Here is a 115,046-nt window from a genome sequence, read left to right on the forward strand (position 1 = left end):
TGGGAGAGCCGGGCAGCGCTTCCTCCTGCTTGTGGATTATAAATGCTTCCGCACTTCTTCCGGATCCCCCGAGCCCAGCAAGGCTCAGAGAAAGACGTGCGAGGACTAACTGGGAATGCCTCGTGAGGCTCGCTGTGACTGGGGAGGACTCCGCGCAGATGGGCGTCTACTCAAGCCCTTCCAATCAACGCCCTAGGAGAGGGGCGAGCCAGCCGGACAATGGGGTGTCCAATGGGGTGAAGGCTCCATCCCAAAACCACCGGGACCCAACCCATTTCAACAGGATTGCAGCCTGTATCCAGCGGGTCCACCTGTGTATAAAGCCATTTCGCCGCCTTCAGAACTGCACCGACCTCTCCTTACTGAGGACCTCCGAGCGCTCCGCCACGAGGGCTAGGAGAAAAGGCGGTAGTCCCCAAAAGCCTTCGTGGTTCCCGATTATGCGACTGGCTTCCTTTTCCCGCCCCGGAGCCCGCTCGCCTTTCAGCAAGTGGTTCACCCTGTTGACCTGCCTTCAGCTCTGCCTGGGGCAACCGATGCCCTGTGGGATTTCCCGCAGCTGCTGCGCCGGGGAGTGCTGTGGGACCAGCCCAGAGCAATGTTGCCTTTGTACCTGGACCGGAAAAGACTGGGCAAGAGCTGTTTCAGCACCACCGCCGGCTCGGACAGCTCCCTGTGCATTTCTGGGAGCCAATCCGAATGTAGACTGGAGAAGGCGCGATCTCCTCTTTTCTTTCCACCCATTTGACTCTACCAAAGGCTGTTTACAAACTCTTTGTTTTGACGTGGATTTTAGGAGCCCATCAACTCCCGAATTCTTTCCCTCCCTGCCGTTAAAACCTACTCATCCAGCTATGCAGAGCGAGATAACATACTCCACATGTGCCAAGAAAAGGAGACGGAGAGAAGGGGCACTTCTTCCCTTGCTGAGGGTTCGGAGGGCAGCCAATCGTCACCCCCTCTTCCCTCAGTATAATTACCAGGTCCAGGTGGCTGAAAACCAGCCTTCAGGCACGCCTGTGATAACAGTGGCAGCCCAAGACTCTGATTCAGGTGAAGCTGGGCGGCTAGTCTATTCCATGGATGCTCTGATGAACAGCAGATCCCTGGAACTGTTCAGCATTGATTCCCAGAATGGCCTCATCAGTACCACTGAAGTTTTGGATAGGGAAAATATGGACCTGCACTACTTCCGAGTGACTGCTGTGGATCATGGGATTCCCCGCCTTTCTGCCACCACCATGGTTGCAATAACAGTTGCAGACAGAAATGATCATAATCCAGTATTTGAGCAGAGTGAGTACAGAGAGACTATCCGGGAAAATGTAGAAGAAGGCTATCCCATTTTACAGCTGAGGGCCACAGATGTGGACTCTCCACCCAATGCCCATATCAGATATCGATTTGTAAATGAACAAGCAGCCCACTCTGTCTTTGAAATAGATTCACGGTCAGGGCTGATCACTACAAGTGGGCAAGTAGATAGGGAGAAAATGGAGAAGTATTCTTTGGTGGTGGAGTCAAATGATCAAGGTAAGGAGCCCGGCCCTCGATCCTCCACAGTTAGAGTGTATATAACAGTTCTCGATGAAAATGACAATGTCCCACAATTTAGTGAAAAGCGCTATATAGTCCAGGTAAGAGAAGATATAAGACCCCATTCAGAAATTTTGAGAGTTACTGCCACTGATTTAGACAAAGACAACAATGCTTTAGTTCATTATAACATTATCAGTGGTAATAGTAGAGGGCAATTTTCAATTGATAGTGTAACTGGGGAAATACAGGTGGTGGCTCCTTTGGATTTTGAAGTTGAGAGAGAATATGCCTTGAGAATCCGTGCCCAGGATGCAGGACGTCCTCCTTTGTCCAATAATACAGGCATGGTTAGCATCCAAGTAGTGGACATTAACGATCATGCTCCTATCTTTGTGAGCACCCCCTTTCAAATATCCGTGTTGGAAAATGCCCCTTTGGGCCATTCAGTAATCCACATCCAGGCTGTGGATGCAGATTATGGAGAGAACTCACGCATCGAGTACAAGCTCACTGGGGTTTCCTCTGATACCCCCTTTGTAGTGAACAGTGCCACGGGCTGGATTACTGTGAGCGGCCCTTTGGACCGAGAAACTGTGCAGCACTACTTCTTTGGGGTGGAAGCCCGGGACCACGGCTCTCCCTCTTTATCTGCTTCTGCTAGTGTCACCATCACTGTCATGGATGTAAATGATAACCGGCCTGAATTCACCCAGAAAGAATATTTCATTCGCCTCAATGAAGATGCCACTGTGGGGACTAGTGTTCTTAGTGTTACAGCAATTGACCGGGATGTGAATAGTGCCATTAGCTATCAGATAACAGGTGGGAACACACGGAACCGTTTTGCTATTAGTACTCAGGGGGGAGTGGGATTAATCACCCTCTCTTTGCCCCTGGATTACAAACAAGAGAGACGGTTTGTGCTAACAGTGACAGCCTCTGACCGGACCCTGCATGACAACTGCCATGTTCATATCAACATTACAGATGCCAACACTCACAGGCCGGTGTTCCAGAGTGCCCATTATTCAGTAAGTGTTAATGAGGACCGTCCAATTGGTAGCACAGTAGTAGTGATCAGTGCCACAGATGATGATGTTGGAGAAAATGCCAGGATTACCTACTACTTGGAAGACAATATTCCCCAGTTTCGGATTGATGCGAGCACTGGTGCCATCACCCTGCAGGCAGAGCTGGATTATGAGGACCAAGTTACCTACACACTGGCCATTACAGCCAAAGATAATGGGATCCCCCAGAAAGCAGACACAACCTATGTAGAAATCATGGTGAATGATGTCAATGATAATGCCCCTCAGTTTGTGAGTGCTCACTACCAAGGCATCATCTCTGAGGACAGCCCTCCCTTCACAAGTGTGCTTCAGATCTCTGCCACTGACCGGGATGCCCATGCCAATGGACGGGTGCAGTATACCTTCCAGAATGGAGAGGATGGGGATGGGGATTTCATAATCGAACCCACCTCTGGGATTATTCGAACCATCCGCAGGTTGGACCGGGAAACCATTCCCGTTTATGAACTTACTGCCTATGCTGTGGACAGAGGAATTCCTCCCCAAAGAACACCTGTCCATATTCAAGTGTCTGTGCAAGATATTAATGACAATGCTCCTGTCTTTCCAGCTGAGGAGTTCGAGGTCTTAGTGAAGGAGAATAGCATTGTAGGCTCTGTTGTGGCCCAGATCACAGCCCTGGATCCGGATGAAGGACCCAATGCCCAGATCATGTACCAAATTGTGGAAGGCAATATCCCTGAAATTTTCCAGATGGACATATTTTCGGGTGAGCTCACTGCCCTCATTGATTTGGATTATGAGACCAAGCCTGAGTATGTAATTGTGGTTCAGGCCACTTCTGCCCCCCTTGTCAGCAGAGCTACAGTCCACATCAAACTCATTGACCAGAATGATAATAGTCCCATTCTGAAAAATTTCCAGATCCTCTTTAACAATTATATCTCCAACAAATCCAACACCTTTCCTTCCGGAGTCATAGGGAAGATCCCTGCCTATGACCCAGATGTGTCTGATAGACTATTCTACACCTTTGAACGAGGAAATGAGCTGCACTTGTTAATTGTTAATCAGACTAGTGGGGAACTCAGACTGAGCCGTAAACTGGACAACAATCGTCCCTTAGTGGCCTCCATGTTGGTGACCGTCACAGGTAAAGATGATTTTCACTTTTTCAATAAATTGTGTCAAAGTCGTGTTTCCTTGAGCTATAAAAAATAGACCAGCTTGTTTGCTTTTGCTAAATCTATGGAAGCCAGAGATAGGAGAAAAAAAGCAAGTTAAGAGACTTCGATAGTAATTATGTTAGGAGATCTTTTATTTATTTTTTCCTAGCTTCCTTTAGGGTGTAATAGCTCAGTGGGCACCAAAAAAGCAAGATTTGATTGCTTCCTATTATCTCATGGCAGACTCATTTCATAATATATTAGACAGAGCCAAGTTCCTGCCCTGAAGAGTTTACAGTCTAAATTAGATTAAAGTGCACACAAAGGAAGGGAGAAAGGATGTAAATTGATAAGATAAACCTGCCTGCTGCACAGAGAATGGAGATGCTTCCTGCTTCTTTTCTCAGTCTGCTTTTCACGTAATAGCAATAATCTAGCCAAATATGGACACTTGGAAAGTGTTGCAATGATCCTCTGTGTGGCTTTGAGACAGAGTAAGCGTAAGTTAGCAACAAGTGATGAAACTGTGAGAGTTTGTCTGACCACAGCTTTCTTTGCCTACAGTATAACTGAAACTGGGGAAAAGGTGAAGAGGGTTACTCTGAGTAGAAAAAAGTAGCAACAAATACATTACAGTGTTTTTGAGCTAAAATTGCCATTTGGATTATGTTTCCCTATTTTGCCACTGTACTAGCCAAGAATAACATGGAGGTGATCAGAGTTTCCAGATGGATATTAGGCACATTGATGTAATTTGCCTGGTACTTCAAACATTCTTTGTCTAGATTGGAGGAGGCCTTGATACAGATTTGAAAACTTGGAATTTGTTCTTAGATGTTACTTTTCTTTCCTCTCTCTCTCTCTCTCTCTCTCTGTCACACATACGCACACACACACATGCAATGGCCTGAAGGATTTGGATGGCATGGAAGGATTTATCTATTTAAAATCATTTACATCCTGCTCTTTCTCTTCAAAGAAATTAATGCAATGTATTCCCAAAATCATGTGTGTGCATTTATTGTCACTTATGCAACAAGTCTGGGGATTAATCTGGACTTAAGCTCAGAACTGTTCAGAACACCAAGGCTCAGCCCTGAAACATGAAATCATAATGAAGAGAATGTCTCAGCTTGGGCACTTTCTTTCCTCTACCAAAGAATAGGAGTCACAGATCTGACTTAAGGAGCAAAGATTCTTGGGACAGAGGGCATAACTTCTAGGCACACTTATATTTCCAGTGCTTCTCTTTTTGAGAATGAAGTGCTGGATGTATCTGCTAAATATTTCTTAAGCTCCTGGATCAGGTGCATTTTTCAGAAGCAGTTGTCTTTCATTTTATTAATCTTATATTCTAAAGAAGCAAGTCAATTTGATCCCCGCCCCCCGGATGACTGATCAGATGTTGCTTTGACTGTCTCTTGGATTCTGCCAGTGAGCCAAATGCTTGAATTATCAGTCCCTTTTACTGCAAGAAGTAAAATGTTCCCACTATTAGGCATCTTAGCAGATTTAGCCCAGGCCTCAATTGTCATAAGCAAGGTTTGGCCTCTTGCTCAGATTCCATTAAACTAGCTCTTTTTCATTAAATAATTTGATCAGTCTGATTACCATGTCATGTCAGCATTTATGTCTTGGCTATAATCCTTTCTTTGTCCTCTCTGCCCACTGTCACTATTCATCTGACTTCTATTTCATGTTACATGCGAAAAAATGATTTATTGGTTTGCCTGCTGCATGTTTCTAAGAGCTATTTATTGCACCCACATATCACTTCTTGTAAATACCAACAAATTATTGGGGGAGGAGGCTGTTAAAAACCTCATTTTATCTTTACAATACATGAGTGCTGCATTTATGTAAATACGTGTGTCTCTATAAAATTCCCCTACATTGGAAATAGCTGTTACAGTCATTGCATACGTTAAGTCAGAAGGATTTACACCAGTAGCCAAATGCAGTCAAGGAAAATGTATGCAAGGCCAAGAATAGGACACAAATAACCTTAGGTCTTCCAGTTCTAAGCTCCTCCTATAGGTCCACCACTTTCTCCATTGTGGTCCAAAGATATGGAGAGTTCCTACCCTGGTTGCCTTTTGGAAGGCTGTTAAGACCCAGCTTTTTCCTTAAGAGTTGGGCCAGGATGGGGGATGAGCCCAGCATTTGCATTCCTCAGATAGTATGGTACCTAGTGGTATGTAAGAGTTTAAATGTTGTTGTGTTTTTAATTTGCATGCTCAGTTGTTAGCCACCTTGAGATGTTTTATAGAATGTGGGCAGAAATGTCATTTTTAAAATAAATAAATAAATGGTCCATTTTAAAGCTGATCCCTAATAATGTCAAAACCCCCAAGTGTGACTTGTAGAAAGCAGGTGCAGGAGGGTCCTCTAGGAGGGGGAGGAGAGAGTGAAGATTACATCTGTATCTCACCGTCTTAGTTACCCAGCTGTGTCTGGGGAGACTTGCATTATTCATGACCTTCTCCACACCCTAGCTAACTGCCTCCTTTTTCTTCCTGCCATGAGATTAATTTGGGGAGATGGTTGGGAAAAGGTAGCCCTTGCTTCCTTCCAAAGAGAGGGACAGGCCAGGTTGACATGTTCTGGGCAGCCAACTCAGGCTCTGTGCTCGACTGGGGTTCCTCAGGGGTTAATTGTAACGGTAGGGTAGGGCAATATTATCTTCAAGCACCCAGAGAGAGGGAGGGAGAGGAGGGGGAGGCATGCAGGCTGATGATTGGAGAGCCACATTGACCTTTCCACGCGTCTGCCAGGGTGCGCTCAAGTAAACTCAACCTCTGAATGCACTTAACCCTCGCACAAAGGCAGAAAGAAATCCCATTTTCAGGCTTTGCATTAAATTCACTCAGAACAACACAGTTCTTGGAATGAGGTTGTTATCATTTTTCCAGTGTGAAAATGAGGAAAGAAAGGCTTAAGCTCAGGAAGGCAAGAAGCATGGAAAGAGAATTAGGCAAAGGAACCAGCCCTCGGGGTATGAACAGGGGAGGGGCAGGGAGAGGAGGGGCAGCCCCCTGCCTCTTGTTGGGTTCAATAGTTACTGAGGATACTTAGCCCTTCTGTTAGAGCACAACTGACTTCTTGTAGATTTTGTATCTTATCATTGCTATGTTTTAATTCCATGGTCTATGGAATGCCTTCTGTTCCAATTTGATACAGCGGAAACAAGGATCAGCCTGATGGTTGAAATCAATGAACAATTAGTCAGGTCTAGAGAGAAAGGAAAGGGGTAGTCTGTGAAATGGATCTTAATGGATGGAAATCCTAGCCTTACTGCATTACTCAATAATGTATGGCAGTCTTAGATTGTAACAGAAAAACATTCGTTTGCTTCCAAAACCGGGTCCAATCAAATATTTTTTTCCTTTAAAAAGTAATGCTGATGTTAGAATATAAGTAGGTTTCATTCCTGTGAAGGGATTTTTCATCCCTTCATTAATTCCAGCCTCTAGGCATGCTTTGGACATATGGCATCTAATTCAGCCTGGTGCCCAGCTAGAATTCCCATGGTTAGCAGCTAATATGGATATCAATCCATTTCACAAGAGTGGTATCAATTAAGCTCCACTGTGCCTCTGATGTCATCTATCCAGCTGGGTCAAATACAGCTGGAAGGCTGGTTCTGACCCTTGGGCCAAATCCAGTTCCTGTTTGACTAATACAGCTACTATGTAAGGTGTGACGAAATTCAGTGTCCTTTGCATCCACCTGGCCTTGGCACATATCTCTAGTGATTAAGAAAATTGCTTGAGGAGCCTATGGCCTAAGGCTCAAACTTGTAGTCCCAGATAAATCTTCCTAGCAGAGATCTGTAGTGTCTTTAAGACTACTGAATATAATACGATGCAAAATTTATATACATATGCACATATAAGCAAACTTTTATGTTGGGGAAGATTCAAGTAAGTGTTAAAGATAAGGGAGTTACTGTAATGGAGAAAGCATAAACAGAGACAATTAAAATAAAAGTAAATATACGTTTTAAATTATAGCGATCATCATAATACATTTTCAGGCACTGATAGTTAATATATGTGATGAGATAAAAAGAATAATCTATAATTTTTATACCATGTATAAATGATAGAATGGAACTTTCAGTAAGTATAAACTCAGCAGGTTTTTGCTTGATTCTCCTTCAGAATTTCTTTGACGGGGATAGCCACTTTAAGTTCATTGATGAACTTTGCCATTTCTGATGTCAGAATTATATCCAATTGCTGTTTTGCATTGAGAATGGTGTCTATTTCTCCTATGTAAAATGATGAATGGCACAACTGGCAATTCTGTAGTATAGTAGTTAAGGAGTTGAACTGGTACTTGGGAGACCCAGGTTTGAGTTTACTCTCAACCAAAGAAGCTCTCTGGGTGACTTTGGGGCAATTTCTCTCTCTCAGCCCAACCTACTCACAGGTTGTTGTGGGAAAAAAATTGGAGGAGGAAATGCTACATGTGCTGCCTTGGGTTCCTGAATGAAAGGTGGGGTGTATATTTAACAAATGAATAAATAAATTGATGACATCTATGTATTGAAAGACAAATGTTTGATATTGTGGTCGATATTAAATCCTTTAATAGTTTAGGCTGAGTAGATGTTGGGTTCCTGAATGAAAGGTGGGATGTATATTTAACAAATGAATAAATAAATTAATGATATCAAATGTATTGAAAGACAGATGTTTGATATTGTGGTTGATATTCAATCCTTTAATAGTTTAGGCTGAGTAGATGTTGGGATAGAGTTGACTTGTGGCCCTGTTACAAAGTCTGGGTCCTCTGTTGATACTTCAGTGGCATCCCCTGTTGTCAATTCTGAGCAGCTCTTTCAGGTTTGGGAGTTGTCTGAAAAGTAGGATAGGTAGCCCAACCAATTTGTGACAAGGAAGTAACTCTTACCAAGATCACTGGTAACATGTAGGAGTGTATTATTTCCCCTGGGGACTTTAGATGAAAGAAGTGGTGTTTTGTCCCTTTTGCCTATAACTGTTCTATAAAATATTACTCCTAGGTATCAATACCATCTCGTTGATTCATCCTTGATGGGTATTGTAGGCCTTGGACATGGAATCCTTCATTTGTAGGTCTCTGATGAGTCAGAAGAGATGCAGTTGTATCACAGGCTCTGGCTAAGCAGACAGTGATTACTGTGGTTTGTTCTGTATAGAAACCAGAAGCAAGCAGTTATAGGTTTCTGATTACAGGTGGTACTTATACAGTATGACTAGTCCCTGATTGCACAGCAACTAGAAAGCTTACCAGCTAGATAACTGGTCTAAAGTGGATAGTAATATATGTATCAACACCTATAATCCAAAAATAAAAATACCCTAATGATAAAGATGTCATTACTGCATGTCAGATATAGGATAAGCTTTGCAGGAAGTTAATATATGTTAATGTTAATAGACATTTTCCTTGTTCAGATATGCTTTAAATGGAGCTGTAAAATTGCATCCAGCACTCCAATCATTCATATAGTCCTTCACGCAAAGGCTAGAAACTGGATGAGCATCTCCTAAGTGGCTCTGGGCACTGAACAGTCCAGTGGATCACTTGAATAATTGCAAGCAATTCCATCAGGCCACCAGCATTCCTTTGCCACTAGAATTCTCTGTTGTAGTGGGGAAAGATCTGAGAGGGGTGACAATTTGCCATTTGAATTTCCATTTATTTCAAAGTTGCTGACATTGTCCAAATATCATTAGGTATTTAGATGCACCAGCGTGTGTTTGCTGTCATGCCGTCAAAAAACCTCCAGTGCATTATTCCACTGAAATCAATCATAATACCCTAGGCCTGAATTCACCTTCTGTCAAATATTTTTGTAAAGAGGTCCCATCTTTTGGATTTGCTCCCTTGTAGGATGATCATAGCTCCAGGATAGTTATTTTCAGGGGATCTACAAATTCCATTTATTTAGGTTAACTGTTAATTAACAGTTTAGTAGTGTTCCTGGATTGTATGTTTTAATCTCTCCATTTAAAGTTTCAAGGCAAGAGGCACTTTAATTAATTAATTAATTAGTAATAACATATCATGAAAGCCAGATCTAACCTGATTTGCAAAATTGTTTAATTCCTTACATGCTCATTAAGAACTAGGAGCTGGGGGTGCTTGAGAGGGAAAGCAGAAAAACAAAATGTTCACAATTTCACAATTTTTGTGAAAAAAGTTTCACAGTTGGATTTGCCAATTGGTTTTGCAACACTTTTTCCCTTTCATCTTGAGCGGATTGATCAGAAGTAAATTCTGTAAAGCATATGGAGATTTTTTTTTTTTTAAATCTGCGCTCAGTCGTTACCGACTCTGCAGTGACTGCTTGGACGAGTCCTTTTGCAGTTTTCAAGGCAATTGTTTCGGAAGTGGTTTGCCATGGCCTCCTTCCTAGAGCAGAGCCCAGCTGGCGTGCACAGGAGGCGGGGTTTCCGTTGCTTCACGCCCTTTTCGGGCACGCACGGTTTTTCGTGCTTACCGGCAACTGCTCCCAACTCCTTTTTGCAAGGCGCCGCCAGCATTTTTCCTCCCACCGGAGTGAGAGTACCCATTTATCTACTCACATGAGTTTTCGAACTGTTGGGTTTACAGGAACTGGGGAGGAAACAGGAGCTCACCCTGCTAACGCGAAGGCTGGACTCGAACCGCTGAAGCGTCGACCATTTCTGGCCGGCAACTTTCAGCGTCATTAAGCCGCTGCGCCACCGCGTCCCCCTATATGGAGATTTATTCCCCCATAAGTGTGTTTAGGACTGTGATTTTAACCCACAGTTTAAACCACAATGCCTCTTTAGGCTTCAATCTAGTGGAAAGCATTAGTCTTTCTGATGTCTACCATGCAACTATACTCAAATTAGAGCTGTTTATCATTTGCAATTTCCATTATTTATTGAAGAGAGGAAATATTTAGCCATGCTGGTGGTGGCAGGTTGTTAGAGGAGGAAAAGGGAATTGCCCATCTTGGTGGAATAATTCTGAAGTAGAGTTACAATATTATACTATTACAACCACACAGAACTAACTATCCTCTATAATGCTTCCAGTCTGGATAGTCCATATTAGGAATCAATTAGTTGTTTCTGCTTGGATAGAAATTCATGGTAATAGTGCTCCTTTATCAGGAAAAGAGTCTTCTTTTGGATGAAGTCCAGTGGCCCTGGGTGAACCATAGTGTACCACGTTCAGTATATGGAAATATCAGTGACCCAAAACCAGTTCCTCCACAAATCACTGTTGCATGTGAACCAGATGGAAGGGAACTGATTAATACAAATATTAGTACAAGATTAAATTCAGTGAACTTTTCTCTGTGCAATTATTTCTGAATGCGCTAGCAAGATTTGGCATATAACTGAACTCATGCTGTATAAATGCAACACAGCTATATTAATTTATTTATTTGTATTTCAAATTTGTCACCGCCCATTTCACTGCAGAGCATCTCTGGGCAGTTTATAGTAAAAAAGAATAAATATTAATTAAAATAGAATAAATATTAATTAAAATACACTACAACAACAAGATTCCTATATAATACTTTGAAGAGACTGATGCTAACTAGGAGTTATTAAACTCAGGGAGCATCTTCAAGGTGCCAGCCACCCCCAGGGTTGGTTGTATCTCTTCTTGCCCCAGGTGAGTTGACAGAGCCAGGTCTTCAGTTACTTCTGGAAAGCTGGGAGGGCAGGGGCCCACCTCACCTCTGGGGGGAGAGTATTCTATAGGGCAGAGGCAACAGTAGAGAAGGCTCTCCTCCTGGTTCCTGCCAGTTGACATTCTCTCACCAATGGGATCTGTAACATGCCTTCTCTGCCTGACTAGGTGGGACGGGTCAATGTGATGGGGGTGAGATATAGTGAGAGAGTATCAGTGTCAGGGCTCTATCAGCAGTCGAGGAAATACTATTGGAGGGCGTGGGGAAAGGAAAACACCAGCCGCCTTGTAAGTAAGCCAACAGCTCCTGACTGTAAGTGGACTCATGCTGGCTAAGCATAAAGGCTGCTCTGCCGAAAGGGAAGGTGTGGGGTTGGAGAAGAAGGTGAGAAAAGATGAAAGATACCAGAGCATGATGACATAGAGAAGCCTGCAGAGGAAGCCCTGGAAATTCCTTTATCAAAGCCTGTATAAACAGACTCTCCCCCCCACCCCACTCCATCTATGCTGCTTGGTTGGGACCCGGCTCATTTGTCAGGCACTAAATAGAGTTGGTTCCTCTATTGGAATTACGTGAGGAAAGGAAGGGGGCAGAGTCTTCACAAGAAGACATGGCCTGTTTTGCTGAGGCTGGGACACCCACTTAAGGAGGATATCAAGCCTCAAACTACTGCTGCCTGTCCCATTCCCCCCCCCCCATCTGAATATTTTATGTTCAAGAATGTTTCTTTTGTATGCTTGGTTTAGATTGCTGACACTCCAAAGAGACTGTTTTGTTTTCCACTCCTGACCCTGAATGCATAAGGGCTGGGAAGAATAAAGTGCAGTAGGTTTTCTACATCTTTGGAGTCTAGTGTTGGTTTGCTCTTACTCATGAGTCAGCTCCCCACCTCTCTGACTACAAGGGGTTTTGCCACAGAGGTCTGAGGTCTGGCAATGTCACTGTACTAACATCTGCTCAGAAGCTCGCACCTTTCTGACATGATGTGTGCATATATTCTGAGAGAGGTGCCTTCCAGGTCAATCAGATATATATGCATATCCCAACTGCTTATTCCCAAACATTGTTGTTCAGGATGCTGAACAGCAATATATTTCAAGAAAGAGTGTCATTCTTTGTTCAAGCAAAATGAAAAAATGCACCCCAAAGACCTCTAGGCCCTTCCCTGGATTTGCATGAAAGGAGCATGTGCCAGGTGGCCCACTCTAATCAATGACTAGGGCTTCATCTTGATGATTGGATTGGATTTTTTAAATACCTCCCACAGATGCATCATAAAAATATCTAAGATGTTTGGGTATACTTCCAATCCTACCCAGTTAATGAAAATGTTTTTCAAACTGTGATGCCAGAGATGACTAGAGATATCAGAGTGGAGAATAAGCTGGTTATGCAGGTCCTGCAGTATATGAAGCATGTGGTAGAAGTGTATGGTCTCCAAGAAGAGATTCCCTCCTGGAAGAAATGCAGTCAAAGAGCCTAAAAATAGGCTTTTCCCCACCTCTCTAACTGGATAGCTCACAAGCCTCAGAACATTTACTATGTCATTCTGATATTCAACGTGAGAGAGAGAGAGGCTAGTTGCAGACTGACTGTTACATGCCAAAGCAACTCCTTGCTATCACTGGAAAGCTACATGTGGGGAAATCTCCAGGCTCCAAGAAATCATGAATATTCAGCAGGCTCCACCTCTTCATCAATTGCCAGGGCCTGCACTTATTCAGAATGGCTGATTAAAATTACTCCTGGGGGGGTTGATGCTTCCAGCCAGCATTGGGCTCTTTGTGTGTAGGTTGAAAGGTGGGAAGGGGGAAGGGTCGTTCTCTTAACCATCTGCTGCCCTTTAATGTAGAACAGATTGCAAGCTGGGTGAAAGGCTTGAGCTATTGCTAGGAGTGCATTGCAAGTCTTATTCGGAAGGTATCATAGATATTAAAAAACATCTTCAAGGAAAGAAAGGTGTGTATGTGTTATACAGGTCTGTTATACAAACAGATTATCCAGATTGGCACATGCAGTATTTTCTCATGACACATTGGTCTTCAGACTTGGGTTGAGGTTACCATTGTCAAGTTACACAATGTATTTGTAGTATGTGGAAGAAACTGTTAAGGAGAACTTTCCAGTTCCTTAATTCTAAAGATATGTGCTCAGGTATGAAAGTGTAGCAAATTTATCCTCATTTTGTAAGAGCATTTACAGCCAAGGTGATATGAGTTGTTCCTTATTAGCCCTTTTCTCTTGATTGGATGTCATTTGTTCATTTCATTATAACGGAACATCCAGAAGATACAGCCCAATTACTAGGAAGAGTGAGGCAGCTGATGGGCAGTACCAAAATTCTTCAGGATAGTGGGCATTGAGCAGCACGCTCTCCTCTGTGCCTTCCAATCCCATCGTTTATTTAATAACCAAAGTGCCAGGGAAAACAGTGTGATCTCTGAGTTGCTGTTTTCTTTCCTTTGATGCAAGTGGTTAGATCACTTAGTCTGCAGGTAAGAAACAACTAATTTAATGTCTGATGAGGGTAGAAACAGTAAGGAAGTGAAAAAAGAAACAGTACTCGAGTTGGAGAAAAGGAAACTCTGAATATAATGGCCAATACTAAAGGAAAAAGGAACTTTTGCTGAACAAAACACTTCTAAGTAAAGATTTGTTTTTGTGTTATAATATCTTCTTTCAAGGATACAAATTCTTAAAATAGAACAAAAAAGTCATGCTAAATCAACATAAAAATATAACTTCACTGGGCTTCTTCCAACAGTGAATGTTAGTTTACCCTATTGGTGGGCACTTGTCACAGGAAGGAATAATCCATTGGTGGGACAGCCTGATGGTTCTCTTGCTCTCCCCTGTCCTTTTCTGTGCCATTTTAATTCTCCATTCAGCTGATGACAGAATAATGATATCTCAGCCATTCTAAGAGGCTCTAGTAGAGAAAGAACCATAGTCTGCAAGTCCAGTACATAATGGGTGGTGGTGGTGGTGGTGGAGGAGGGGACCTTTTACTGATTATGGCTCTTGAAAACAATTAGTTTATTTCAGTGAGACTTCAGTGGGAGACCTTTCTGGTGGATTGTGTTCTATGAACCAAATCTTTCTCTCATTTTGCTATCCCTAGTTGCATCCAAATGTCACTGCTAGTCATTTTATATTTCTTTTTAATAGGATAGTCTGCACTCCATAGTTTATTTGGCATGATTGTTATTACAAATCTCTAAGGGGAAAATGCATTTTGCACTGTAATCAACATAAGAAGTCACAGTTGTAGCAGTACGTCTTTCCTGCTGCTTCACTATCCAGTGTCCTTCAGTCAACAATGCTAAGGGCCCAAAAGTAGAACTTCTATATGAAAATCTTAATCCTGTTTCACTGAAATCTGGCCCCAACCTTCAGATTACTCCACCCTTACTTATTAGGAGCTACTCTGTGCAGCAGCTGCTACAGTTGTGATCCCTGATTCACGGCAATTCCTGTGACTTCCTGGAGAAAATCAAACCTTGGTATTAGTAAGTGGTGGCTGGATCCTTCAGCTGCCCTTTCCATATCCCAAGAAAAGCTCAGGAATAGCAACTATAGGATGGGATGGAAAGAAGAGGCAGTCAGGCCCCCAGGATGTAGTATTTCAGAAAAGCCAGTGGTGAGCATGGAGGAGCAGTGGTTGAGAAGCAGAGTGAAGCCAGGAGGAAGTAGCACCCTCTTTTGTTCTTCAGTAACCAAGAAATAGAAAAGAGCTTTGGATGTTGCATTGGAAAAGAGAAAGTAGCCTTTGTCCTTTTCCCTGTGTAAGAACCAAAGAGAAAAGTTAAATACTTTCCTGATGATAAGACATAGCAACTACTGCTCTCCAGAGAATAACCTGTTACTTCAAAAAAGCTATGTAGATCAGTGCTGACTGGGAGGCTGCTTGGAACCCCAAGAACATTCAGAACTATACAGAGAGCAGCATGTAAATAATATTTTAAAAATATTGCCCCCAGATCTCTCATTTCATCTGCTCTAGTCCATCTGTCCTGCCAATACATTTAATATAAGAAAGAAGAGTAGCAATTGTAATGTCTTAGATGTCTGTGAGTGAACAATTCGCCCTAATCAGGACTAGAGATGTATGTAGTCTTTTCAGCCTCCACCTTCAGTCAATCTGCCCTATTTCACCCACTTAAAGACCAACTCCCAGGTGCAAGAACATTTCTCCTTTAGACTGTGATCTCCCATTTGATATGCTCCATTAACCCTTGAACCAGTAAAGTATGTAATGTCGGTTCCTTGAACCCGGGGAAAGGTGCTCACAAGAGTTTCAGCCTTGGTTTTACAGTTTATGTTTCTGAGTGTTCCAGCAAGCCAGTTAACTAGCTCCTTGATCACCAGGGCCTATGTTAAAAAAAAAGTGCCTATGTTGCTTCTGGGTACAAACGCAATGAGTCCTTCAAGTCAAACTCAATGCCTAATTTTTCATGGGCATATTTATATCAGTTTCTTGGCAATAATACTGAAGAGGGTTGCAGTTGCCTTCTTTCATGGTATTTTTTTAAAAATGTCTTGTCTAGTCTACAGCCCTGGTATTTCCTGGTAGACTCCTATCCAAACAGGCCAGACTCTGCTTAGCTTCACAGTCTAAAGTCAGTCAGATGCTACCATTTGCTGAAAATGGTTAATGGCTAACTATTTTGCAGTGCTTAGCATAGGTAACTTTAAGCAGAGCTTTCCCCAAATGTGCTACTTCATCTTCCCCATTTAACAAGAGCTTTTGTCTGCCAACCTGCTACCCAGTTAAGAATTTTGTATAATAGCCACATGCTAATGATATGGCAAAGAAAATGGCAAAGCTTTTATTGTGTATTTACACGGTTCATTAAATGTGGTGGACTGGGCAACTGGGGTCATTGGTAGCTTTGTTTTTAACCATTTGTTTGAGTAAAGCGATGAAACCCCTAAGCCAGGTTTAGAATTCAGACTGACCAAGTAATCATTTGGCACAAAAAAGGGAGAGTTGACAGCAGGCTAGATCAAACTCTGAGCACATTTTCCTTTCCTATCCAAAGAAAACAATAATAATGCAGGAATATATAACGTAGCTGGCATAAGCAATCAAATCTCAATGAAACCACCAGAAATCAGTGGGGGAAGAGCTGGGACTGTAAAAGTAAGAACTGTAGCCCGCCTCCTTAGAGGGAGGAGAAGTAGGGATCATATCTGCTAGCCTACCCTTCCTTTTCCTTTTCTCACTGATGCCACCAAGTGGAGCTCTCAACACACATATACACCAACACACACACTTTCTGGAATACCATGATTTTCAGCAGTCTCTGTACTGAGTATGGGAGCCAGAGGACAAAGAACATGGAGCAGAAATCCTTAGTGCAAACTTTTAAATACCTCTCAGCCAAGTTACTGGATAGAATGGATCAATTGCTTGAGGAACTGGACAGAACATGCTTTAATGAAGTTGTAAAGCAAGAACAAGTAGTAACAGATGTTTATGAAATTAATTTGAAGGAGGACTTAAATGTAATGCAGATGGATCCAATGGACAATTTATCCCCTAAAGGAGATGAACAGTTACTTTTTCTTTTTCCCTTTTTTTCCTTTTCTTTTCTACACCTCCCCCCCCTTTTTTTTGGTTTTTATTTTTGTATTTTTATAGTTTATATTGACTTTTATTCTTTTCATTTATAATTCTTAATAAAATTATTTGAAAAAAAAGATGTTAAACAACATAGGGGACAAGACGGAGTCCTGAGGGACACCATAGATCAACAACCTAGATGTAAAACAGTAGATGCCGTGAATTACCTTTTGGCCATGTCCCAACAGGAAGTACCAGATTTATTTATTAATTTACAGAACTTATATGGCTGCCCATCTCATATAATGATTTTGGTGGCTCACAACAAACAATAAAAACAAGAATAAAAACAAAACTGCCCTTCCCCCCAGGCACTAGAACAAACAGCCTCCCAGCAAAATCCCCATCCTAGCCCAATGCTTGGGGGAAAGTTTTCACAGACTTCCAGAAGGATAAAGGGGTAGGGACCCTAGGATCTCAGGTGGGAGGCTTTCCAAAGGGCTGGGGCTGCCATTGAGAAGGTGCACCTCTGATCAGGTGACATCATTTAAAAGAGGGACCTGGAGCATGCCCACCTTATCTAAGCTAGCAGGACAGACAGATACCCTCAGGGAGAGGTGATCCTGCAGATAACATGGCCCTGTGCCATGCAGGGCTTTAAGGTGATAACCAGCACCTTGAATTGCACCCAAAACAACTGGGATCCGGTGCAGCTCAAGCAGCAGTGATGTAATTTGGGTAAACCACGGGCCCCCCAAAACTGTGTGTGCTGCTGCATTCTAGGCTAGTTGCCGATTCTGGGTGGTCTTCAAGGGCAACCTCATGTTACTGCAAAATAGTGCTTTCAGCTCTGCCAGATGGCCCAGCAGGATCCCATGACTGTTAGTACCAAAACCTGTCAGGACTTCCAAGAAAGATAGTAGAGTTGTACTTCCCCCATCTAGTTTCTGGTGTTGGCCATTTACTATGGCAACCAAAGCAGTCTCAGTTATCATATCCTGGATGAAACCCTGATTAAAATAGGTCCAGAAAATCAGTTTCAGTCAGATGCATCTGGAGCTGCAAGACCAACACTTTCTCAATCACCTTACCCAAGAATAAAATACTTGAGACTGGACTATAATTAAAAATGTATTTTGGGTCAAGAGAGGGTTTTTTTTCCAGTAAATATCTTACAACTGCTGACTTTATGCATGCAGGGACACATCATGCACTCAAGGAGCCATTAATCACTTCCCTTAACCATGGACCAGAAATCAGCCCAGATGGGTAAAGATTGAGCAAGCAAATGATGGCCATGTACCCTGTTCCCATCCATAAGATCTACAAGCTGAAAAGAATTAAGATGAACCTGACAAGCAGCTGCCAAGGTTATTTTCCTGTGACCTGCCCCAACACTGGAGTCTAGATTAAGCTGAATCTGATTGATATAAATTGTTCACAGTGAGCTTCCAACTATTCCAGCCGCCTCCTCCAGCATCTTGATGGAAGAGATACTGCACACTATGGAAAAGCATTACCAGCCTATTCTGTACTGACATAGTGAAGGCAGAGAAGTATCCTTTTTCACTACACCCACCATGACAGAGTAGGATGCTAAAAAGGCCCCATTCTGTGTTCACTCCAGTCTGTCATAAGAGTTCCTCCCTTTGCATCCTCTACTTATGTGCTTCATCTCTCTCAGCTCCTTGGTAAACCAATGTGCCAACTGAGCTCTTTAAAGAGGGAAGAAGGCATTGAGGACCAGTAGTGTCAACTGCCCAGGCCTCCTCTGCAGACCAGCCAGGGATTTAGCAGTATTCTCAGCTGATAAGATGAAAATTCCTCACGTGTGTTCAGAAAATCATCTGGATTGATTAGGCACCAGGGTTGGATCATTTTAACCACTTCTTTACCCCTGCAGAGGTTTATAGCAGCTGCCAGTATAAAACAGACTAGGGAGTGATCTGTCAATAACAACAGAGTTACAGAAATTCCTCCACTTTCTGGGTATCAGCTGAACAGAAAACTATAATTCTTTGCTGCCATCAGTGATCCACCAGATCCATCAGATTTTTGCAGCTCAGATATAGTAGCGTGATAATCAGTTTAAACAATTCTCACTCTTTCATTTCATTCCCTCATAGTGGGTTATTTCTGCATCAGTGCCCAAACTTCAAATTTGTATCTCTCACAATTTCTTCTGAATCTTGATCTGCTGTTTTTCTTAATTTTGGTGCTTCCCAACTTCACTTACTTACTTATATACCTATATACAGTATGTCTACCAACTTTTTAGCCAATCATAAGTATAAAGTTTGAGTTACTTTTTTATGTGTCCTTAAATGCCAGGGTCTCATGGCTTCTTTCCTCTAAAATGTTAGAAAGCTTCCTGGTTTGAACTTTGGAGCCTCCTAGTCTGAACAGCCTCTAAAACCAAAAAAGCAATTCATTCACAGCATTTAAACCTACAGCATTTTCAAGAAATTGTTTTTATCAACGAATAGCAATCAAAGAGGCTAACAATTAAAAAAAAACAGATTAATCAAAAGCACAGCTCAAATGAGACAGTAAATTGCTGGCTTATTGAAATGTCTTGGCAATGAAAATGTGCTCCCAACAGTTCTTGCTGTCAACTTTGCTCTGAGGGCTTTGTGGAATCCTTTGGACTTTACACCTTTAAGGGATAGGAAGTAGTCATGGATGGTCCAAGATGTACCAGAAAGAATCTGCAAGCAAGAGGCATTGGCTGTGAATTTCCTACCCCCATCAGGAATTCTCTTCTAAAAGGCTTTGTTCTCCACAGATGGAGGGCAGCACTTATGATCCTGTCCCCACCCATGTGGTGTGGGCCAACTCAAGTCCTTTGGCTGCTTGAGAGGGACAAGACGGTGCCCTTCCCTTTCCAAACACAGAAACTACAGGAACCACAGAAGCATGCTGGCAGTTGAATCACCATTCAGTTCTGGTGAAGCATAAAGACAAGCCTCTCCCATTGCCTTTGAGAAAAGCAGGCTGATTTGAGGGAATAGCAAGCTGTGAGGTAGCCCCACCTCTGCCCAGTAATACCATATTGCCATTCCCTGTCCTCACTCTTTGCTGCCTTGTCCTATACTGCACTGGGCCAGGGGTCAGCCCTTCATCTGCTCTGTGAATTCAGCTACTGATCCAGTGGGCTAAGGATTTGATGAGGGCCCTGTAATCCCCTGGTAGCCATCATCAACATCCTCAAATACTTCTCAGGGGATCTAGTAGCTACTCATTGTAAGCACCCAGGAGAGAGGAGGTTGTCATTTAGGAATGTCTTATTCTGTGAGACTGAACATTGTTTTCCTTGTATTCCAAAAGAACAGCGCCGTTAGATAGTCTAAGATTTGCTTCAAGGAGTGGAAGAGATACAATTATCTTGAGGGCCGGGCTACATTTTGATATTCATTCATTCATTCATTCATTCATTCATTCATTCATTCATTCATTCATTCATTTTGGATGAATTTTAAGGACACTTTTAAATCAGGTCCAGCAATCCCAACAATCAGAAACATTGTACAAGATTTTAAAGTCTGAAATTTGTATTTTGAATTTAGCCTAAAAGCTGACTGGACTCTAGGAGAGTTCGTATAGGATTGATCCTAAATAAAAGCTGTCATATGAAGATTTTGAAATATTGTTAGAGGCCAAAGTCCCAAAAGTGCCTTCAATAAAGCATGTGTTATGAAGTTCAAGTTGAGAAGTTCTCATGGCAGTAATAAAGCCCTTATTATTTGGGGGGGGGGATCTTCTGGCCCCAAACATCATCTTTTATCATGTACAAAAATAAGTGGACCTCCAGATACTGTCAAACTCCACCTCCTAGCTTTTTTCACTATTGGTTATGTTGGCTGGGGCTGTTGAGAGTTATAATTCAGTAGCGTTTGGAGGGCCAATGTCCTGCAATTCACACAGAAGAAGTAATATAATTTATTTAATGCCAAGCACTTAAAAAAGCATCTGCTTCAGACGTGGAAGGCTCCCTACATTTCAAGCAACATATAGCGTTTCACTTCACACCTGGAAAAAAGGAAAGGGAGAAGATGGACTTAATTTCTATAAACAGAAGTGAACCAACTTACACGAAATGTCCATTTCTTATTAGAAAATCCTTCTGTCTGTGTGTATTTAAAGAGTAAGGAAGATGCACTCTGTGTATGCTCAGACACTCTTCAATCTGTTTTTCAAATGTTCTACCATGGTGCCTCAGGTTGAAAACTGGGGGTTCTGGAATCAAATTCTGGTGAATCCTGGTGCGGATCAGGAGAGAGTCGTGGTTGACTCTACTTCCGCACTCAAACACGTGCACACAGCAGCACTCCAGCCTTGTCCCTGAGTCAGAAAGGCCACCCAATCCCTTGCGGGCAAGAGTTCTGCATGAGACTGAAAGAGGATGGTGGAAAAGCACAATGCCCATCAGCCTGGTCTGCTACCAAGGAGATTAGCTCTTGTTTCATTGCACTGGTGCTTCTGCTTTCTCCCTGATTCTCCTCCCTCCCCAGCCTTATCTCCTGAGCTCCAGGGTCCCTGGTGTCAGCACCGGAGGCTCCTTTTGCATTTTTGCAGGGTTGAAATATCACCTTTTAAAGGACAAACAAAAATCAAAAAGAAGCAACAGCAGCAGCAGCAGGGGAAGAAAAAAAAAAAAAAAAGCAGCAGCAGTCATTAAATCCTCCTGTGCTGTAAACTACAAACACACTGGAAGAATTGAAAAAGCTGGTGTCTGGCCCAGCAGTTGCAAAGAGAAAAGGAGAGAGTCAGATCTAAGTCAGACATGGGGAGGATGTTCTGCAGTGAGACACCATTGCTTTGGGGTCAGTCTTTTCCTTTCCTTTCCTTTCCTTTCCTTTCCTTTCCTTTCCTTTCCTTTCCTTTCCTTTCCTTTCCTTTCCTTTCCTTTCCTTTCCTTTCCTTTCCTTTCCTTTCCTTTCCTTTCCTTTCCTTTCCTTTCCTTTCCTTTCCTTTCCTTCCCTTCCCTTCCCTTCCCTTCCCTTCCCTTCCCTTCCCTTCCCTTCCCTTCCCTTCCCTTCCCTTCCCTGGATGATCTAGCCTACAATCGCTTGAGTTTTCTTTCTCTGTTCACCCAACAGAAGGAGGACCTTATGTCCCAAGTTAGCCTTCCCATCACAAGAAAAAAAATGGTAATGTCTTCTTTCTTATACAGTAATACACAGAGCATATCATCTAATTACACTATTGATAGAAATTGTAGCATTTTCCTTCAAAACTTGAATTACTCCTGCAACCCCTTTTGCACCCCCCCAACACACACACATTAATTGAAATCCAATAGGATTTCATTTCAGTGAATGGCTTCCAAGACGCTAAGCCAACCAACTCAGGTTTTGAAAATGGCTTTGTGAACAACTGATTTTAAACTGTTGGCTCAGCTTAAGTGGAAGAGAGAGAGAGAAAATCAGTTTTTTAAGTTTTTCAGAAAATTATGCCTTGCTGTAAGAATATACTTAAAAGTTTTTGATTCAAACTATAAATGAGACAAGAGGTTGAACAAGAGGATAAGTATGCTGTGTCTTGGAAGTCTTAACAACAGCCTTTGCATGGCTGTTCCTTTCTGAAAAACTAGAATCCTTGTCTCCAGGATCTTTTAATCCTGAAGCTCAACTAGAATGTTCCTAAGTATGAAGGCTGTTTTATGGTCAGGAATGCTTGGTGGGATCAGGTCTGGCATACATAGTGTAGGATTTTTGCAGGAATCCCAGTGTGAGAGGCTTCATCAGAAATAGGCAACAATAGAAATTAAATCTTGAAATTAACTCAAAAGGAACTAAAATATCAGAGTGTCAATGTTGCATTTTCTGCAATATTGGTTTAATCAAGTAAGAGATTTTAATTTCACCTTCAAGAATTTGTTTGCTATGGGGGATAACATATCCCATTGTTTCAGTGTACTGTATAGATTCTCTGGTTTAAAGGATCACATCTAGAAAGCATTGTCTTCAATATACTTGGCAAATGACAAATCCTGTTTCTGGGAAGTCATTTCAATCACCTGACGATTTCTTATTGTGGAGGTGGGGTTGGGAATTTATGGCTGTCACTCAGCTATTAAGGCTAGTATTTCCAATCCTATGGGTTGCATGCACTATGGCTCAACTTCACAAGCTTCTGTATGGGTTTATATCCCTACAGGACTTCAAAGTAATTTACAATCCGGGGGATGATATCAGCAAACATAGCTTTCCCCAACCTGGTTACTTCCACAAATGGGACTACATCTCCCAGAATTCCTAGTCCACACTCCTATATTGGCTATGAATTCTAGGAGCTATGGACCTTAATGCATCTGGAAAGAACCAGATGTGTGGAAGATGTGTGCCATGGTATTAAGGGTGATATAGGGCAAAGCATCCTATTGAGTTTCATTCTCCATTCCTTTCCAGCCTGGAATGTCTCTCACTGCTAGAATAATGCTATGATAGGCAGTAGGAAATATGATAGCAGTTTCTGAAGAGTGGGTTAAGGTGGGAGTCAATTACTGGTATCATGTACTTACTCCTAATGTATTACTGAAATAATGTTGAGTTCTTTGCTGCTCAAGTATAGGAGGCTTTTGCATCCAGTGTGGTGACTCCTACAATCCAGAGCATTGCTGTGTGAACCAATTACCTTGAATTTGTACAGAGGAACCTTTCTTGCAACCCCAGTCAGATCAGAAGGCAGCTGTCCAAGATGACAGCAAAGCATTAACCCCTTTGTGCATTTCCCCAATGGACACTGCTGCATGGTTTGCCTTGAAATTTAGGTTATGTCAGCACATCAGGAGACATCCTTTACCATTCCTTGCTATTCTGCAGCTCGCATATTTGAGGTAAAGACTCCTCCAGGTTTGTCTCCTGGAGATTTCATGGATAGTCTGTGCAGTTTTCTTGGCAACAGAAGGGGTCTGCCCTAGTTTCCTCCTAGCTGTAATGTTCCCTGGAGGTCACCTATCCAAGTACTAACTAGCTCAACCGTGCTTACCTTCTGAGCTCAGACAAGGTCAGCCTGGAGAGCTAAAAGGATTCACCTGCTATGCTGGCCCTTGAATATATTCCTCCTTCTAGACTCATAACCCTGGGGGTTTTCCAATCACAAGTCTATTTTGAGAAAACCAAGATAGGTGGCAGAACCCAGGACTTCATTTTAAGCTATATTTCATTGCCAAGTTTCATCCCTAACACACAAGGAGTACATAGCTAATACACATGCACTGTTACAACTTCCTAAGAAACATGCTGTTCCAGACTTCTAAATTGTAACATCTCATCATTTAAGTGCTCAAAGCTTAAAGTTAGGAACAATAATACAGTTAAGAAGATCCTGCCTGCAGGCCTACAATCCGTTGAGGTATTCTCTGTATGTACACTGAGAACCAGTTTGGTGTCATGGTTAAAGGCACTAAGCTAGAAACTGGGAGACCATGAAATCTACTCTTGCCTTCAGCATGAAGCCAGCTGGGTGACTCTGTCTCAGACCTAGGAAGAAGACAGTGACAACTTCTGAAATTGTTGCCAGGAAAACTGCATGGACTTGCCAGGAGTCAAGAATGACTTGAAGCACCCCACCCCCACCCCCAGTATACTAGAATCAAATCTACACAGAGGCACTGTACTGTAAAAAGGGTGTAGGGGAATATCTGCCATTCATATTTTCAAAGCCCATTTGATTATTCATCACAATTATTTATTTGTTTGCTGGTTTCATATCTCACTTTTTCCCCAGGATCTCCAGGTGGCATACCTTGCATTCCCTCCTCCAATGTTTCCCTACAGCAACTAGCCAGTAAGATAGGCTGAGGCTGAGGTTGGGCGGAGGGAGAGTGACTAGCCCAAAGCCACCCAGTGAGCTTCCATGGCTGAAAGGTCTTGATCCTGAGTGTCCTAGACCTAGACCAACATCTAACAACTACACCATGCTGGCTCTGGTCATTGTGATCAGTTTACTACTTCTACACATTGAGCATGTTGATATAAACAAGGCCCTTAACATAGTCATTTCATTCATGATTGCTTATTTAGCACTTAATGTATAATATAGAAATTCCTGCCTGAGATCTTATAAACTAAAATTCAGAATAGGGAAGGTGACCAAAGAGAGGGGGCCAGTAGAGGCAAAACTAAATTGAAAAACAATGTGTTTTAGAAGGATATAGATGTAAAAAAAAATCATAAAACCATTTTGGTGACTTTTTCTTAGATATACTAATTTCAGCTTAAGAAATGTTTATTAAAATTAAAAGTTTTCCTGGAGTATTTCCCAGCTGTGTAGTGCAGGGAGTGTTTTGCCTGATATTCAGAGACTTAAGTGCTAGAATCTAGGGAGCAGAACCACGTGCCAAAACCATAGATGCTGTTCTTCCTACTCCTTCATTCACTAACACGATTGGCTCAGATGGCCATATATTCTTCACCAAAATGGAGGAAATCCATTACTAAACAGTGAAACAAATATCCACATGTGTAGGGATGTAAAGCGGGAAATAATCAGTACAAATTAAATTGAAATACAACAAATCAAAATACAACAAATCTCATCATAGTAGAGATTTGTGAGCCTGATCACTTAGCCAGCTAAATATCCACTGTTGATGGACCACTTGTTGTCCTTCTATTTATTTATTTATTTAGGCATTTCCAGCCTGCCCCAGACCTACAAAACCCTGTCTGCAAAGGAAGGATTGTTAGTTATGCCTTCTGTAAAGTAAGAAACATAGGATAGTTAATGTAGGGCTGACCTGAGCTAATGCCATTTTCTAGGAGTTAGTCGGAGAAATGCTATACAATTCCACCCTGCTTTTTTGCAGTTTATCAATCATATCTTAAGAAGATGCAAGTTTGTTTGTGTGTTGTTCTGTTACTTCATTTGTTACAATTATTGAGAACCTCACTTGCTTCAGAGCGCGTGCATAAAAATCACATTTGTCTTGTTTGTCATTTTCCCCAGCTGCCTGCTTTGCATTTATTTTCATTCTTGCCCTAATTCCTTACTTTTTATGAAACTCAAACGATGTGCTTTATTTTCAGTCTTACCCCTTACTGCAAGAGATCAGGATTTGTACAGACTCTGTAAAACACTTGGCGTTATATCTTTCTTGAAATATAACACAATATGTTGAATTAAATGGGTCTAACTGTGTAGATGCAATTATTTCAGTAGAAATAACTTGATGATTGAAATTTCTATTAAGTCTCTGGGGCAAGATTAATGTATATTTTAAGAGAGATTCCACTGTTAATCCCTGTTAGATATTTTATGCAGATAGATAAGTTAGTGAGAATTTGTTTTATGGAAGGCTAACGCCTCTCAAATATTACCTTACATTGAAGGTGGCTTTAACCTCCCCAGTTTTCATATTGTTGTATCTATATTCTTTGGGAGCAAGATTTTTTTAATGAATATTCTCCTCTTTGGGCCCATTTGGAGAGCAGATTCTGGCCTCTCCATTCCACTTCCCACCCTTTTCTCCCCCTTTAACGTCAGTCAAGATCTGATAGCTCAGATCTTCAATGAATTTCTCCCCTCCTGCTTTTAGACTTTTTTCCTTAGACTTTTTTTTTTTTTTGTACTTCAGTAAAGACTAGCATTCTCTTAATCCTGCAGATCCCTCCCTCTTGTGAATGTACACCATCATTTTAGCGATATAAAGGCCACAACTCAGCAAATGTAAGTTTGCTGTTAGTATATAGGATTGCAGAGGCCTGATAATGCAATGGTTGCGCCAGTTCAGTATTCCAAAGTGCTGAAAGGAACCCAGATTTCGATTATAAATAGCTAAAACCCCATCTTTCCATTTCTCAGCTGGAGGAAAAGATAAATGTGTCTAAGTAAAAGTACAAAGAAGGTAAATACCTGTGGCCTGGAGCGTAATGACTTGATGTCTTATCCTTCAAGATCGCTTTTCGAAAGGGACCCTTCCATCCTGGGGCTGGATTCCCCCCACCTCCCCCACGCAATGACTGTTGTCAGGCATTTTTGTGGGCGAAAAGAAGAAAACTTTGAGAGAGGGACCCAGCAAAGAAAGAGTCACGTGCTCTCTAAGTGACACGATGCAGCCCTGCACATAGCCACTCAAAAGGAAGAACATCGGAAGCTGTTTCAGACCAAGTGAAACCAATGTTCCTGTTATACTCCCAGCCTTCTCTAGCTATCCTGTCTAAGGCTGGTCCCAGAACTAGCCCTATCTTTATACTTTCCCTACTTGAGCAGCAGATGCAGGTAGAGAGCAGCAAGGTACGGGTGGAGTCAGCTGACAACACCACCTGGCACGATTTGCACTGCCTGCATAGCTTTTCATTTTCAAAGGCAGTGAAAGCTGTTGTTCCATCACCAGCACTGAAAAAAGGTTCCATGGCCAAAAGCTAACTGGGAGTGGGTCCAGCTTGTTTCTTCATCTCATGAAGTGACATGTCTTGGGCCAGGACTGACTAAGCTCCATTAAGGGCAGCAGCTCTGCAGAAGTTTCAGGAAGGAAGCTTTCTCCAGCCCTACCTAGTGGCACCACCAGAGCTAGTCCAGGGCCCACACTTTAGGAAAGCTCCCAAATAACGGTGCTGACGAGCCCTGCTTGACGAATTGCTGCACTGGCCAATTGGCTGAGACTGCAGCTCTGTGGTCTTTCTTGCAGAGCAGAGCCCAGCACTGCAGATGCAGAGCCAGTAAATGCCCTGAACTGGCAAAGGGACACTGTCCGGTGCACACCTTGACTGTGCATTCACAGCGTGCTGTTCTTATTCCTGTTTGTTTACTTGCTCAGCAGACAAAATGCCAAGACAATATATCAATATCAATGTAGATATCACTATTGATATGTGTATGTGTGCACGTATACCACCCACACCCACACACATGCATACACATACAAACAGGTGCACTTTTATGGAAAACTGCAAATGTTTTAAACATCTCTGTTAAATATTTCTACCCAGAATGACATTTGTATAGACAAAGGTAATCTGGCAGAAAAATTATTGCTAATTTAAATAAATCAATCTTTAATTATAGGGTTCTCCAAAGCTCTTGCTGTTGTGCTTATTTTTTGGTCAAAGCAATTTTCCACATTTTTAAATACCATTAATTCAAAGAAAAATACACTTGAGTTTTTCCATTTTTTATAGTAGACAATAAACCCAGTGGTTAACAAAAGAATCAGTTTACATCAATGTACATTCAGAAAAATAATAAATCTACAGCAGGATTGTCAAAAATTGTTGGGTGAGGTTCCTGAATTCTTCGAAAGTTACATCCACAAGAATGGCTAAGTGGGCATTGCCACCAAGGATAATGATATCTACCAGTTCTTGCAAATTCATTCTTCTGATTCTAATCTAGTACATTAACTATCTTTACACTGTATTACATGGGCTTTTAATTTGAGATTGCTGAACTAAACCAACTGGCTGATTATTTGCATTCTTATATTGGTCTGAAATATAATCAATATATCGCTTTTAAATTAATTTATCCAAAGTTCACATTAATTTATAAATCCAGGAATGCCTTTGCTTGCTTGCTTGCTATCACTACATGATGGTAGCACCCACGTAACACTTGTGACTTTCTCACCATGGGGAAAGAGTTAGTTCCTATTTCTAAGAATGGTCACCTCAAGTAAATAGTGTGACTTTCTATACTTCTCGTCTCTTGACACATTCTGTGTCCCCTCCCTAAATAAGACTTCTAACCAGCAATCCTTAAGCAAGAAAATGCTGTTAGGAGAAGAACCGTTCTATATATAAGACAAAGTGACAAACTGCCAACAAGTTACTATGTCGAAGATGGAGCACTTAGTTCAGTGGTGAATGGCAAAGTTCTGTAGGATTGCTGTAAAACATTGCTGTAGTGCTGTAAATTTCCCCAGCCCTTTGCTGAGAATCAATAAAATATATCCCTGCCATGAAAAACTTACAGATGAAAAATGTCTTCTGATTTAAATTACTTGAAGGATCACAAACTTTTGTAACTGAATCTTTGTAGAATTTGCCCTGAGCCTCCAACCAGCAAGCCAGGACCAGTTTATTCTGAGTTGGCAGTTTGGTAACAGTAAAATTAAATGCTAATAATTTCCCCCCTTTTATCTTGTCCATCCTCCATTCCAATGCTCTTTATTTACACAGGTGAGAACAACCTTCAGTCTATGTTTGGGGTTCACTATTTCTGTTCTGTTCTCTTAGATACTAGAATGGCATTGATTTTCATGGTTCCCTTTTCTTTCCATAGCTTTCTTGGCTCTCTAAAATTGTATTTTGGAAAAAAGAGAGAGCCTTGGGACCAACATGACTGGGTGAGCAGGAAAAAAATCAATGAAAAAGGCTTATCTTACATAAAGCAAACAATCCCATTGGTATGGTAATTGTGGATTTCAATGTGGGAGCTCTTTCTAAGAAATAGCTTTCTAAGAAAGAGCTCCCCCTTTGCTGATGGGGTTGTAATGTCAGTACCATAAAAGGATTTCAACACCAACAATTTATAGTGGACTCAATACTGGACATTGAAATTTGGAGGAGTCAGTCCACACAAAAAGTTATCTAGAAAAATCCATTCTGTTTCATGATTTTGTCTTTTGAGAGGATGAAGCATTTTTATGACGTATTTGCTCTCCAGGATCCTTCTAATCAGAGAACTTAAGACATAGTGGTATTCTACATATACCAGAATTCAGATCTTTTCCTTTTTTATATTTTTATTTTGGCTGTTTGTTTTCTCCAACCAGTGTCTCTGTGGCCAGTTTTTGTATAACATAGGCCATTTTTCCATTAGGTACTATAGCATCTTTTCGCATCTCCCAACCATTGTTGAGGTGACATAAAACCTATCTTCGTTATTGTTATATCAGCACAATGGCTGATGGCTTTAAAAGGTCATTAGTGGGTCATTAGTGGGGATCCTGCCTTAAAGACATTTCATATAACACTTTCAGCTCACTTTGATGTGGCCAATCCAACTTTCTCCGTAGTAAGCCAGTCTCCAAATCAGTGTTTGTTCAAAGACTTTAAAATAGGAGAGAGTGCAGTGTGATGACCTTAACCTTGGGTTACATTGAAATTATCACATGACTGCAACTTTTCAGCACCTTAAAGCCTGAGCATTTTATCTTCATATCAGCCTCAGTGGATAAAGTCCATATCATCACGCGCATCAGCTGGACTAGCCTATGCAAGCATATGCCAGCCTTCTCCAGCCTGGCACCTGCCCAGATGGCTCATCTACAATTCCAATAATCACCAATCAGAAAACTACCAAAAACTCCAATGACTGAGATTGGGTAATATTCCATACTCTGGAGGGTGCTAGCTTGGGGTTTTTTCATCGTATGATTGGTTTCACCATATGAAAACTAGCACAAAAGTTTGAACTGGTTGTATGATAGATGACAGTTTCATGTTCTTGTATGTTAAGATGTTCTATAGGAATATTTCTGAGAACATCATTTTTAACATCTGTCCTCTCTATTCTGCAGATGGGATCCACAGTGTGACAGCCCAGTGTGTCCTGCGTGTCATTGTCATCACTGAAGACATGTTGGCAAACAGTATCACAGTGCGCCTGGAGAACATGTGGCAGGAGCGCTTCCTGTCGCCTCTTCTTGCCAACTTTCTAGAGGGTGTGGCTACTGTGCTGGCCACACCCAAGGAGGATGTCTTCATCTTCAACATTCAGAATGACACAGATGTTGGAGGCCAAGTGCTGAACGTCAGTTTCTCAGCCATGTCGCCCCGGAGTGGCCACTTTTTCAGTTCAGAAGAGCTTCAGGAACAGCTGTACATGAATCGCATGACCCTGACCTCAGTCTCCATGCTGGAGGTGTTGCCCTTTGATGACAATGTTTGCCTTCGGGAGCCCTGCCAGAACTATATGAAGTGCATCTCCGTGCTCAAGTTTGACAGCTCAGCATCCTTCATCGCCTCCCTGTCCACCCTCTTCCGGCCTATCCACCCAATCACAGGCTTGCGCTGCCGCTGCCCTCAAGGCTTCACCGGTGATTACTGTGAAATGGAGATTAACCTTTGCTATTCCAACCCCTGCCGCAATGGCGGAATCTGCACGCGCAAGGAAGGAGGTTACACCTGCGTCTGCCGCCAGCACTTCACAGGTCAGGGCTTAATTCTGCCAGATTGGAGGCGTGGCTGTTTTCCGCATGTTTCCAAATGTGTCCATATTTAATTGCTCTATGTGAGGGTGGGAGAGAGACCTCAGGTGAACTGTTAAGGGGTGGCTCTGCTCACTTTGGGTTGTGACTCCAAGCAATAATAATGCTAGAACAACTAATTTGGAAATCAGCTAATTCCACCCCTCTCTGGTGGAAAGAGGGGAAAGAACATTATTAGCAAATGAAGGATTTTGTTGTGTATTAGATACCCATAAAGGGAAGTTAATTAAGTTACTTATTAATGAAGATAAATATGCTGTCATGGTAAGAAGCATATTTGTATGCTACTTTCTTCACATCAAGAGGGTTTTCAACACTCATCATAGATCAGTGACTTAACTAGCCTTTTGTTACACAATTTGTCAGATACTGGTTGTTGGGGGGTATTGTTTTCCTTTTGTTTTTCCATGCCAGTCTGTTTCTGCAGATAGAAAGCCTGACTGAATACTTCTGCAATTGCCCATAACTGATCAGTTGGCTTTTCCAAGCTCACTCAGAAAAGTGTCACATTCATTAAAGACTATAATTTTAGACTAGGCCAAACTTTCCAGGTTCTTTTCTAGACTAGTTTCCTCTTCCTGTCCAAGATAGCATGGTAAGGAAAATTGAGGCGGAAAATGAGAGCAGTGCCAAGCCAGGTGAACTCGACATCCTTTTCATATGGTTTCATCCAGCCCACCTCCTGGCCATGGGGGAGCACAACTTTGCCAACTCTTGTCAGATTACACTGTTCTCATTCTAAAATCAGCAGATATAGTGACCATTTGAGATTTCTGCTATTTTTTATTCCATTATCTGGGCTGCTATAAGTGATTCAGGCAATTTGATGCTTTTGTACGCCATATTGGTAAATTTTACTATCCAGAAAGGAAACAAAAGGATCAACTTATTTGGCTGCACTGGCTTCTGCTGGATGTTCTGGGGTGGAGTGAGTGAATGAGGTCTCTTTAAGGACACTTTTTAAAGCCATCAAGTTGAAGAACCACAATGTACTCCATTGTATTGTGGATGGAGGAATGCTTGGTTATCGCAAGCCATCCCAACCAATCCTTGCTATCTCTTGGCGTCTCTTATGGACTCACCCATTGCTCAACTGCTGCTTCCAACACAGTTGCTTAAACACACTGCAGCCATTAAGCAAAACAGATTCTGCACCCTGATGAAAGAGATCCTGCAAAAGCCAAGGGTGATAATTCGACTCTCTAGGGAATTAAACAGTAGAATAGAATGGTATAAGCAAAATATTTCCTTTTGTTTTAATTTTTCAGTTTTGGCTTGAGTTGTGCTCCCTACCCAGTCAACAACAAAGAAGCATGTTTGCCTTCATTATGATACATCTAAGTTTATTTCATCTCAAATCACTGTGATAGTGGGTAGAACAGGGCTGGTACTTAAATTATGCAAAGACTTAAGAGTGATCTGGAAAGTAACTACTGTACCCTTATCCTTAAAAAGAAAAGAAAAGGCCTCTCTACTCAATATCTTAGCAACTCTATTTTTCTTGAGTACTTAATTACGATAAGGGTAAAAATAAAGTACTAGAGGAATAGAAACACTGATGCCAGTGATAGGCTGTATAAGAGCCATACTTCTAAATCTCCCTTGCAGGCGTCTTCAGCAGTTTGAGACCCACCTCACGTTTCCCACCAAAAGCAGTTGCCCAGTTGCCAGTATCAATTCCAAGGGCTACCCATAATTAGTTTCTATTTGCTGAGTTAATCCTTTACATGATACCCCCTTGGGGGGGGGGGAGGGAATCCTCGGTTGAATGATATTTTCTCCTCAGGAATACAGCTAGAAATAAGGAACGAAAACAATGAGAAGTTGCAGTATCAGCAAAGGTCAAGCAAGGCAGTGCTAACAAATGGGCAGCTGAGGTAAGATCTTCCAACAGGGGAGAAATGCCATCATTTTCCTCTCTGTGCCTGGATGTACCAGGCTGGCCCCTGTTATGTCAACCAATATTGGATTAGTTGGAACTTTGGGCCAATACAGTAGAGCTCTGACTATATTCTTTAGCTATACTGTTTTTTAACATTTTAGTTCAACATTTAAACATTTAGTTTTTTAACATTTTAGTTTAACAAGCAGGTATAAAACATGTTCACTGTATACTTATTTCTTATGAAACAAGGAGAGAAAAGCCATTATCGGCATTCATAATGAATTTCCTCTGAATTTGGCTTTGGCACAGCCTATTCTACAAGCTATTATGGTCACTGCACCGAGGGAGGAGGAGGAAAATCTTGTCCACCTTCCCCTTTTCCTTGTTCTCGCTTCTTCTTCTGCTAGTGCAAGAGGAACAGACAGGGCCAGCACGCTGTGTGACAAAAGAGAGGAAAGAGAGCCTACTTAGAAATGTGACCGCCTTCCTGTAGAGTTGCCCAGAGAAGCTGGGGTTTATTGAGTTGCCACCGCTGGTGGAAGAGCAAAAAGACAGCAGAACACAACTTTGTAAAAAAGTGAAAAAGCAAGCTGTGGTGGGGGAGGAGGTAGGACCTACAAACTACAATGGCTTGTCCCAGCCTCCCTGATGAGATGGCTGTGCTTCCAGAATTCCACAGGGCACATGGCTCTTTCGGTGGGACCTTGTCCCTTGTTTGTAGGGGACAAAACAACCCATGCAGCGGCGGAGGAAGTACGAGAGATATTTTTAACCTACGTGTTTGCATATCAGAGCAAACTTCTGATGGTTCTGAAGATGGCAGTCCCCAAGCGTCATTTTCTCTTCCCCATTTGGTGTCTGCTTTAATTAGCAGCCACTTTATATGCAGCTGCTTTTACCTCTCATTCTGTGGTGTTTTGGTAGGGTGAGGGAATTATTGTTTGAGACGTTTGACACTGAAACTGGGTAGTGTCTGGCCCAGTGTTTCTCAACCTCGGCAACTTTAAGACCTGTGGACTTCAACTTCCAGAATTCTGGGAGTTGTAGTCCACAGGTCTTAAAGTTGCCAAAGTTGAGAAACACTGGTCTGACCTATGCATTTTCATATGGTACTGTACTCTGTAATGCAAAACAATCCAAGCAGAAATGTGCGGCCTGCTTTGTTTGTAGAATATGATATAGCTGTTCTGGTTCAGGAAACTGGCTCCCATAACCGACTGCGAACTGCCTTCTTTGCAGTCAATTAAAAACAACCCTAATCTCCACCCAGAGGGAGGGGCCCTAAGGGGCAATTGCTTTTCTCTCAATCTTTACAAATCCAATAAGAAAAAAAAAAATCACCCCTCTAAATTATGAACTTCACTGTTTGCATTTATTTATTTAAAACATGTCTATAGTCACCCATCATCTTCAACCAAGTGGAACACAAGCAACCCCACAGGTACTGTATATATAATCATTGCATAGCCTGAGCAGATGAATAACTTTAACCAACACTAAGCTATTGTGCTACTGAATTCATGGAGAGTCCTACAGAGTTTTCCCTCCCCCACGCATCTATCATCGACAGAGTGAGCAGTCTCTTTAAAAGGCCAGTCATCAGGCTGCTACATCTGTCATCCCATTGATCGGCAGGGTTGATTCAGCTGAGCAGGCTGACTAGGCCAGGGTCTCCTTCCTCCCTCGCTGCTCCATGAATGTCCCTCCTAAAACTGTACACTTAGTGGAAGAGGACGACCATTCTAGGCAGGATAGGAGGAGGAGGAGGAGGAGGAGACCCAGGTTAGTCCGTAGTGACAAAAAATCAGAGGGAGTCTGGTAGCACCTTTTCCAACTATCAAATGTTATTAAAAGGCATAAGCTGTTATGAGCTGCACTTCACTTCATCAGCTGTATAGAATGGACGGACTGATGTAGGGGGGAGGAGATGTGGGGGAAGGTAGAGGGGAATAGGGAGCAGAAGATAAGTTGATTATGCAGATTACATATGAGACAGATTGCTAGTATCTTATCAGTTAACAACTGTAATCTGTTAAAAGCCCATTGTGTTTGCTTAGACCTTCTGAGGCTGCCTGAAACCTTATGATGTATGCAAGTTCAGCAATTTCTCACTCCATGGTGGTTTCAAAGTCCCATTTTTCCAAAACAGTCACTTTGAGATCTGCCACAGAGTATCCTGGGAGGGGGTTGAAACACTCTTCAGTCAAGAGTAGATGATCGCTGTGTTCCCCTGTTAGAACCTTCACACTTGAAAGGTGCAATACAGGTTTAAACAAATTAACTCTCCTGCCATCCCCCTCAGTAGCTGTCTCTGTAAAAGTCTCATGTAGTAGTTTCTTACTGGATCTTTCCTTGGATTCAAACTCCTCTATTCTGGTCCATCTCATCCAGTCAAGCATCAATCTCCCTCCAATCAATTTACTGGGCAATTTCCTCACAGGTGAAAACCTGCTAGCCTCTGTTTCTCACTCCATTGGCCAACCAATACCCCTGATTCCTTTGTAGCCCCACCACCACCACCAAGCTTCCCTGCAACAGCATCTATGGAGGGTGGGAAGGAATTGGCAAGAAAGTGGATGGAGCATCATGATACAAGCCCCACCCTTGGAGGGCTTACATCAAAACACTCTGTCCATCAAATGGCCAATTCTGACGCCACCAACCCCTGCAGACATGGCTGAAACCCTGGCTGGCAGAATGCTGCAGGCAGGGAGAGGAGCCTCATTGTTTCTATTTTTAACTTCTGGCATACTTATGAGTAGCTTTTCTCTCTCTCTTTTTTATGAGAGAGAAAAGGCTACCCCAGCTTTGACTCTTCTACTTTGTCTTTTTAGGTTGTCCTTTCTAAGGAAACCTTAGAAAATTCTAAATTGCATTTTATTTAGTTCTAAATACACATTTTTAAAATGCTTAAAGAAGAAGAAAAAAACACAATAGGGTATTAAAATTATAGAATTTCTTCCATTTTAGCATTATGAAAGAATGTATACTTAAAAGAAATTGAACATTAGAGAAAGCAAAGCAAGCAGATTTCGATAATGTTTGCTGCAGAGACAACTGAGATATAATTGACCACACTGAGCCTCATATGGGATCCCATATTTCCTGGGGAGACAAGGAAAAATGATCCACTTTATGGAAAGGCACAGTAAATGAGAGACTAATTTCCCAGGCTGTACCTCCCCTTGTCAAGAGGACTGTGAGCAAAAGATTTGCCTCTGTACTGGTCTGATGAAGAGATAACCAAATCAGCAGTTTTTAAGGTCACACATTTAGAGAAGAGGTCATATGTTTCCTTCCCTGTCACTTCCTGACACCCCCCTGCGGACCTAGCTTGAGACATCAAGAGCAAAACAGAGGAAGGTTCAGAGGGGGAAAAGCTGCTTTTCTGCATATAGGTTACACATGAAGGTAATTTCTGCCAGGACAGATTATTTATCCTTTTGAATGATAAATAACCATCTATTATGACTAACAACAGTGGCTCTCCGGGGTTTCCAGCAGATCCTTCCCCAATGGGTCTGTTTTCCCTGATCTTTTTAAGTAGAGAGACTAAAGATGGAACATGGGACTGACAGAATGGAGAGTAAGTGTGCTTGAGCTGTTCTCTGTGGCAAAATGAATCTACAAGAGGAATTGGCAAGGGAATATGGAAAACATGGCCATCCAAGTGTCTATCTGTTAGCCTAGTTCAAGTGATCTTGAAAGTCCCCAAGAACCTCCACATATTTTATGTGATCAGAAGGAGATGATATAAAATGCACGACTAGAAAGTTCTCCAAGAAGGTGACATAGCCCAGAAAGGAACAAGAATTTATAATTTATTACTGTATTATCTCCTTCCAATTATCCACCAGAATGACTAATGCTGTTCCATGCCTGGGCATGAATCCAGACTGAAAGGAATCTGCTTCAACCAAGTTCCTCTGTAGCCGTTCCCCTATAACATTTTCCAGTACTTTCCCAGAAAGGAAGAGTTAGATATTGGACGAAAGCTGTAAAGAATGACTGGGGATGAAGAGGTATCTACTTAAAGGGAAGGCTCACCACTGCCTCTTTCAAGGGTAAAGGTACTTAAAGATGAAAATCTCAGATCCAGCCAATGACACCTTCCAGCTGGCCAAAGAAGCAGGAGGGGAATAGATCTAGCCCATAGATAATAGGGCTGATACTATCTGTCAGCCTGAACAAGGTCAAACAAATCCCTCTTGCAAGATGTTATCCCAGTTACCGCATTAGACTCCATCTAAATGACACCTAGCCCCTAGCAAATGCAAGTTTTTTTTCTCTCATTATTATAATTAATTCCCTCCAGTATGGAGCTGAGCTGATGGATGTGAGTTTACAGATGCAAAAAGAGTGCAACAGTAAGTAGGCTCTGATTGCCACAATGCAGACCCAGATATGGGCTTGTGACTGTGCCCAATCAAATTTAGTCTTTTTTTTCCCCCCATCGTCACTTTAAACATCTCTTTGCTTATTTCCTTTCCTGGAGCCCCTTGATAAGCCACGGTGCACCTCAGGATCAGTGACCAAAGAGAGAAGCAGTCACATCGGTGCCCTGGTCACCTCCTTGTTCCAGATGCATATGGAACTGCCTGCCAGGCTGCTGAGAAATCCCCAAGTGCTTTCAAAAGGCCATCTGGATCTATCAAGCAGCTGGGAGGGACTGTTGAAATAGGGCTGCCACCCTTGCAGAGATCAGAGTTTGCAGTAATACGCATCATAATTAGAAAATGACCTGAGCACAGTTAGGAATTAGTGACAATGTCTCCCATGTTTAGATCATGTGTCCTCTGCTCCAAAGTAAACACTTGATTGAACAAGTAGCCATTTCTAGGAGTCATAGCCAAGATAACCTGGGACAAGTCCAAGGTTGCCACCGTGGCCTGAGCAACTCTGAATCCCATCCTAAGGTCATGATAGCTGAAATCCTGAGAGAATCCACCGCTGGCCCAGCAATAAGATCCAGAAGTTCAGGAAGGACTGCTGTTGGGCAGCAGGGAAACTCTTACAGTGGCCAGGGTATAAATGGGAAATGTTGCTACATCTTTAATGTGCTGAGCTATAAGAGACAATGCAGTCATGACATATAAATTCCTGTTCCTTTCTGGATCATCTCACCTGCTCCTTTCCATTACCCATAGTGGGATCATGCTGAGTAAGGCAAGCTACTGTGGGCGAGAGAAGCGCAAGACAGGAGTCAGAGAGAGATTACTCCCATTGTTCGTAAAGATATTAGAAAGAGCTGTGGTTTATGACCTGACAGCCCCAGGAGCCTGTGTATTTCGATTGCTTTATATGGTGCTAGTGTTGGGCAGATTGCCCAGAAGTGATCTAACATAAGGGCATGAGAAAGGTAGTGTACAGGATTTGATCAAAGGCCCATCTAGTCCAACATCCTGTTTTACACAATGTCTCAACTAAATGCTTCTGGACATTGTGTAAACAGGACATTGACTGGTCCCATTACCATCGCTGCTTTCCTTTGGAAACTGATACATCATAATTACTTTTAGGCACCGCCTTGCCAAAGTTGATTCTCACTGTCCAGTCTGAACATCCCAAGAGGGTCTGCTGAAAATATCCTGTCTATTAGAAGTATATAGGCCTTTTCTATATGGCCCCTGTGCTCGGGAACATTCTTACCCCCAGAGTATGTGCGGTAATCTCTTTCCTTGCATTGCACAAAGCAGTGAAAACTTTTCTTATGCTATTGTACTTTTAGCTCTGACTGTAGGCATTCATGCACTGCTGTGTTTTAATTGGTTGTTTTATTATTTTACCTTGAATTACACCAACTAGAATCTCATAACTGGGGTGGTCTATAAATTTTGTAAACAATCAATCACATAAATAAATAAGAGTTATAATGTGGAGCCAGTTCTGCAATATGGATAGGACTTTGGAGCAGAAGTCTAGAACCCTGGTCCTCAGAATAATCCAAAGGTCCTCAACCTCTAGCAAGACTGGCTTACTATAGTTTGAACTAAATGAAGAAAACTCATTACTGTTTAAAAAAAATACCTCCCTCCAGAAGACGAATCCTAAAATGACCCAATTGCGTGATTGTGGAAGAAGGTGATAGGTTGCCATAAGGTTAGTGTTCATTGTAAGTGGTAGGAACTGGCATTTACCTCTGGGTCAGGGCAGAAGGGAGGTAATTTAAATGGTCCAGCAAAGGAAAGTTAAAGAGCCCTTCTATACCATCACCATTCTGCTCCCTGGATCCTAATATCCAGTCTTGCAATAGCCTGTGGTTGTCCTCACCACAACTGTTCCAAGCATTCACCAGAGCTATCCAGTGTTCACTCCATCTGGCCAACTGTCTCCTGCCAGTGCCCCTCCTTAAAGTCCAATGCAAGAAGGGGGTGTGCCAAAGAGTGAAGGGGTAGGGATTGGTGGGAGACCAATGAGACACAAGCCCTAAGGAGTTCCAGTGTCTCAAATTGCCCAACAGAAGTTTGAGGCAGTAAACGTAGAAGAAAAGTGGCTTGGCTGCTCAGCAGGGACACCAGGATTGAAACCAAGGGCACTGCACTGCAGCAGGAGCAGCGCCAAAACCATTATGCAGAAGTGCCTAGCACTAACAATCTAGGGCAGCTGCTGCTGTTCTACGGGTGCTTGAAGAAGTAGGTTTTGGCTGATCAGTTAGGGTTTCTGCTCCTCCTTTCATTCCCTTCTCCCACCCCATGGGATTAAAACAGGGGAATCATTACCAATCTCATCAAGGAAAGAGACTTCTATTTGTGGCAGAAAGATGTGGAGTGAGGAGGAAAAAAAATCAATGGATGGTAATTTTCACAATATGAATATAAGCACAATTTCCTCCTAGTATCTGATGACCTAATTGCAGTTTTAAAAAGAAGAGCAACAACCAGTAAAAATACTGGTGATCCTGTGCCAAAGTGCCATGAGCTGCAACTCTAAAAAAAATGCCCTTTTTTTCCTCGTAGGGGTGTTGTGAGAAGGCTTTAAAAACTCTGGCTGTAATGGAAAAATTAGAAAAATTACACCATAGTCATACCATGCTCTCTTGATCCCACTCATCTTCTTCTCCATCTGGATGCTAAGAATGACAATTGATGACTTATTCCTCTCAACAGGTCCACAGCATTCAGTATTCAGTCCACAGTACTGAGAGTGACTTGAAACTATCATGGCTGAGATACGTGGCTGAAGTGTTTGGATCTCCTTGCTGCTTCTCCATTCCCTCTGCTCTTTGAAACTGCATAAAATCTCATGTCATTTTGACTAGTTCTAAGTCAGGCTTAACTCCTAGTGACTCAGTGGACACGTCCATATAGTTTTCTTCTCAAGAATATGAAAGTGGTGTGCCATTGCCTTTTTCTTACAATCCTTGGCTCTGCCATCCAAGTACTAGCCAGGTATGATTTGCTTAGGGTTTTTTTTAAGCATCCAAGCTCAGCTATGTTTAATAAAAACATTAACTGACCATGGATTGTGGTTAGTCTTTCCATAAGTATCTCACATTTCCTCAGGGAAAGGGAAGAGGGAAAGTCTTTGCATTTACTATCTGACTGTCTTTCTTGGATAATATCTGGCAGACAGGGATTTTTCCCTCTCCCTGTTGGATTTAGATCTGTGCTAGTTTCCATGCAGGTCCTGAGTCCAGGAATCTGAGGTTTTTGCTACCTTGTGTAGATCAAATTATTTTTTTCATGAGAATTGGGAGGTATGATTCAATTAAATGCAAGTTTAATTATAGAAGACTAAACTTAGTTTTAGCAGCTCAAACAGTTGTCTGACCTCATCTGTAATTTGTTGCCTAGAGGATGAATGAAGTTTCCCAGCACATGGTCTATAGCAGTGTTTCTCAACTTTGGCAACTTTAAGATGTGTGGACTTCAAATCCCAGAATTTCCCCTTGCTGGCTGGGGAATTCTGGGAGTTGAAGTCCACACGTCTTAAAGTTGCCAAGACTGAGAAACACTGGTCTATAGGAATGCATTCTCAGTTGTGTAAAAGAGCTGTAGTCTCCTGTACAGTGTCATTAATTTCATCACTTGCAAAGAGAAAACCCCTTTCCACCACTCTGCGTTCCTGTTGAGAAGAATTATAGCAACGTAATTGGACATATCATACACTAGTGAAGATAGTGCAGAGTTTGGCTTGTCAGAAGGATGATGCAAATGAATGCTGATAGTTTGGCTGTAAATTCCAAAGATACTGAATGGTAAATAGTGCCACCACATGGCTGTTCAGGCAAATGACAATATAGACAGGACTAAATGCTCTAAGAACAATCTTCCCCAATTTGGCACCCTCCAGATATGTTGGGATTGCCTTTAGCCATGATGACTAGGAATTCTGGGAGTTCCAGCCCCACCAAGTGATTATTTTATTAAACCAGCCCACCTCTCAAGAGTATTATGATGGTAAAATTTTATTTACCTACTTTATTATTGCATTGAGTGAAGTTTCTTTGTGATTTACAGTAAAACGTAAAGCCAAAATTAAATCAGAGATATTAAAAACAATGTAAAACCAACGGTTCTCTTGAAAACTGTGTTTTAGATACTGTGAACAAAGAGGTTAGGCCCCCTCAATTCTACAAGGAAGGCATTCCAAATAACTAAGGCTGCTAAGAAAGCTTGATCACTGGTCATCATGAGACAAAGTCTTCACAATTACATTTATGGATGATGGTGGTGGTGGTGATGATTTTACAGAAAAATAGATTTTGGTATCATCAGCATGCTAACAGCTTTCAGTACCAAATCTGACAAGCTCCTCCAGTGGTTTCATGTGGCTGTTGAAAAACACTGGAGATAGAATGGAGTCTGAAGGATCCTATAAAATAGCTCCTGTTTTGAGGAAGACCTGTTTTCAAGTCACCCAGTTTGGAATCTACCACAGAGAGATAAATGGTACCAATGCAAAGCAGTATCTTCAACTCCTTGAGATGATCTAGAAGGCATTAGAGGTGAATATGTGTAGCTCAGGGCTGAACTGTGGAGTCCTTGGGGTTCTCTGAGCTTAGTTGTTTTCTTGCAAATGTTTTGTTACATGGCTAGGTAACATCTTCAGTGCTAGAATGGAATGGGTTTGCTCTCTGTTTATATGCAGTGGCATGCCCTGCCAGTGTTGTTGGGGGTGTGGGTTTTGTTTTGTTTTATTCCCCCCCCCCCAGCTCCTTGATTACGGTATTGTTTACTGCTTGATTGTATGTCTGGTGATAATCTTGGTGTTAGTCTCTGCTTATCTGGGTGATAATTGCTGGTGAGGAGATGTTCTGGTCTTTTGTTTCCTTTTTATTGTCCTTTTGAATAGTGTGTAGATGTGTGTCTGTTGATGGCTGCCTTGTCTGAATACCAATGATTTAGAAGGATACTATGGTATCAAAAACTACTACATCAAGAAAGACTGATAAAGATATAGTTTCTCCATTAATATAAGAGTTGAAACTGGTGAGATGGGAATCGCTGATTCTCCTACCAAGAGAGGCTGTTTTGTAAATAAGGTACTGATGGCCTAAATATGCTAGACCAGGACACAAGTAGGCAGGCAGTCTTTGAGTTGAGATGGCAGAAGGAAGAGGCACAGGATTTAAATCTCGGGATATATTTATAAAGAAAGCTTGATTTCATTTTCTGGTGCTGTTAACTGGAGAATTTCTTCATGTGTATGAATTCCTAATTTTCTACACGAAATCTACTACATATTACTTTCTTACTGCATATCTGCTTTTGAATGCAGAGCAGGGAGACAGATTTGATTGCCACATCTGGTATCAAGCTTTGGTATCCAACCCTCAAACAAAAAATATCTATGACATCAATCAAGAGAGCAGCCAACTCTGAAACTTGGACTTTTAATTAGGTCAAAACCTGTTTGAACGGTTCTGTTTCCTCCATGACTGCCATCACTCTCTTGATCATTTTACCCAATTGTGGATGTTTAAAAATGGACCTTTAATTACTTATTTTTTAAAGACCCACTGCACTTTTCAAAGTACAGACTCCCTTGAACCAAGCTTCCCTGCTGGTGATCCCATGGGCACATTCATGTAGCATCCATGTTGCCACATGAGCAATAATATGGAAGTAATTTGCCATTGTCTTCTTCTACATTTTTTTTCTGTATAGTCTAGACTGCCATTCTGGAACATCCTAGTGGTCTTCTATCCAATCCTAACCACGGCTGACCTTATTTAGCTTTCATCACAAGCCAAAGTCAGCTTGGTCCTGCAAATTCCTGTGGCACAGGCTTTTTTTAGAAGTCTAATTATTGTTTTCTTTAAATAAAAAAGAGATATCCTGCTTCTTCTCAGAGTGATCTTCGTGATGTTCACAAAGGGATTTTCTAACAATTTCCTGGCTGGAAGTTACAAGCTACATTGTGCAATGATGTTAGAACATACCTTCCAAACAACTTGGCCATGTACTTGGTGTCATAAACTGAAATTGATCCAGTGTAACTATGTAAGAGGAGTTACCAGACAGTCCCACAGTCGACTTGGCTTCATTAGCAGCATCCAGGATGATCTGACTAGGACAGATTTCATACCAACAAACATATGTACACAAACGTAAATTACAACCAACCTATGAGGATTCTGGGTCAAATTCTGGGAGGAGGTGGTTGACAGTATGAGTCAGCTGTCTTCCAATCTGAAATGGCTAAAAACAGGGGCAATAAGCAGAGAAAAATAGTTCTTTTTTGCTGTACATCTCATAATTTATGATTTCAAATTGGCTTCACACTGCCTTATCAGATTTGAACCGCTGTCCTCTGCTTACATTCTGTCTTATTACTTCAACTTCCTCAAGTCTTCTGAAGCAGATTGGAGAAGGCCCTAGGAGTGATTGCGCCAACTGCCTTAGCAAATTCCCTATTCCATGTAACAACTAGGACATTGATAGAATCCTTGGTAGGATTAATCACAACCCTTTCAAGGCCACCGGGAATCATTATAGATCTAATAGCCTTTTCAGACAACCAAGTTAGTAGGTCCAATGGTTTTACAGACATGAGATGTAGCCATTTAACTAAATGATGGTCCATTCATGACAGTGGGAAGAGCCTTGAGATCCTACCAGAAATGCAGAATACAAATATAGCATAGCATGGTGTTAATATTCACATAACATAAGAACATAACATAACACAACATAACATAATATCTGTGTCATGCTCATACATTCTTAAATGGCAGGAATCTCAGTTTGTTCTTTCGTTTGCTGTAACTTTTGCCTTATTGAGTCTCAGAGGCCTCTGATCTTTTCATTTCTTCTCCTTTTCTTTCCCAATAGGTGATAATTGTGAAGTGGATAGTCGGGCAGGACGTTGTGTTCCTGGAGTGTGTAGGAATGGAGGCACCTGCACCAACTCTGCAGATGGAGGCTTCCAATGTCAGTGCCCACCTGGGGGCTTTGAAAAACCTTTCTGTGAAGTATCTGCACGCTCTTTTCCCCCGAAATCTTTTGTCATGTTTCGAGGTTTGCGCCAGAGGTTCCACCTGACCCTTTCTCTTTCGTAAGTTCTTCAAAGAAGCAGTTTTGTATGAACTGCTAATTTCTGTACTGCCTTTAGATGTTGAATTTTATCTTGCTGGATTGAACAGTTCTCTGCAGTCCAAAGTACGTTTGCCCTGCCTTTCAAATTAGGTTTCTCTTTCATATTAGATGGGGATTCTTGAGATATTACTTCTGTCCAAGTATCTCCTTGTGGGGTGAGATTTTTTAAATCTTACTTGGAAAATGATTATAATGGTTGGCACCTCCAACCTTCCCTGAAGAAATGCTCAAATGTAAACCACGTAGAAATTCAACAAGTGCAGGTTTACTAGAAATGTGGTACAGTGATCATCTGCAGAAAGTTGGGGTCTGTCTTGTCAGCTCTGGAAAAAAAAAAGATTATAGGTCTACTCTTTATTGATGATTTGATAGTAATCTAATTCTTTCTGCGGTCATAATACCCACTGGCAATTACACCAGGTGACTGAGTACCAGAAAAAATTGCTGAAAAATTCAGAAGGTTTATAATTCATCTACAGTCCTAACTTTGTGGAAATTTGCCTAGCCTGTTTAAGTATGTGTGAAAATTCTTATTCTTTTAATATTTCATCACTAGATTTGCCACCTTAGAGCGCGGTGGTCTCCTAATTTACAATGGACGTCTAAATGAGAAGCATGACTTCCTGGCTGTAGAGATTGTTGATGGGCAGGTCCAGCTGAAGTACTCTACAGGTGGGTGTGGCAGATGGGTCTATGGTATTGCCACTGACATCCTCAAGGGGCTGCCATTGTAATATAGAAAGAATGGCACTAACTGTCCATGAAATAGACTTCTTATGTTAAGTAACTTATAGAAGGTGCACTTTTTTCCAAAATTAATAGCTGCTGATGAATTATCTGAAAGGCCTTCTAGTGCAGCAAATGAGGATGCTTGGGACCCTTGGGATGAATCCTTTGTCAATTAGAATAGTCCTTTATTACAAAGTGGTAGCCACATTTCCAAGCATAGGAAGACTTAGATATTGGTAGCCAGACAAACATGAAAAGCAAAATGCTGCATTCTGCACTAGACACTCTCCAACATTCCTGATTGCTTGACAGAGCCATTTGGTGAGGATAATGAATCGTCGGTGTTCTAATTTTGAAGCGTCAGAGGCTGGTGAGCCTTCAGTTGATTCAGTTCAGTAAAATATGTATTTATTTTGTGTGCTTTACTGGAATATTGGAAAAGAAGGAGAGGCAAGGATGAAAGCGGGGGACCTTTGGTGGATTCGAAACTTTCATGGTTAGTGAGTGCCTATCTGTGAAAGGGCTTAAACCTAACACCAGGTTCAGAAAATCTCATCAGAGACGTGTAGGACACAGGGAAGGATTCAGCCTGCAGCTTCTAATGTGGTCCATAATTCAACTTGCAGAAAACTTGTGTATGCAAATTTGTACTTGGCAGATGTTACTAATCTATGTGTGAATAATGTTTGCTTTAATCAATTGCAAGGGTTAGAGAGGATTAGTCTGCAGGCTGATTTCTGCACCAGATGCTGTGTTCGCAGCCATTAAATTTGAGTGGCTGATCTGTGCAAAAATGCCAGTTTGTACTTTAGTTTGGGTCATGTGACTGATTCTGAGATGAAAAATTTAAGGCTATATTTATATAAGCATAAAGGTATACAGTATGTCTGAATGGGTTGATAAGGGGGGAAATGGAAGATGATGAGATAATATATCTGTGCATGCAGCTTTGAATTCACTTGCTTATATACATAAGTGTCTACAGATCATATCAGGTCTACAGGTTACAAAGATTCAAGTGCTGTCAGAATGAATGATAAAGCTGGAAGCCATGTTCTATTTTAAGCTGTGGTTTAAAAGCTTTCCTGTCATGCGACATAGCAATACTCCCAACCACATCCTTTATTCACAAGGTTCTGTAAAAATATTTAAGGGTTTAAAGGTTAAAGACAAGGTTCAAAAAGGAAACTTCCTAAATATAGTTACTGTACTGCAGAAAATGGCTTTCACTTCCAGGGAGTTAAAAATGTTAATAAGGCAGACTGCAATCTTATTACTTAGCTGCAGAAAAATTCAGATTTGTTGTGTCTTCACCTGTTGAAATAAGAAGAATGGGTAAAAAGTGGGCATCTACAGTTTGGCTTATGAATGTATGCATATGGGTCTGTTAGCCTACTTAATCTATAATAAAACATAAAAATAAGGAAATTTTAAGATTGATGGAAATTTTAAGATTGATGGAAATTTTAAGATTGATGGTCTTTTGCCTTCAAAACAGGTTAAATAAAGGTAGAATTAAAAATGATAAAAACTCATCATCAAATCTATCAAATCTGCCCCTTTTCTGTAAATATACATTATCAGTTCTGAAGTAGTTACTTGGCCCAAATATGCTTTGGCTATCAAAAGCCATCATGTTTTCTTTTCCACAAGTCCTTCAATAGGGAAAGCTACTCTTTGAAGATCAGAGATAGTTGGGAAATTACTGTGGGTAATTTCCAGTTTGAGTTTGCACCCAGTGCACTCCCAGTCAATCTCTGCATCCTGATCAGAACACGCACCTCAGCTAGCAAAAAATATAGTTTGATGTTTATTTATTCAACATCAGCAAACTTCAAAAACAGTTAACTGCAAAAGAGAGAGACATGAACAACAGGCAAGAATTTACATTATCTCTGTATCTCTATCAAAGGGCACAAAATTTTCCAGAACCTTTGGAAACGGTACTGGGGGAATTAGCACAGACAGTCCCAAAGAGAGTGGCCCTTGGTTATTCCAGACATAACCCATTTATATATACAACAGTAGCTGAATAGAGATGGAAAGTAGGACACCAGGTGGTTCTCCTCTATTTTGTACTGTAAAGGGAACAATTTGATGAACAGGGATGATATAGCCAACAGTGATATGGCAGGCGTTTCTGCTAGTTTTTCTAATGAATCCAGATGGAGTAATGCCCATAAATATTGATACTAAGTATAAAATCAGTATGCTTTCTTTCACAATATTTTAGTTTTGCAGAAAACACTAAAGGAGTATCATAGCATGAATCAAAGCAACCTCTTTTTTTCCTTGCCTATTTGCGTGTGTGTGTACACAGCATTCATATAATGCTGGCTTCCACCAGTGCGGTGATGACATATGAATATTTATATATTCCCCAGTTTTGATGGATGATGTTCCTGCCAAATGCTAATGTAGCTCGCTTGGATTAATCGAAAAGCCAAATGAAGGGACCCTATACAAGAACTCATTTCATGGGTTTAGGGCCTTCTTTACTTTTAAAATAATTCCTTGGGATCTTCTTCAGGGTCAGGATTGCACTACACAGGGAAGAGGGTTACTTTTTAAACTCCCTAGCGCATTGCAGTTCTGATCCTGGCTGTACCCCATGGGATGGGGAAAGAAGAACACACAAATGTCATCCCAGTCTACCTGCCTGAGTGAACCTAATATCCCTCTGCCTTGCAGGGGAATCAAGCACTGTTGTTTCTCCATCTGTACCAGGAGGGGTTAGTGACGGTCAATGGCACACGGTGCAACTTCACTATTACAACAAGGTAGGCACAAACATTTTTCTGTCGTGGTGGTCTTCTCTTACCCTGGTTGTGTTTGGATCACAAGTTGTCTTCCATGTGCTCAGTCCTTTTCTTCCCCAAGCCACTTCCCAGATTCCTTTCTCCCGAAGAAGGTGAGGTGACTAGGCTTCAACATTGTACCAAACTAGGTTTTGTCAGACAAACCATTGGGGCCTAGCTGACACATAATGAGAAGCCCTCAACTTTGGGATACAAATCAAAATGACTGGGTACACACAACACACAAAGATAAAATGAGATCAACCTGGTTATGACTTAGCAGATGTGTGAACCCAAGCCAGGTCAATAAGGGTTGCCTTCTCAAGCATAGCCTGAGGTATACAGTGCAGGAACATTGATAAAAATAAGTCAGATTGGTCTGGGTCAGTGCTAGCATGGATAACTGTTTGGAAGCCATTTTGGCACTGTGCTTTCCACAGAAGGCAGCAAGATGTAAGTGAGATAAGTACAGTAAATAGTCCATAAATGTACAAATTACAAATGGCACAATGCTACCAAGAAAACCGCAGCGCTCTGTCAAATTCTCCCCCATCAGTGCTATGTGCACTTACTCCAGGTTTTGCTGTCACTGGACACTATATTTCCATGGCTTCACTCCATGCAATTGGGCCACAAGGCTGGGAGTGAGAGAAAGTGCATCAGAGTGATCTCACAGCATTAAATGATCTCATATATGATATGGGCTTGTCTTCATGTTGCCCTGTTTTGGTGATATTCATAAGTTTGTTAGTATGGTATTCCAACGATCAACAGAGTTTAAAGACGTGAATGCACTTTTGAATTATACACTAAAAACGTATAGGTATGTGAAGAATTATAGAGTTACAAGCAGGGACAGGGGAATCACAAAGAAGGTACATTCAGTGTTGGAAAAATAGTACAACCCCAAATTCACAGATACGTGTGATTTTTTTTCTTTTTTCTTTTTTTCATTTTACAAGGGGATTCTTTACCAATGACATGGAAATACCGATTAGTAATATTTTGTGTGGTCGAGGTTTAATGATTTATTTTAAAATTAGCTGAACGAGTTCTTGTATGTTTTTATTGTTTCTGTTTTCTGTATCTTGTGGGGTTTTCTTTCCTTTTTTGTATATTAAAGTGAGAGAGAGAGAGAGAGAGAGAGAAGCTTTTCATTCCCATGAGAATGGCAACCATGTGTAAAGCTTTCTTCTGTTTTGTAAATTTGGCACCACACTGAACTTCTATTGAATGCTTAAACAAATATGGCAACATTCTCTTCCTGTGGAAAATAAGTATGTCAGGAAACACTGGTGTGTGCTTGTATGCTAGTTCTCCAAGTGCGGGGTTATTTATTAATTAATTTATTTTTAAGTGGAAAGACGTAATCTAGTTGAATTCTGAATTAGAACAGTATTAGTGGAATGTACCTTGACACAGATGAAGGCAATGTAAGGTTTGTATTAAGGGAACACCTATTCAGGCCATGCTTTATCATTTCAGCCCAAAATAAACTCCCTGGGTTCAGTGCAAGGACCTTCCACAGACAAAGTGGCCATTCTAACGGTGGACAAATGTGATACATCTATGGCCCTACAGTTTGGCAATGAAATTGGGAACTACTCCTGTGCAGCAGAGGGGGTACAGTCCAGTTCCAAAAAGTGAGTCTTTTGTATTTTCAGCTAAACCAGAAAGGGGCTGAGTCCATTTTCCTGTCCTGTCCTTTTTTCCCTTTATGTCTTTCTTTCACAGCTTCACTCCAGTTCATGCTCAAGTGAGCATTGGAAAAGGGAAAGAGGAAGCTCCAGGTTTAATCATATGGTTTACAATGGGTTGTAACCTCTGCAGGATGAGCCACATTTTCAGCATTATTCATATAACACCTGCTCTCTGCAAGCAGTTATTTCAGCCTTTTGCCTAACTAAACTGAAACTACAGCTGCGGTTTTGGTGGCCCTGCCTTGTACTCCTTTTCCATACCTGCCAAGGGAAAAAAATATGCTATTCTTGAAACTCCCTGCTTGACAATGCATTGGGCTTGCTTGGGCTTGAACACTTAAGCTGGTTGAGAAACAGTTATTTTACACAGAACAGTCTAATAATACTTTGACCTAGTATTACCAATTTACCAGTATTGAGTAAAATATTAGCAACTCTTTCTCTCTCAAAAGACTAAGGCTAGGGGATATCCAGTGAAGTTGATTGGAAGGAGATTTAGAATCGACAGAAGACTGTTCTTCTTCACACACTGCTTAATTAACCTGTGGAATTCGTTACCACAAGATGTTATGATAGCCACTAACTTGGGTGATTTGACAAGGGAATTAGAGAAGAGGTCTGTCAAGGGCTATCTATCCTGAGGATTTCAACATTGTCACTAGGTCAGAGTTAGCATGCCCCAAATGCTGGTTGGAAGAGGTTTATATATTTGTTAAATTTTTATGCCGCCCAACTCTCAACAATTATTAATGGCAGAAGAGGAGTATGTGTCTATCTCCAGTTTCCAAGCACTCCAGCAGCAGCTGGCTGGCTGCTGTGAGAAACAAAATACTCAATTTTGTTTCAATACTCAGTACTCAACAGAAGGCTGTTCTTATGACTTTACATCAGTTTCTGGCCATGGGGAGTTTGTCTTTCATTAAGCATTAGCAAAAAAAAAAAACCCTGCTGATTGACCACATTGTTCCCATTTTGGACTGAAGTGTAACACTGCAGAAACAGATTTATGAAGTCTTTGTAGCACTCAACTCCAATGTAAAGCAGCTGTCATGAATACCACTCTCAGGGGTTTTTTTCCCTCCAGATCGCTGGACCTTACAGGGCCTTTGCTGCTTGGAGGGGTCCCCAATCTGCCTGAAAATTTTCCAGTGGAGCACAGAGAGTTTGTGGGCTGTATGAGAGACTTGTACATTGATAGTAAACACATTGACATGGCTTCCTATATTGCAAACAATGGGACCTCCACAGGTAAGGCCAACTGTTTAAACATTATTGTTATGTGATCCTTCCTCTTCCATGTCTTTTCCTTTTTCCACTGCAGTATCACAAAAACCTTATTGCTATTGCTGGATTAATAATTCTGGGAATAAAGAAACAGTAACTGTGGCTTCCCAAGTCATCATCTTAGGCCACAGCAGTGTCAGCTGACTCACTTTCATTAAGGTTCCTGAAACAAGAAAAGTTGACCAAATGGCAAAAGATTCTGTATCTTATCCAGACCTCCAGTGTGAATTGTAACTTCTCCATTGTTGTTTCTCTATCAAGAATGTCTTGGGAATCACAAACCTCATATGCCAAGTCAGGAATGTATTGCAAACTCAATCCTCAGGGGGTCTTTGCTGTTTGTTCGCAGTAGATCTACCCTACGTATAACTATATCTAGAACCTTCCTACTGGAAAGAAAGGTAATATTTCACACCAGGGATCTCTTGATAACAGGAGATATTTCTGCTTATCATCAAGCTGAAGATTCCAGAGCACATTTTCATAGTCTAGAAAAGTCAGAATGAAGGCTGAAAGAGAAATTATTCCATGTTAACTGTTTGGTCCTTTGTCTCCACCTATGCTGTTCATCTGCCATCTCCTCAGGTTGTCATGCCAAGCACTCCTTCTGTGATTCAAATCCTTGCAAGAACAGTGGCACCTGTATCGTGGGCTGGTCTTCCTTTATCTGTGAGTGCCCTGTAGGTTTTGGAGGCAAGGACTGCAGGCATGGTGAGTATAATATGGAGCAGGCTGAATGAACAAGTGTGCATAGGAGAAGGTTGGTCTGGACGGCTATGGGAATATAAACCAGAAGATATGGCCCCAGGAAAGGAAGGAAGTGGCAGGGCTACCAACAGCTGAGTGTTCAGAGAAAGATAACTAGTAGTATTCTTGGAATGGGCCAGAAGGAAACACAAATTAAATGGCTTTGTTGGATATTTTCTGAAGTTCCAAGGGGTATTTCATGATCACAGCTAGTCTTCTTCTATAAATCGCTAGATGTTTCTCCAATAGAGACAATCTATATAGAAACCCTAATCTATTGAAATCCCAGCTAATTTTGTGAACATTGGAATTCCTACTCTATCTGGGCCCTATTCTTTGGACTCCTAGTAGAAACTTTGGATGGAAAATAGTTCTACCTTCCCATCACCTCACCCCATCAAGGAAGGTTTAAAATTGGCCTTTGGCATCCTGCTATAACGTTAGACACTCATACGGGATTTCATTTTGCAGCTGGAAGAAAGCACAGTTCAACCTACTTATGTTTTCTACAGGCCAGATAGGCACATAGTAGTTTCCTTAGGTATTTATAAGCAAGTACAAAATACAGAATCAAAATACAATTCTCAGTCATTTGAAACTGTGTGGTCTGAAGTTCTGGAAGTTTTTTGTATTTGTTTTCAAATATATTCCCTATTGCTTTGCCTTTCTATAAGCAGTGGACAGTTTATTTTTTTACCTGTTTCATACATCTATTCTTTTTATTTATTAAAAACATTCATATTCTGCCTATCCTATCTATAATTCTAAGCAGTTATATGGTTTTATCATTTTTCTACATTAATTTGCCATTTGAAAAAATAGTATTTAAACACATTTTTTAAAAAGTATTTTCGCACAAAACACATAGTCTGAATTTTTTCTCTCAAGATTTCTGAACATATTTCATCTTAAAATATGCATTTTATATGCAATTTGGTATGTATTTTGAGCTAAGAACCCCACCGCAAAATGCAAAGGTGTGAAATCCGAGGGGTTAACAGTGTTCCAATCTGCTTGCATGTTAATCGGAAATGTGCCAATCTGTTGTGGTTGTTTTAAAATGCAGACTGAACAAAACCTTGGGCATCTGTACTCCATACCCCTCAGCTCCTGCTGCAGGCGTCTGGGCTTTTTAAGCAAGATCAAATTTCCAACCCCTCTCTCTAGATTCCATGCAGGAACCTTTCCCTAATGGTATAAATGTCTCTGAAGTGAAGGTAAAGAGATTCTAGCAGTAAAAGTAAAGTAGGGCTTTCAAGCTTCCCCCACCTTGAGCTTCTTTCTGCTTCACTGAATTCCAGCATCTTCTATCCTCTTTTTCTATAGCCATGCATCATCCTCACCATTTCCATGGCAACAGCATCCTTTTCTGGGACTTCAGGAATGAAGTTAAGATCTCCACACCTTGGTATATGGGCCTAGCATTCCGGACACGCCAGGCAAATGGAGTGTTACTGCAGGCAAATGCTGGCCAGTACGCCACCATACTCTGTCAGGTACTATCCCATGACCTATAATGTAGCTGCTCTGGATCTGTGCTGCTATAAAACCTTGCATCAGATGTTCTTAAAGGCAATCATACCTGTTTTTAAAAGAAACTGAGCTCTTGGGATGTGTGAGATTAGGAACAAGCGTAGCAGCAATAGTTCTCTTGAGTAAGAGAATACTGGGACCCTACAGATTTCCACACTGTTTGCAATATCCTATTTAATGGCACTGTCCTATTTAATCTCAAAACAGAAAGCATTATTCTTACCAAGAAGATAGGCCCTTCATAACTCAGCATCTGTTTTTATGTGTAGAGCCTCTGTGAAGAATTATGTGAAAGGATGGCTAGCCTGAACAGTCCTAGCCTTACTCATAGAACAGAATTTGCTCTGTGCTGACTATACCATATCTTTAGCTGGACTCCGGCCTGCTCTCCTTCATGGTGAATAGGGGGACTGGACGCACTACCAAGATCCTTCTGGATCAAATGCAGTTGAACGATGGAATATGGCATGACCTCCAGTTTCAGCTGCAAAATGTTCGAAGTGGCCATGAGGCACGTTACATTATCACCCTCAGTCTGGATTTTGGATTCTACCAGGTAAGCTTTGACGCTGATGGAAGGGCAAAAATGGGTGATGGAAGGGCACATTGGGAAAAAAAACTATCAGCACAAAAATGGCTGATGGAAGGGCACATTGGGAAAAAAACTATCTACATTGGGGCTGGCGTTCTTCCCTTTAGTCCTGTATTTTCCTCCCTCCAACGGTGTTTTTGACAGATTCAAGACCCACACTTCAACAACTAACTCTCTTTCCTGTCTATATGGGACCAATGCTGATGTTCTCCTTTTGGTCCATAATTTTCTTTGTGGCATTTGAGGAAAGTTTATTACCATAGTTTCACAGAGTATGGATGATAGGGAACTGAAAGGTTAACTCACAGGCCCAGGTAAGAGATATAAACAATGGTGGGCATCTGACATTCCCATTAGTTGTATTTCTTTTCCAAAGGACACCGTAGTCATTGGCAATGAGCTTCAAGGCCTGAAGGTGAAACATCTCCATGTTGGGGGAATCCTAGAGTCTGGTAAAGTGCATCATGGTTTGGAAGGCTGCATCCAGGTGAGTTCCAGCAAACATCCAAATGTCAAAGATTCTCCACTTTTGTATCTTCTAATTCAGAGATGAGCAGCATTCACCTAAGGGATATTAAAACCCCTTCAAAAGCCAAAGGTAGCAATTAAGTCATAGATTCTTTTTCTTATCTTTTTCTTTTCTTCTTCTTTTCTTCTTCTTCTTTTCCTTTCTTTCTTTCTATTTTTTTTTTTTTTTACATTGATAGTCAGTCTAGGTAGACTTTTCTGCTTCAGGATAACTAAGATCTCTGAATAATCAGAAAACCCTGAGAACATTTTGCAAAGGTTACTGGGTAGTTTTTCAACCCAGTTGCCCCTACTGGAGATGTTGACTAAATCATCCATTACAGTGGAGAGCTAAGAGTCAGTAGAAAGTGTCCTTGGTAGGCTACACCAGCCTAAATAACCCAAAGCTCTGAAGCTCTTTCCATTAAAACCCAAACCCTTCACTGCAAACCTGAGCTTTATTTTCCCTTTTTCATTTGGGTTTCAGGGAATTCACCTAGGTGACACAGCCATGGGAAATGCATTGCCCAAGCCCAGCAGCACTTTGAACGTGGAGGCAGGATGTCCTGTGCCCAACCCTTGTGAATCCAACCCTTGTCCTGCCAACAGTATATGTCAGGACCAGTGGCAAAGCTACTCTTGTGTATGCAAGCCAGGTAGGAGATGGATAAGTAACCCACCTTGCAGATCTTGTTGTGGTCTTTATTACCCACCCACCCCCCGCTTTTTTTTCTTGTTCCATTCTGTTTCATTTCACTGTGCCTTTTTTTGTATATTCTGTATCCCGTATTTTTTGTATCCAGCATGTTGCCTTTCTTTTTATTGCTGTTCCCTAAGATTCTCCCTGTGCCCAGATGAAGGCCACCCATCCCTACCCAAAAGAGCAGACAGAAAGAGCTTGTTCCATAATGGTATTTTCTTCTAAATTTGGACATAGTTTCAAGGTGTTAAGTTTTGACAAAAATCTACCAGAATTACAGAGAATCAAGGATGGGGGGTTGGGGAGGGAACATTAGGGAAGCATCTTGGTGAAATCATGTCCCTTCTTCGGTCATCTCCCAAAAATTCCATTTCCCCAAGACTTTCACATGTTGCTTAGCCATTCTGAAGTAAGAATGAATTTCCAGTTCAGTGATCAAATAAGCCAAAATATGCAAATTAAACAGGTTTGGATAATATTCCTATTGTGCCTTTGGCTTTGTCACAAGAGTTTAATATGAGGCTGGAAAAGGGAAAGGGAAAGAGGATTCATGCAGACTTCACAATGCATCATTATGACCCACGTTAATAAACGTTAGGCTTTGTTCATGTTGCCCCACTTTAAAAACCTTTTATCATGGGGTTGTGAGGAATTAATGTTGTGAGGTGATTGTCTACATTTCATTCCAGGATATTATGGCGGAAGCTGTGTTGATGCCTGTCAGCTGAACCCCTGCAAGAACAAGTCAGTGTGTAAGCGAAAGCTCAGTGCTCCCCATGGCTATATCTGTGAGTGCGGAGAAAATCACTTTGGGCAGTATTGTGAGCACAGGTGAGATCAAGGACAGTTTGTGGATTTTAGCATCTTATGGATCTAAGAAATGCTATTCTCCTATTTAGATAGAATGTTCTACTCTGGGGACTCTGTGTCACTAGCAGTTAGGAGAAGAATGATGGTGAAATTAGACTCTGATCATGAAATTTTCTCTCTGGGTGTCTTCTTGCTTCTCATCTAACATCTGACTTAGATAACATTTGACATGATAAATTTGCATGGAGAAAGCTTTATTGCAGCTGTCTCAGGAAGGTAGCAAAATCAGAAGATTCATCAAGCTATTCATAGTGGCCTGTGTTCAGCTTAATAGGTCCTGCAGTAAAGATTAGATATTATGAAATCATAATGGAAGATGGTAGTAGTTATCATGTAAAAAGAAGACTTTAAACTTCTATAAACCTTTGGTTAAAAAAAAAAGTTTCCCTGCATTTGATAGCGTACCACCTAGCCAGTATTTTCAATGTGCATAATTGGTAACAAAAGGCACAATGACAGGTTGCAAGGAAGGCAACAGGCAAACCTGTCTCTGCATCTTATCATCCTTCATCACCTTCTTGCCCAGTTGTCACAAGCAAAATTAGGTGATTGCTTGAGAACAGTTGTCTTTCTTGGATGATTATTTAGTTTAATAGAAGGATGAGGGAGAAGGTTGGGAATACTAATGAAAAATAAAGAACAATGAAAACCAATGACCCCATGTCTTTACTCTATTTCATACTCAGTTATCTGAAAAAGGAATTTTGTGTTCTGGGAGCCATCCCTTGGAGTTGCCATCCATGCCATTTCCAGTCACTGAATAGACTATCTCCCCAATTTCCTTTGCCCCAGAGACATAGAGCAAGGAGTACATGGTTGCTGTTATTTGCTGCTTTGTCAAATGTCTGCATTTTGTTTTGGGAGCAAAAATAATGCTTTGAGCAAGACTGAAGCATTTTCCCTAAGAATTGTTGCTTACTGCTGTTATGTCTCCAGTGTTCTGTTGCTTCTGCATCACTGCAAAAAAATAAAATAAAATCAAGAATAGTTATTCAGTTGATTGGAGTAATCATATCAGTACTAGACACTATGGAGCCAGTAGGATTTAGTTTCATCATGACATCACAAAGATGGAGAGGAAACTAATAATTCTGGATTGGACAGATATTTTTGTTCTATATCAAAGCAAACTTTGAAAATTGCCTAAGGCAGTGGTTCTCAAACTGTAGGTTGCAGCCCCACAGGGGTCATGGGCAAGTGTGAATAAGAGTAGAAAATATTTTTGTGCTTGCACATGCAGTGCTGGATCATTTTCAGAAGTCAGTCCCGATTTTCCTGGAGCAGCCCACAATAAAATCAGGATTTTCTTCAGTTGCTTCTATAAACAGCAAATATCAGTACAAAATAAATGTGGAATGGGAAATGAGAAACAAGAGCATCCAAAAATCCAGTTTTTAGGAATTATGAAAAGCTAAGCAAGCTCACTCTTCAAGTATGGTTTGCAATTTTATTGTTTTGTTTATTTTCAATGAAAAAATATTTTACAAAAGTGTGAGGTTCTATCCTTGTTTTATCTGATATATAAAATTTATTATTAGAAAAGCATACAGGAAGTCCTCATTTAGCAACTGCCTCATTTAGTGATCATTCACTGTTACAATGGTGATGAAAATGTAACTTTGCAACCAGTCCTTTTACATTTACAACCTTTGCAAAGGATAGCTGAAGTAAAATCATAAGCACAGTCACAGTTTCACTTAGCAACCGCTTCACTTAATGACCAAATTATCAGTCCCAATTGTGGTCACTAAATGAGGACTACCTATATTCATTTCTTGTCCACTCTTAGCCCCAAAGAAATCATTAGTTTTATTCATGAGTTTGGAGGTGTCACACAAAGACATTTATCATTTTATATGATCATGGCACCACAATGTGTGAGAACTCCTGGCCTAAACAGAGCATTTTTTGTGATTGCTTCCCTCCCCTCAGAAAAATGCAACACAAAAAGGTATGATTTTTCCATACAACCTTGCATTGCAGAAACTTGCCAAAGTACAATACCCACAACAATTAAAAATCTGAAATTTGTAAAATATCCAATTACAAACATATCATGCTATGGTATTTCCATTTGCTATAAGACCAACAATGAATTAGTGCCCTGGATGCAAATATCCATCCACCTGACTTTCTTCCCTGCAGGATGGATCAGCAGTGTCCCAAGGGCTGGTGGGGGAATCCAACATGTGGGCCCTGCAACTGCGATGCAGCCAAGGGATTTGATCCGGACTGTAATAAAACCAACGGGCAATGTCATTGTAAGGTGAGGGGAGAGATATGCCTGTTTTGGAACTCTCTGCCATCCATAGATTCTGATACAGCATACAATTCACTTGCCCGTCATCTGCAATACTGCCTTTCACCTCCATTCTTGGCTCTGCAGTCTCATTCCATTCATACCTGGCTTTGGGGTCTACCTCTTTCCCTGATGTCTACTTCCAGTTTCTTCTCTGCTCTCCTTTGGGAACCCATATGGGCTCTGCTCACTGGGTTCTCATCCATTTTCCTTTCTTCCTTCTTCTCCCAGCCTGCCTTCCTGCCCATGTCAGCACACTACTCCTTGTCCTCAGTCCAAAGTTGCAGGGCTCAGAAAAGTGGTGAAAACTGGTTGAGTTCCTGAGGGAATCAATCTCTAGGGAAATTGCTTTTCATTTTGATGCTTCAAAATAGTGATGGATGGGGAAGAGCCATAGCAGAAGATATCTGAAAGCACTGGGAGCTCCAAAGGGACCAACTTTTCTGTAATGGAAGAAGAAACCATGTGCGTTGCTTTTTTAATCTTCCTAATCTTACTGGTTGGATCAGCTGTCATTACTTTCCTAATAATGGCCCTCTTTTTATCCCACCAGGCCTCCCCATCTCTCCTGCTGTTTCACTAGGCTCCTTGTTTTGGCCCTTTCCCCTTGCCTGCAGCCTTGTCAGTCCTTCTCTCCTACTGCTCCTCCTCCTGTGGCCCAGCTCTCTAACCACCTTCCCTGCCCCTCTCCCTTCTTCCAATAGGAATTCCATTACCACCCTAAAGGGAGTGACACCTGCCTGCCTTGTGACTGCTATCCCGTCGGCTCCTCCTCACGGTCCTGTGATCAGGAAGTGGGCCAGTGTCACTGTCGGCCAGGTGTGATCGGCCGACAGTGCAACAGTTGTGATAATCCTTTCGCAGAGGTGACTCCCAGTGGCTGCCGGGGTGAGTGTGTGCTGAAGATGAAGACAGACAGACAGACAGACAGACAGAGAGACAGAAAATATTGTAGCAGAGGTGGTGGGTGGGGAACCTCTTCTCTCCCTATCAAACAGGAGAGTTTACCAAATCAGCAGTTTCACCTTCCTCATAGCTAGACTTTTTTCTGGAACAAGAAACTGATTGTCTAACATGACCTCAAGGATAGAAATACACATCAATGGAAAGAGGCACTGGGACCTAGCAGTTAGTAGAGGCCCCTAGAAGGAATAATATATGGTTCCTTTCCTCTCATGAGCCAATGGCTCTGGCACATATGAATAGTAGAGTCACACAAAGTCTCTTAGAATGGTTCTTCACAAGAACAGCTTCAATCGTTCAGCTTAAATCTTTAAAACGTTAAATCATAGAATGAAACGTTGGAAGCGACCTTAGAGATCAACCAGTCCCTTTTAAGCCTAAATTATCTGATGTTATTATCTTTAGTTTTTCCTTTCTCTGGAAACCAGACACAATAATTAATAGATAGGGAGACTATTTACCTGTTGTCAAAAAGAAGAAACACATCTTCAAGGAGGATTGAAAGATGCCCAGAGTTACTGTGGAATCAGGCAGCCTCAAAATTGAAATAATAAATAATAAATACACATTTATGGACATACATATGACATAATTGCTACAACTGACATCAAAAGACAACATACTGTAGTTTACCTTAATGGGAAAGAATGTAATAAGGTACCTGCTCAGCTGTGGAGGTACCACCTGTGGATGAAAGGCTTCAAGATACCTGCTGCTCTCCTTTCTTAAGACATCTTTAAAATAATGTGCCCTGGCCAGCCCTTCAGCTGGGGCAAAGGTTAGAAACTGGTCACTCTCTACCAGAGCTGAATTACAACTCTGAATAATCTCAGCCAGCATGGTCAAGGTAAGGGATGTTGAAGATGGAGTTCAGCAACATTTACAGGCTACAGGTTCCATACTTCTAAAATGGGAATGCTTTCAGATAGTAGACTGGCTCTTCTAAAATAGACAGGGCCACTCTAGCTGTGTATTTTCGGAAAGATAATACAGAACATGTATGTACTGAATCAGTATATTTGCTGTTTGAGGCTGAACTACAGAAAATTCAGACTTCATGTTATATATCTCTTTTTTAAAATATAGTAGCTTGACCATTTCCCCAAACAGTCTTATTTTGGAAAAACTTGTCTGCATTAGAGGTTTTTTCATCTTTCTGTTCAATTACTATACATGTTCTAGCTGCAAGAAATATATGCATAAAGCATTTATATCAGAGTTTCCTATGCATCATTCCAAAGTAGAGCCATTGACCCAGCTTTTTGCATCCTAATCCTTATTCAATTTATTCTATAACTTTCCCAAATATGTTGGATTTAATCACAAGGTCTCTGTGCAGGCTGAAAACCTGGGTTCTCTGTATTTTTACAGTCTAGGTTCTAAAACTTGCTTTATCATTATGCATTATTAAAGACAACTGAAATGTAGCACATTCTGCATTTTTTTTTCAATATAATGTAAGCTGGTTTTGAAGAGACTTGCCCCAGCTGTCTGCCTGTCCCTGCCTTGCTAAGAGGCCTTTCATGGAATGCTATCCTATGGTCCCAGCTTAATTGCTTTCCATGTTTTATTCCACAGTGCTCTATGATGCTTGTCCTAAGTCTTTGAAAGCTGGGGTATGGTGGCCTCAAACCAAGTTTGGCCTGCCAGCTGTACTGCCTTGCCCAAAAGGTTCACTAGGTAAGTGTTTTCCTGTTGTAATAAAGTTTGTGGAGAGAATAGCTCTATCCCATTGGATTTCAGCTGTGTCAAGGAACTACACATTCCTTTTCCGCTAAGGCATTCCATGTCTTTCTTCCTTCCACCCAGCTTCTTCTTTCAGCACTGGCCTGATTGTTCGCAATTAATATTATCAATATAGGTTTGAAGAACTTGGAGTTTGTGAAGGAAAATCCAGGATGTTTTCCTTCACAATGAACTGCAGGAAACTAAGAACTGTATTAGTGAGGCAGCAACAGCTTAGAGTTAGTCCATCTAGAATATTAACTTCTCCTTTATTTGATTGATTGATTGATTGATTGATATAGCCTATGGTACCATATTGTTAATTATGAACCTACCCTAACTCTTTCAGGGATTAAACTTAACTAATAGTTAGATAAGCTCTCAATAGCAGATGTTCTTCTACCATAGCTGCCTTCTTCTCTTACCTTACCTGGTGATGGTGATAGCATTATGAAGGGAGGCAATAAGGGCTACTACAACCCTCAGGTCCTGGCACACTGTGGACAACAAGGCTTCTAAAAAACTATGTTTCTGAGAAGCTGGGAGTGGGAGGGCTATAGCCATCCAAGCCCCCATTAAAGCCAGAGCTCCAATTGTGGTTGCCATTAGTAGGGAAGAGTGGTGGTAAAGGGACTTATCAGTGGGAGGGCTCTAGGCTTTCTTATATTCCTGCTGTTATTATTGGCAGCATGATGCCATCTTGACCTCTGAATGGGTCCAAATTTTCACATGAGCTAATTTGTGGCTTGTGGTTGGGCCTGTTCCAGGAAGCTCATCCCTTACTAACTGTCTTCCTTCTGTTCTTAGCCATGATGTGGGGGACTGGTCTGCAGTTCATTGGGCAATTGCACACTATAGGCATTCCCAAATCTGGGTGTGCTGGTACTGCATTAGGGTAACTTGGCCTGTTAGGCCCAAGAACATGATGTCCCACCACCTTCCTCACCACCACCTGCCCCCAACACACACCCTCCTCAGAATGTTTGCCAGCAGAGCAGGCAGGGCAGCCATCTCGTCTAAGCCACTGCTTGCTTGAATCAAGAGATATTTGGGAGCTGGAGTCCCATGTTGGTTCACACTGCAGAATGTTACACAGAAGTTGGAATCTCCTACAGTACAGAAACCCATTCCAGGGAAGGTCATTCTCCATTAAATATATTGCTTAAAAGCTTTTAATGTTGTCCCTTTTCTCTACATTTTTCTTTCGTGCAGGTTTGCGGGGTGCAGGTAAGGCCTGTGGCTCTCCCCCTTTTCCCTCCTGCTTTGTAAGCGCTGCTCTGTGTGGCTTTTCCATTCCCTGCTCCTGCCTAAGGCACCATCAGATCCCACATTTCCCTCAGATGCTCCACGGGCTGCTGGCTCTGTTTTGATTGCCTTGCCTGACTCTGGTTCCCTTGTAATCCTGCCTGACCTTCAGCTTCTTTACCTTGTCACATAACCCTAATCTGCAGAAAATCCCTTGTTTGTACTGCGTTGATGCTTCTTATGGATTTGGAGAAATTTAATTGGCTGGAGGAGCCTGGAGCTCTAACCGATGGATGTCATATTTTGGTGACAGATGCACTTGGTTCCCCTGCTTTGTTATGGGCTCTGGTTTAAAAAAACGTGACAGTGGAACTCAAATGTTTTTTAGAACTTGAAGAAAGTAAGTAAGAATTTCAAGAGGAAGCTAACAGCTTCCTGTAGTGTTGGCTGTCTTGATTTCAACGGGTTAGGAAAGGTAGAGGAATTGCTGTTTCACTTCATCAAAGGAGTTACACCAAAACTGAAAAATATTATACTGCTAATCCCTGCTGTAGGGTTTACTTTTAAAAGCCACAAATGAAACTGCCATAGGTACCACTTTCTAACAAGGAAGGAAAGAAAAGAAAGCAGCTGAACTTTAAGAGAAGTCTAGCCTGCACACGGACATTTTTTCCAGCAAGAACAAGTAGAAGTTTGCCTGCTATGTTGTAAGCTCAGTTTCTGAACACTGTTATCTCCTTCATATTTTAACCACAAGGTTATTTATGGGATTCACTTTCTGCAGGTATGCAGGCTGGCTTATTGGGGGATGGTGGATGATTTTCTGCTCAAAACTTTTTTTCTTCTTGGCCCTTTAAAGTCTCTTTAAAAATTGTTCTACAAATATGGGAGTAGTTTAGTGACCAAACTGTGTAGTGCACGTTTTGATTCTGCAAGATCCCAGGATAGGTTTCATCAGATCTATGAAGGTGGTTCTACATCTCGTTAAAATGCGGTGAATATCTTTCCACGGTGGTTTGCTGCTGAAAATAATTGCATCCGTATGCACAGTTAAATAAATTAGATATGATGAGTTGCTGTATCTTGACATTTGTGAGCATAATGTCCACAATTTCCTCAAGTATCTGGAATCCAGTGCCAGAACCTTGTTCCAATAGCCTTGGTGGTTGGGGATGATCAGAGTTTTAGTCTTTCACATCAGTTTGCAAACCAGACTGGAGAAATCTGCTTCTTAGTATTGGCTTATTTCATTCAGTGCTGTGTGTTATAATGTTCAGCACTTGGGGGAAAAAGATCTTTCCTATTTCTTTGAAAAGGGGGCTTTCTGAGATGATCTGCCTGAGATCCTTTAACAAAAAATATTAAAGACTGAACCTAAGAGTCTGACCATGCAAAATTAGCTTGCTGCCACATGAAAACTTTAAGGACTCCTGAAGATATATCAATGTGCCCGATTTGGTTTGCAAATGGTCTACTGAACAGAGGCTTTAAGTGTGAGAGCAGAAACACATCATTTTACAATATACGTTGGGCTCCAGCACGCTCGGCCCTGTAGAATATACACATTTCAATTTGCAAAGTAGCAAAGTGACGGTTTGACCTGCCACATTTAGAATTAAAAGGGGCTCAGCTGTTGTTATCATACAAATATCTTTCCCATCTAGGTCATTGCTGAACATACTTCTAGGACCCTTGATGAGGGTGGCAAATGGTGTAGGTCATGCATAATGTTGCTGTTTGTGATACTGATTTTAGCATTAGGTCTGTCATAATGCTCCCACTAGGCATATGTGTTACTCTTGTGTAGCTATAGAAGGTGTGGTCCTTCTAGTTTTGAGATCCTGGTAATGTTATACTCCAGAAAGCTGCATGGCTGTGACTATGTCACAGATATGGAATCTTGCACCCCTGCCTAGTGTGTTGTGGTTTAAACAATATTTGGGACTGTAACATTTCTTTGTTTTACACTCATAAGTCTTGAATCTGTAAGATGGCTAAGCCAAAAAAAAAGAAGAAGAAGAATACAGGCACTATTTTGGCTAAATTCTCCATAAATATGCATTTTATCCCAAACTATTTTTTTGTTGTTGTTGATGTTGTTGTTGTCTAAAAAGCAACTTCCAAGAATAGGTGCTAAACCTTTCTGTGCTTACTGTGTTATGCTTCAAATTGTCCAGTTCTATGAAGGCATTTATACTTATGGATGGAAATGTGGGGCTGCGCTCACATATCGACCCTAACATGCCGTGTGCACCCATCTCACCTCTTCAGTCACTGGACTTGCTACATTGAGTGGCAAAGTCTAGAGTCTGGAATCATTTTCCCCAGAACTCTAGTGATGCTGGGCGTTCTTGCACCAGGCATTCTATTCATGTTAAAGTGACTGAGTATAATCCTCTTCAGATCTTGCCACCTGATACAGTGCACCAAGGCGGCAATAGGAGGGGAGGGGGGAACACCTGCACACATAGGAACAGATATTCTGAGTATGTCTAGAATGCAATACCCAGTCCATATGACACTATCTATATGTATGTGTGTATGTGGGTATGTGTATGTGTATACACACATACATACACATACATATATATGATAATTGTAGTAGTAATAATATAAAACACTTCCTTCTTTGTTTTAGACTCACATCAAGCAGTAAACAATACCCTAATCAAGGAACTATCAGGAATAAAAAACAACACCAAGACAGGCAGGGCATACCACTGTATATAAGCAGAGAGCAAACTCCACTCCATTCTAGCACTGAAGATGTTACCTAACTGGGTAACGAAATGTTTGCAAGGAAACAACCAAGCTCAGAGAACCTCAAGGACTCCACAGTTCCTTCTTTAAAAATCCCAGAGCTGTGTACATCTAACAGGTTTCTAGCATTCTTCTGAATAGTTCCTTCTGAATGTACCATATAACTGCTCCCCCAATTTCTCATTCTTAAATAAGATTAAGTTTCAGTCCAGAGAGAGTTAGTCATCCTTGTCCCATACAATGAACTACATCAGCAATGAAATATTTGTTTGATTAAACACTATTCTAACAAAATATTCCAATCAAAGATGTGCCAAATGGTTACTTTTGCCATCAGTGAATGATGTCTTTTTGAATTCTGGTAGCACTTGACATAGATTTGAATGTAAGAATACAGCTTTTCCTTTGGTGATTCCATTTTCAGTGAGATACAGTTCATTCTCAAGAGTGCACAAATTAGAAAAGGAAAGGTAGCATTCAGTTGAAGATTGATGAATACACACAAACACACACATATTTTTCCCAGAAATTCTGAAAAAAAAATATTGGAAGTAGCATCACTAATGCAGGTTAACATAACATAATACTTGTTCTTCTTTAAAAAAAAATTGCCATTCAATTAGAAGCTATTGTACCATATCATACATTAGACACATTACTGGTAACATGATGAATAAGTTACATTCTCAGTGATTCTCCCAGCTTGATAATAATTAATCCCAGCATTTGGGAGAACCTCATAAAAGCTAAATTAGTGGAAATGAAATCAAAGCTGCCATCATAGTGAACAATGTGCAGCTGCTAATGAAGTGTGGGGTCTGTTGATCCTCCTCTGAATCTGTTCCCTCATTGACGCTGGTCTTTAGAACTAGTGAAATTGCCAAAATGCCATTGCCAAAACCATGCTGTTAGCCTAGTGCTGTTGTCTGAGTCCTGGCAACCTTTTCCTGGGCAGCAACCAAAGGAAAGGGGCCTTTTCAATTACCAGCTTTTAAGTTGACATTTTGCCTTGACTCAGGTGCAGCAGTTCGGCATTGTGACCAGGAAAGAGGCTGGCTGGAACCAGATCTGTTCAACTGCACTTCACCTGCTTTTAAGGAGCTTTCAACACTGGTAAATCTCTCTCCCCCCTTTTCTTCATCTCTCCTTCCTTCGCTTTCTCTCTAAAGTGAACATTTCTGAGGGTTATTGTTATGGTATTTATTCAAACATATCTGATTTATAGAAACAACATAGTTTCTCCGTACAGTGTCTGTGCAGAACAACTGTAGGGAGTGATGGGTGGACCATATAAGAAATATTCAACTCCCATGCTGGCTGGGGAATTAAGCACATCTTACAGTTGCTGGAGTTGAGAAACACTAGTCTAGACTTCACAGGATTTTGGCATCTTCCATATATCTAGAGCTACCAGCATTTTCAGCAATGACCATGTTCTTGGGGAATTCTGGAAGTTGAAGTCATCTGGAAAGTGCTCACTTGGGGGAGATTGGTCTACACAATCAGTAATTTCAGCACGTTACCTCTCACAATTTTATTTTCTTCAGTTTTAATTCTTCATTAATGCACGTTTCCAAGTGTTCAAACTTTAGAGGATATTTTCTACAATGACCTGCCTGCATAGCAACCCTTAAACAGCTACCACTGACTCAGATGCATGAGTTCATGCATCTATTTGCCCCATATGAATACAGAGTATATCTGAGGATATGTTTGAAAACAATCATGCATCTGTATATATCAAGGCAGTATTTATAGCCAAAATGAAAGCACATGCATCATGTCATCGCACAAAAGATTCAACTTAGCACTTGCCTCATGATGTCTGATACAAGACAGTAAGTCATGTCATGAAGCATGTGTTGTCATTTGCCCCCATCCCTGGACCCTCTAGTAGATGCCTGTGCATTTAAGGAAAGAATGGGAAAAGTTAGCAGTAATGAGAACTGTTTTACCGAAAACTCTCATAACAAGCTTCAGAGCAACCACAAATCGCCAAGCAATCTCATGTTCCACAGAGTAACAATTAGTGTTACTCTGTTTGGTGCTAGGCATTAAAAAGTGTTTAGGCATTTAAAAAGGAACATAGAAATCTCCTGTTTGTTTCTTTGCTTAAAAAAAGTTAAAAAAAAAAAACTAGCAACCCACTCCTTCTACATACTCCAGAACTCTAGCTGTTGGTCCTGTCTTGGTGACGCATTTACCCTCTGATTCTCAGCCACTGACCGCGTTGATACTGATGGAAAAATTTAACAGTGAAGTACAGCTAAACTCCATTCACTTGTTTTCCCACATACTGTGCTTTTCCAGAAATGTGGTAGTAATATGAGATGAGCTTCTGAAAATTCAATAAAAGAAGCACCCTAATTTAGGTAGGAACTATGAACTTCTTCCTGTAAAATCAGGGCAAATTTGGGCAGATTGATTCTATTAGCAGTACAAGAAGTGGTTGTTAGTATGGAGAGGGCATTCAAAATACAAAGTTTGTCTTTAAGATTAAAATGGATGAGGCCATAAACTGTGCCTTCCTGGGGAAACAAATTCACCACTCAATTGAGTCACAATAGGCAGTTAATCTGGAATTAGGAAAGCAGAAAACTGTCTCCTTGCAGACAGCCTCTTCTATTTCTTTCATATAATTAACCAGTTATTTATATTGGATGAGGGCTGATGTCATCTGAATAGTAAGGGAGAATTGGGCCCCCACATTGAAATGATTATCTGTGGATATCCCTTGAGAGTCTAATATTTATATTTTAGCAATACACATATCATTTGTCAACTTATTAATGCCTATTTGCAAGTGGAAGGGCATGGTAACAAGAATAAATGTATTCAATAGCAGTAGTTGCATTTTAGGTCCATATAATAATATGAATTATATTCAGCAGATAAATACAGAAAATTGTAAGAGGAATGTATAGAAAGGGAAGCTTTCAAAAGTATTTCAGACGTCATTTACATTTTAACAAGAGATGACTGTTTCACCCCAAATCTCTCCCCCAGAAAATTAGCTAGCAGAACCATCTGTTAACCAGATGTTATCTTTCTCCTGAGAAAGCAAATTGCCTGGATATCATTTCCTGATGAAAGCAATAAATGCAAGATCTTGAGCACTGATATGATTTTCCTTAGAAGAAAAAGCTGATTCTGAATTATCACATGTATTGATTTATTAACAGGGTGATTTATTACTTAAATATCCCACTCCATATTTCAGAGATGCTGTGTAGCTTACAAAATATATACAATAGGGTTAAAAACAAAAGAATAGAAAATAATCCACTGATGCACCATTATTTAGGGGTAGCTTAACTTTAACCAACCCTAAATCCCTTTCTGAAGAACCAATTTTTGTATGGTTTTCAAAAAAGTAGTAGGGAGGGGTAGCCCAGATATCCAAAGTTAGATTATTTCAACAAAGGGGGGTTATTACCAAGAAGGTTCAACCACCAGGTGTGATGGAATGGAATTATGAAGGCCAGACTCAGGGAGAAAAACATTTTCTTTCATCGCCTGAGGCGAGAGGGAGAGATAAGAGGATGAGACTGGCACCTCCCTGAGGAATTCACAATGTTGTGGCTGGCATTACTTGGGACCTGGGGTTTGAGTCTGGGAAGATTATGTCAGGCCTAGCCCAAGGAACTCCAAGAGACCATGTAAATTCAGTCCAGCAATGTTTATTAGCTACAGCCTCTAGCAAGAATCTTCCCAGACTGAAACCCCAGTTCCCAAGTAATGCCAGCCACAACATTGTGAATTCCTCAGGGAGGTGCCAGTCTCATCCTCTTATCTCTCCCTCTCACCTCAGGCGATGAAAGAAAATGTTTTTCTCCCTGAGTCTGGCCTTCATAATTCCATTCCATCACACCAGGTCCTTGTAGATGGGATTCCTTGATAGTAGGACTCTCAACAAGCCATCTCTCCCAAATCTTACTGGATAGGGAAGTTCAACTCAGGGAATGAGGTCTCAAAGATATTCAGACCCTGAATGATAGAAGGCTTGAAAAGTGTTGACCAGTATCTTGAATTGCACCCAGAAGCCAACTGGCAGTCACTGCAGTTCCCACAGTATTTTTCTGCCAGTGCTATATATATATATCAAAGTCCCAATTTCCAATGGTTCCTACTCCTAGGTATTTCATCAGTAACTTGAGAAGTTTCCTTGTCTCTGTTTAATGTACACCTGTTTAACGGAGCTGGGGACAAAAATTCACTTCTGAGAGGTAAAGAGAGAAGCCCCTCTTCCTTTTTTTTGTTCTGATAGCTGGAGAGCCTGGAGAAGAATGAAACGGAGCTTAACACCATAGAAGCAAAAAAGCTGGCCCACCAACTACGGGCAGTAACAGAACAGATGGAGTCCTACTTTGGGAATGATGTTCACATTACCTACCGCTTGCTTTCCCACTTGATGGCCTTTGAGAGCAGACAGCATGGCTTTGGGCTGACTGCTACCCAGGATGCTCACTTCAATGAGGTAAGGGTCCATTTTCAATTGTGACACTGTAAAAGTGGCACAGAATCCTATTAAGTAGGATCATTTCTTGAGGAACTGTGGGGATTTTTAGGTAGAACTTTAGGAAACTGACCCCAGAATATGCTGCTGATAAAAGACCTCTAGGAATGCAATGTAATATGTCCTATCAGTTGTGCTATAACGTTATTTCTAATGCCTTAAGAATCCTTGAGAAAGAACATTGCCTTTTTGGCTTGTATTGAAATGCTTGTGATAATTTTTTCATTTAGTAGTCTCATAATTTACAATCTTATAAATCTGGTTGGTTTATCAAAATGTGGTTATTATGTTTGAAGAATTCTTGCACACAGAAACCCTTTGGGGAAAAAAGTCACTTATCTATAGACCCTGTTTAGCTCTTGGGTTGTAACTATACACATTCACACACCCTCATTCCTTACCATTCTTCTCTGCATTACAATTATACATTTAACTAGAATGAACTAGAGTGATGTTGACAAAATGATTTAGCAAGTTGCCCTGGGTTTCCCTAGACTGAAACTGATGCCTTTCCTAGCACTCACATCTTATTTCCCTGCTTTCCTTCTCTCCCCCTCCATCTCCACTTTTAAACTTTCCTTGGTGTATCACCAAAAACAAATCACATAGATCCCACAATAGTACTGAGAATAAAATAAACGTCTCTGAATATTTAGTTATCCAGTACCATGATGAGGATGAGGATGATGAACAGTAATGCCCAATAATACATAACCAACTTTCCAAAACAAGTTTCTGGAGCACCTAATCTGTTAGAGCATTTTCTCCACTGCAGCTAAATTCCAGTGATATTAATTCACTAGGTGTCACAGCAGGTGGCAGTACCTGGTCAACTTTCACTGATCTCAGAAACGTTAAAGTCTTTTGGACCTGTTTAGTATATGGATAAGAAATCACCAGGGAATTCCAAGGTTGTAGAACAGAATCATGCAAGCAATGGTATTCTCTGTGATACTCTATGGAAGCAAAAGTCGGACTTTGAAAAAGCAGGATAGGAACCGTATTGATGCTTTTGGACTTTGGTGTTGGAGAAGACACCTGAGAATATCATGAACAACCAAGAAAACAAACCGATGGATCATTGCACAAATCAACCCAGAGTTCTCACTTGAGGCGCAAATGACCAGGCTCAAATTATCCTACTTTGGACACATTATGTGAAGATCCAGCTTTCTGGAAAAGGTTCTAATGCTGGGAAAGGTGGAAGGAAAGAGAAGAAGAGGATGACCAGCAGCAAGATGGACAGACTCAGTTACAATGGCAATGAGTGCACTATTGGGAGATTTGAAAGAACAGGTTAGGGATAGATCATCATGGAGAAAATCTATCTATGTGGTTGCTAGATCAAAAACTAATTGATGGCACATAGTCAGTCAAAATCAATCAATCAAAATAGACTGGGAAATTTTTTTAAAATCCTGGAAGGTGACAAGTAACCCCCTTCCATATTGTTGCCCAGAAAATTACATTGACATGTCCATATATTAACCAGGAGTCAAGCTCTATATGAGAGAGACTTAACCTCTGAATGCACAGATGAACCCTGTATGATATTAAACTAGTGGCCTTCAGCTACAGCAATTGCTGCCACACAATTCACCAACATCCTGCCTTTTCTCCTGTGTACAATGTTTCTGTGCTGCCGAATGAAGTTTTTGGAGTAATTTACAATAAACTATAAGAAGTCATATAAAGACATAAAATGCAATTAAAATCCAAAGTAGCATAAAACCCAAGAAAAATCCAAATAGCAAAATCTGTTTATGAGATCTAAAAAGAACAGAAATATTTTAAGTTAGGAACACCTGGGAAAAGGACTTTATTTGTTGCCCCATCCCAAGCACACTGTAGGTGCCACATAAATTAACTTGGAAAGGGCATTTCCCACTTCTTTGTCTAGTAGCTTCATTCTATGCCTCATCTGGAATTAAACCCAAGAAAATATTGATTAGAGTAGGCAACGTGGCCCCAAGTTTTAATCCTTTAAATAATAGTTTGATTTTTCAGTACCCATTTGCTGTCATCTAGTAGTGGCTATCTGGCTTTTTGCAGACCAGATCTGGTAGTTTTAAGTTTCCATAATTTTCAAAGCCTCAAGATAAATATCTATAGCTATAGAGAGGGATGGCTAGATAATAAGAAATGATTTAGCATCATAACTGGTGTGTGTGTGTGTCTGTGTGTGTGTACACAATCTTTTAATATCTCCCCAGATGTAAATCCTAGGGTTTATTGGGTTTATTCCCAGTTAAGTACTACTGGAGAGCAGTGGAATACTTTATGTTATTGTCCTATGTGCAATTAATGTTGGAAAATTAGAAGTTTTTCATCACAGGGCCCGGTCTTGGGACCAGGACAGAAGACACATGAAGTGATTGACTCTTGTCAGGGCCACAGTGGAAGCCTTCCTGTGAATGCTCCGTGAGCATCCCCATGAAAGGAAGACATTATAATTTTTTTTTTTTTAAAAGATGATCTGTCTATATTGTCTCTGTGTGTTTTATGTGTGATTAAAGGTGGGGAGGGTAGTTATACTGATTCAAATCTACCTAAACATATATAATCTCTTTAGAACCTCCTCCAAGCTGGCAGCTCAGTGCTGGCATTGGAAAACCAAGAGCACTGGGACACATTGTTGCAAAATGATCAGGGCACTGCAGGTCTGATGGAACAGCTGAAAGACTACACGGGCACTTTGGCCAGCAACATGAAGCTCACCTATCTTAATCCTGTTGGTGTGGTGACCCCCAATATTGGTAAGTAGAAGCAGGGTCAGGGAAGGAAATCTTCAACTCATCACTCTGAAAGAATAGCTCATGGATCACTGTTGGGGTCAGTATGAACTGATCTTGTTTCTCTAGCAGCCCATGACCGTGGAATTCTTGGCTGCCAGGTAACTATGGATTTGCTGGACAGTTCAATGCTAGGACACAACAGGACTTTCTAGCACTGGTAGGAGTTCTCTGCTCTCTTCTCCTTGCATTTTGATCAATGGTGAGCAGTTTTATGAAGGCCCAGTCATACTGGGCCCTGGACAACAGGCTTATCATTTGGATGGGACTGGAAAGAAAAAGCACCTCAACTAGTTTCTAGCACAGGCTGTGAAGGGCAGTTAGACATTCAGGAAGAAGGAAGGCTTGGAAGGGAAAGACAAGGTGTCAGCCACCCTTTCTGTACAATGCCCAGCTGAGTGGTGATGGCTCCAGCCAGATGGCATGGATCAGAGATACTCCCTTTCAATTTGTGGCAACACTGATCCACATGGGACTGCCTCTGTTTCCCAGCCTGATTACGTGCAAAGTGAGGGCTTCCACAGGGTGTTGCTTGCACTTTACTTACAGAATTGCTCCCCACGCTTGCACTGTAGTACAAGCATGCTTGATTTCAGAAGCTCCAAGGCAGATGCATCCCTCATATCGAACAGATAGCGAGTGCATTTCTCAATTCATGGCAGGACCTGGAGGAATCCACAGCGGAGGAGGGGAGGGATGCAGATGACAAATGTAGCACTGTGCCATTGTAATGCAAGCTTTTGTATGCGTATTGAGGTACCGCACACATGTATGAAAGGGGCAGAGGGCATTCGTCGAAATGATGCAACGTTTTGATGAACGCCTTCAATCCTACAGACACCTCTGGCATTGCATATAAAATTCAATTAGTGGAGATCAGACTTGGACACATTTCTTAACCTGCATGAGAACGCTATTTCTTCTTGGTGTGGTGGACAAGTGTCTGCAAAGTGAGAGCCACTACCAGAGTTATTTTTAAACATAAATGCATACATATTCACACCTAACGAAAATAACCCACGGGGGTAGCTTCAGTACTCATATGTAAAATGTTCCTGAGCAAACCACAGCCACGCATATTCTTCATATCCTATGCAAAAATGCTAACCCTGTCCCTGACTCTCCCCAACCTCTACACATTTGCATGAATCTGAGTGCCTCCGCTGTACCCTGCGGTCTGCCTTATTAGAGAGCTGGATTGTGCAGAAAGGTTCAGGCAGTGCAAATACCGCTGTCCATGAGACTTCTGGTTGAACATGTGGAGGTCAAGAATAGTAGGGCACAGGGGCTTTGTGCACGGCCCCAGTCTCTCACCACACGCATGGAGAAATGCCTAAAGAGGATCAGACAGACTGGAAATTCTTTCATTTCCATTTTTGCTGAAATTCTTATTTGACTACAGGCAAGTTCTGTTTGGCCCATTTAAAACCATCAGCACAAATATTCATACACGCTTTTGTGTACATTTCTGAAACATACGTATATATTTTTGTGCACTTTTTCAAGTGTTCACATTTCTTGCAAGTTCCTTTGATTACTTCTAGGCATTTTTTTTTTTTTAATGACATGTTTTCTCCTACTTTTGGAGCTGTGAACTGGATAGCTAAGCTTTGAAATAAACATCTTTTGTGTGACCAAGCTGTTCAGTGTTTCCATATATATTTTAGGTATATTATTTTGTATAATAATCCTGATGCAATGAATTTTCTCTTATATTTGTGTGGCTCTCTAAGATTAAGGAAGCACTTTGGAAAGTAGCCTGAGAACATGAAACATACAGGTAGTCCTCGCTTAGTGCCCAGAATTGGAGCAGCAACTCTGCTGATAAGCACCGCAGTTGCCAAGCAAAACATCATGTAACCATGACGGGCTTATAACCTCAATTCCCCTTCAGTTGTTAAATGAAACCTCACGTGACTGTCACTTACAAATTTATTTCTGCCTTCTCTATTAACTCTACTTGTCACAAGCCAGTTGCAAAGCACACAAATGGCAATCACATGACTGCAGGATGTTGCAACAGTTGTAAATGCGCACTGGTTGCAAAGTGCCTGAATGGCAATTACATGACTGCAGGAGGCTGCAACAGTCATAAATGTGAGGATTGGTCACAAAGCTATTCTTTTACACCGTTGTAACTTTGAATGGTCATTAAACAAGGCAGTCAGTAAGCAAGGACTACCTGCACTTCATAAAGAAGTCAGCCATTTCTACTTGCAGCTTTAGACACAACTAAACAATTATGTTTGTTTTGTTTTTAGTCAGAAGCTGGAACTCTCTCTCAGACCTAATGCCTGAGGCCTTTTTTTTCTTCTTCCCCACACAGTGCTCAGCATTGATCGCATGGAGAACCACACCCATCTCAGAAGACGTTATCCACGTTATCACAGTACCCTCTTCCGTGGCCAGGCCATGTGGGATCCCCACACACACATAGTTCTCCCCCACTCCATCCTCACCCCCCACAAAATAGAAGGTGAGTGACAATTTCTTCTGAACTTCCCCATACCTGGTCCAAGGGAACTAAAAGGAATGGCCCCCATCCTTCACAAAATTTGCTTTAGAAACCTTGTTTTCTTTTTTCTTTCTTTTTCTTCTTTTGCTATACTCTGGGCAGTGCCATAGAGGAGGCACAATGGAAAGAAGCCTTCGTCATTACAGAATTCCCAGCTGAGAGCTTTCGTGTCTCTTTTGGAGACTGAGAGTGAGCTGTGGCTTAATTTCTTGCAAGGGTGATTAATAGCTCATGAGCCAGAGGCTTTATCTGCCATTAGAGAAGATCCTAGTCGAATAGCTGGTCCCTGATTGGGAAGCACCATCTACTCAGCCTTAAAGTGTTCATTCAGAAATATGGCACACCAGTATTCTGGGGGAAAAAACAAACTTTATTTTACTTCAGAATGGCTGAACATGGCCTGTGATGCTCCCAGGATACAGCTGAGATCTGAATATACAACTAGCCTTTCCCACCTGGAACCACCCTCCAGATCTGTTATAGATCTCCCATCTTCCCCAATCCAACATATCAGGAGCAGGCAGGTTGGGGAATGTTGATTTAAGATTCTTGGGAGATAACACACTGACAACCCCAGGTATTTCCTTCCTTGGCCTTTGTCTTTCCTCAAAGGCAACTGTGCTATTGATTCCTTCTTGTTTTGCTGTCCCAATTCCAGCTCCCACCATGACAGTAGCTGCATCAGTTAACACTGAGACCAATGATACAATGGAAAGTCCTCCCCCAAAGCATTCTGTGCAAGAACCCGAGCCTGCTGTAACCATCCTCATTCTCATCATTTATCGCACTCTTGGTGGGCTTTTGCCTGCCCGGTACCAGGTGGATCGGCGCAACCTTAGGTACTAGTCATTCCTTCTCTACTGAGCTTTTTGTAGCCTGACATGTTCTACCAACTTTAAATGCCTGCTATTTGTTTTATGGATAAAAGGCAACTTGTTTGTGATCAACAATATCTCCTGTTATCTGAAATAACCCAAGCATGATGGTGTTGCCAAGTAACAAGGCTTCTTGGTTCCATACAGGTTGCCCAAAAATCCTGTGATGAACTCCCCCATTGTGACTGTATCTGTGTTCAGCAACCACACTTTTCTCCAGAACAGTTTGGAGGAGCCACTCATGCTAGAATTCCGCCTGCTTGAGACAGCCAACCGCAGCAAGCCCCTCTGTGTTCAGTGGAATCACTCTAGCCAGTAAGTTGACTATGGCTCTGGTCTCTCTTTCATGGGAGCCATATATCCATCTATCTTCAGTCTTCTGGAAAAACTTGCAGGGCCCATGGAGCAGATTGTTGTCCTTCAAGATAGAAAGCTTAGGTTCTGCTCTATTCTTCCCCCTGCTAGACTTTTCCAGATAGGTTGGAATACAAATCCCATTGCTCACTGCTAACTCATTGATTGCTATATTGAATGGGTATTATGGAAATTGTAGCAGGTCTGTGGAAAATGCCTGTCCCTGAGTCCTCCTCTGCTGCACTGCCCACAGGTAATTCATAACTTTTGAGGTGAAAAAACATTAAGTTTGAATCATCTCCAAAGGATGAGAAATGCTGTGTATTGGGACTCACAGCAGAGCAAACAGTGTTATTTCTGATTTCCAGTGTCTGTACAGAGTACTGATAACAGGAGAAGCTGGCAATCCTAACATGGGAAAGCAATTTGGCCATATAGATATCACAGAAATTTGGTGGCAATTATAATACTAATTGGAATGTAGAACTCAGAGAATATTACCTGTTCAAAAGAAATAGACCCAAAATATAGGGAGGTGGGATGGCATTGTATGTTAAGTTACTGTATGTCTGTGAAGAAATACATCTCACTGAATATTGAAATCCTGTTGAATGCATCTGAATAAGAATAAAAGGAGTTGAAATAGAATACTAGTGAAGGAATTTACTACATGAGTTTGCTACAGGCAGAAGATGAGGCACTTCCATAAGTAACAATTGGAATATTCTCCAGAAATACTAAACAGAAATAGTGGGAATCTGGCAAGAAAGTTGGAAAACTATTAGCAGTTGAAGAAACAAAAACAATGGAAAAATATTTCTGGAATTCATGCTAAATATATGTACTGGTTCAGAATCTATTAATCACCAGTTCTTTGATTTTTATACTTAATTATATAAATTTAAGACTTCTGCTACCACACAACAAATTGTAAACTGTTGTGGAGATACTGAAATGGAAAAGATTTTTTTCAAGAACATAAAAACATGTTGGCACCACCGCTGTCTTTAAAACGGGTAAGAAACAGAAGTGATACCACTGTCCAACATGATTAGTGCAAGAAGAAACAAGGGGATCAGCTGTCCTGGACCTGTTCCTCCCCAACAGGAACTGAACAGTGAACTGAAGATGTCAGTCACCTTGGGGTGAATATGTCATGTTGTGGTTCAATATGGCATGGGGAGAAAAAGCTGAGAGAAGTCAACTTGGAACTTGGACTTCAGGGAGGGAGATTTTAATGAGCTCAGGTGAAAGCTGGACAGTATACAAAAGCTTGAAATCCTAAAGGATGAACAAATTGAAGAGGGATCCTTAAAAACACAATACTGAATGCACAGGTATAAATGATGCCCAGAAGTTAAAAAGGGAAAAGCATTTAAATGGATGAAGAACAAGCTCACTGACAAGCCAAGACGCTAAAAGGAGATGTATATAAAACAGAAACGGAGGCTGATAATTACAGAGTACAAGCTGCCAGATCACGTCTGTAGGGACAGAATTAAGAAGGCTGAAGCTCAGAATGAGGAAGTATAATCACTTTATGTATTCCAGACTGATACAGATCTTTGGTCTACTTTAAGCTTCTAAAACAATTTTTATTGCACTGGACATGGCAACAATCCTGGAAAAAGGGAGAGACTTCTAACAAGTTATTGGCTTCCAGATTTAAACAAGTGAAGTAATGCAACATTATACCATTTGTTTGGAATGCAGATGAAAATGTCTATACAGATTTCAGACTCATTAATTAACATAACACATTAAATTGAAAACCGAGTTTTATTTCAATCTATATAATAACAATTATGTATCAACAGAAAAGGAGATAGATTTGTTTTCTTTTGGTTGTTTTTTTTTAAAATGGGTTTGGGTTTTTGTCTCCTATTTACAAGAGGTTTAGAGTGAAGTGTTCCCCCCACCCCAATAAATTCCTATCTTTCAATTTCAATACGGCAAATATCCTGGCTATTTCCAAGTTGGACAAGGACTCTTCTAGCCATAGACCTATTTTCTTGATAAATATGGATGCTAAAGTTTTAACAGCTACTTTGGCCCATGCATTATAAATGATTGTTTTAATTATAGTGCACCCAACTCAGACTAGGCTTACATAGGGCCATCAAGCTCCTGACAGCATTAGATTTTTAATTGATGTTCTTACTTTAATTCATATAGACAAAACCCAGTAAATCAAATTTATTTGGATGCTGAAAAAGCCATTGATATGGTTTTCTGATAGTTTTTATTTACTTTGTGTTTCCTCAAAGTCTTCCATTTTGGATTCATATGATTTATTCAACTCCTAAATCACAGGTGATTATTAACAGTGTGCCTCATCCTTGGTTCAGTTCATATCAAGGTAAACACCAAGAATACCCTTTTCTCCCTCTTTTAATTTGGCTTTAGAACCCTTGCCTACATTATTAGAAATTGTGAAAATATCAATGGAATTAGAGTTGAGAAGGGCAGAGTATAAGATCTGATGATATGCTGATAATATGCATTGTAGACAGATGAGAAACACTGTTGCTAATTTTATTTCATTAATACCTGAGTTTGGTTATGATATAAACTGGAATAAATCAGACTTGCTATCACTGGGTCACAGTTACAACCTAGTAAATATAAGGACCAGGATTTTAGGTAATGTTCTGATTTCTTTATGTAGCATGGCACAAGAATTTGAAATGAAGGGATATTTATCAAATTTGCAAATGGCATTAAACTAAGGGAATTAGCTAATATATCAGAAGACAGAATTTCAATTCAAATTTATCTTGGCAGACTTAAACATTAAGCCAAATCTAATAGGATGATAATTATAACAAATGTAAGGTCTTCCAACTGGACAGGAAAAATCAGATACATAGGTACAGTGTAATGGGAGACCTAGCTTGGTGGCAGTACATGTAAAAAGGATTTAGAAGTACTAGTGGACTATCAGCCAGACATGGGCAGGTAGTTTGATGTAATGCAGCTAAAAGGTTCATGCAAGGATTATCCATCTGAATATTAGGAAGAATTTCCTGATGAAAAGAGCTGTTAAACAGTGAAACAGTCTTCCTAGAACAGCATGTTCTATGTTTTAACAGAGTGAGAATAACTTTGGGTGACATGAGGAAGAGCTGCAGCCTAGACAGTGGTCAGGCAAAAGATATCTCAGCCCACAGAAGGAATGGAGTTGTGGAAAGCATCTCATAAGCATCTCCCTAGTAGTCTGTAGTCCCTAGTTCTGGAGAGTAAAGGCAAGGGAGGGGAAAAGTACTTTCAGACTTGCAAGATGTAACCATTCAATAAAGGTAGAGTTAGTACTCATGGTTTTGGGTTTTTGTCTGGACTACTTCGAAGGGCTGACATAGAGTTTGAACTAAATGATCTAATGATGCCTTCTACCCTTACATTCTATGATTCTGTGGGAGGATGTCATGACTATTTCTGACTTAGAGGAGTCTGAGAGAGAATCCTGCTCCAGGGTAGATGGTTGGATCCCAGCCTGAGGAAACTCTGAGCACTCAATCACCTGAGGTTGATCCACCCAGTAATCACCAGGAGCAACTGCCTTCACTCTCAGAGGATGAGGAATTGGAGCTGGAAAGACTACCCAGGCCTAGAGCGTGGAGTGTGCAATGGAGAGCAGAGCAACAGCACTCAGCACATCTCCTTGCACGCCAGAGCCATTCTCAGCCTTGATTAGCTTCACTGGCACAGATTCTATTTAGGAGCAACTGCTAACCTGGCTCCCTTCATTGGGAATAACTGCTCTGTTTACCGGCAACTCTGTTGCACCCCAAACTCTTGCTCATGGAAACCCTGCTCCTTTGGACCCGGACTGGCTGATGACTTACGAACAACGCTATGACCCCTGGAGTGTGCCCTGACAAAGCTTCTGCCCACCACTTGGACTTTGCTTATTGGGAACTGGCCTGTACGTTTCCTAAGGGATTTGGGACTGCCTGAGACTATGTGCGCATCCTCATACCTGCCCTGCCTGCCACTGCCATAATTGCTTAACCAAAGTAAAACTCTTTGAGCTGTGCTCCTTTGCATGTGCATATGTGTGAGGCCTGGGACAGGACAGACAATATCGAAAAAAGAAGGTTGCTTTTATGATTAGGGAGTGTGTGATCATCACTGAATAAACTTCATGTGAAATACCCAAATATAAGTAAAGAGTTTATGTGTCACGTTAAAACAGATGTCATTCTTTTAAAAAAAGCATGTTTCAAATGATTGGCCATAAGTCATTGGGCAAAATACAGTTCATACAAGTGTTCATGATTTCATATCATTTGAAACAATGATCCTTGTTGATTTGTTTGCTTGTTTATGTATCCCAATTTATACCTAAGGCAGCTTTTCAAGCAATTTATAAGATTCTTTCAGCAAAGTCATATTTTAAGTGAACTGAGATAACACGGTGGTAAGATTATTGGTCCTCTTTGGTCCCCCCTGTGAAATCCTCACTGTTGAGAATAAAATAAATCCGGTTCAGGCATCTGCAGGTGGAGGTCTCAATTCCCAGCATTCCCTAGCCAGGTGAAGTCTACACATCTTAAAGTTGCTAAGATTGAGAAACACTGATTTAACCTATGATAATGGAAAACCACATCTGGCCTAAACACAGTCATTGTCTAACATTCATCACAGTATCTATGCAAGTATCTGTATTCTTGTCTCTAAAAGAAAATGAAACATTAAGACTCTTTCCTTTGAAGCCCGTTTTTTTATGGATTTCTTTGTGACTGCAGGATTGAGCCCACTGGATTTTGGACAGCACGGGATTGTGAACTTGTGTACCGAAATACCACTCATGTCCGCTGCCACTGCTCCCAATTTGGTACTTTTGGGGTGCTGATGGACAGCTCCCATCGAGAGGTAACTAGGTTTCTTCAGCAAAGGTCTTCTATAGGGGTGAAGAAGCCAGTGAAGAAAACACCATAGTAGTCACAGCATATCTTTGGTCCCTCGTGTGCTTGCTCGCTGGGTGTTGAACCAAATGTACTGCAAAGGATGAGAGAATGTGTAATGTCAGTCCATTTTTCACCCCAGCCTGTTTATATCTCATATTATTACATGATTGGGAGAAAGGTCCCTATAACAGCATAGCTGTTTAAGATCATTGGGGAAAACAGAATTCACCTCTGTTCACACATTTTCACTTTTGGTTATAAAATCAAAACTTTGCGTGTGTATCTGCTTTATATATAAATGCCATGTTGTATCTCATTTGATCCTAGAAGAACATGGCTTTGATAAAAGAACATAGATAGCTGGCAATTAAAAAATAATTTTAAGGAAGATGTATGTAAGTGTGTGGGGGGGGGGAAGCCTCCAAGCAACTTTGGCCTCATTATTATGAGCAGAAACAAGAGAATGATTAGACACTTGCCAAAATTATTTTATCAAAACTTGAGTCTGGAATTATACTTTCTCCTGGGTTTTATTCTTTTGAAATTGTGTGTGTGTATCCATGTGTGTGTGTTCTGATCTGTCTTGACTATCTTTATATATGTTGCTTTTCATTCTTGAATAGGGCAGTCATCTGAGTATCCAATGGACACTCTGTCATGTCTAGTTCATTTCTTAGAAAGACCACAATTGACACTTTTGTTCTGCTTGCTGCATCTATCGCCATTTATCATTCTATGTGATACATATGTATTTTTCATTTGCAAAGCTGTTATCAGGCAAAAAGTAGGGATGGTAATATTTTAAACAAAACGGGCATGGATTTATGCCTCAGTAGGTGGCAGCACCTGCCTGCCTGGCCTTCTCTAGGTCCACTCCCTAAACTGGTTCAGGCCTGGTTAGTCCTGGGTGGGAGGCTACCAGGGAACATCAAGGTTATAAGCTAGACTGAGAAGTCAAAACCACATCTCTGGAAGTAGACAGTGACCAACCAGTGCTATACCATTGCCAAGAAAACCGCATTGAGGTGTCCATGAAGTTACCAGTAGTCAAACTTGATTTGAAGGAAGCATTACCTTTAATGCAAAGTTCTATTTTTAGTGGTTTTGATGGATTCTTTTCTTTTTTATTGTGATGGAATAACAATCTTAAGATGTTGGTTTAATAGACATCTATGGTACTAGCAAGCTATCTGACTTATCCTCTTGTGCTTGGTTTTTCCTTACAGCAGCTGGAAGGTGACTTGGAGACACTGGCCATTGTGACCTATTCCTTGACATCTCTTTCTCTTCTGTGTTTGCTGCTGACCTTCTTCTTTCTGATATGCCTGAAAGGTCTCAAATCTAACACTCGGGGCATCCATTGCAATATTTCTGTCACTCTCTTCTTCTCTGAGTTGCTGTTCCTCTTGGGTATCAATCATACTGAAAATCAGGTGAGACGGAACAAAGAGGAGAAGCAAGAGCCCTGGGGGTAATATATTTGGAAACAAATGGGAGCTTCATTGGGTGGAAATCAAAACGCCTAAGAAGACCTCATCTGCCAGAACTTGAAAAGTAGGAAATTAGGGTTATAAAATAAGTGAGTTGGGGATTGGACCAACACTTGTGCTAATTTTACAAATTGTTCATATGTTGAAATATTCCCAGACTGTGCATGTAATCTTATTAGATATTCAATTTATTAGATATTTTGAAATCCTCATTCAATATCCAGCAGTCTCTGCAGCAAGCTGTGATGATGCCAAAATTATGTTTGTGGTGATATCATGCCCAAATGTTATGATTATGTACATGCAGTTTGATGTTTGACACAAGTACACAAGTCATGACATACTGTATGTTTGATCATTTTCCCCTCTTGCTCCTGATCCTCCTCTGTAGATGTCAGTACCAAACACCACACTCTGTACAACAGTGACAATCATGTTAGAGAAGCAATTTAGATTAGAGAGCATATGGTATTGCAATCCAACAGACCACCACCCCCAACTCAAAGGAAAAATTAAGAAAAATGTTTTACAATATTAATTCCAGAATAAATTAGTCATCTACAAGCATGATGTTTTAGTTGACTTCTTTGGATGGTGTTGATTTTATTTTTTCAGTTCCTCTGCACGGTGATCGCTATCCTGCTGCACTACTTCTTTCTCTCTACTTTTGCTTGGCTCCTTGTGCAAGGCCTTCATATTTATCGCATGCAGACGGAAGCTCGCAACATCAACTATGGCGCTATGAGGTTCTATTATGCCATTGGCTGGGGGGTCCCTGCCATAATCACAGGTAAGTACAGATGTGCTTAAAATAGAACAGCTTTCCCAATCCAGCACACTCCCCAGACGGTCCTCCAAGTTCTATTCCGGGAAATTGGGAGCTGCAGTCCCAGCACTGGGTTGGAAAAGGTTGATTTAGAAAGGCAGGATGGATCCTGCAGTAGATCTGTTAAACAGGCAGGATGGATCCTGCAGTAGATCTGTTAAACAGGCAGGATGGATCCTGCAGTAGATCTGTTAAACCTGCATAGTTGTAAAGCTGTAAAGTAGCTTACCCCACCTTCTGCCCTCAAGATGTTTTGGCCTGCCCTCCTAACTACCCTCCCAGCCAGCATAGCTGGTTGAAGATGACAGCAGTTGTAGTTTGTTCCAGAGAGAGGGGGAGGGAGGGGGGGGAGAGAGAGAGAGAGCGAGAGCGCTGTAGTTTGTTGCAGTTGGAAAACCTTCCAGATTTAGGGGAAACTGCATGTAATCATTAACCCCCCAAATTAGATTTTGATTGCCAGTCCTTAAAATGTGCCGAGACTCTTTGTTGCATTCTCAACTTTGAGAGTCCATGATCTAATTTGCTTTTATGAGGTGACTAGGAACAATGTCCAGATAAGGTAAGATACTTCTCAGAGTATCCATGCAGATAAATAAAATCTGAAGTAAGACTTGTGGAGAGTTCTGCTTGCAACATTCCAGCTTCTTCATCATCAGAGCCAAGAAAATCCAAGAGAAAAAAGAGAGACAGTAGCATTTTCACAGGGATGTGCGACATTCCTTGATCAGGGGCATGGAAATTGTGCTGTACGATTTATTTTATTTTATTTTTGATCAGGGTTATCAGTTGGTTTGGATCCAGAGGGCTATGGGAACCCAGATTTCTGCTGGATTTCTATCCATGACAAACTGATCTGGAGTTTTGCAGGGCCCATAGCTGTTGTCATTGTGGTAAGCACTTCTCACGGTTGATCTATATTAATCAATTCTGAAAAATTCCTGAATAGTCGGAGCCATGCAAGTATCCAGTTGCTTAGCCAGGACACTAGGTTGAAGGTCTTTCTTTTCCATGCTCAGCATGTCTGCTCCCTGATTTGCTGTTTCTGTGCTTCCTTTTCTTGTCATGACTATATGGATTTTTACACCATGTTCTCTTTTCTACTTTCTACCACTTTGTCTTTATTTTCCTTTTATCAGCTCTCTCGTCCTGTTCCTGGAGATTAGCATTAATGAATCTTTTTCTTTGGGCCGCTTCTGTTACACTTTTTACACTTTTTGGAGTCTATCAGAAGTCCAGAAAGGAGTTAGTGCCCAGAAGGCTTGTACAGTCAGGACCAGAAATATTGGAACAAGGGTAACTGTTTTGGCATTTGGCCTCTGTACACCACCACATTGAAGTTGAAAGGAAACACACCCAGATGGGAACGAAGTCAGGACTTTCATCTGTAATTCAAGGGGTTTGACAAAAGTGGGGCACTAACCATTCAGGCTTCAACTGAACCCTGGTAAGACAGAGTGGCTGTGGGTACAGGGGGCCTCAAGATCTAGGAGTTTATCATCTTTGGTTCTTGAGGGGGTCACACTATCCTAGACAGACCCGGTGCATAATCTGGGGGTTCTCCTGGACTCACGACTCCTGTTCAAAGAGCAGGTGGCAGTTGTGGCTATGAGGGCCTTTGTGCAACTTCGTGTTGTGCAGCAGTTATGCCCCTTCCTCGATCAGGAGGCTCTCCACATGGTCACTCATGCCCTGGTCACCTCCCAGTTGGATTACTGTAACGCGCTCTACATAGGGCTACCCTTGAAGAGTATCCAGAAGCTACAGCTGGTGCAGAACGCAGCGGTGCGGACAGTTCTGAATGCCCCTAGGAGGGCACATATAACACCACTGTTACAGCTGCATTGGTTGCCAGTTTGCTTCCGGGTCCAATTCAAGGTGTTGGTCATCACCTTTAAAGCCCTTCATGGCACAGGACCAGGTTATCTAAGGAGACGTTTCGCCCTGGTTACTTCAGCCCGCCCCACTCGGTCCAGCAGAAGGGGCATGTTGCAGACCCCACCAGTCAAGGAATTTCAACAGGTGGGGTCTAGGCAGAGGCCCTTTTCTGCTGTGGCCCCCCACCCTATGGAACAATCTGCCTCCCAAGGTCCAGTGTGCCCCCACTCTCATGGCCTTTAGGAAAGGGGTGAAATCCTGGCTGTGCCAGAAGGCCTGGGAGCTGGATGGGGGCTCACACCAGTGGAGGTGGCTTGTGGGGTGATTGACCTTGCCCCCCGCTTTCATCTTGAATGTTTTTAGTTTTTATGTACAAGGTTTGTTGTTTAGATTTGATTTTTAATGGATTATTTATTTTAACTATTTATGGGGGATTTTTAATTGTTGATGGGGTTTCTGATTTTCACTGTGAGCTGCTCAGAGTCACCCGTTGGGGGGAGATGAGCAGCATACAAATTTAATAATAAATAAATAAGTAAGTAAGTAAGTAAGTAAGTACAGCCAGTGGCATACACACACACACCCATCGTTGGTGGCTCATAAGTAATGGAACGAATGGCTGACAAGCAGCTGCATGGCCAGGTGTGGCCTGTTTCCTGGGTACCCCATGACCAATCAAGCAGATAAAAGGCCTGGAGGTGGTTCTGAGTGTTACATTTGCATTTGGTAGCTGTTCACTGGACCTCTCAACGTGAGGTCCAAAGAGGTGTCCATGCAAGTGAAGGAGGCCATCATTAGGCTGAGAAAACAAAATAAACCCATCAGAGAGATTGCAAAAATATTGGGAGTGGCCAGTACAACAGTTTGGTACATCCTGAAAAAGAAGGAATTAACTGGCAAGCTCAGCAACAGCAAAAGGCTTGGAAGACCACGGAAGACAACTCAAGTGGATCATCACAGAATTCTGCTCATGGTGAAGAGGAACCCTTTCACAACATCTAGCCAGGTCAAGAACGCTCTTGAGGAGGTAGGCATGTCATTGTCAACATCTACAGTCAAGAGATGGCTTTATGAATGTAAATACAGAGGCTTCACAACAAGGTGCAAACCACTGGTAACACTCAAGAACAGAAAGGCTAGATTAGACTTTGCCAGCAAACACCTAAAAAAGCCTGCCCAGTTCTGGAATAAGATTCTGATGAAACCAAGATTAATTTGCACCAGAATGATGGGAAGAGAAAAGTATGGAGAAGGAAAGGAACAGCTCATGATCCAAAGCATACCACATCATCTGTCAAATGTGGCGGAGCAGTGTTTTGATGTGGGCTTGTATGGCTGCCCATGGAACTGGATCACTGGTGTTTATTGATGACCTGACTGCTGATAAAAGCAGCAGGATGAATTCTGAAGTGTATAGGGCTATACTTTCTGCTCAGATTCAGCCAAATGTTGCCAAACTGATAGGACGCCACTTCATATTGCAGATGGATAATGACCCAAAACATACAGCAAAAGCTACCCAAGTGTTTCTCAAGGCAAAGAAGTGGGATGTTCTTCAATGGCCAAGTCAGTCACCTGATCTCAACCCAATAGAGCATGCTTTTCACTTATTGAAGACAAGACTGAAGACAGAAGGACCCACGAACAAGCAGCAGCTGAAGGCAGCTGCAGTAAAGGCCTGGTAAAGTGCCTCGAGGGAGCCACTCAGCATTTGGTCATGTCCATGGGTTCCAGACTTCAGGCATCATTGACTGCAAAGGATTTTCATCCAGGTATTAAAGGCGATCCTTATGTTTGTCATGATGTTGGTTTGTTCCATTACTTATGAGCCACCAATGATGGGGGGGGGGTGTATGCCACTGGCTGTACTTCCTGAATGGTTAGTGCCCCACTTTTTTCAATCCCCTTGAATTACAGCTGAAAGTCCTGACTTTGGTCTCATCTGGGTGTGTTTCCTTTCAACTTCAATGTGGTGGTGTACAGAGGCCAAATGCGATTCCAGTATTTCTGGTCCTGACTGTATTCAGTGCACAGTGCATCCTTTGGGGGGGAGGGGGAGGAATGGTACAGAGAGGATAAAGTTGGTGAGCATCTGTTTTGCTTAGTGCCAAAGCTACTCTTACTAACAACTGAATTTGTTTCCAGATGAATGGAGTTATGTTTCTTCTGGTGGCAAAGATGCTGTGCTCACCAGGCCAAAAGGAAGCCAAGAGGAAAGCTGTGCTGTGAGTATTAATTAGTTGTAACGATCTGCTGAGGCAAAAACTTTCTCTGTAGTTAAGCTTTCCTTTGTGCAAGCATCTGTGCATCAGTGTCCACCTTCTCCATAAGTGTCTTTCCTCTTTTAATTAAAAATAAAAACACCTTGCCTGCTGTCAGTCTTGAGATGTTCTCCTTTCCAGTCTTGCAGATGTCCTCTGCCTCTTCAAAAATGGTGTTGCTGGGGGCAGGAACTGTGAGTCTTATCATTGCTCGCTTATTGCTTGAGCCATGTATGTTGGGGCCATTTCCTAGAGCATTATATGGGTCTATGTCTGGACTATGGTGAGTGGGCTAATGCTGCTGATCATCCTGCAACAGTGTCTCTTGAAGTGTAGTTTAACCACAGATTCTAACCTCCATGTCTGCCTCTCTGGGTGGCTCTTTCTCTCTGTCTGTCTCCAGCATGACGCTGCGAAGCTCCTTCGTTCTGCTTCTAGTTATTAGCACTGCTTGGCTCTTTGGCCTCTTGGCTATCAACAACAGTGTCCTGGCTTTCCACTACCTCTACACTATCCTCTGCAGTCTTCAGGTAACTCTCTGAACTAGGGTGATGGTTAGGTGAAAACTATGGAGCAGTCAGAGAGGAAGGTGTCTGTGTTCTGCTGGCAACTATCCTGCAGAGCTAGCTAATCCTCAGCAGTTCCCCAGACGAACCTTCAGGCTGCTGTCTGGGAAACATGTCTCCTTCACTTATACTGAAGATATTGCAATATTCTTGGATCCAAGGCACTGTGTCTGCAAATCTTCATGCATGTTTCCATGGATAGTCTTACGTGCTTAGCTGGTGTAATTGCTCCATTTTTGTGTGCTAATGATGTACTGATATAAACAATTTGCAAACAGAGTTGGATATTTGCAGAAGACTGCAAGAGGTGCAATATTATTTTTTTTTAACTTCATAAGCATCACCAGACAACAAGCACCAGTCAAAACAGCAGATGGAGTGATGGAGGACGATAGTCTATCAGTTGGAAACAAAAACACTGGAATCATTTAATTATCATTAGAAGGAGCAATTAAGGATCAAGTTAAGAGGAAGGAAAGGGAAGAATAAAATCTATGTATCTTTTAAAAACCCAGCAGACATAATGGAGGATCTCTACGAGATGAAATGGCAGAAGCCAGGGCGGGGGTGGGAGGCGGGGAATGAAAAGTGAATCTTACTGAACACAGGTATGAATTCATGTCTGAGCCTGCATTGTGGCAATAAGAAAGACAAAATGCAGACACTTCTCCATTCTTATTGCATCAGTGGGTTGCCATCCAGTGACCTTGTTTAAGGTTGCCCATTCCCTATTAGGGAAGGATGGGTGAAAAGAGCTGCAACCAGATCACTGTGATGTATGAGCACAATATTGGGTTGATCAAGTCGCTCACATTCACTGTTATATTGACTCTTCATTGGCAGAATCTGATGTGATGCCTGGAGCAATGTCTTTCAACATTATTTGCAACTCCCAATGTGGTCAACGTTCCTTTGATGGAAGGCGATTTGCCACTTTCCTTGAAGGAGTTGGTGGTACACTTACCCCTAGGATCCATCAATTTTGGCCAATTCTGGTCTGGTCTCCAACCTGCTCTTATTAGTGGGGAGCTGGCTATATAATGCCTTTGAAGAAGCAGATTATCTGGACTGGATCAGTCTGGACTCAGATTCAGGCATGGGATGAAAATGACATTAGTCGCTCTAGTTGATGATATTTGTTGAGTTCTGGATTGGGGGACTGCATCCTTTCCAATCCTTTTAGATTGCTCAGCAACATCTGATTCCGTCGACCATAGTATCCTGCTGGCTCACCTGTGAAACTTTGGAGTTGGGGGCGCTGTGCTTCAGTAGTTCCACATCTTCCTGAGAGGGCAGTTCCAGTTGGTAGCAAAGAAAGATCAGCCCAAGGGGTGCTCACATGTGGGTTCCCTCTTCTTTTCTCTACTGTTTAGCATCTACAAGAAACTGCTGGGAGAGAACATCCATTGATTTAGGGTGAAATATAATCAGCACACTGATGATTCACAGCCTTACATCTTCATCCCAGGCAGAGCTGAAGATGCTTTGGAAATCTTGACTTTATATCTGGATGCTGCTGAGGTCTGGATGGGATGAAGTTGAATCCTAGCAAGGCAGAGTTACTGGTTATGTAGAAGGATTCTCTGTCAGTTCCAGTTATAACTTCCAATTATGAAAAAGTGGGTCCATAACTTGGGATTCATCCTGGATTCACAGCTACTACTAAATAGGCAGATGGAGGCTGTGGTCAGGAGGACTTTTGCCCAACTTCAGTTGGTGCACCAGTTGTGGCCCTGCCTGGAGCAGAAAGCCCTGGCAACAGTGACTCATGCACTTATCTCCACTATCTGGATTACTGCACTACACTCTATATGGGGCTGCCTTCCAAGCTAACTCACAAACTCCAGTTGGCCCAAAATGCAGTGGCTTGTATGTTGGTAGATCAAAGTCACCATAATCATATAACACCTATACTGTACAGTTACCACATTGGTTGCCAATAGATTTCTGGATGTTACTCAAAGTACTGGGTTTAACCTATAAAGCCCTATATGGTTTGGCACCTGGCTGCTTGCAGGACCCCTTTCTCCCCGTAAAAGTGACTTCTACAACCCACCCATTACATGTACCCCAGCAAAATCTTTTGTTGTCCTCCAGTTTCGTGAGATAAAGGAGACAAGGTGCAGTCCCCCTACTCTGAAATATCCTTCCTCTTGAGGCTAGATTAGCACCCTCATTATTGACATTCCAGAAATCAGTCAAACCCAAAGTATTTCAGGGGACCTTTGGGGATCAAGGCATGTCACCATTTGCATTTATTTGTATTTTTATTGCACTTCGGTTATTTGTTGTATTTGTGTGATGGAATGGAATTATGAAGGCCAGGCTCAGAGAGATACAGTAAGCATGTTCTTAGTTCACAGCAGGAGCGTGGGAAGTTCACGGTGTGAACAAGTAGCTAGCTAGCTACAACCTCTAGACAGAATCTCCCCAGACTGAACCCTAGCTCCCAAGCCAGCCAGCCACAACACTGTGAATTCCTCAGGGAGGTGCCAGCCTCATCCTCTTGAACTTCCCACGCTCCTGCTGTGAACTAAGAACACGCTTATCTCCCTGAGCCTGGCCTTCATAATTCCATTCCATCACAATTTGTTATATATATTTATTTTACTGTTTTAGCATGCACTTTATGCTTTTATTGATGTAAACAGCTAGTTTACAATTACTTGATGGTAAGTGGCTGCCCATTTGTTTTGGTACTGCTCATTTGTAATTTACTAAGAGTTTCTTCAACCCTACAGAGTGCTACAGACACAGATTGGGATACTTCTGCTCTGAATTTTTCTGGTCTACTGTTCATAAATAAGCCAATTTCTCCCTCTAGTGGAAAATAAATCATTACATTTCTTTTGGCTAGATGGGAAGATGCCCTCTGGAGACTGGTTAATTACAAATTTCAGCATTTTTCACCATTGGCCATGCTCACCATTCGCTACTGAGCGTTGAGTTGAGCAACCCTTGGAAAGCCACAGTTTCCTTATTCCTGTATGTGTGTTACATAACAGGGAGGAAGCATCTTGACTGTCACACCCCATATGATAGGATGCTAGATGTTCAGTTCTGGCAGTCCACATCTGTATCTCATGAATGCATTTGACTGCTCAGATTTTAGGAAGGCTGAGCTAAGTTTTAGTCCTGGTCTGAGACTGGAGCGTGACTGCCATGAGTACACATGGCCCTGAGCCTGATGATACAAGCAATTTGACCTGGATGCTCTAAGTTGGTTGTTTGGGGTGATCCCTATTTTGTTTTCAAAAATGTACATGTCTTCTCCTCCCATGTATCTCCTGAATCTTTTCCTATCCGATGAAATCTATTAAGAGGTGGGGAGAGGCATGCTGCACAGGGTTTTTTGTTTACTAACCCCAAGGAGACTACTGTCTGGAAGTATCTCCCATGTTCCAGAGCTGTCTTCTCTCTTTTTCTCTGTAGGGTTTGGCAGTGCTGATTCTATTCTGTGCGCTGAACAAGGAGGTCCTGGAAGCCTGGAAACTGGCCTGCCTTGCCAAGAAAGGCGAGGAAGCCCCCAGAAGTGGTCAGGTATGGACTGGGTAGAGATAAAAGGAGGTTTATTTGCTCTAAGCAGTCGAGCAGACGTCCTCCCAAGAATCCTTAAGGATAGTAGTGCCTTCTATTTTGTCACTTGATCATGACAGCGCTTTGGTATTCTTGGGTGACTCAGGCCTTCTCCCTACTCTCAAGCTAGTTCTCAAGAGAGTTGTCCTCTTAATATACAGGCAGTCCAGGAGGTCCCTACTGTTGTTTTCCTTTGTTCTTCTTCCATGTTAGGGCCACAATGCCTACAACAACACAGCACTCTTTGAGGAGAGTGGGCTCATTCGTATCACCCTGGGAGCCTCCACTATCTCGTCCGTTAGCAGTGTCCGCTCAGCCCGTACTCATTCTAGCCAGCGGGGCTACCTCAGGTAGGAAGCTCCTCCATGGCATGTCTGAAGACATGGGGTAAGGTTTAATAAATAAATAAATAAAAATCCTAACTATGGAGAATTATGCGTGGGTTAGTAAGGGTACTCTTTCTTCTGGGGTCCACAGCAGACTCCTGGGCCTTAAATATGGTATTCTGCATTGAGCAGGAGTTTGAAAGCCACTTAAGTAACAGTGCAGCTATTTTCATCATTATCAGCTCCATTGTTTGTCCTTCCCTCCATTCCCCAATATATGCTCATCCCGAATTTCACTGAGGCCTAGTGGGTAGACAAAATGGATATTTAGAAAGGGAGATGAATTTTGCAGAGAACTAAACCTTGTGATTCTGACCCAATAGCTTTAAAAAAGTTCTTCACCCCCCGCTTCACATATATTTTCACTCTTTAAAATGTAGTAAATATGAGCTTATCCGGATCATCTCATTTCCCACACTAACCAGCCAGAAGGCTTTGGAAACTAACAATTAGAACAGGAGCATTTCCTTCATCAGTTCATACGAAGAGCCATGTGGCCTCTGAAGGTACATTGCCACCGTGCTCTTCTGTAACCATTGGTAGCTTTACGCTCCATGAATATGTCAAATCCCCTTTTAAACCAATCACCACATCTATAATCCATTTTTTCTACTGGGCCACATTTACAGATTTGATATTTACCTATGAATCCCTAAACAGTTTAGGATTTGAATATAGGAGAATGCCTTACCATCCATTGTATAGATCTCTCTAACTACTAATTTGGAGAATTTGGCCCTCCAAATTGTGTTGCATGCTCTGCATCCTTTGACTTGTACTTGGCATCAACCAGGAAAAGAGTCCTTTCTTTGAAATGCCTTCTGTCCGGAGAGAAAACACATGAGTATTCATTAAAATTGAACCATGTGCTGAAAATCTTTTTATTCCTGGTCATTTGAAAACTGATGAGGATACTATTGTTCTGCTAATGGGATTTGCATGTGTTGTATTATTACATGCCCTGTGTTTTTATAATGTAAACTGAAAGATACATACTTAAAAATATGGCTTATTTGTCTGGCTACTGCCACCCTCCCCAAGAGGGGCAGGATGAGAGTTCAGGAGGAGAAAGGGAGAAAGTCACTAACAGGTGATGCATTGCAATTCAAATCCATTGGTGCTGTGCTACATCTCAGCTTCCTTTGCTGTTATGCAGCAGATGTAAGATTACTGTTGCTTCCTCACACCAGCCTTCCCTGTTCTGATGGACTGATAGTCACTGGCTTGAATAGTATTTATCTAAAGTAGAGCAATTTTTCAGGGCTTAGAATAGATTCTGGCTCACCCCTCTGTGGATCTATGTATGTTCTGTGTTCTGAGTTTCAGAGAGAACATGATAGCACATCAAGGCTCGGCTCTGGATCATAACTTGCTCAATCATGCTGGCCCCACTGACCTTGACGTAGCCATGTTCCATCGTGATGCAGGTCCGGGTAAGGCTGGCTTCTAGTGGGTATAAAAGGGAGGGCTGTGCCCCTAGATCTAAAGCAGCAGCTCCCAACTTGACAAGAAATATTTCTGATGTTATTTGGTTATCTTCCTTTTACCAGTCCTGTTACTAGAGACTGTGAGTATCCTCAGATTTCCCTAGGGAAGGACTGGTACAAGTTTATGCCTAACCAAATCTTTCTTACTGAAACATCCTGCTGGCACATTGACTTGACTTGTCAGGAAATTGGCCATTGTGACTGACGACATGTTTTGTGATTTAAAGATTTTGAACATTGGTTATAATATACGTTACAGGATCAACCCACCATTTAGTTTTGCAAGCTATTTAACTTCTGGTTGATTCATATCCTGGGAAGCTATTCTCCCTTACTCTTCCTCTCCCTCTTCATATATTCCCTATCTTGTCCAGATCAAGACTCTGACTCAGACAGTGACCTCTCCCTTGATGAAGAACGCAGCCTCTCAATTCCCTCTTCGGAGAGTGAGGAGAACGTGCATCTCCGGGGCAGATTCCAGCGGCCATTCAAAAGGGCAGCCCACAGTGAGAGGCTCCTCACCGATCCTACCAACACTGCACCCAAAGGCAAGTCCCAGGACTCTGAGAACATGCTGGTCCTGGGGAATTGGGTGAGGGTGGGCAGGGGGCAGGACTCCGGATGGTCAGAGGCTGGGCTGACACAACATGCTAGCATAGGCTGAAGTGAGAGTGGGAAGGTTGAGTTTCAGTTAGTTGTGGGAACTCAGCTCTTGCCTTAGCATCTTGTGCCAATCAACCAGCCATATTAAGCCACAATGGGATCTAATGGTTCAGACACAGCATGCTATATGAACTCAAGAACTGTGTTTGGTCCATCTGGATTTTCACTTAATTATGTTGTACGAGCTGAACACAGGGTGGTGCAAGGCATTTACATTTTATTTATACTGTATTTATACCTACAAATATGTAAATGTGTATGTATATGTGTAAATATATGTTTATATATGTATGTGTGTGTGCTTTTTCATCTATAACAAAAGAAAAGGAAAGCAATAACACAGTATAATAATAAACAATAACATGACAAATCAGAAAACAAAAATGCAGAGAAAAAAAGCAAAGAAAGAAGCATAAAAAATAAAATAAAATAAATTATATATGTTAGAACTACTAAGTATACAGTGCAATGGCATCAAGTCTTAAACAGCCAACTAAATCTCAGCCACATGGAATCACATTGATCGCATTTCCCAAAGCATTGATAGAAAGTCAGCTCCTACAGTATATAGAAGATGTAAACAGGTCTTCCAACGGGGTATATTAAAGCCTTCCACTGGAAATAAACAACTTTCTTAGCTGCTGCTGCCCAAACATAATAAATGCAGAGTTCTTCATACTTTGATAGGTTCCAAAATTTTGGAATATAATTCAACATCATATTCACGTCTTTGCTTTTATTATTTTTCCAATCACTCTATTTGCAACTCTGTGAATATTTAACCACAACTATGTCAGCCTAGAGCAATCGGAGACCCTTCTGACATTTATGGTGACTTACTTTGGTGCTCTTTTTAGCATTGTGGGGCCATTTTGCAAAACATAAGATGAGAATCAGAAGGAATGATGGCTTTCACAACTGATTAGCTAAGAGTATATGCATTAAAATATATAATATGCACTGGAAATGAGTTAAAAATAAATACGTTTATTTTTCACGAGTGGACCCTTTTGAAATCAGGAAGACTCCATTTTATTGCAAAGTAAAATATAAGTGTGCATTCAAATAAACATGATTAATTTATGGCTACTTTGCCTATACAATATCTCTTCCGATTCATTAAAGTTGTATAGAAATCTGTGCAGATAAGATGGTGATCATCTCAAGGAGATGTCCAGTATATTATTTGTAGTATAGGTGCAGTCAGACTGTGTGAACTATACAGTTGAGCAATTAGTATTCTGATACTTAATATGCTAGTGTGCCACAGTGCTAGTAATTTTACTCCACCCATTGAAAACAACCTGATCAACTGGTTGTCAAGAATGAGAATATACTGTGGCAAAATATTGTGTTTACTTATGAGATGTCCTGTGCTTTCCCTCTGTACATCTACAATGTTCTTCCCTAGATGTTGATGGTAATGATCTGATGTCCTATTGGCCAGCACTGGGAGAATGTGAGGTACACCCCTGTTCTCTCCAGAAATGGGGTTCAGAGAGGAAGCTTGGATTTGATGTTAATAAGGATACAGCCAACAATAACCAGCCAGACTTGGCTTTAACCAGTGGGGACGAGAACTCTCTCACTCAGACTCAGCGGCAGAGAAAAGGTGAGATGACTTAAAGCACAGTCAGCCTACAATTAATTTAATTAATTAATTACAATTAATTAATTAATTAATTAACCCTAACCTACTTTGCATGGCTGTTCGCAGGATTATTTTGAGGTAGGGAAAAGCTTGGCTGCAAACAGGGGCACCTGCAGCAACAGTCACTTGTTTCAAAATGGCGGGTGCTCACAAGGAAAAAGGGTGGGCCTTCAGTCACCTGGTCATGCCTGTCGTTTTGAAGCCAGTGACCATCACTACAGGTGCGCTGCCTGCAAATGTGTGGATAAAGAACCTGTCCACACAACACACTCAGCCCAATCACAATTAACCAATCTTCTTACCAGTCGTTCATTAACAGAGTCACAAGTTACTATTCCTAGAATACAGAACCCCCACCCAATTTATCCAGACAATGCATGGTATCACATGAGCCCTTGGGCCAGGTAGACACTGGCAAGGTTTCATAACATCAGCAACCTTTTCCCCATTCATAAGGCAGGCAGCAATGAGGGCATAGAGAAGAAAGGGAGGAAATGATAAATGGCCAGTAATCCAAGTCATGACTCACATAAAAACTTACAAGCCTCTCTGTTGGGGTGCTTGTCCCTGATATTTTGATGATCCCTTCCAACAATTCTCCTTTTCCCACAAGTCCCATACCCATCTGCTTCACTGATGCCCACCCTAGCCCCATCATCTGCCTCAGCATGGTGATAGAGTAGAAAACAAATAGCCTCCTGCCAATCCCCCTGCCAAGCTGGTGCAGGAGAAGAAAGTCTCTTGCAAAACCAAAGGAAGAAAAGCAACAGCAAAGGAGACAAATGCCCCTGTCACAGCAAGCCCCTTAGGTGGCATATGGCAACTCAGGTGGGAGTTGAAAAGAACACAACTCAGGGCTGATCCCTGGCATCCAGGATACACAGTCAGGCTTGGGAAAACAGGACAGCAGACACAGGATCTCTCCCCCAGCATGGAAGAGGTGCTCCCAGAAGGAGTTGTTTGGAGCACCATTGTTTATTTACATTTGGTAGCATGTAGCAGTGTGCATGTAAATATGTTCAGAATTCAGGCATCAGAGGCGCCACAGAGTTTTGTTTTCTTTCTCCACATTTGGAGTCAATGCTCCAAGTGTGCAAGTGTGCAGAAGGAGTCTCTGAAAGCAGAATTCATACAACAGAGAGATTTCCATGTTACAGGTGGTGACCACAATTGGGACTGGCAACTAAGTCATTAGGCAAATAGTTGCTAAGTGAAACTGTGCTTACAATTTTACTTCAGTTTTTCTTTGCTTTAAAGACCTTTGAAGGTTGTAAATGCAAGGACTGGTTGCAAAGTTACTTTTTCATCACAGTTGTAACAGAATAAGGCAGTCACTAAATGAGGACTACCTGTAGTCACCTGGGGCCTTGCAGAATGCTCAGATGTCCCCTATCACTTGCAAGCCCATAGATACAGAACAGATGGTACATCATCAGTCCTTCAGGTCCACTGGCACATCAGTCTACATATGAAGAAGGGAAGGCACAGGCTGGTACCTCCTCAGAAAAGGATGGGGTCTCCAGTTGCTTTATGAGCCTTAATTCTGAACCGCATCATTGTGAAAACCACTGTGTCCTTATAGTTTTAAGCTCCAGGACATTTTCTCAGATGTGGAAATAGGCACCAAGATTTTTTCCCCTTGTCTTGCTTCTTAAAGTTCTTTATGCTAGAACTTGCTAGAATCTAGAATCTGAAACTTCATGCTACTGCTCGCTCCTTCCTTCCTTCCTTCCTTCCTTCCTTCCTTCCTTCCTTCCTTCCTTCCTTCCTTCCTTCCTTCCTTCCTTCCTTCCCTCCTTTTTTTCTCTAATAAATGTTTTGCTCTTGATTTAAAAAAAAAATGTTTCCTGCATATAAAGTGGCTGAATGAATGGTTTCATGCTTATTTAGATATTAAAGCAAAACAACAATAGTCGTTTATTGATGGGGTAATGGGAAGAAGTCTGTGTGGGTTTATCATTTTTCCCTTTTCACTCATCCTTCTTCTTAAGGATGAGAAGCAAGGGAATAGAGACTGGTTTGGGTTGTTTTGAAAGAATGCAATGCTGTTAAAGCAGTAGGTCTTGAAAAAGGCTTTGAATAGACAAGAGAGAAGCAGACTGGTGGGGAAAGGGCAACTGTTCCAAACAAGGACGAGCCTGATAGCAAGAGTCAGAAAAAGCGATTGGGACTGACAGTGGACAAGGACTGGGCAGGGCAGAGAGAGAGAGAGGAGGAAGAGGAAGAAGGAGAAGAAATATAAATGAGTGAAAAACATGCATGCATTTCATATTACAAGACTGAAGTTGATCCAGAATAAGGAGAAAAAGAGTGCGGTTACAGAAATGGGAGAGAAAGAATTCTTGCAGGGATGTGTATCACATTAATACAAAAAGCCTGGAAATAATTCCAAGAGGAGAGGGCCTTATACTTCTCACTTGCTTCTACTCTGTTATGTAGGCATCCTGAAGAATCGCCTCCAGTACCCTCCAGCTTTGCAAGGCCTGTCGTCCGTGGGCAGAATGACCAATGACCTTTCCTGGTACAAAACCTCCACCTTGGGTCACAGGGCTGTCCCAGCTGCTTCTTATGGCAGAATCTATTCAGGAACAGGCAGCCTCTCACAACCAGCAAGTCGTTATTCTTCCCGGGAACAGCTTGATCTGCTGATGAGAAGGCAGATGTCCAGAGATCAACTGAGCCGAAATAGCTCTGGAGAATGCCTAGAGAATATAGCAAGCAGGCACAGATCCCGGGAACAATTGGATGCCATTATGAACAGGCCTGGGTCAAGGGAGCACCTGGACATAATCCTCAGTCGACATGGGTCTAGAGAACACCTTGCAAGCATACCCAGCAGGCATGGGTCTAGAGAAAAAGTAGATGAAGTAGCTACTGGACGTGATCCAAGAGACCACAGGAACACTCTACCCAGAAGGCAGGCATCTAGAGACCATCTAGATACACTACTCTGTAGATTTGGGTCACGGGAACAGCTAGACTGTGGTGGGGCAGTGAGAGAGATCTCTAGAGAATGGCTTAACACAATGCCTCTTAGGCAGGCCTCTAGAGATCGAATGGACACTCTGCCAAGCCGAGACACTTCTCGAGAACAGCTGGATCTGCTTTTTAGAGGGCAACCTTCAAGGGACCAACTAGCATCAGCTAGACATACTTCAAGAGAACAGCTGGACTTCTCATCCAGAAAATCTAATTCCAGAGAGCATCTGGACATAGTGCCTGGCAGGCAGGCTCCTTGGGAAAATATCGAGCCGCTTTCTAGGCAGCAGCCATCTAGAGAAAATCTCGAACTTCTCTCCAGAAGACCATCTTCTAGAGAAAATCTAGAAGCAATCCCTAGCCGTCACCCTTCCACAGAGCAATTAGACATCCTTTCTTCTATCCTAGCCTCTTTTAACTCTTCTGCCTTGTCCTCAGTGCAGTCATCCAGTACTCCCTCAGGCCCACAGACCACCCCCACCCCTTCTGTGGCACAGGCATCTTCTACACCTTCCATGCCATGCCCTTCACCACCTCGCTCTGCAACATCCCACAGTATTTCCGAGCTGTCACCAGACTCTGAGTAAGTGTCTCCCCTCTACTGACAGAACATTTTCTCTTCTGGTCCTCCCAAGTAAAATGGGTGTGTTTAGAAATGTAAACCTTCCTATTGAAGAAAAACAAGCTGAACTAGAAGAAGCTTAATTTCAGGTTGAAGGGACTTCCAAAGGTAACTGCATTTCAAGAAGTCTGTGGTTTTATCATAGTTCTCACTTTGTCCTGTATTCAATATGCTGATCATGCTTGGGATTCACCATCATCTGATGTGGCCTGAGGCCTAACACATTCCAGGATTGACTGGAAGCTCTTTCTGGAGAGCTTTTAAGTCAAGACTGAAGATGTTGCTGCAAAATTATGCAAAGGAGCACATGGCAGCGCTGCTGTTTTCTCTTTTTTGCTGCCATTACTTCTTTAGTGTTAGGATTCCTTCTGATGGATGCAAATCTAATTACTTCCTCCAGAACATACTAGAATAATGTTACATCATCATAATGTAATGTCATTTAAAGATTATCTTGGGGACAGCATGGCACTGCCAAGTTTCCCTTTGAGGCCCCCTCAGAAAATGATATAATTTGGTGTCCAATGTCTATCAAAAGACATAAATAGAAGGGGAGAAAACAAAAAATGACTCATCTTTGCTGCTGATGGTAATTTTCAAAACGCATTCACTAGTAGCACTCAGCAAACTAATGTAAACATGAACTGCTTATATCTGTCATAAATTCTTCCAAAGAATGTTACAAATTATAACTAGTGAAATGCTAAACTCCAGTGCCCCTGACTACAATTCCTAGAGACCTCTTTGAGGAATGAATAATTGGAGCATTACCAGATGTTCCTTCAGCTCCATGTGGGATCTGAGTCCCAATCAGTCTACCTTGTTGCTGAGCAATTTCTATCATGCCAACTCCTGGTTTCTTCTTGCTTTGATTGCAAAGCTTTGTGGCTTGGCACAATGGAAGATGCCCAGTAATGCCACTGATTGATCAGCACAAACCTCAGTTCACTTCCTGTGTAGATCTGAAGCCACATTTTTAAATGTCCTGAGACTAGTGGAGCTGCAGTACAGTTATGCCAAAAGTAGTTGGCAACATACACTAGAAAGGAAATCATCCAACATGCTTGTCTTACACAATAATAGTAAAACTTACTGGTAAATTCAAATGGGTGATTCATCTTTATAATGTTAAAATACCCTGAGAGAATTCTCAGACCTACCTCTTTATGTTTATGGGATATAAATTGACTAAAAGCAGCTTGAGTGCTTGCTCCATTCATTCATTCATTCATTCATTCATTCATTCATTCATTCATTCATTCATTCATTCATTCATCCGATTTATATAGCTGCCTATCTCAAAAACAAGACTCTGGGTGGCTCAGAAACAATTAAAAAACAGTATAAAACACCAAAATAATATAAAAACAATAATTTAAGAACAATAAAAGCCATACAGCAAAATTCATAGCTGAGGTATTCTAACATCCATCAATAACAAACAATGCAGCCAGTGCACGGGCTCTCCCGCACTCCCAGGTCCCCATGCCTGGTGGCAAACCCACATTTTCAGAGCCTTATGGAAAGCTAGCAAGTCCAGGGCCAATCTGATGTCTGAAGGGAAAACAAAAAATGACTCATCTTTGCTGCTGATGGTAATTTTCAAAATGCCTTCACTAGTAACGCTCAGTTAGCAAACTTATGTAAACATGAACTGCTTATATCTGTAATAAATTCTTCCAAAGAATATTACTAATTATAATTAGTGAAATGTTCTAAGGGGCAGGTGCCACAGCAGAAAAGGCTTTCTTCCTGGACCCTGCTAGACAACATGCCCTGGCCGACGGGACCCGGAGCGTGCCTCTCCTGCCAGACCTGATGGAATGGATAGATGTGATTGGAAAGAGGCGGTCCCTCCATTTGACCATGAGATGAGCAAATCCCTGGGCCATCCTTGGGTGTGCAGATTATGTTCCGCACTGTATGAGACTTGTGCATTTCAGCTAATCAGACTGTATTCAAGTCACACTGGCATGCACAACATTGCTCTTCTGCCTTATTTTGAGATGTGGTTTGGAAAAGAATTAGTGGCATGGGTTGTGTTCACAGCATGCTTATCTAGTTCAGGTTAGGATGTTACAGATATATTCTCACAATATGAAAATAGGGTCATACTGTAGAGAGCCATGGAGATTATTTGGAAAAGCCATCAAAACAACAACAGGTACAGAAGCATGTGTTAAGCCCAGGGAGGTGGGAAAGTATTAAAAAGAGACTCAGGCAAGCTCCCCACTTATTCTCTGGGGTATAAGAGGAAGGGAAGAGAAAGCCCAGGGCTGACAGATATTAACCATGGTTAGAGGTTTGGTTCTGGCTTGGCTTGGGCCTTACTATGTTATCTAAAGTTATCCAAGGCACAAATTATTTTTAGATACCTTTTCAGTCACTATCATCAATCTCTTTACTAAAACGATTATGACTGGGTAGCACTATAATTGACTTGCATTTAAGTGGCATTTCAGGAGAAAGAAAGAGAGATTCAACTTCAGTCATTTTTTACATAAGTAAGTAAGAAAGTAAACAAGCGCTAAAATGAAAGATACCATTACAGTTAAGCTCAAGATGAGATCAGCTGTGACAGCTCCACTTGCACGATAAGGCCATGCCCATCAAAACTACTTGCCTTAAAAAAGAGAAGACAAGCATCTGCAGGAGATTTAAAAAGTCAAGATGGTGGCCATGACTATGTAACCAAAGCCCTGTCCCTTAGGTGTAATCACACAGTCACAGCTTCCACCTTGATTTTTTTGAACCCTTTCAGATACCAGTAGAAAAGGAGATTTTGCAGATACTTTATCAAATAAGAAAAAAGATGAGTGTGGTGTTTTTGTGTTTTTCTAGATGACTAGAAAAACACAAAAGGGTTATAAATGGATAATCATGTCATTCCTACAAGTGAAGCCCCATCTGGAAGCAGACAAAGTGAGCTGAGGACTGAAAGCTTTGTATTGGTCATTATTTTGTCTAATTATGGCACTTATTTGTGATGCCCTGGATTCTGTGGGCTCAGAATGTTGAAAATTCTTGAAAATACTCAAGAAATCCACAGTTATGGGTGTTCTACAGAAGAAGCCACCATTTTGGCCCTTCTACCCTGAACAGAGGTGTGCAACATTCTGTGTATCGGATGTTTATTGTACAGAAATTGACATCCTGACAATCTCATTTTCATTTAAAAAATCATCATCATCATCATGGTTACACTGGATATGTGGGGGGAAAAAAGGATTAGCCATACTAAAATTTAGGGTTCTCTGCCTTTGTCATGACTCCTAATCACTGTATCCATAAACTGTTTTCTCCAGTTCAAATTCCTTATTTCAGTTTAGTTCCGTTTAGTTCTGTTTATTATCTTCCCACCATGTTTGTCACCATATTGGGTATGTGAGAGTGGAGCAGTATTTCTGCATCCTGGCTAATCAGTACAGCTGATTCTGAATGCAGCGCTGATTATTTTTTTACTTCCTCAAGAGAAGTGGCTGTCTCAATTATGCCTTTTGTTTTTCCCCGAGAAGAGTAACAAGAAGTGAAGGTCATTCCTGAGGGGCCCAGCTGCTGTGAGAAGAACCAAGAGGCACTGCAGGGCCAGGCACTTCCAGCAGAGGACCAGCATCTCTCAGAGGGCCTACAAGAAAGAAAGAAGGGAGGCTGTGTGGAAGCCCAAACCAACTATGCTCTCCTCCAGCATTCAGTGGTGGAGAACTTGGTGGGATGAGAATCAGCACGATGCACTCACCTGACTGTGGAAGAAAGGTGTCTGGGTGCCACATGACCCCTCTCCCTGTTCAAAGGGACACCCCAAATGGGAAGGAGGGCAGCTACCACACCATGGGCAAAACTCTCCATTAATTGCATCTCCAAACTGGACAAACTGAAATCTTCCTTTCCGAAACCATTTCTGTACTCTGTGCAAACATGAAAGGGTGGGGTGGCTGCAGGATGTGGGTGTGGGAAGGGTTTTATACATTTTTGTATCTTTGTAATCAGAGAGAAGAGAAATTTCTATGGTTATTTTTACGGTTCTTCTGTTCCCATTGCTGTGACGCTGATCTTGTTTTCTAGCTGTTCATGATGCGTCTGGACAGTGGTGTGCGGCAATGCTATGCAGCCTTTCCCCAATAAGGCTCGAGGCAGAAAAATGGAGCGACCTTTTCTTGCAGACTTTTTCCAGGTTGTGTGTTAGGTTGGTCTTGTTGAATGTCTGTATCTTATCTCCTCATGAGCCAGCAGTAAGTGGCAAGTATTGTGCTGGGACAAGGGTATACCTACTACTAAATTAAGTCAATGCATTTGTAATTGGGCTCTAGGATCTCATTTGCTTTGTCATATATCCCCAGTCTAACAAGCCTGGGACCCTGAAACAGCTTTGTATACTTTCTCATGCTAGAACGATTACTCATTTTGGGAGCCTTGTGTATTTATATATTCTAACAGACTTGTATCGATACTCTTCTTGGAGTGTCCATTGTATTAGCAGGGTGGAACCTGACATATTTCTGAACTTGGCCTTACCTGAGATCTGTTTTGGCACTGGATGCTGCCTGTGAAACACACATGAAACTAGGTTTTTGTTCCAGTTTTTTGAGACCATTTCCTTCCTTCCTGACTAGCAAACTCTCATTTTTTCCCCAAAGCAAATTCCTGCATCTGGTGACCATATGAGAGTATGAGCGTGTGTAGAATCATCTTTGAAGCTACAGTCATCTGATTTTTTTCCCCTTGTGTGTTAACATTTAAGCACTACATAATCAGCAAGAAGCTGCATGATTGGGATTTTACTCTCAATTTATGAGCAAAATGACCTCCTTTAGTTTACTGCTTTGAATGGGGATCCTCCTGAAGTATTAGTCAAGGTGTCAAAAGAAACTCCATACAAAGTACCTCAGTTCATCTGACTCTTCCTGGATCCTTGCATGCCCCTTCTCACTAATAAAGAAAGAAGAAATCAGTCCTAGGAGTTTCCAAACCTCCTTTTTAAGGGAGTCCTTAAACGATGTCCCCTTCCTCCTAGGGCAAGGTTCTTGACATGTTGCTGTGGTGTATATTGCTGATATAATCCACATCTATTGAGATTCTTCACTATTCAGGAAATGGCAATGCTTGTCCCTGGTACAACTGTGCTGCGTATGGATGTACAGCACCTGAGAATATGTTCAACTGGTTATAAACCAATCAAAGAAGTTGTAGCACAGGGATAGAGAACAGAGAATTCTCCATCTCCCTGCCTCCCCCATTAATCAGTTGTGACATGGTACATGCCTAAACCACAGAACACAAGATACTGTCTACGTGCAATGTGGTAGAGAATAACAACATATAATGAAAAAGCTGCAATACGTACATATTTACTAAGAAGTAAGCCCCCATCGATGACAATGTATCTACTTCTACGCAATCATATACTTGCTTACATGGAAGTAACTACATAGTCATCAATGGGGCTTACTCCTTAGTAAATATGTATATTGCAGCTTTCTCACTACAATCACTTTTACATAAACATGTAAAATAGGATCATTAGCCTATTTACTTCAAAAGATGCCCTGAGGACAAACTTGTCTTTCCTTTTTCACAATTTACTTTTGTTGATTCCCTGGACTGAAAGAATTTCTCTCCTATCTGAAACAAACTAAATATTTAGATCACTATATCCATGTGCTCACAAAAAGATAAATACATCCAGCTCTAAACCAAATGCATTTCCGGGTGCTTTAGCAAATTATATTTCTCTCAAGAGCCTGTTTTGATTTGGCTTTAGAGTTAGAAAAAGAAAAAAAAAACCAAGGAGAAAATATGATTTGTAGCCAAAGTCAACATTATTTGATAGTTATCTCCTTGTGTAATGTAACAGAAGAAATTGTTGTTGCCACTGCACTCCTGGCATATTAAAGCTAAACTCAAAATTAAAGAGGTGCAAGAAAGAAAGAAAAGGAATTGAAGCTGGCATTCTGCATTTAATTTCTCACCATGGCTATTCTAGATGACCATCAATTTGTTTCTTTTTCATCAAGAGCATACTACAGTCTTAACCACCTCTGAATGGGCCAAGCTAATAAAGTTTACTCAGTGTTGGGAGTGTGAACACATCCAAGTCACAAAGCCGAATACAGTAATGAGAGTTACTGTGGAGTGTGAAAGAGCATACTTGTGTTGTGGAGAATGAAGGTGTTACACTATAGGCAATAAAAGCTTAATGCTATGTACCCATTCAGATACTCCTGAATTATTATCTTCTTCAGCTCTGACTCTTATATTGGAGAATGGCCAGAACCACAGATGCAGATTATCATGACAACATGCCACTGAGGTAAATTTATCACATCCACTCGAAATTAGTTCATCTGATTTCTACTCTGGACACATAAGCATGATCAGGAAGTCAAAAATACATTTGTTCTTTTCCATTACACAAATTATATAATATGGAGTATGCGACCATTGCTTGAGAAGAATCACTGTTTGCTTCTGAAATGGCTTCCTGTTTCCCTCTTTCACATCAGACAGTAGATTCCAGTACTCATACAAATATGGTCCTCTCATGGCCATATATAACCCTGAAATAACCAGTAAGAAATGTCTGACTGAAAGTTTTTTGTTGTTGGTTTTGGTGAGAGAGGCAGCCTTCTCCCTAATGCAGTGTTTCTTAACCTTAGCAACTTTAAGATGTGTGGACTTCATCTACCAGAATTCCCTAGCCAGCATGCTGGCTGGAGAATTCTGGGAGTTGAAGTCCACACATCTTAAAACTGCCAAGATTGAGAAACATTGCCCTAAAGTATTATTTTTCCAAATACTCCACAAGAGTATATTAGCTGCTTTCAGTTTAGCCTTCTGAGGTAGTCCAGGCCTGCAGAGGGGCTGTACCAATATGTCTCTCTGAATGGTTGACTAGAATGCCAGCTCTGGAAGAACCTAGCTTACAGTAGAACCATCAATTAATGGTTTGGCTATACGTTTCCTCAAGTTTCAGACTTCCTTGGTTGTGTGCTCTTGTTCATTTGCAGCAGTGATAATACTCCATTTACGGTCTTATTGCTACCACAGAATACTGTAGCTTAATTGTTAAACAAAGCGGACTTAATGTTTATACCGGGAACTGTCAATGTTTACACTTTGTGATTGTCAGAGGTGGATGACAGCTGTTCCTTCCACCACTCCCCCTAGAAGCCGGTCTGATTGCCATGACTGAAAAAAGGAGAAGAAGGAAAGATTTTAATTATTCTCCAATGCATTCCACACTCTGTAGCTTTGGGAGGGAAAGGGCTTCATCTGGGTCTTTCGTACAACTTCCGAGCAAAGGTGGGTCACTGTAGCCTTTGATCAGAGTTGCCTTTGTCCTGTACTTCTTACCAGCATGGAGAAAACCAATCATTATGCACCAAGCCCTAAACAGGTGGCTGTCTCATTTTTATGGCCACTGTATTGATGTTCCCCATGGGAGTGGGTAGGAATCCAGGCCAAGCAATATTAAGGAGGACTCCCTTGTTCACAATTCCCAAGGTAAGAAATAACAAGGCTGAAAAGCAAGCACAGAACAATGCTTCATTTTGTGCAAAGAAAAAGACGCTGACAGTCAAACCCCTTGTGAAAGCTGCTTTAAGAGTTGTTGACAGGGGCCAAATATATTTCCATAATGTCCCTTTATCCCTTCAAATCCAAAATCTGCACTTCAGGATATATTCATCGACAACAATCTGGATGGTTCATAGAGTTCTGGGTTTTCTTTTCTGTTATTTTTTTAAGTTGATTAGATTAGGACCAGACAATACTTTTTTCCCTTCTGGAAGCACTTGATTGGATGTGTAATTTATTTTCTTTTATAATAATAAAAGAAAATATATAATCTTTATTTCAGTTTAAAACAGAGTGTGCCGTTAAAGAATAGTTTCTACCATGCACAGATACCTGTATCAGAATTGCTGATGACTGACTATTTCTTAGGACACAGCTTCCACAACTAGTTGCTAACAATAACATTGCATTTCCCATGTAAATGAACACACACACTTGTACCTTGTTGCATGCAGATGTACCTCTATCAATCTGAGCAATCTTTGAAACTCACTTAGACATTTTCTAAGTTTGGGAAAGAAGGCTGAATCATAGCCAGAAGCCTTGCTTTCTGTCTTAATGAGGGTGGAGTGAATCCACTGAGTTCCTAAATGTTTAGCCAGGAATGTGGGCCCAAAAAAGAGCAAGACACTGATCAACAAGCACAATGATTTGTCTCTTCTCATGCCTTCCTTGCTTTGCTGGGTTGTTCCTGACAGCTGGTACTCTTACCATTGCCTTGAAACTCAGAGTATTCCTGGAAAGAGATATTTCTTTCTTGTAATTTGCAAATCTGCAGTGTGGCTCTTTGACAGTACATGTGGTGGCCTAGGCTCTGGAAGACATTTTGGGGTCAGTCCATTTTTTTTCCTCCCCTCCCCCTTTTCTTCCAGTTTATTGGCAAGGGGCAAAGACATTATATGCTTTCTCCCCGGCCATCTAAAATTGCACCAAGAAAATGACAGATTTGGAAATAAAACATAAATCATACTGGGACCTCTGTGTGTATTTGCTGCCTATATATTCATTTCATTGTTTCTTTTTAATTTTTCTGTTAATACAGTAAAGTTCAATAGAAATGACTACAAGATGAACCACATTCTTGGAAAGAAAAAGCTTTATGATGGAGAGAGGGAAATCCAACATCTCTCCCTACTGGGCAAAATGGTATCCCATCAGAGGTGATTATGGAGATATTATGCCTTGTGTTCAATTCAATTCCTAAAATCTTCAGACAGATGTACGGCCATGATCCAACCAGCCAACACAATAGATTGTGCAGCTGAATGAAATAAAAGCATATCTGATGAAGACGTTTATGTATATATAAAATTTGTGGAAAGCAGAGAAGATGGGAGGTTCTGGACCAAGAACCATGTGTTATGCACTATGAAATGGAATTCAGAATAGACCCTAAACTAAAAGGGTACACCTTGTGAGAAAGAATAACTAGCAGTAGTCGTGCTGATACATAGTTTTGGAAATCATTAATCTATAAATCCATGGCAATCATCTAGAAAGTTAAAGCCGATGTCAACACTGAAGATTGTCAGAGCATATCCTTATGTATATATTGGAACTATTATGCAGAGAAGGAAGGACAAAATTTGTCCATATCCATAGATGATGTAAGTAACAAATTATTTTAATATTATGAATCCATTGTTAAAAATATGGAGTACTCCTATTTGATGCAAATACTGAATGGAGAGCTGGGCATCAGGAATGCTGTGAAGGCAGTGCAGAGTTGGCTAGGTGATCTCCAGGATTCCTTATGTTTACTCAGGGGTAACCCTGTTCATTCACTCCACTTGTTCCAGTACAATTTCTTCTTTCACAAGCACAATTAGAAATGAATAAAAGTAATTGATTGCTAATATTTTTATTGGGATCAATTTAAAATTTGTAACATAAATACTGTAACTATTTTTAAAAGATAACTCAAACAACAACAAACCCAGTTTTCTCCACCTCTGAAACTGTGAAAAGATCCCTTTGTGTTTCATTTAACAGCCTGGGATCTTGCTTCTCTGTGATAGCCAGAAGGAATAAATAGTTACTTCAAGCCAGAGATCCATCCTCCATTACCCTGTATTCATTCTAAACTAGCTTTTCCCTTTCTACTCTAATCTGAATTTATTCCAGAATGAACAGCTTACAAGAAGCTTTTATCTATCTCTGAATTCCACTCTCCCATTTCACCTAAAGCCAACCAAACATCTCGATGTGCTTACAAGAAACACATCAAGAGGATGGCCTATCATTTTTTTTAATCTAAGAGAAGTATTCAGGAGAGTCAGTTAACATATCACAAGTAATAGGCATTGATTAGAATGAGCTTTTTCAATGTATTGCTGGCAATTTTGTTCAAAGAAATCCCTAAGATCTCAGAAAATCAACTCCTAAAAGTATTAATTGTGTGGAAACCAACCAAGTAGCAAAATACTTAACAAAGGAAAGGCCACCACATAACAGCAATAGTATAGAAAGTAATAATAGTAAGGCAGTCAAAACTTGAGCAGTCTACAACTCACTGATATCAGTAAATGGAACCACAGAAGATGTGTGAAGGCGATACATAGATAAATCTGGAGTATGACAGGAAAGTGAAGAAGATGGAGAGTTGGAGAACGTGAAAAAGTAAGGAAAGAGATAAGATTAAATGTTGTTGGATTCCACTCTGAGTCTGCAGCATTCATTTTTATAGCTTAATTGAGGGATGTTTCCATCTTGCTTAAGTGGCAGATGCAGCCTTCAATCTACAAAATAAGCAGATAAGGAATAATAATGAGAAGTCATCAATTATCAATAATGGCAATTCAGGAGAGCTGAATAGGATAGATTATATCTAGTCCATCTTCTCTGTTGGAATGTTTCAATGCCCTGGAAAAAAAAAACTTGGCTGGGATAGGAGGATAGGAAGAAATCATGCAAAATAGAGTAAAATATACACAAATTTGTACATAGGCCAAATGTGTACATAGGCCATTGAACTTATTATTACTAAGTATATCCTTATTGAATTAAATATTGGGATTATCCTGGCAACCCCTGGTACCCTGGATCATATGATGCTGGCCTTGTCACCAGCCAGGATCCAAATTTATTCCAATTATTCCTGTACCTGGAAGCAATCCATTTTTCCTGCTTCATCTGCTAGAGAGCCAAAGTGAATACATTTTATTATGCTTCCACCTGCCTGCCTTTCCTCACTGATAGTTATAAGTGTAATTTAGCCTTCAATGTATCAGTGTAACATCTTTCCCCACTCCTTTCCATCAGCCTCCACACATCAATTTTCCCAAATTGACACCCTTCAGATTTCTGATCAAGAATTCTGGTCAGATCCTGCCCCTATTGGGTTTCTAAATCAAAATGGCTGTGATTTATGACTTCTCTTTCATTATTTCTAAGCAACTATGACAAAGTTTTACCTCTGTTGGGGCTGGAGAAAAGGCTTTATTCTGCCATGTAGTCAGTCACTTTTCCTCCCACATGCCAAAGCTATGATTAGCCTTAATCCAAGCAAGGCTTGGGAAGCACAACCTATCCCTGATCAGGGGAAAGATTATCTGGATTGCCCCTTCTGCCAGATGTGGAGTGCCTGTAACTTCTTAAGAAGAACAGGAAAGAAAACCTGGGGGTTCTCAAATTTGAATACCCCCATCCATCTGTCTTGACTCTGATAAACTCCCAAGGTCCTAGGCCAAGTCACCAACTAAGCCAGGGCTCAGATCCAAGAAACACAGGCAGAAATACCTCTGGAACCTCTTGGGAGCTGAGAAGAAGCAGGACTAGCCTAGTGGCATTAGAGGCAAGGAGGGAGTGGTGTCTCAAAGATCACTGTCAGGGGTTAATAGCGAGCCAAGGAGAGCCCAGGGTTATAAAGCTGTCCATCTGCAACATGTATTATCAGTTGAGCAGTCGTGTGACATCTATCAGGTAAGAGAGGGCGATCCCTACCTTCCCTTACAAATGCCCCTGAGAAAAGGCAGAGAGAAATAAGCAGAGAACAGAAACAGTTGTCTTGGGGGGGTGGTAAGACTTTAGTAGCCCTTTGAGGGTCAAAGCTGATTTTAATTTGTCTAACTTTAGTAAAAGAAATGTTAAAAATTAATGCTATAAACCAGAATTTTTGGCCATGTGTCCCAAGAGCTGAGATTGGCTGTAGAGCTCCCTATGATGCACACTTATGTGGAATGTTGTACAAATGGGATTCACAATAAAATATTGCAACCCAGATTATGTCTATGGCAAGCCATAGCCCCAGATGCTCCAGTCATTCCCCCTCCCATTTCATTTTTTAATTTTCATTCCTCCCCTGTAAGTTTTAGTCATCATTCCAGGCTTGCCAAGTATGGTTGTGCCACTCATCATAGGCTTCTTTTCCTAAATATCAGTTTATCCTTCTGCAAATACTATGTAACTTCATTTATAAAGTGTGGGGAGGTAAGATAGGATCTTCCTTAACTGTTGCTTTAGTCTGAAATCTCAATGAACTATAGGGGAGAAAGTGCATGTTGGGTATAGATTTCTGCCTTGGCACTGAGACATGGACCCTGTTTTCACCACAGAACTGAATAAATACAGTTCTGACCTTGTAAGATAAGCAATAACCTAGTATAACAGGAGTATTATGCTTCCCAGTGACTTTAGAATAGCATGAGACCGGCAAGAAAAAAGCAAAAACAATTCTTGACCATGAAAAAGAAAGTATTACCATATCCAGATCAAGACAAGCCTGACAAAATTTAGGCATGATTAGGACCAGGGAAGATTTACAAAATGAACAAGTTTTCAAGTTGCCAAAACCTCTTTTGGTTAATTGATTAAGAATGACCTTGAAAGGAATGTTAAAACAAAAAAAACCTACATGTGGCTGGTGTGCAATTCAGGTTACAGTTTTAGAGGAAGTATTAGAGCAGTCTGCAAACATGAAAATTCAGTCCGCTCAAGTACAAAAGTGACAGGTAACAGGAAGAACTGTCTTCCTCAGCTTCATGGATAGAAGTAAGCAAATAATGGTTGGCTTCCCATTTTTCAAAACATAAATCCAGCTATTAAAGTGAAAATTGTTTCCCGTCAAAATCCTATCCCTTAGTGAAATACGTAGATCTTTTGGTAAGTGGAAGCAAGAGATAGCGATGGGCAATCTTACAACTTAGGTTAAGAAAGCTGGAGATAATTCCAACTGCTCTATTAGGTAAAAAGAATCAGTAGAAACCAAATCAGAGACAATGCCCGAAGGTCTGAGGATACAGCATGTATCCTCAGATAATATAGCCCCAGCATAAGTGATGTAAAACCACCGTCCCCCTGTGTAGGATCTCAGGGCAGAACAGCTAAATTTGGAAATTTTTAAATGACATAAAAAGCAAATAGAGGCTTGTTGACCATGGGAGAGAAAAATGTGGTGTGGGTACAGCCTTATTGACTCAACTATTGGAGTCAACAAGGCAGCAAGAAATAATATATTTCCCAGTTTTGGTAATAAGGATAACATCTGTAAACCTCCAAGAGCTAGGCAGTCTGAAGAAGCATAGTTGGACCCTGATGGTGCTTTTGGCACCGTGCAAAGACCTGCATTTTTATGAGTGCAGCTGCTTACATTTTGAGGAAGGAAGTGGATTTGTTGATTTGCAGTCATGTTTATACATATTTAAGAGAATGAAAAGCCACCCAAGACTAGGCAATAGCTGAGGGTATTTTTAGTGAGAAAAAATAAAATCCTTTTTATTTCTCATTTGAAAAAAAAAAAAGAACAAAGACTGCTGGCAGATTTTTCCACTCTTGACTGATAATTATTATGGGGAAGAAGGGAAGAAGCTAAGGAGAGGAAAATCCCTTCATCTAACCATCTTCTATTCCTTTTGACATGTTTACTGATGCCCACAATGATGATGATTCATGCTGTTACTGAAGGCAACAGAGGTTAGACTGCAAAGATTCTGAAAACAGCCTGGGAGTAATTTACCTGCCCATCTTCTAAATATTCTTCATCACTTCCTAGAATTCCTAGCTTGCCTGGCCAAGACACATAGAGAGGACTGAGCTGGGAAGTTTAAACTAATCATAAAACTCTGAAACTTTCATTTCCTGATGCAAACCAGGAGATGGTGACTTCTGTACTCCACACATAGAAGCTAAGTGGGATGACTATGAAATCTGACCTCAAGACTGGTGCTGGGATAAGGCAGCATCTGAATGCAACAAACTCCTCAAGGGATGCAGAAGAGATGAGGTGGTAGAAACAGCTCCTAAAAGGAAAGGGCCCAGGCTGCTGTAACTTCTGCCTCCTTGTAGGACCTAATAGTCAGGTGAAATGACTCTATAGCAGGGTTCCTCAACCTCCGCAACTTTAAGATGGGTGGACTTCAACTCCCAGAATTCCCCAGCCAGCCATGCTGGCTGGGGAATTCTGGGAGTTGAAGTCCACCCATCTTAAAGTTGCTAAGGTTGAGGAACCCTGCTCTATAGGATGACTTCATCAATTAGGTTTTGATGTGTTCACAAGCCGTGATCAATGTCTTTAAAAGAAAGTTGCCCAGAGGGGATACAATCAAGTTCCTATGCACTACAAGAATTATGGCAGGGATGCTTTTTGGTGGATTTTTTCTTTTTTTCTTTTTTTTTGGCCATATGGTTGCATCTTCAAAGGGAGATGTTTGCCTCCCTTAATGTTCAAAATGATTTTTCTCCCCTGATTTCTATGGTGTTTGATCATATCAGTCTTCCCCTTCTGGTTCCTGGATCTGGTCAAACTCCATGTATCTGCAGGAATGCATATATAATGCATCTCAGCTTGGAAGGTAATAATTAATTAGTCCAGAATATTAACTGGGACCCCAGTTAGGATCTGATGATACATTCTTTCCTTGTTTGGGTCAGAGGAAAATCTCTCTTCTGAAGTTGATGTTTGCTTTGGGTAGAATTCTGTAGTTGGTGTCAGTGGAAAATGTCCCCCCAAACCATGCCACAATCTTCCTTTAGATGGCATTTATTTCCCAGAAGCAGTTGCTTTCCATTTCATCCTCTTTAAGAGGGAGAGAGAAAAAGAAAACTCAATGACTCAGTGCAGGATGATGGGAATTAGCCTGTTCCTACCTCCCTCCCCTCCTAGCCAAGATCTCACCCTGAGCACCAAAAGAAATATCTTCCAATACAACTGGGCTGCCATATGGTAGGTGGTGGTGGTGGTTCTTCTTCATCCCAAAGAAACTCAGAACTAGGGTCACTAGTAAGGCATCTTGCTGTAGAATGACTGCTTATTTACAGAAGCCATCTAAAAGTAAACTGCAGCATTATTCTACCAAAGACTTCTTCAAATAGCAACTTCAACATGAGTAAGTCATAATATCCTAGTCCACATGCTACCAGATGAACGCATGAGTCTTCTTCTGCAATCATCTGAGCTACACATTGTAGACTACAACTGAGAATTATTTCTGTCACAAAGAGTAGCCAACCTGATTGACACAGACACTTTCTCTTTCCCCATATTCTGCTTTACAAAGAGTTTTATGCTCCCAAGTGTGGCATAACAGTCTACTCAAAGTTGTTACAGGCAGTAATCCCCTTCTAGTCTTCTCTGCAGATGAAATTTTTGTTTTAAATCTGAAAAGGCAGGCAGGCAGGCAGGCAGGCAGGCTCAAAGTGGCTACTCTGGGCAATTCTGCACTGCAGCCTAAGCTGCCTGCCTCCCTTACTGCGTCCAGCTGTTTCTTAGGTCAACTTCAGAAATTCCAGCCTGGGTTGCAGTGAGTTGGCAACAGGGCCAGGCTGACGCTCAGTCCAGATTATGGCTACTGCAAGACCTGATTGTTCATTCCCCTGCTTCTGGCCCTTCCCATCCATGCAGGGAAGGCAAGTCTCACTGGCTGGCCCCTGTGTGGACTGGCCTACAGTGCCTGCCTTTTTCTTTTAGGGACTGTTCCCTCCTCACTAGTCCACATGCCTTTCCTTTGCTTTTCCAGATGCTTGCATACAAAGATGTCTTCAAATCGCCTTCCCCCATGATCTCCTTTGACACTAAACCAGACCCTTACTTTTTCTTTTTTCCTTTTATTACAGCATTGTTGTTCTGATCCCACAATAGTTAAAGTAACAGGATAATAGGTTATACTTTCCTTCCTATGATCCTCTGTA

General features: G+C 41.4%; 1 protein-coding gene across 1 annotated transcript; it reads left to right on the forward strand.

Annotated features, from left to right (window-relative positions):
• The first annotated feature begins 383 nt into the window (after positions 1–383).
• Positions 384–105,520, forward strand: CELSR3 (cadherin EGF LAG seven-pass G-type receptor 3). Its single transcript, XM_088134239.1, has 36 exons — positions 384–3,726; positions 30,440–31,072; positions 44,291–44,513; positions 45,111–45,226; positions 47,975–48,063; positions 49,567–49,724; positions 50,866–51,029; positions 51,651–51,776; positions 53,139–53,308; positions 53,716–53,901; positions 54,314–54,424; positions 54,932–55,100; positions 55,834–55,975; positions 58,160–58,280; positions 59,018–59,201; positions 60,855–60,956; positions 62,214–62,228; positions 66,025–66,119; positions 69,274–69,483; positions 72,095–72,278; positions 74,641–74,790; positions 75,488–75,668; positions 75,852–76,019; positions 80,807–80,933; positions 82,195–82,401; positions 83,074–83,248; positions 84,062–84,174; positions 87,305–87,384; positions 87,824–87,950; positions 91,419–91,526; positions 91,776–91,912; positions 93,269–93,381; positions 93,810–93,983; positions 95,510–95,710; positions 98,189–99,311; positions 102,866–105,520. The coding sequence occupies exons 1-36, from the start codon at positions 441–443 to the stop codon at positions 102,891–102,893; spliced, it is 9,696 nt and encodes a 3,231-aa protein (XP_087990365.1). The 5' UTR covers positions 384–440; the 3' UTR covers positions 102,894–105,520.
• Positions 105,521–115,046: the final 9,526 nt, after the last annotated feature.

This window comes from Python bivittatus, unplaced genomic scaffold (assembly GCF_059951505.1).
Source record: "Python bivittatus isolate LINGU-HERP-01145 unplaced genomic scaffold, Pbiv_v1 ctg000080_np1212, whole genome shotgun sequence".
Taxonomy (NCBI): Eukaryota; Metazoa; Chordata; class Lepidosauria; order Squamata; family Pythonidae; genus Python; species Python bivittatus.

Excerpts from the sequence above, each read along its gene's own strand:
- CELSR3 (XM_088134239.1), top strand. The coding sequence starts at position 441 with ATGCGACTGGCTTCCTTTTCCCGCCCCGGAGCCCGCTCGCCTTTCAGC. Across the intron at positions 49,725-50,865 it reads GTACAGTCCAGTTCCAAAAA|ATCGCTGGACCTTACAGGGC; the intron begins GTGAGTCTTTTG and ends TTTTCCCTCCAG. Across the intron at positions 69,484-72,094 it reads AGGATGCTCACTTCAATGAG|AACCTCCTCCAAGCTGGCAG; the intron begins GTAAGGGTCCAT and ends TAATCTCTTTAG.